The sequence below is a fragment of the Phocoena sinus genome, chromosome 17 (genome assembly GCF_008692025.1).
Source record: "Phocoena sinus isolate mPhoSin1 chromosome 17, mPhoSin1.pri, whole genome shotgun sequence".
Lineage (NCBI taxonomy): Eukaryota > Metazoa > Chordata > Mammalia > Artiodactyla > Phocoenidae > Phocoena > Phocoena sinus.
In genome coordinates, this window is record NC_045779.1 from 32,669,699 (window position 1) to 32,813,877 (window position 144,179).

A 144,179-nucleotide genomic window follows, 5' to 3' on the forward strand; every position below is an offset into this window, starting at 1 on the left:
ACCTCACTACAAATAACTCAATTTCGTTTCTTTTTATGACTGAGTAATATTCCATTGTGTATATGTGCCACATCTTCTTTCTCCATTCATCTGTTTATGGACACTTCAGTTGCTTCCATGTTTTGACTATTGTAAATGGAGCTGCAATGAGCATTGTGGTACCTGAGTCTTTTTGAATTATGGTTTTCTCAGGGTATATGCCCAGTAGTGGGATTACTAGGTCGCATGGTAGTTCTATTTTTAGCATTTTAAGGAACCTCCATACTGTTCTCCACAGTGGCTGTATCAATTTACATTCCCACCAACAGGGCAAGAGGGTACTCTTTTCTCCACACCCTCTCCAGCATTTATTGTTTGTAGATTTTTTGATGATGGCCATTGTGAGTGCTGTGAGGTGATACCTCATTGTAGTTTTGAGTTGAATTAATTTAATGATTAGTGATGTTCAGCATTCTTTCATGTGTTTGTTGGCAAACTGTATATCTTCTAGGGAGAAATGTCTGTTTAGGTCTTCTGCCCATTTTTGAATTGGGTTGTTTGTTTTTTTAAATATTCAGCTGCATGAGCTGCTTGTAAATTTTGCAGATTAATCCTTTGTCAGCTGCTTCATTTGCAAACATTTTCTCCCATTCTGAGAGTTGTTTCATCTTGTTTATGGTTTCCTTTTCTGTGCAAAAGTTTTTAAGTTTCATTAGGTCCCACTTGTTTATTTTTGTTTTTATTTCCATTTCTCTAGGAGGTGGATCAAAAAGGATCTTGCTGTGATTTGTTTCATAGAGTGTTCTGCCTATGTTTTCTTCTAAGAATTTGATAGTGTCTGGCTTTACATTTAGGTCTTTAATCCATTTTGAGTTTATTTTTGTGTATGGTGTTAGGGAGTGTTCTAATTTCATTCTTTTACATGCAGCTGTCCAGTTTTCCCAGCACCACTTACTGAAGAGGCTGTCATTTCTCCATTGTATATTCTTGCCTCCTTTATCAAAGATAAGGTGACCATATGTGCGTGGATTTACTCTGGGCTTTCTAGCCTGTTCCACTGATCGATATTTCTGTTTTTGTGCCAGTACCATACTGTCTTGATTACTGTAGCTTTGTAGTATAGTCTGAAGTCAGGGAGCCTGATTCCTCCAGCTCCTTTGTTCGTTCTCAAGATTGCTTTGGCTATTCGGGGTCTTTTGAGTTTCCATACAAGTTGTGAATTTTTTGTACTATTTCTATGAAAAATGCCAGTGGTAGTTTGATAGGGATTGCATTGAAGCTGTAGATTGCTTTGTGTAGTATAGTCATTTTCACAATGTTGATTCTTCCAATCTAAGAACATGGTATATATCTCCATCTATTTGTATCATCTTTTATTTCTTTCAAAAGTGTCATAATTTTCTACATACAGGTCTTTTGTCTCCTTAGGTAGGTTTATTCCTAGATATTTTATTCTTTTTGTTGCAATGGTAAATGGGAGTGTTTTCTTAATTTCACTTTCAGATTTTGCATCATTTTTGTATAGGAATGCAAGAGATTTCTGTGCATTAATTTTGTGTCCTGTTACTTTAGCAAATTCATTGATTAGCTCTAGTAGTTTTCTGGTAGCATCTTTAGGTTTCTCTATGTATAGTATCATGTCATCTGCAAAAAGTGACAGTTTTACTTCTTCTTTTCCGATTTGGTTTCCTTTAATTTTTTTTTCTTCTCTGATTGCTGTGGCTAGAACTTCCAAAACTATGTTGAATAATAGTGGTGAGAGTGGGCAACCTTGTCTTGTTCCTGATCTTAGTGGAAATCAGTTTTTCACCATTGAGGATGATGTTGGCTGTGGGTTTGCCATATATTGCCTGTATTATGTTGAGGTAAGTTCCCTCTATGCCTACTTTCTGGAGGGTTTTTATCACAAATCGGTGTTGAATTTTGTCAAAAACTTTCTCTGCATCTATTGAGATGATCATATGGTTTTTCTCCTTCAATTTGTTAGTATGGTGTATCACATTGATTGATTTGCGTATATTGAAGAATCCTTCCATTCTTGGGATAAACCCCACTTGATCATGGTGTATGATCCTTTTAATATACTGTTGGATTCTGTTTGCTAGTATTTTGTTGAGGATTTTTGCATCTATGTTCATCAGTGATATTGGCCTGTAGTTTTCTTTCTTTGTGACATCCTTGTCTGGTTTTGGTATCAAGGTGATGGTGGCCTCGTAGAAGGAATTTGGGAGTGTTCCTCCCTCTGCTATATTTTGGAAGAGTTCGAGAAGGATAGGTGTTATCTCTTCTCTAAACGTTTGATAGAATTCACCTGTGAAGCCATCTGGTCCTGGGCTTTTGTTTGTTGGAAGACTTTTAATCACAGTTTCAATTTCAGTGCTTGTGATTGGTCTGTTCATATTTTCTATTTCTTCCTGATTCAGTCTCAGAAGGTTGTACATTTCTAAGAATTTGTGCATTTCTTCCAGGTTGTCCATTTTATTGGCATATAGTTGCTTGTAGTAATCTCTAATGATCCTTTGTATTTCGGCAGTGTCAGTTGTTACTTCTACTTTTTCATTTATAATTCTATTGATTTGAGTCTTCTCCCTTTTTCTTCTTGATGAGTCTGACTAATGGTTTCTCAATTTTGTTTATCATCTCAAAGAAACAGCTTTTAGTTTTATTGATGTTTGGTATCATTTTCTTCATTTTGTTTTCATTTATTTCTGATCTGATCTTTATGATTTCTTTCCTTCTGCTAAATTTGGGATTATTTTGCTCCTCTTTCTCTAATTGCTTTAGGTGTAAAGTTAGGTTGTTTATTTGAGATGTTCCTTGTTTCTTAAGGTAGGATTGTATTGCTATATACTTCCCTCTTAGAACTGCTTTTGCTGCATCCCATAGGTTTTAGGTTACCGTGTTTTCATTTGTTTCTATGTATGTTTTGATTTCCTCTTTGATTTCTTTAGTGAACTCTTGGCTATTAAGTAGTGTATTGTTTAGCTCCAAGTGTTTGTATTTTTTACAGATTTTTTCCTGTAATTGATATCTAGTCTCATAGCGCTGTGCTTGGAAAAGATATTTGATACGATTTCAATTTTCTTAAATTTACCAAGGGTTGTTTTGTGACCCAAGATATGATCTATCCTGGAGAATGTTCCATGAGCACTTGAGAAGAATGTGTGTTCTGTTATTTTTGGATGGAATGTCCTATAAATATCAATTAAGTCCAATTTGTTTAATGTATCATTTAAAGCTTTTGTTTTTTATTCATTTTCATTTTGGATGATGTGTCCATTGGTGAAAGTGGGGTGTTAAATTCCCCTACTATGATTGTGTTGCTGTCAATTTCCCCTTTTATGGCTGTTAGTATTTGCCTTATGTATTGGGGTGCTCCTATATTGGGTGCATAAATATTTATAATTGTTATATCTTCTTTTTGGATTGATCACTTGATCATTATGTAGTGTCCTTCTTTGTCCCTTGAAATAGTCTGTTTTAAAGTCTATGTTGTCTGAAATGAGAATTGCTACTCCAGCTTTCCTTTGATTTCCATTTGCATGGAATATCGTTTTCCTTCCCCTCACTTTCTGTCTGTATGTGTCCCTGGGTCTGAAGTGGGTCTCTTGTAGACAGCATATATACGGGTCTTTTTTTTTTTTGTATCCATTCAGCCAGTCTATGTCTTTTGGTTGGAGCATTTAATTCATTTACATTTAAGGTAATTATTGATATGTATGTTCCTATTACTATTTTCTTAATTGTTTTGAGTTTGTTATTGTAGGTCTTTTCCTTCTCTTGTGTTTCCTGACTAGAGATGTCCCTTTAGCATTTGTTGTAAAGCTGGTTTGGTGGTGCTGAATTCTCTTAGCTTTTGCTTGTCCGTAAAGTTTTTAATTTCTCCTTCAAATCTGAATGAGATCCTTGCTGGGTAGAGTCATCTTGGTTGTAGGTCTTTCCCCTTCATCACTTTAAATATATCTTGTGACTCCCTTCTGGCATGCAGAATTTCTGCTGAAAGATCAGCTGTTAACTTTATGGGGATTCCCTTGTATGTTATTTGATTGGATTTTTTTCCCCTTGCTGTTTTTAATATTTTTTCTTTGTATTTAATTTTTGATAGCTTAATTAATAGGTGTCTTGGTTTGTTTCTCCTTGATTTTTTTTTTTTTTTTTGTCTTTTGCTGTATGTGGGCCTCTCACTGCTGTGGCTTCTCCCGTTGTGGAGCACAGGCTCCGGATGCTCAGGCTCAGTGGCCATGGCTCACGGGCCCAGCCGCTCTGTGGCATGTGGGATCCTCCCAGTCCGGGGCACGAACCCATGCCCCCTGTATTGGCAGGTGGACTCTCAACCACTGTGCCACCAGGGAAGCCCTTTCTCCTTGAATTTATCCTGTATGGGACTCTGTTCTTCCTGGACTAGACTAAATATTTCCCTTCCCATATTAGGGAACTTTTCAATGATAATTTCTTCAAATATTTTCTCAATCTCTTTCTTTTTCTCTTCTTCTTCTGGTACCCCTCTAATTTGAATGTTGGTGCATTTAATGTTGTCCCAGAAGTCTCTGAGACTGTCCTCAATTATTTTCATTCTTTGTTCTGCTCTGCAGTAGTTATTTCCACTGTTTTACCTTTCAGGTCACTTATCCGTTGTTCTGCCTCAGTTATTATGCTATTGATCCCTTCTAGAGAAATTTTAATTTTGTTTATTGTGTGGTTCATCACTGTTTGTTTGCTCTATTGTTTTTCCAGGTCCTTTTTAAACGTTTCTTGTATTTTCTCCAATCTATTTCCAATATATTGGATCATCTTTACTATCATTATTCTGAATTCTCTTTCAGGTAGACTGCATATTTCCTCTTCATTTGTTAGGTCTGGTGGGTTTTTACCTTGCTCCTTCACCTGCTGTGTGTTTCTTTGTGTTCTCATTTTGCTTAACTTACCGTGTTTTGGGTCTCCTTTTCACAGACTGCAGGTTCGTAATTCTCATTGATTTTGGTGTCGCCCCTAGTGATTAAGTTTGGTTCAGTGGGTTTTGTAGGCTTCCTGGTGGAGGGGACGAGTGCTTGTTTTCTGATTGATGAGGCTGGCTCTTTTCTTTCTGGTGGGCAGGTCCACGTCTGGTGATGTGTTTTGGGATGTCTGTGGCCTTATTATGAATTTAGGCAGCCTGTCTGCTAATGGATGGGGTTGTGTTCTTTTCTTGCTAGTTGTTTAGCATAGGGTGTCCTGAAGCACTGTAGCTTCATGGTCATAGATTGGAGCTCGCTCTTGGCATTGAGATGGAGATCTCTGTGTGATTTTCCCCATTTTATATTATGTGGAGCTGGGAGGTCTGTTGTGGACCAATGTCCTGAACTTGGCTCTCCAACCTCAGAGGCACAGCCCTGACGCCTGGCATCAACAAGCTCAGAATAAAAGGGAGAAAAAAAGAAAGAAATAAAGAAGATGATTAAGTAAAATAAAGTTATTAAAATAAAAAATACTGGGCTTCCCTGGTGGCGCAGTGGTTGCAAGTCCGCCTGCAGATGCAGGGGACGCGGGATCGCGCCCCGGTCCGGGAGGATCCCACATGCCGCGGAGCGGCTGGGCCTGTGAGCCATGGCCGCTGAGCCTGCGCGTCCGGAGCCTGTGCTCTGCAACGGAAGAGGCCACAGCAGTGAGAGGCCCGCGTACCGCAAAAAAAAAAAAAAAATACTTATTAAAAAAATTAAACGTAATAAAATAAGAAAAGGAAGAAGAGAGCAACCAAACCAAAAAATCAAATGCGTGAATGATAACAATCACTAAAAACTATACTGAAAAAAACAAAACTAGACAGACATAACCCTAGGACAAATGGTAAAAGCAAAGCTACACAGGCAAAATCACACACAGAAGCATACACATACACACTCAGAAAAAGAGAAAAAGGGAAATATATATATATATATATATATATATATATATATATATATATATATATATATATATATATATCGTTGCTCCCAACGTCCACCTCTTCAATTTGGGATGATTCTTTATCTATTCAGGTAGTCCACAGATGCAGGGTGCATGAAGTTGATTGTGTAGATTTAATCTGCTGCTCCTGAGGCTGCTGGGAGAAATTTCCCTTTCTCTTCTTTGTACACACAGCTCCTGGGGTTCAGCTTTGGATTTGGCCCTGCCTCTGTGTGTAGGTTGCCTGAGGGCGTCTGTTTTTCCCTCAGACAGGACCGGTTAAAGGAGCAGTTGATTAGGGAGCTCTGGCTCACTCAGGCTGGGGAGAGAGAGGGTTATGGAGTGCAGAGTGTGCCTGCAGCAGCAGAGCCCGCAGTGACGTTGCAAGAGCCTGAGGTGTGCCATGTGTTCTCTCGGGGAAGTTGTCCCTGGATCACGGGACCCTTGCAGTGGTGGGCTGCACAGGGCCTGCACACAGGCTTCTTGGTGGCTTCAGCAGCAGCCTTAGCATCTCATGCCCATCTCTGGGGTCCGCGCTGATAGCCGCAGCTCACACCAGCCTCTGGATCTCCTTTAAGTGGCACTCTTAATCCCCTCTCCTCATGCACCATGAAACAAAGAGGCAAGCAAAAGTCTCTTGCCTCTTCGGCAACTCCGGACTTTTTCCTGCATTCCCTCCCGGCTAGCTGTGGTGCACTAGCCCCCTTCAGGCTGGGTTCAGGCAGCCAACCCCAGTCCTCTCCCTGGGATCTGACCTCTGAATCCGGAGCCTCAGCTCCCATCCCCCACCTGTCCCGGCGGGTGAGCAGACAAGCCTCTTGGGGTGGTGAGTGCTGGTCTGCACCCATCCTCTGTGCGGGGATCTCTCCACTTTGCCCTCCGCACCCCTGTGGCTGTGCTCTCCTCTATGGCTCCGAAGCTTCCCCCCTCCACCACCCACAGTCTCCACCCACGAAAGGCCTTCTTAGTGTATAGAAATCTTTCCTCCTTCACAGTTCTCTTCCACTGTTTCAGGTCCCCTCCCTATTCTTTTGTCTCTGTCTTTTCTTTTTTCTTTTTTCTTTTGCCCTACCCAGGTACATTGGGAGTTTCTTGCCTTTTGTGAGGTCTGAGGTCTTCTGCCAGCGTTCAGTAGGTGTTCTGTAGGAGTTGTTCCAAATATAGATGTATTTCTGATGTATTTTGGGGGAGGAAGGTGATCTCCAAGTCTTACTCTTCCACCATCTTGAAGCTCCTCCACTAATTTGATATTATAGCACACCTTATTATCCCCAAAATAGCCACACTGTACTGATCAAATATGTTTACTGTTTTTCTTTTTATTATTACTGCTATGAATATCATTATTATTCTTCTTAGTAAAGATATTATGTGGAGTGTATGATGTGTACTAGGCAACAGCTTAGTTTCCATTTGAAGTTAAGCACAACAACCTTAAGTGAGAATCAGAGAAAATAAGTGAAACCGTGTATCTAGAAAATCTAGAGAGCTTTTAAAAACTGGCACTGTATAATTCTACTGTTTTATAGACAAAGTCTATGTCTGTAATTATAACTAGAACTGCAGCCTTTCATTAGTCATTTTAAATATTCCTACTTTCCATGATTGTTTTCTATAGCTCTGATTTGATTGGTCTGGGATTGGGCCCAGGAATTTATACTTTTGAAAGCTCATCAGGTGATTCTTCTGTGCAATCAATTTGCAAACCATTTAATAATACAGGTGGAGAGATTAAAGCCAAGAAGATAAAGTACTTATCCTGTTAAGGTGATTATAATTACACCATTACAGTTTACATGCTCAGGACTGCTCAGTCTTTAATATTTTAATGGAAATATTTTCCCAAAAGATTGTGTCAACTAAAAGACAGTAGGATCAAGGAGTAGAACCCAAGATATGTAATTAAAGAGAGATGAAATTCTTAGAGGAACAAGAATAGTGAGATTAAATTCATTTTCCCTTGCTTATTGTATTGGAGAGTACCAATGACCCAGGAGGGAGGTATAACAGGTAGCCTTTGTCCTATATAAGGTTATAAAGATAAGTATAAGGATAATGTAACTGAAGATCTGAACATTTCAGTGACTTCCCACAATCATACAACTTTGTGCCAGAACTCTGACAGAAACCCGAAGTCAGTACACTGAACACCACACTTTATTTTTTAATTAATTAATTTTATTTGTTTATTTGTTTGTTGTTCCACGGCATGTGGGATCTTTCCAGACCAGGGCTTGAACCCATGTCCCTGTGTTGGCAGGCGGATTCTTAACCACTGAGTCAACAGGGAAGTCCACCACACTCTTTCTGACATTTGGTGCTGAGTGATTGTCTAATTTCCAATTTTACGTCAGACTGACTACCTTAGTGGGGAATATATACATGAGGGAGCTCATACCTTAAAAAATCATTTTAAATAACTCAATCAGTACCTTGTACAACTCTTAACATATAATGTGTTAAAAAAATATTTGATATTTCATAGCTGTCAAAATTTTCCCATAAATGTCTTCAGCTCAGTCTCTTCCTCCTACTTATTTTGCCATCTTTCCTTCAATCACGTTTACTTTAAAACCATAACTCCATTATTTGTCAGCCTTATTTTCCATATTGTGGATATTGTGTTTATTTTGTTATGCAGTTTCATAGTTATTTAATTTATTTATTTATATTAATTTTTGTTGGAGGATTGTTGCTTTACAATGTTGTGTTAGTTTCTGCTGTACAGCAAAGTGAATCAGCTATACATATACATATCTCCCCTCTTTTTTAGACTTCCTACCCATTTAGGTCACCACAGAGCACTGAGTAGAGTTCCCTGTGCTATACAGTAGGTTCTCATTAGTTAACTATTTTATACATAGTAATGTATATATGTCAATCCCAATCTCCAAGTTCATCCCACCATCCCTTTCCCCTTTGGTATCCATACGTTTGTTCTCTATGTCTGTGTCTCTATTTCTGCTTTGCAAATAAGTTCATCCGTATCATTTTTCTGGATATTGTGCTTAAAACCAACCTTTGTCCAACTGGTTTCCCATAATTTAGAAAGCAAAATTGCTAAACATAAAAATAAAGGAATACAATGTCTTTTCATATATTTTGGGCTGTTTTTTAGTAGAATATGTCAGGTAATAGCAGTAATAGGGTAGAATTCCTGAAAGCACTCATAGAACTTAGCCAGAATCCTTAACATGACATTCAAGCCCTCCATAATCTGGCTGAATACTTTTTGCCCCAATTCCTTCCTCACTGCTCCTCTCACATCTACCACATTCCCCTCATGAACTGAATATTTGTGCCCCACCCAGTTCATATATTGAAACCTTATGCCCGATGTGATAGTATTAGGAAGAGGAGCCTTTGGGAGGTAATTAGATTAGATGAAGTCATGAAGGTAGAGCCCACATGATTGGGCTTAGTGCCCTTATAAGAGTCACAAGAGAGTTTGCTTCCTCTTTCTGCTTGCCTCCATATGAGAATATAACCAGAAGTCAGCAGTCTGCAAATCAGAAGAGGGATCTCACCAGAATCCTACTGTGCTGGCACCCTGATCCTGGATTTCCAGCCTCAGATATATGAGAAATAAATTTCTCTTGTTTATAAACCACCTAGTCTATGGCGAATTAAGACATTTCACTTGGAGACTTCCCTAGTGGTCCAGTGGTAAAGAATCTGCCTTCCAATTCAGGGGACATGGGTTCCATATTTGGTCAAGGAACTAAGACCCCACATGTCACAGAGCAACTAAGCCCACGTGCCACAACTACTGAGCTTGCACACCTCAGTGAGAGAGCCCACATGCCCTGGAGCCCATGTGCTGCCATGAAAGATCCTGCATGCCTCAACGAAGATCCCACATGCCACAACTAAGACCCGACACAGCCAAAAAAATAAGAAAATAAATAAAATAAAATAAATAAATATTTTTTAAGAGACATTTCACCTGAGTAACTCAGTGTTCCCATGTAGTTCCCACTCTTTGTACAAAAATAGTTTTGCACATTCTGTTCATCTTCTCAATTTCTGGGGTATTTAAAAGCTCCCTGTCTTTCAAAGTGTATTGCAAACATCACTTCTCTTTTCCCCTCAGTATGGGCTGTTCTCTTCCTCTTATATATGACATTCATAATTTCTACCCTAAACTATAGTTATTTCTGGACATTGTCTCTCCTACAGAACAATGCTTTGCATAGTTGTCAATTATTCCTTGAGTAAATGATTGATGAAAGAACTAGTGACCAGATTTTTAAATTTAGGATTCAATTTTAATTAATTTCATTATTATTAAACATCTTAGTACAAGCCCCATTTTCCATGCTTGCCAAAAAAAAAAAAAACTGTTGCAAGAAAATCTCTACAGTTTCTGTCGTTTTTAATCTTTTTTAATTTGATTGTTATGAAGGCACTAGTAGAGCAATTCTGTTCTCCCATTGTGCTCCTTGAGTCAATATTTTCCAATTCCTTTTTCCCATACCCATATTCTAAATTTATTAAAATGAAAAGAGATCCCTCAGACATAGTACTTTATTTAAAATAAGAAACTGATGTTTTAATAATTATTAAAATGCAATAATCATCCCTTGTTATGGTCCCATTTTATCTAAATATGATAAAAGATGTAGAGCCCTCTTAATTAAAAATTGAAAAAAATACTTATTTTTGAAAACTTAAAAGAAATTCCAAGTTATTTTTGAACATTTTCTCATGATTTTTCTTACTGAATCTGCAATTGAGGTAGATATGTTTTTATAAACTAAATATATTTTAACAAACTTACTGCTAATGTTTAACAATTAATCATAGAAGGGGCTAAAATTATAAGGGTGTTTATATTTTTTCCTAAATATTCTGCATTAGCAAAGAATAGCTTAATTATATTTCTAAGAAACTTCATGATAAAAGAGAATTTTAACTTTAAATATAAAACACTAAAATAATAAGGACAGTAGATAATATAACATGTTGGATCAAGAAAATGACATTAATTTATTTCTTAGAGAAAATGTTGTGATTTCACTCTTCTGAGTTGGTAGGGAAATTATTGTGCTGTATAGTTAGGATTCTTGTGCCAGTTTTAAGTTACTTTTAGATAAACTGATGGATTGGGGTAAGCATTGGGGCATAAATTAGAGCACATCTAATTGATGGTATGGGATAAAACTAGCTATGTGACAAACTTTAGTGACATTAATATAAAATGAAGTAAATAGTAGCAGGCCTTAAACAAATCAAAATGCCATTTTGTTTCCACATATTTATTCTAAATAAATAATCACAAATGTGAAAAATGATTTAGCAACTCAGCAATGTTTATAAACCCAACAATGTTTACCACAAGAAAAATTAGAAGCAGCCTGTTTTTAACAAAAGGAAAATCTTTAAATTATGGCCTCTATATAATGGAGCCGTATGCAACATAACAATATAGAGAACGGTTCATGTTATAGTAATTTTAAAATCAGATTCTAAAATATAGCTTTATGATTATATTTAGAATAAAATCAATTAAATATTCACTATTTCTTAGGGTACAAACTGAACTGCTGTAACAAAGAAACCCCAAAACACAATGATTCAAACAAAATAGAGGCTTATTTTTCATTCATGTAACATCCACATATACCAAGACATGCAGTCAACTAGAACCCATGAAGTCCTTCAGGAACCCAAATATTTCTCCTATCTTGATGCTCCATGATCCTCTAGGGCACAGTTTTTTTAATTTTTATTTTTGAAAATAGAGGTTCACAGATTTGATGCAAGTTATGGACCCTCACCTCAGAAAAATGCACACACACACACCACACACCTACACTGTTACAGATTGCATTCAGGGGTTCACAGATCCCTAACTAGGGTATTATCTGCAACTTTACAGCTGAAGCTAGCTCATCACCTAAATCACATATTTCACACGGGAGTAAAGATGCAAGGGGAGATGAAAGTAATCTTTACCTGGGAAGCCACGTGTCCACTTAAAACTTGAGAGAGGAGTGGTGGTCTATTACTAAAGGGAAAATGAGAGAGAGGAGAATGGATTCTGGAAACATGTAGTATTCTCTGCCATAAATTGCATAAAAATACTAATATCTATATGTCAGATATTAATAATAGTTATATTTAGATGATGAGATAATGACATGTTTAGATTTTCTTTTTCATCCATTTTATTTCTCCAAATTTACTTTATGATATTGAACGTTTTGATAACAATTCTCCTGAATTCCTTAAGACATACTTTTTGGTCTAGTATTTGGAAAATAACTATAAATTATTCATATGTGCTGTTAAAGAGTATAAGTTTTCTACTAATTGGGCTCATATATATCTCTTACATCATGTATGATAGTGCATTTTTCAAATCTTCAGTTCCTGTACTAATTTTTGCCTAATGAGAGAAGTATATAAAAATCTTCTACAATAATTGTGGATTTAAATGTTTTTCCTTGCAATAAAATAAATATTTGTTTTCTATATTTTGAGACTGTGTTGTCATTTCATGTAAGTGACATTGTTTTATACTTTTAGTGAAATTTTTATTTTGTCATTATGTGCTGACATCATTCCTATTAATGGTTGCTCTCCATTCCTATTAATTAAATTCTATTTTGCCTGATATTAATATTGCTGTACCAGTTTTCTTTTGATTAGTATTTGGCTAGCAAATCTTTTCTTATTTCTGTATTTTCAATATTTCTAAGTTATATTCCTTTATATATACAAATATGTGTATGTATATATATATATATATATATATATATATATATATACATACTGCACTATATAATTTAATTTCTTATGTAATCTAATTTCTGATAAATTTCCTTCTATCATTTTTTGTCTTTTATTTATTATTTTTTGCTTATATTTCTTCCTTTTATGCAATCTATTGGGTTGTTACTGTTTTTAATTCTTCCAAACTACCCACTTATTCAGAAATTATATATTTTCTATTCTTTACATTTTTCACTTTTTAATAGATATGTAGGGTTTTTTTAGATTATCTTTTTCTTCATGAATCAGTTTCAGTAAGCTGAGTATTTTGAGTTATTGAATTTATTGGCATTAAATTTTTCACAATATATATATCTTAATTTTTCTTGAAATGTTTGTGGCATCTGGAGGGGATGGAACTCTAACATCCCCAAGCACCACTCAACTGGGAGTATCTTTATTGTGCTCTCAACTCCATAGCAACAACTACCTAGAAACATTGGGTAGTGTCACTTTCTATTATTTAAATAGATAACTTTAATTTTTTAACATGGATACTTAACAAGGTTTAAAGTTGATCAATATCTCTTTTGTCCTCCTGAATAATTAAATGACTTTAGAGTCCTGCAACACTGATCTGCCATCCTCCATTACTTCTATATTATTGTAGCCTACTGATCAACATAATCTATGTCTGAATTATAGAATGGAGTTTTCCCAGATCAATCAGCCATATTGACATGAGGTCTATTTTAGAAATTTTCTCCCATAAATTTGTATATTTCCATAACAAAAAAATAGGTTATTTTATAGGGAGAAGAAAAAATTAAGTCAAATAAGATTTTGTGATTTAAGTGTTTTCTGAAACTCAAGAGATATAAGACAGAAGAGGATATGTCTTATATGAATATGAACATTCAAATTGTCTTAATTTTAGACAACTGCTTAAACAACCAATAAACAGTGAACAGTTTGAAAATAGAAAATGTTAAAGTTAGAAAAGGGCAGTGTCTTTCTTTTCCCATTTTTGTTTTTTTTCTTTTTCTAGAGGAACAATGTCAAAGCTATTTCAACTATGATCATCATTCTTATTTCATTATTTTCTTATAAGAAGTAAAATTTTGAGTGTGATTTGTAGATATCAAGGCCTAAAGCTGAGGAACATGAAACATATTGAGGTTCAAAAAGGAGGAAGGACCTAGAGACTCTGCACCCCTTCTTACCTCTGCTGTATTTCCATCTAACATCTGGAGCTTAAGCAAAGTGTTGCCTAATGAAGTAACATTGTTTGAGAGGTTCCAAAAGTTCTGCCTACTCCCAGATCTTCTGATTCAGCCTAAAATCTAAAAAAAAAAAAATCGTCAAAAGAGCCACCTTCTGGTTTCAATCATTTTGTTTCAAAAAACAAAATATTTACTAGACCAAAATAAAGCATATTCTATGTACTAATACATAGAACATAACTCATAAATCATGTACCTGTTTTCTACTTATCCTCATTTGGGTTGAATCAATAAATTCCTCTTTTTTGTTCGCTAGAGTTCCTTATCAAAAACAACTGAGCTGGAGTCCACTGTGATACTCAAAGTTAGGAATCAATTTACATCTGACAGGTGTATTTACTCAAGTCAAGAACCTAAAATAAAGTATATTTCTGGTAGTCTATGAACTGAGGCTACACAAATGAGATTTACCCTTTTTGACTCTAGCATTTAAAATAATCTTCTAGAGGTCTCAATAATGATGATGACAATTTTAGAGTCATTTCTGTGCAAGCATAAACAACCTCACTTTCATCACATTCTTATGAGATAGGTAACTATTATAAGGCCATCTTACAGGGGAAGAAGTTGAGATTATGAGAAAATAAGTAACATGCACAATATCATACATTAAAATATGGTAGTGCTGGAATTCAGGCTGCCTGATTTTAAAGATATTCATTTGATGATTAAACTAAGTTGCCTCCCTGCTCTGAAGTGTTCACACATCATCTACACCTTCCTTTGCTCCACTCCCAAAAGGCCTCCAAGAGCTCATACCATTCGTTTGTTTTCCCATACCAAATACATACAGCAAGACCTATGGTATATAGTTCTCACATACTCTGCAACATGGGTACAATTGAAACCTACTTTAATTATTGTGAGCACCCTCTCAGTGATATTGTTCAATGTAAATGGTAATGTTGAAATCAAAATTGTCACTAGGTCTGAAATAGCTGATTTTGTAACAAGTGTAATCATGAACAGTTGGTGGCTGTTTTTGGATCTTCTCCAGCATACAGGGCCCCATGAGAGTGGAAATTTTTTGTCTATTGCTTACTTTAGATAGCAGTCAGTGAGAATTTGGATGGTGAAAGAGTGTTTAGTGTTTTCTTGGCATTTAACAAGTAGAAAAAATGCCAGCACATTTTTTGACAATACCAATTTTATCTTTAAAGGACTAAGACAGTCCTTGTTTATTGTTGAAATCATATTTGGAAAGAATCTCCAGAACTCTCAGCTTAAAGAAAAGTACCTCTTTCTTTTTGCTTCTTATGTAAGAGATGTACTGAGTGAAAGAGATGGTTTTGTCATTTTTAAACAGACTGTCTTTTGCCTCTTTTCCAAGTAGCAGGAATCAACAATAAAAAATATTTAAAAAGTAAATGCTATTCAGAAAAGGCTTAATTTCTAGCACTACAATGACCTACATTTAGGACCCACTGGATTCTTACCTCTCTTCCTACTGTTCTACTTACCTTGACTTCTATTATATTTTTAGCCCACTGACTACCTAGCATACTTCTGAATAGAAATGTCCATGTATACAAATACCTGGATTTCTTTTACTTTCATAAACTTCATTACACATACATTCAAAGCAAATTCTATCTGTTAGCTTCTCTCCAGAAAATGTTTTTAAAGGCTCAGAAAAAAGGCATGCCTCATTTGTAATCTTATATTAGAAGCTGATGACACTAAATTATATTTTCTCTTATGGATAAAAGTATTTTTCCTCTCAGCATTTATTAACAAAGGTGTCCAATGGCAATAAATTGTTATAACTCTTTCATGTGGTATTTCCACTCTCATATTTGTTAATTTGGTAAAGATTAAAGAATTTTTTAAGAGAAAGGCTTATTTTCAAGAGTTAGCATTATTACATAAAATGCTTCAGTGAATTAGTGCCTTGTAGTTCAATGACTGCCATAAAATTGCTGGAACAAGTTAAAAATTAGAGACAAGCAGAAAGTGTTTGCTAAGGGGAGAAGGCAACTGTTCAATTAAATAGTTGCTTTCATAGAAACTTAGTCCATCTTTTCTAATAAAGTTCTTCCAGTCCAAAGGATTTGTTTGGCCAGGTTTTCTTCTTATATTTGGAGAAATTAGAATATGTTCTGAGATTATGTTGAAATAGGATAAAAAGGAAAACATCAACTAAAGCACAGCATGTGACCTTAATCCAACATATCCATAGACCTCCCCCTGAACACACACAAGCATACCTTCAATTACCCCACAAATGAATATGAGTCTAAAATTCAGCTAACAATCAAATATATGCATGTCTCCAGAGCTGATCTTTGATAGTCAAGAATAAAAATTCAAAGAAAGTAAGTAAATTGTTAAATGTTTCAAAATGTACACAATGAAGAAATACAATACCTGACACACTGGTAGCTACAAAAATGATTCATATATTTGAGAAATAAAGCTCAATAACTAGGGAATCTATGAATGACTCATGAAAATGCTGTGTACTTTGTACGAAGGAACAAAAACAATGAAATGGTGTAAAATAATCAGCCTACAACCGTTGTGATGTCTGTTCTTTTATAAAAGTTTGTGACAATTCAGAAAAATATATTGATGTCCATTTAGCTCAACTGTCATGCAACCCAGATGGTTACTAAGCAGTAAAATTATCTTCCCAAGTAAAGGTTGCACAGATTGTCTTATCTGCTTCTTCAGTCTGGATTATCTTCTCAAAAATACTCTATATTCTAGCTAAAAAGAAAATTGTCAGTTTTTAAGGTAACATTTGATGAAATAGTTTATGGAAAGAATAGATTTTTTTAGGCCCTTCATTCACTTTAACATAAACAAAAATTACATGTTTTCAAGAAATAACAGTTGAAGGTGAAATGTTTGGGAAACTTTGGGAGCTATCGCCTGAAACAAATGGTATTACTGACTCTTGAGGAATGTATCTGATTCTATACAGAATGAACTGAAATGTCTATTTTGCCATCAACCACTAATTTGATCATGGAGCCATACTGTGATACCCATACAGATCAAACCTGGAATTCATATTTTTATTCTTGACAGTGACTCAGACCTTAGAACTAAGAACATTCTGACAAGTTTTCTGGATGTTGCCATACTAAATCTTTATATTACAGACATAGAATTAAACATTTTTTTAAAAATCATTCAAAGACTTTTTAATTTATTTTAATTTTATATTTTGAAAAAGTAAGAAAGTCACTTGCTAGGTATTCCATTAGAGAGAAGAAACAAGTAGTGAAAGTTCTGATGTGACATAGGAAAAGAGAGTACAGACTTTGGAGTCAAACTTGGGTTCTAACCATGGCTCCATCACTTCTCACACATGTGATATTAGACAAGTCCTTTATTTCATTAGATTTATTTTATTCTCAGTGAAATGGCAATAACAGCACATGCCTTACAGGGTCCAACCAGATATAAAGGGAAGATGTTTCGGAACAACATTGTTCTTCTAAGGTTTGTTTGATAACAAATTACTGGCTTGACTTTCCTATTTTTGTTGAATGGATCTTGATCGACTTCAGGAAATCAACCAGATCAGTTCCTGAGATCTGTATTAACACAGATTCTTTGGTTCCAGCTTGCTCTTTTCTAGGCTTATCTAATATATGAAGGTAAACAGACCAAAGCCAAGACATGTATATTGAATTCTAAAGGTTTCTATTAATTTTAATATTCATTCAATGACAGAGACAAGGGAGACTCAGCATATAGCAAGAAGAGAACTAGCTTGTTTTTTATGAACTGCAGTATTATATTTTAGAGCCTCATCATAGCCACATGACAATGTTAAAAATTTCAACCATGGAAGAAAGTCAGGTAGCAGGCTAGATAAAAAGGTAAATTTTTTGGCCATGCCACATGGCTTGTGGGATCTTAGTTCCCCAACCAGGGATTGGACCCTGGCCATAGCAGAGAAAGTCCAGGAACTTTCCCAGGCAACCAGGGAACTCCAATAAAAGGGTAATTATAATTTCATTCTGGGAATAACACTCATTTGAAATTAAAGACTAGTCTACAAACTAAACTCTAAAATGCAACAAAAGACCTCACTATGACTCTGGAAGAATTCTTTAGCATATGATTTAAAAATATAATTATGGCTGCATCAATTTAGATTAGATTGGGCAACAGAAAACACAGCTTTGTTCTTACACAGGATCCAGTCAGGCAAAAGAAGTGGATTTTAGTTAAATGTTGTATTTAAGGAATATAATTAAAGTATCTGAAAATTAATAAACATCTACTTGGATTTCAGAAGGATTATGCATAAAAACTTTTGTGTGATTTAATCCTGTTGCCAACTAAAATATCAGATTTCAAAAAAATATTAAAAATAAAATAGTTCTTTCAAAATAGTGAGAAAAAACTATTTGTATACAATCAAGACAAGTAATGATACAACAAATTGCTTCGTAAATCAATCAACCCTCTATACTTGTTTCTTTAAAGGGTAGTATACTGGCATATTATTTTAGCAACATTGCCAAAACTTCCCAGATTTGATTTCAATCCAAAACTTTTAGCAGAACTCAGCACTTTAGAAACACAGAAACAAAGGAAAAAAGAAAATGCAGTGCAGATGTACATTTCAACAATATGTAATGCATAACAGCATAGTTACAGCATGTTTGTCATCAAGGCAATCAGCCTACAAAAAATATTAAAGAAACCTGAAGGCAAGCTGAATATTTCTGTTCAATCCTCCCACAACCCATATTATAAAAGCTTCAATATTTGTAATAAATGCATTAGTCATTATATTGGAAGGGGTGGTGGTGGTGATGTGTTAATCAATCATCAAATACTTAACAATATACCCAACAAACCACGAAGCTATCTGAGTGAAAAAAAATTAGAATAGTAAGATTAGTCTCCTATTTCAGGGACCTAACAATTATAACTTTTTTGTTGTTATTTCTAATCAATTATCAGGATTCATTGACAACATATGCAACTTCATTGTGTTATTTTTGCAGAGAGTCACATAAATATATCACATCTAACATACACAGTGAAATAAAAACTTGAGCACTGATCAATGTATCTGGAAAAACAAAGCCTGAAGAAATAATTGTGTTAGTATAGTATAAGGAAACATTCCAGAGTTAGACAGAGATACTTAAAATCCCAGATCTATCATTTACTAGAAATGGACAAGTTCAATCTCTCTATTCCTTGACTTCTTTTTCACCTATAAAATAAGGGACATGCATTGGAATGGAATGTCACTATGCCATTATTTTCAGATATGACTATCTCCCTAGAAAATTAAAGATAATTAATAAAAATATTTAGAAATAATGAGAGTTCAGTAAAAGGAACAACAAAAAATAAATAAATAACTTTTCAATACAACAGAATGACATTTGGAAAAATATATACCATCCCCAAGATATCAAATATCTAGGAATAAATTTCATTAGAGTTGTATAAGACACAAATTAAAAAATCATCAAAATTTACTTTAAAAATATGAAAGGAAACTTGAAAAAATGGAAGAACCATGCTCCTTGATGAAAAATAGATTAGTACTTTCAAAATTAAGTTTACAAATTCAAGAATCCTAATAAAAAATCCAACAGGGTCTTCATGCAACTTGACAAGTTGACTTTGATATTCATGTGGGGAAAAATGCAGAAGGCAACTGACCAAGACCACTTTAATGTTCCCCTCAGCCTAGACAGTTTTTTTTCCTGACTATAGACCTTTGACCTCTCTTAGAGCATTTACTTTAGAAAACTTTTGTGACTGTAAATTCTTACTTTGTCCTTTTGAGATGTAAATAATCTCCCAGCTTCTTGTCAGTTTCACAACCCAGGAAAGTCTTTCTCAAGAACCTGGGAGCCATGTTTTGAACCCTAATCATCAAGGAAGATAACACTCTTCTATCCCAGTCTCTGTGGGAGGGTAGGAGCCTAACTTTGATAGTGCCAGTTAGCAAACACAGATGGCCTAATCACATTGACCAAACTCCCCATAATATCATCCAGTGCTTTTTCACTAGCTCACCCAGCACTTACAAATGCTCCCATCTTTTGTTTCAGCAAAGTTGAGTTCAATCCCTCTTTCCTATTGCAAAGGATATACCAATTTTCTAAGAAGTTCAAAACTTAAGAATCTGCTGGAGTGCTTGGGCCTTATCTTCGATTTTTGATTCAACAGGTCTAGGAGAGGCCTTTCTAACTTGTTCTCATATGCCACTGGTGCTGCTGAGAACCACACTTTGAGAAACAATTATCTAAGGCATTTCCACAACACCACTGGGTTTATCTGGTAGATCTTATTGTCTAGTGAAATGTATCTCAAAAATTATTGTAATGAGGAGGAGCACTGATTTCTTCTCTGTTGTTTGTGCATGGCCAGGTAAACATTGGCAAACTTGGACTTGTGTTTTTAAAACACATCCATGATCTTGGCTTATTTTGCATTGTGTTTTACAGTGGATCCCTAGTGCTGCCATAACAAACTACCATAGAGTGGGTGACTTAAAACAATAGAAATATATTCTCTCATAGTTCTGGAGGACAGAAATCTAAAATCAAGGTGCCAGAAACTTTGGTTCCTTCTGAAGCCTCTGAGGGAGAATCTGTTCCATGTCTCTCTCTTAGTTTCTGGGGATTGTCAGCAATTCTTGGTGGTCCTTGGCTTGTAGGTGCATCATTCCAATCTCTGATTATGTCCTCCATCAGAGTTCTCCCTGTGTTTTTCTTCTTCCTGTAAGGATACCAGTGATTGGATTTAGGACTCACCCGAATCCAATATGACCTTATCTGAACTAAAGTCTGCAAAGACCTTGTTTCCAAATGAGGACATATTCTGAGGCTCTGTGTGGATGGGAATTTGGGGAGGAGGGACACTATTCAACCCAGTACATGCTCTAACCCAGAGTTTCTTAACTGTTTTGTCATAAATGGTTACAAGTGACAAAATATGGTTTATGGCTCTTTCTCAGTCCTTAAGATGGCTGGGCAGAGCACAGGGTATACAGAGTCCACAGCCTTAGGCACTGTATAAAGCCTCATCCAAGTACCCGATTTGCCAAACATTGCCATTTTCTATGCATGCCATGATATGAAAAATATTGGAAAGCACTATAACCACTGAACTAAATAAATACAAATGAAGTAAGGTAATAATTTCATATTCCTCTTTCACCATAGTCAAGTCATACTATGCCAAGTTCTCCTAGGAAGTAAGAAATCCAGAGAAAAGGAAATTAGTACTCCTGTACTCCCTTTGTAGAGAAAATTAAATGGCACCACTGCAAAATTGTTCCATTAGAGTTTTATAATCCTCAACAACTTTGAGGCTCCATAAATTATATTTCAGTAATTGACAATCTTTCAGGAAACATTTATTCAATAGCTACTATGTGTCAGGCTAAGAATGCAAAGACCATAAATAAGACATAGACCTTGAAGAGTTTAAAATTCAGTGAGAAAAACAACTCAAAAGGGATAATTGCAAAACAATCTGTTGAATACACATATAGAGACATACAAGAGGAGCTCCTCCTTAAATGTGTCCACACAGATCTCACTTATTTCCCCAAGACCATGTGAGATAAACAATGCTTTAATCCACCTTAAAGATGAGGAAATTGAGACTCAGAAAGGTTAGGTAATATTTCCACAGTCATAGAAGCCTAAAGTAGGGTTATAGGTTTTAGCTACTTTTCCATTGCATGTTTCACTAACACCACTTGTCTGCCTCTCACAGAGGACTTAGGAAGCAACAGCAGGGCTCTTTTCTACTCTGTATGGATAGAGAGGAAAGGAGAGGAAACTCATCAGTTCAGTGAATCTTATGCACTGCTGCCAAGTATAAGCTTAAAAGCCATAAATTTATGAGAGACATAAATGGCCACGTTTCTAAGTGTTAACTTATCAAGAATATAGTACTCTCTTTCAAATGACTTGAAAGTCATCTGAAGATATTCTGTCTCATTACTGAGTAGTTTTTATGATCTTTTAATTGTCAGGTTCAAAAGCAAAATGTTACTACTTCAGGAATCAGCAAACAAGCCCTCCAGGCATGAGGAGTACCTGAACCCAAGTCCAAGCTCCAAATCCCAAATTACTCTAAGGAGAGTGAAGTCAGGTCATACAGGACTAAATAAAAGGATGAATCATAAGACTGAAACATTTTAAGTCTCATTTTTCCTCAATAATTAACTGCAGTTGTGGCAAATTCTCAGCTTTTTTAACCATTCTAGCACAACTTAACATTCATGAAGAAAAAAAAAATTCTTCTCTTTAAATACAGTTCCCTATGCAAGCAGAAGCTCCTTCTCAGCCAGTTTGATTGAGGAATGCACTCCCAAACAGCTTTGCACTCAAATTTTCCAAGAAGCAAATGAAGATTTCCATGAGAACCTTAATTTCTAGACATACAAAAGATTTTTGTGTGTTTGTGTGTGCATGTGTGTGTGCAAACGTGCATATGTCTGCCCTCCTAAAGTGAAAACAGACATGGGAGGTTATGAAAACAAAAAAATGTAAAGATGTTTCATTGCTATTGATATTATTTTTCATTATTTAATGTTAATAACACATTATTATATTCTTATATAAAAAATTCAAATAAAAGTAGATATATTCAGTAATAAATCCAGAGTTCCTTTGCACATAACACCTATAACCACAAGTCCTATGCCTCTCCACTGCCCATGGTTTTGTGCTCAGCCTTCTGTTCTATTCCTATTCAATACTTTTGCATACCTATGTGTGTTCTTACACATATGTATCTTCAGGGTTTTTTCATAAATAAATCATTTTTACAAGTTGCTCTGCAACTTGTGCTTTCAATTTAACAATGTTTTTGAAGTTCTTACTTTGTCAGTGCATACAGATCAACCTCATTTTTTGGTAAGAACTGTTTATTATTTCAAAGCATAAATGACTCATAATGTATTTGCTTACTTACTGTGTTCAATATGTGGTGCCACTGCAAAATGTTTCACAAAAATCTGCCATCTCTGGTGGGTTTCATTTCAGCTCTCTGTCTCATGACTGGCCTTTAAATAATTTAAACACCAGTGTTTGACATTAGAAAAGCAACCTAGTAAACTAGGATGGAAGTTTCTACTTATTAATTGCATATTAACACTGAGCTACACATTTATAGGAATGAAATCTGTGACACCTGAAAAACAAAGTCAATAAAACATCCATGTGTTTTAATATGATTGATCCCTAATTTTCAATTAAAGTTGTACATATAAAGAAAAAAGCAATATAAAGATCTATTCTGCTTGAAATAGCATTCATAAATTATTACTGAGTTTTATTGCTAAAAAGATTACAGAGTATGTAAATGTAACCATTATAAACAATAAATTTTCCTTAGGGCTTACATCTTCACATTTTATGAAGTCCTTAAGCACTCACTCATGGCCAAAACAGCCTTATTTTTTATATCTTTTGAGAAATTATTTCAGGGCCATCTATGCTTTCAAGCATTGGTTCTCAGAGGGAGATGGTCCTCCAGACCAAAGAAATTGTCATCATTTAAATTTAACATACAAAACTCACTAAAGAGGAATAAATTAATGAGTCACAACTAAACCCTTATGTCAATCTCTTTCCAGTCCAGAATTTACTCTCAAATCTCATCCAAATAAAAGAAAGATAGTACAATTCTGCATTGATGAAATCTTCAAAATTATACTCAGAAAAACAGAGTAGTGCATTGAGGGAGAGAGAGGGTTGGATTATGATGCATTGCTTACTCTCTAAAAGTACATTAAAAAAAAAAAAAAAAGACCACAAGATCAGATGAATTGATTACTTTATTGGCCAGGGACAAATTGCCCAGGTTTATCACTCCACAGGGAGTAGAAAAGTCATTAGCAATGGACCTTGTCTCACAGCCCCAACTCTACTTTTGCTAAAGATTATATAGAAATAATAAATTTGTGCTTAAACATTTGTTATAGTAATATTACTGTGAATCATAATACTGCTTTGTGGTCATCATTCCAAGAAAAAAATGACAGGACTAGAAAAATGAACGTATATTTTTTCCCTCCCTCCATCCCTCCCTTTCTCTCTCCCTCTCTTCCTTCCTTCCTTTCTTTCTTCCTCCCTTTCTTTATTCCTTTCATCTTTCCATCCCTCCTGCCACTGTTTCTTTTTTTCTTTCCTGCAGCACAGGATTTCTCAGCCTCAACACTACTAACATTTGAAACCAGATAATTTTCTCTTGTGGGGTCCTGTCCTGTGCAACATAGAAAGTTTAGCAGTGTCCTTGGCCAATACCTACAATGTGCCAATAGTATCTCTTCAGTTTTGACAACAAAAAAGTCTCAAGATAGTGTCAAATACACCAAGCAAAATCAATCCCAGTTGAAAACCACTGTTGTAAGCATTTGTTAAATATGATATCTACTATAGCAAATTCTTAACTCAACCTACTTTCTCCATACACCTTGCCAGCCCATGAACTGATGTAATTCCCTGCTGCACCAGGTAAGGCTTCCTCAGCCACTTTTCTCAACATCCTGTTCACCTTAAGAAGTAGGAATATAACAGAACTATTAAAAATAAAAATAATTATCAGCACCTGTTCTAAGAACTTTATCACTGTTTTGCTGAAAGCCTGCTTCGGTTTTAAGGTTCGTTTGATTTGCTGGCAAAATAACCACTTGTCTCACACAAATAAACAGCTTCAATCAAATCTTTAATAGAAGGTGATTTAACTTAATTTATATATAAAATCATTAGAAGGAAAAGAATAAGAATATTATGTCAATTTCAATATACAATTATTGGAAGAAAAGGAATAAGAATATTGACAGAGTATATAACAAAGCATACATCACCGAATTGGGCTGACACCCACCTCCAGATCCAAACAGCAGCTGGGAAGTCCCGAGTGATGGCAATCTGGAGCCCCATTTGGGAAAGGTCCCAGGCGGTGCGTCCACCCCATGGGTGAGACTTCAAATTGCAGTTCTGGGAGTTCCCGCTTATAATCTCAGGCCACAAACTGATATCATCAGTTTGCATGCAAAAATGCAGCTCTGGATTCTCTCTAACAATGCTGTTGTTTTCACCATGTGGATCACAGGATTTTCCAGACCCCGGGGGACTGGCCAGATCCCCAGGGTTCAAGAAACTCCAAGACCCACTCCCTTCCTTATCGTAAGTGCCATTTGACTTGCTAGCAAAAATTGTTATGTGTGTAAGCATGCGGGCAGCCCAGGCAGGGTCACAGGTTGGTCAGAGGCCTGCTTCTACCTCTGAGGCCTGAACAAGACTATTTTACCAGCTTCCCCAACAAACGCATTTTAACACAATCTGTGTATGATTCAATTTCCTCACATTTAAGGAGGAGATAATAATAGAAACTACCTAAAGGGTCTTTGTGAGAACTCAATGAATTAATGTAACTAAAGCATTTATTTGTGTCTGGCACTTATTAAATGCTACTTTAAGTGCTAATGATCCTTATCTTTATTGCTATTGCTATCATCTTCTCATTCAAGCCTCTCAACTGTCCTAGTAAAGAGAGGAGCTGGAATGCAAACATGAGTCTTTCTAATACTGGAGCCTGGGCTCATAAACATTAGTGTTGCTAAAAGAAGAGGCACTAAAACTGGCATATTAAGACAATTAAATGTGTAATTTAAAATTTTTTAGGATCCAGGGTTTAAAATGTAAAAAGAAACAGGAGAGGTAGCTGTCAGACCAGGACAGGAACAGCTGAGTCTCTTCACTCTGATCCAAGACATAGCTGGGAAACACCTGTGCATGTGACATCCTTGAGGACCCAAACCCATGACCTGGAGAGAGAAAAGGGAAGAAGAGCTGTACCAAGAAACTGACTCAGAAAAGCGTGAGATATTCAACTTGACACCAAGACCTGGCTCCACCCAACTGCCTGCTGGCTCCAGTGCTGAACACCTCATGCCAAAAAAACAGCAAGACAGCCCTACCCATCAGCAGACAGGCTGCCTATAGTCATACTAAGGTCACAGACACACCAAAACACACCACCTGATGTGCCCCTGCCCAACAGAGGAATAAAACTCAGCTCCACCCACCAGAGTGCAGGCACCAGCTCCTCCCAACAGGAAGCTTACACAAGACCCTGGATCAACCTCAACCATGAGGGGGCAGACAAAAGAAGCAAGAAGAACTACAGCCCTGCAGCCTGTGGAAAGGAGAACATGAACACAGTAAGTTAGACAAAATAAAGTACAAAGAAATAGATTGCTGATGAAGGAGCAATGTAAAAGCCTAAAAGACCAAATAAATGAAGAGAAAATAGGCAATCTACCTGAAAAAGAATTAAAAGTACTGATAGTAAAGATGATACAAGATCTTGGAAATAGAATGGAGGCACAGATGGAGAAGATACAAGAAATGTTTAGAAGGACCTAGAAGAACTAAAGAACAAACAATCAGTGATGAACAACACAATAACTGAAATGAAAAATACACTAGAAGGAATCAATAGCAGAATAACTGATGCAGAGGAACAAATAAGTGAGCTGAAACATAGAATGGTGGAAATAACTGCAACAGAGCAAAATAAAGAAAAAAGAATGAAAAGAAAGGAGGAGAGTATCAGAGACCTCTGGGACAACATTAAATGTACCAACATTCAAATTATAGGAGTCCCAGAAGAAGAAAACAGAAAGGGTCTGAGAAAATATTTGAAGAGATTAGAGTCAAAAACTTCCTTAACATGGAAAACGAAATAGCCACCCAAGTCAAGGAAGTGCAGAAAGTCCCATACAAGATAAACCCAAGGAGAAACATGCTGAGACACATATTTAAAAAACTAACAAAAATTAAATTCACAGAACAAATATTAAAAGCATCAAGGGAAAACCAGCAAATAACACAAGGGAATCCCCATAAAGTTATCAGCTTATTTTTCAGCAGAAACTCTGCAGGCCAGAAGGGAGTGGGAGGACATATTGAAAGTGTTGAAAGGGAAAAACCTACAACCAAGATTACTCTACCTAGCAAGGATCTCATTCAGATTTGACAGAGAAATCACAAGCTTTACAGAAAAGCAAAACCTAGGAGAATTCAGCACCACCAAACCAGCTTTACAACAAATGCTAAAGGAACTTCTCTATGTCGGAAACACAGGAGAAGAAAAAGACCTCCAAAAAACCCTCAAAACAATTAAGAAAATGGAAATAGGAACATACATATTGATAATTACCTTAAAGGTAAATGGATTAAATGCTCCCACCAAAAGACACAGATTGGCTGAATGGATACAAAAATAAGACCTGTATATATGCTGTCCACAAGAGATCCACTTCACACCTAGGGACACATACAGAATGAAAGTGAGGGGGTGGAAAAATATGTTCCATGCAAATGGAAATCTAATGAAAGCTGGAGTAGCAATACTCATATCAGATAAAACAGACTTAAAGTAAAGACATTTACAAGAGACAAGGAAGGACACAACATAATGGTCAAGGGATCAATCAAGAAGATATAACAATTGTAAATATTTATGCACCCAACATAGGAGCACCTCAATACATAAGGTAAATGCTAAGAGCCATAAAAGGGGAAATTGACAGTAACACAATATTAGTGGGGGACTTTAACACTCCACCTACACCAATGGATAGATCATCCAGAAAGAAAAGTAATAAGGAAATACAAGCCTTAAATGACACATTGACCAGATAGACTTAATTGATATTAAGACATTCCATCCAAAACAGCAGAATAAACTTTCTTCTCAAGTGTACACAGAACATTCTCCAAGATAGATCACATCTTGGGTCACAAATAAAGCCTGGGTAAATTCGAGAAATTTGAAACCATAACAAGCATCTTTTCTGACCACAACACTATGAGATTAGAAATCATTACAGGGAAAAAATGTATTTTTGATTTCCTCTTTGATTTCTTCAGTGATCCATTGGTTACCCACATTAACAAACTGAAGAATAAAACCCATATGATCATCTCAAGAGATGCAGAAAAAGCTTTTGACAAAATTCAACATCCATTTATGATTAAAATTCTCCAGAAAGTGAGCACAGAGTGAATATACCTCAACATAATAAAGGCCATATATGACAAATCTACAGCTAACATCATACTCAAGAGTGGAAACCTGAAAGCATTTCCTCTAAGATGAGGAACAAGGCCTGTTATTCAATATAGCTGTGTAGGTCCTCACTGCAGCAAACAGAGAAGAAAAAGAAATAAAAAGAATCCAAATTGGAAAAGAAGTAAAACTGTCACTGTTTGCAGGTGACATGATACTATACATAGAAAATCTTAAAGATGCCACCATAAAACTACTACAACTAATCAATGAATTTAGTAAAGTCGCAGTATACAAAATTAATACAGAGAAATCTCTCACATTCCTATTCATTAACAATAAAAGATCAGAAACTTCAATTAAGGACTCAATCCCATTTATCATGGCAACAAAAAGAAAAGAATCCATAGGAATAAGTCCACCTAAGGAGGCAAAAGACTTGTATGCAGAAAACTATAAGACATTGATGAAAGAAATTAAAGAGATCACAAATAGATGGATATACCATGTTCTGAATTGGAAGAATTAATAGTGTGAAAATGACTATACAACCCAAAGCAGACTACAGATTCAAATCAATCCCTATCAAATTACCAATAACATTTTTCAGAGAATTAGATCAAAAAGTTTTACAATCTGTATGGAAACACAAAAGACCCTGAATAAACAAAGCAATCTTGAGAAAGAAAAATAGAGCTGGAGGAATCAGACTCCCTGACTTCAGAGTATAATTCAATGCTACAGTAATCAAGACAGTATGGTACTGGCACAAAAACAGAAAGATAGATCAATGGAACAGGATAGAAAGCCCAAATATAAACCCATGCTCATATGGTCACCTTATCTTTGATAAAGGAGGCAAGAATATACAATGCAGAAAAGACATCCTCTTCAATACGTGGTGCTGAGAAAATTGGACAACTTCATGTAAAAGAATAAAGTTAGAAAACTCCCTAACATCATACAAAAATATAAACTCAAAATGGATTAAATGTAGGGTCAGACACTATAAAACTCTTACAGGAAAACATAGGCAGGACACTCTATGACATAAATCACAGCAAGATCCTTTTTGACCCACCTCCTAGAGAAATGGAAATAAAAACAAAAGTAAACAAATGGGATCTAATGAAACTTAAAAGCTTTTGCACAGCAAAGGAAACCATAAACAAAATGAAAAGACAACCCTCAGAATGGGAGAAAATATTTGCAAACAAATCAATCGACAAAGGATTAATCTCCAAAATATACAAACAGCTCATGCAGTTCAATAAACATATATCTCCATATCCACTCCCTCTTGTGGCTCCCTCCCACCCTCCCTATCCCACCCTTCTGGGTGGTCACAAAGCACCGAGCTGATCTCCCTGTGCTATGTGGCTGCTTCCCACAAGCTATCTATTTTACATTTGGTATTGTAATTATGTCAGTGCTACTCTCTCACTTCATCCCAGCTTACATTTCCCCCTCCCTGTGTCTGCAAGTCCATTCTCTACATCTGTGTCTTTATTCCTGTCCTGCCCTTAAGTTCATCAGAACCATTTTTTTTAGATTCCAGATATATATGTTAGCATACGGTATTTGTTTTTCTCTTTCTGACTTACTTCATTCTGTATGAAAGACTCTAAGTCCATCCATCTCGCTACAAATAACTCAATTTCATTTCTTTTTATGGCTGAGTAATATTCCACTGTATATATGTGCCACATCTTCCTTATCCATTCATCTGTCAGTGGACACTTAGGTTGCTTCCATTTCCTGGTTATTGTAAATAGAGCTGCAATGAACATTGTGGTACATGACTATTTTTGAATTATGGTTTTCTCAGGGTATATGCCCAGTAGTGGAATTGTTGGGTCATATGGTAGTTATATTTTTAGTTTTTTAAGGAACCTCCATACTGTTCTCCATAGTGGCTGTATCAGTTTACATTCCCACCAACAGTGCAAGAAGGTTCCCTTTTTTCCACACTCTTTCCAGCATTTATTTTTTGTAGATTTTTTGATGATGGCCATTCTGTCCAGTGTGAGGTGATACCTCATTCTAGTTCTGACTGGTGTAACGTGATACCTCATTCTAGTTTTGATTTGAATTTCTCTAATGATTAGTGAAGTTGAGCATCCTTTCATGTGTTTGTTGGCAATCTGTATATCTTCTTGGGAGAAATGTCTATTTACATCTTCTGCCCATTTTTGGATTGGGTTGTTTGTTTTTTTGACATTAAGCTGCATGTGCTGCTTGTATATTTGGAGATTAATCCTTTTTCAGTTGCTTCATTTGCAAATATTTTCTCCCATTCTGAAGGTTGTCTTTTCATCTTGTTTGTGGTTTCTTTTGCTGTGCAAAAGCTTTTAAGTTTCATTAGGTCCCATTTGTTTACTTTTGTTTTTATTTCCACTTTTCTAGATACTATGTATAAAATAGATAACTAATGAGAACTTACTGTATAGCACAGGGAACTCTACTCAGTGCTCTAGTGACCTAAATTGGCAGGAAATCAAAAAATGAGATGATGTATACATATAGCTGATTCACTTTGCTGTGCAGTAGAATCTAGCACAACATTGTAAAGCAACTATCCTCCAATAAAAATTAATAAAAAATAGAAATATGAGAAAGTAATAACATTTATTTAATCTCATACATCAAAATATTATAATTTCAACATGTAAATATTAATGAGATAATTTCTTTTTTTAAGTCCCCAAATTCTTGTGTTCACAACTCATCTCAATCTGAACCAGCCACATTTCAAGTGCTCAATAGTCATACGTGGCTGGTTTACTGTATTGAACAGTACAAGGTTAGACTAAGGATGATCAAAGATACTATGTATGTGCAAACACCCTTCTCCCCATCATGTGTCAGTCATGTAGTTGAAAGTCTTGCCTTCCTCCTTAGTTCAGAGCTTCTTTAGTGAAGAAGACTATAGCTTGTTAGTCATCGTATAACACACACAATTGGAAGTTCGCTCTATCTAACAGGAGCATGAAACCAAAAATAAATAAATGCATAAGTGAATGAATGAAACAAAATGAAAACCAAATAGGAGGCTGCATATGTTTTTAACCTTAGATTAGGAGACAAGTTTGAAAATCCAAAACCTCTATAATAAGATTCATTTGGCTGTTGAGAGAAGAGTACAGAGCTATAACAGATGCACAACTCAAGTCTCCTGCTGTCAATCTTATAAAATCCTGAATATTTTCACATTAAAAATGCACTTTAATTTTTTTAATATATTTACATCCTGCCTATAGAATTACATGATTGTATAAAGTTCTTTTTAAACTTTCTTAAGGATAGAATTTAAGTAAAATCTTTTTTATAAAATATTGCAGAAATATTACAAAAGAATTGATAATTGACGTGAATGCTAAAGTCTGGATTGTGCATAACATATCAGAAGTTTGAACCTTTGTTAAAGGATGACTAAACAGTCTCAGCTGTCTGAGCTATTTTGAGCCCTATTCCTTAAACACTGATTTTTTTCTTAAAATGTGAAGCCCAAACCAGATGTAATATTCTGGATAACCTAATGAGCACAGGATACAACAAAAATATTAATTCTCTTAATAGACTTTGTGGTTATAAATCTGTTCATTACACTAAATTTTTAAAGCTCTATCATGAATCAATCATTGTCCAACTTTTACATGTACATATGCACACAAGTAAACATACAGAAAATTGAAATTTAACACAATGTGGTATCCATATTTCCAGATTTTTAGGCCAAAATTCATTTTAATTCTAACATCTACTACATTAGCTAACTTTCCTAGTTTTATGACAACCACAAATCTGATCACCATATCCATGTCTTCATCCAAATGTTTGTAAGAATATTAAACAAGACAAAATTTAGGAGGAAGATCTATGGAGTGCCACTAGGTGCAGTAGTTCTCAAATTTCATGTGCAAAAGAATTGCCCTGAGGAGCTTCTTTAAAATGCAGACATCTGGGCCTCTCCTCCAGTAAATCTGATTCAGTCAGTCTGGAGGAGGGCCTAGGAATATACATTTTTAAAAAGCACCAGAGGAAATAAATGCTCTTGAGAAACGAGAAAAAGCAAAGTCTATTTATTCAGAGCTTACTATAGCAAGGGAATCAGTCCCATTTCTCACATTTAACAGAGACAGGCAGAGGAGCAGGAAGCCTTTATAGTGAGAGGGGAAAAAAGGGAGACTTCAGGTGTTGAGTAAATGTTTGTGTCCCACCCAAGATTCTCAAATTGAAATCCCAACCCAGAATATGACAGTATTAGGAAGTGGGAACTTTGGAAGGTAATTGGGTCATGAGGGTGAAGTTATTATGAAAGAGACCCCAGAGAGCTTTCTCACCCCTTCTACTGCATGAAGACACAGAGAGAAGTATGCTATCTGTGAACCAGGAGGCAGGCTTTCACCAGACTCTGAACCTGCCAGAGCCTTGATCCCAGCCTTCAGTACTGTGAAAAATAAATGTTTATTGTTTAAGCCACACAGTCTATGGTATTTTTTTTTATAGCATACCCAAGAGCCTGAGAATTAAGATGTAGCCTGATTGGAGGCTGTTGGCATGAGGAAGCTGCAGGCAGGCTAAGTAGAAGTAGCACATCCTATGTGACTGGTTAGAGGTTTGACTTTCTCCCACTGATCCTAAGTTAGAAGCAAGGACAAAAGTTAGGTCAGTTATTAATCAAGTCCTGACCACCTGAAGCCAATTGTTAGGGGGATTATTGTTTGGCTTCCTGGACTGTTTGATATAGACAGTAGTCTGACTTCCTGGACTAGTTACTCTAGGTACTAGGTTGGCTTGCTAGCCTGTTTGCTGCACATTGTGGACCAGAGTTCTATTTTTGTATATAGTCTATTCATTGTCCATTTGTGTATTGCCTCTCATGCTCCAGGAAATTCTGATACAAGAGTTTCCGAAACATTGCATGCTAGATATTTAAAGAACTTATCCTTACCCTCCTGGTTGACTCTTACTAAACTATGCTTTCAGCCGGTTGACATTTCCTTGTATGGCCTCAGTCCATAAGGACATTAAGATTGAATGACTAACTGGAATAACAGTCAATTACTTATGTAACTGTTGACAATTTACAGTGTTTTCATATTATTTTTTTACATTTAATCTTCATATTGACTTCCTTTATGAAGGGTATGATTCTATGTTCTCAAGCTAGTGAATTCTATCAACATATGATAACTTGTTGATTAGGTTAGACAGGTTATACCTATTAAACATAAATGAACAAAAAAAAAGCACAGAAAGTTTTTCTAAACATATTTCACCATCAGAAGGAAGAGGTATGTATTGGGGTTGGGGGGGATTTATCTCAATATGATCACAGAAAAAAACTATATATATAATATGGTAAAATTTTGACCACTGTATACCTTTTAGAATGGCAAAAAAGAAAACAAACAAACAAACAAACAAAAACAAAAACAGCCTGACAATTCTAAGTGCAAGCGGGTATGGAAAGTAAATGGTGCTTTCATATGTTTCTAGTGGCATTGAAAAATGCTCCAGGAACTTTCGTTGGTTTCTACTTTGGAAAAACAGTTTAGAAGTATCTTATAAATTTAACTATACACCTACCACATGACCAAGCAAAAACACTACTATGTATTTACTCTAGTGAAATGATAACTTTATTCATGCAAAAACCTGTATGTGAACATATATAACAGTTTTATTTATAAATGCCAAGAACCAGAAACAACTCAGATGTCCTTTAAAATTGGTGAATGGATAAATAAACTGTGTTACATCCATGCAATAAAATAATACTCATCATTTAAAGAGGAATAAACTATTGATTCAAGAAAAAACATGGATGAATCTTAAATGCATTTTGCTAAGTGAAAGGCCACATAGTTTATGTTTCAATTTATATGACATCCTGGAAAAGGCAAAGCTATAAAATGGAAAAATCAGTGGTTGCTAAGGGTTTGGGGAGTGGAGGGAGAAATAAATTGCAAAGAGGCAGCATAACGGAGTTTTGAGGATTATGAAACTGATTTTTAAGGAAGGGTCATGGTAGATACATGACTCCATATATTTGTCAACCTCCATAGAACTGTATTCCACAAAGGATAAATTTTACTGTATGTAATTTTTTAAAGTAAAACAAGATATAGAGGGAATCTAAGATAGAAAGCAGTCTGTGACAAATGAATTTAAATGTATTTTAAATGAATAACACAGGAGGGAGTGGAGAAGAAAGGAGCTGACCTAAGTAACTTTGGAAAACAGTGATTAGACTGGATACTGTATGGTTAAAGATAAAAAGAACTGTATACAGAAACACATTACTCTAATTAGTAAATTTGTTTCTCACTGGGGTATGGGTTAGCAATCAATATTTATATATATACACACACACACATATATATGTGTATATATATATATATAGTTACTAGGTCAAACAAATATGCAAACAAATTGCAAATAATGAAAAAGATACCTGAAGGCCCTACTCTTGAAAAAAAGATCAAGATTTGTAAAGTAGATAAGAGACAGAATCATTTGTGGCCAGGAAATGGCAAAAAAAAAAAGTTTGTAGCATGAAATTAGGGTCCTAGAGAATAATATATTAATTCAAGGGAACTTGGCATTTCTAAACATGATACAGATAATACATTCTGTATTTATTTCCTTCTACTTTTGATTTGGATCTTATCCATAGCAAGAGTGGTCAATGATAAGATAAAAAATTTAATAAATTGTTACAAGTATTTCAAAATAGTAGCTATAAGTAAAATCATCAATCAAAATATCTAAAGCTTTAATCTGCCTTATAACAAGATCCTATTGCAATCCGTTACTGAAGTCAGTGTACTGATTACAGCAGGAGACAGTAAAATATATGTGTCAGATAATCAATGATGATAGCTCTCCTAGAGACTGCACATTGTAAAGTGAAAAATAAGAACTTTTCAAATTCATAAGAACGAGTTTGCTCTTGTTCTTTTCAATGGTGTTGAAGTAGATAAAATGAAGAAAGCTGTACTGTAGGAACATTTTCAACTTATCATAAATGAGGAAGATTCCTCCCCTCATTTAATCTAATGTTTCAGAGATGGTATCTGCTTTGCAGAGTTGCCTTACCAATTTTCACATTTACTGATGATCTATACTCTCTGTAGTACTGAGCACTTTCACTGAATTTTGTGAGCCATGTATCCTATTTTGAGTCACTCTAGCTGAATAGAATTGAGTGTTTTGTAACTCCACACAACTTTTGTTGTGTAGAGCCTATGTTTTTTATCAGAAATTCAAAGGAGGTGGAAATTCCCTGGTGGTCCCGTGGTTAGGACTCCTCGCTTCCACTGCAGGTGGCATGGGTTTCATCCTCTGTCAGGGAACTAAGATCCCGTATGCCGCGGGGCACGGCCAAAAAAAAAAAAAAAAAAGAAAGTGCAAAGGGGTCAGTAAGTAAACCACAACAAATTAAGAGTGACTGCCTTAAAGTCACAATTTTGAGTCCCGGTCTTGCCAATTCCTTCCTGTGGACAAAGAACTTACTTACTCTGGGCCTGTTCCCTTGGTAGCCAAATGTTACAGTAACAGTAATCTCTTCTTTGATCATTCCACAGGGTTGTCATAAGGGACCATGTGAGATTGTAAAAGCATTAAGGTTTTGTTATCTCATTACATAAAACTATACAAGTGAGAGTTGCTATGGTGACTACAAATATTGACAAGAAAATTCTTGACATGAATGAAAATCAAAGAAAATCTCTTTTTATATACTGATAGAAACATCGCATAATGACTGATATGCTACTCTGACCAAATGATGTGATTCTGAAAATCATCAGTATAATCATTAACATGTCTTTTTCCAGTTATAAAATATTCAGTAATAAAGAAAAATAAAAGTAAATTATAGTATATTAACTCAATTAAATAATTTATAAATATCAAAACCTGTAATTATGAGAGAAAATGGAAGTCATGATACCCCCCTTTTCCTTAGTTTACTTAACTAAGAAATAAATAAAGCATACAAATTCATTCACACAAAGACATTGGGAATTATTCTCCAGAGTTTACCTCTGGACGTTAGAAGGATATTAAAGCTGAATATAAAAGGAATGAGCTATTGATAGTAAAATTCTGGCATCTGGGAAAGATTGGCGTCTTTTCAATCTTACCAGGTGGGCAATTATATGTTCTTACATAAAGCTAAATCTACTTTTGTCAGGTTAATTAAAACAAATAAAATAAGAATTCTTTTGTTAATTCTGGAGACCATATGATATAAAGAGAAGACACTTCTCTTTATATCAAGAGGATCAGGAGGCCTTCTTTCTAGTCCCAGTTCTGCCCTGTTATTAGCTGCTAAGACTTCAAATTTCTTCACCAATAACAGTGCCCTACCTACTCCAAAGGGTGACAGTGTGGAGAGAGACAAAGAGACACAAAGAGACACAAAGAGAGACAAGTGTCAAATAAATAAATAGAAGTGCTTAGATAGTAGAGTTTCTTAAGAGTGAGATAATAGTTTTACATTCAGGAACTATTGCACCACACAGTAAACCTAGTGATTGAAATAAAAGTCTCCCCATAATCTGAAGATCAAGGTCTTTAAGATTATTTCTTGGGGATGATTAAGAAATTAACTCATAACATTTCTTAAAAACAAGAGTTCCTTTTTCTACAGGAGCACTGTCCCTGATTAGAGATGTGTTCTTCTTTCCAGAGGGATCTACCTCTCTGCTCTTGTCTCAGCACAACTGTTAAGCAGTTGAAGTTCACTTTTGGAACTTTCTCTTCAGGACACTCTCAAGAATTTGGGTGCTTTTTCCATTGCTCTAGGGCACTGTGGCAACTTCCTGTTCACTTCTCCACAAGTCAGCTGCTGAAACAAGACTTAGAGACCTGATAAAGCCATGATCACTTTCAACTTCAGTTTCATCACCTGAAAAATGAGACTATGTTAGATTACGTCTTTGGTCTCTTTCTGCCCTAAAATTCCATTCTCATGTTTAGAACTGACAAGAAAGGAACAATGCGTACTTGGCTCCAGGTGGGACATGCTCTTGTTGTTCCTGAAAAACATACAGCCACACTGTGAAAAGAGATTTCTGAGTCCCCCAGGGATGAACCCATGTTTTATGGGGCCTAAAGATCATACAATTAGGCTGAAGACTCTTTAAGGAAAAGAATACAAATATATAGTTAAGTATAAAGGAAATGTTTATTTAGAATGAGTAAGGAAATCACAAAAAAATTTATAAATTTTTAAAATTTGACAAATACAACAAATATAATAAAATCAAAAAAGCATAATATCTTAATTAACTACTGACACACTTCTTATAATATTCATATTTTTTGGCTGCATGCTCTTTGTGTGACAATGGTATTAAAAAATTTTACATAAAGAGAATAGAATGATAATTCAGTCTTTTCTCTCTCGTAGTTAATCAAAAGTTGTCTTTTATTACTGATGCTTAGGATGCATAAATCATGTGACTTCACATATCTATATACTGTGTTTATAGTATTGCTACCAGTGTGTGCCCTGCAAATACAGGAATTCTGAGAACTTCTACTTTATGTCTTATTACTGTGAATGTCACATTGTTGTGTATATTTCTGTTGTGGTGAGGCACTGAAAAGGACAAAATCCTCCACTTATAACTTATCCTGTCTGATAAATTGAGGAAGTATTTATGGAAACTATTCTTGTATTAGCATAACTAGCAATAACTTTGCTATACATGAAAGTGACTTTAAGTCACTGCACCCAAATTAAATGTATCCCTAAGTCAACTTTTCATTAATGAATTCCAGTAATGCCTGTGGTCACTCCAATACCACCTGACAAGAGAAGTACTTTATAGGGAAAGTAGAATTGGAAAGATACAGAAGACTTAATAAATTGTACTTCGAATATCTTAATTTTGAAATTAAAAAAGAAAAATACTCCTCTCAGGGCTTTGGAAGGCATGGGCTAAGAGCCCCTGAAGGTTACACTTCATTAACTTCATGGCAAATCTTCTGTCTCTCCAACTGGCCTGAGCCTGCCCCTGTCAACAGCAGGCAGAGTAGAAGAGAGACCCAGACTATGATCCAAAAGATGACACTTGGAAGTTGAAGCTGAAATGTCATGGAAAGGAACAAATTCTAGAGTGCCTGGAAAAGCTCCTAAATGTAGTGTGAATGTAGTTACTACCTCAATTTTGCATTAATGACAGTATGAATGTGGACATCTGCTTTCCTTGACAGAAGAGTAGGAAATAACCAAGACTGGACTAAAACTCAGTTCTGCTAAAGAAGCCACTTGCGTGCACCAGGGGCTGCTGCGAATTGCAAAATGATTGAGTGTTGGGAGCCATGATCAATTAATTATATCTGTAAGGGCACTGAAATCTAAGGTGACCCAGATATTTACCACCCTTGGTTTGATATGTCAATCCAAACCAGAGAACTCAGGCAAAATGAATTGGAGGTAGTTGATAGAGGTTCAAACTACACTCTGAATATAAAGAGTGGTTGAGAGATCGATACACACGCACATACATACATAAAGTTTTAGGCATGTAAGAACAGTAAAGAATACAATTCAGATGGAAAACATTATATATGCTTAAATCAGATACATGTGAGAAATTAAAAAGTAGCATTATCAATGAAAGAGGAATTTCCCTCCTTCCCTCTCTCCTGGTTTTCAGCAACTCAAAGGTATGAGCAGATAAGAGCAGGCAATTATGTTGTGTACCTCAGGCCTAAGAAAGTTTTACCAAATACTTACAATTCATAACCACAGTGCTGCTGGAAGAATCTGGCAACTATTCTAGTTCTAATAGATAAAAAGATAAAACACAATTTCTGCCCTTATGGTATATATATTTACATGAAAAATTGTTTTAGGTTATAGACCCTGACATGGTGTTTGCTTGTGAAAACCTTATTGAGGAGTGTTCTCAGGAACAGCATCAGTAATGAAATGAGGGTAGCAGAATTGGTGGGAGAGAGAAGTTGAACTGCAATGCATTTGTAACAGAGCCCTCGGCCAGTTCCACTGAGTGCTCTGGGGCAGGGACAACTCTCCAGAGTTGCCTTTAAGTGAGGCAATGAAGTCTTTGAACCCCCACGATAGATCAGTCATTGGTTGGAGGTTGTCCCTGGGGAGGATGTATATCATCTTGGGTGAAGAAGCTCCTGCAGGTCGAGGGCAGTTCTCAGAGGGAGACACAGCCGTGAGTCCTTTGCAGCCAGTACTCCCTGTAGCCAATGGTGTGAATGTCATCATTCTGAAGAAGCAATCTGGGCAGCACATCACAGTGTCCACTACAGACAAAGTATAAAGAATAAAAATAAAATCTAAAACAGTCCTATAAGATCTGGAATGCTTTAGCCCTAGTTGATAGGTCAATTGTGAAATGAGTGGCATAACCAGCAGAGAGGAAGCATATTCCTGATCTGTCTCCCTTATTTGAGTCTCTTCTCTGAACTGACAACATAGGTCTCTCAAAACTTCCTGTTAAAATGTAAATGGGTCCCTTGAAAATTGTGAGGCACAAATCTAAAGACACCAATGACCACTTTGAGAATAGAATAAAGAGAGATATGTTTAGATAGACTATGCTGCAACTGAGCTTTCTCACTGGAAAATTGTAATGGAGGATTGTGGCTCACCAAAGGGCACTGTGAAGGCATTGGCTAACCTATAAGGAGATAGCAATCTGCAGGAGTCATCTATGGGTGAGAAAGAGCATTTACATCAAATTTGCTATTCCTTCCTATTTTACTAGGCCAGTCCTGCTGCTCATGTCTTGTTTTGAATATTCTATTTCTGTTTGACTACATTCTGTGATTCTGCCTCCCAATAGCAGATGCTCCACACTTGGCACATTCTGTGGGTAATTCAAGGATTTGTTTACCTTTGCTCTGAAGCTCTGTGACACTTGTTCTTGCATTCTGGTAGAGGCAACAGAAGGAGAATAAATGCATAACATAGAGATCAACTACCATTCTCAAAGACAGACTGGCTTGATATGTTTTCCCTTAAATGCAATTTAATATTTTTTATAATAGTGAATGCCAAAGTGCAATGGTCCATAAGAAAGTAGAGAAAACAAACTATAACAGCCTCCATGTGCAATCCCAGTTGTATTTGGATATAATCATTAACTTTGCTTTTTGAGAATTTACAGGGAAAATGGTGTTGTTTTCTAACACTACTCAGAAATCTTGCAAATAAAGTCCCTGTCAAGTGTTTTCAAGATTTGTACTTAAAAATTGTCAATAAAGATGAGGAAGTTTACAGGGTAGGACTGAGAAATATCAAGTGTTTTTCAAAACATACTCAGCCTCTCTTCTAAAGAAAACTGAGGCTAAAACAGAGTAAAATCTTTCAGCCCATAATCTATGGTTTTATAAAGACGTTTTTTCCTTGGAGACCATGATTTGAACTACATCATTTCTATGTTATGTATGTTAGCTGAGTTCTTGGATCAATTTTCAATTTCCAGACACAGAAAACCACTTATTTAGAGTACTGAAACTCCTTGTTCTCTCTCCTTCCTGCCATTGTACCTTTTTCTTTTTTTGCGGTCCGCGGGCCTCTCACTGTTGTGGCCTCTCCTGTTGCGGAGTACAGGCTCCCGTTGCACAGGCTCAGCGGCCATGGCTCACGGGCCTAGCCGCTCCACGGCATGTGGGATCTTCCCGGACCGGGGCACGAACCCGTGTCCCCTGCATTGGCAGGCGGACTCTCAACCACTGCGCCACCAAAGAAGCCCCCATTGTACCTTTTTATTTCCACAGACCCAGCTAGATCTGTTAAGGGCCTAAATTCAAATATACTTGTGGGTTGCTGGCCAAAATAATCTTAGAAAGATCTGTTTGAAGTTATTATATACATGGAATAAGGATTACTTTCTGTACTGCTTACATTCTTTTTTTTGTTACTAATAAAAAATATATTACAAGCAGTGCCTTAATTATTTCAATTTACATTTTCTATTCTGTTAAGTATTTCCCTTCCAGAGAGTCAGACAGATACGTTTAAATGTGTTGTCATTTTACACACCTCACCCCAAATTAGCTAATTTTGTTCAGCTTGGGGGATCCTGATTGTACTCTAGGTCATTTTGTATTTTACTTCAGTTGACTATTTTTTGCATTTTTCTCAGAGTAGATGAGTATGGACCACTTTGGTCCAAACAGGACTTTAAGAAGAGAATATATACATAACAGATACCCCAAGATTAAACAGGTACTTGTAATATAAAATTCCTCTGTGAGTTATAACTTCCCCTTTGTGGTTTGTGAATTATTTTACATGTTTAAAGTACATCTTTATACTAAAGTCAAGCCTTAAAGTTCTTCCCACTTTCTCTTAAGTGTGGATATTAATCATTTAGGACTATAATCAAACATAAGCTTCTCAAGAAAAGAATTCTTGCATTGGGGCTTCCCTGGTGGCGCAGTGGTTGGGAGTCCACCTGTCAATGCAAGAGATGTGGGTTCGTGCCCCGGTCCGGAAAGATACCACATGCCGTGGAGCAGCTAGGCCCGTGAGCCATGGCCGCTGGGCCTGCGCGTCCGGAGCCTGTGCTCCGCGACGGGAGAGGCCACAGCAGTGAGAGGCCCACGTACCGCAAAAAAAAAAAAAAAAGAATTCTTGCATAGAGAGTTTCCTTTAGACATGTTAGATAACACTTAATGAAGCATTTTATATCCTGTCAAGACTTTATGCCATTCAGTCTGTGTGTAAAATTGTTATTGAAATGGTTTTAATATTTTAAAATGTACATAATTCCTCATCTAAATACTAGAGTCAGTATTAACATTATAAAACAGGCCACAGGCAAGTAATATGTGATATGTGTTATTTGTAGTCATTATATTAATATTAATAATACTCATAAGGAATTAAACTATTAATTTTTCATTAGGCCTAAAGAAAGTCATAGTATTGCAATAATTCAATCACAGGAAATACAAAGGATGCTGGATTCTAGCTAAATGTAAATAGAATTTATATATGTATTGATCAATTTAACCATACTGTTATATGCTCTAGATGTGGCCTAGCTTTTATTCTAGCTACAGAAAATAATTCAACCAACTCTCTTCTTTGCATACAAAGGGAACACTTTTCCAATATGGTTTTCTGTTCATCTGAGCTGAAGAAACCCCTTCTACCCTGTTTTTAATCTATCTTTTGAGCCATACCTTAGCCCAGTCTGAAGTGAATATTATTCCTGTGCAACCAAGTGTTTCAGTAACTCCAAAAAAACATTTTTTGTGCTTAGTCACACAATCTGGAGAATTTTTAATTACAGAGAGCAGCTAGACTTACCCTAGACACACCCAACCATATCTTCCTGTAGGGCTTACAGCTGTGCTTGAAGTACAGTATTCTGCTAGGAAGCAAATGTAACTGAGTCATGATATCCCTAATTATGAAAGGGAGGGTTGATCCTAAAGTGAATTCTTTCCACTTACCTCTTTTAACACTGGTTAAATCTAGGTATTTGTTGATGATCAACTGGGGTAGCATTCAAACATGGCTTGTCTGGTCTGCTTAAGTCAGCTCCATACTTCACTCACATTCACTAGTGTAGGGCCTGCCTCTAGGACTCTTGTCATTTTCCTACCTCCTATATCAGTAAATAATGTCTTATTATATTAGTCAGGATAGTTTAGGTTGTGCAAGGTAACAAATTAATCCTGAAATCTCAAGGGCTGAACAACCCAAAAGTTTATTTTTCGCTCATATGAAGTCTGATGGAAACCAGGTGATTCTCCAGAACCTCTGGCCTCCAGGCACAGAGTCAGTGATCCAGCTATGTCCACCTTGTGACTCTGCTTTTTCAACAACTGCAGAGAGAGATATCACCCAGAGATCACAGTTACTTGTCTGCAGTTTAGCCCAGAAGTGACACAAGCACTTGTACTCTTAACTTATTGGCCAGAATTAATCATACTGTGTTTGTTTGATCTTAAGCCAAGGCAGGTGGGCCAGGGTGTCTTTTCCTGCTGGTTGAATTCTTGTCATACTTATCCCTTTACCACTATATAACAACATAAAAATTTACAAAGATCAATCTCTTTTGACCCTTTAAATGAAGAGAGGACTGGGAATATAGACATTTCTTGGAGTGATTCTTTAGTTTTGTCCTATTATGTTTTGCTTCTTTATGAAGTAAGTTCAGCTGCTGAGTTAAATAGATAACATATAATTTGAGACTTCAATTAGATATAAAATATTATTTATAGATCATTTTTAAACCCCTTAGGTCTTTAAATTTACTTTAAAATTTCATTTAGAAATGTAAAGACTAATATTAATAGATACTGATGTTGTAATACATCCTTGAAACATTTTCTTTTTCCTAGAGCCCCAGCTTCTCATCTTTGTATTGTTACTAGCAGGTGATAAAATGACTGTTTATATTTATTGATAATTAATTTAATTTTCATTAATTAATTCTTAAAGACTACAATGTATCTACCTAGTCAAGCTACAGGAGCCATCCTGCTCCTTTGTCCTTCTCATCCTTCACAATAAGCAAATATTAAATTCTGTCAATTCTACCTCCTCAATATCCCTCACATCTGTTCATTTCCTTGCTTCCCCATTTTCTCATTTCACATTCCTGCCCACCTCTCACCTACATAACTGTGAAAACCTCAGTAACTGGTTTCCCTGAATCTCATATTATATACCTCCCATTCACTGTCTGCTTTTCATCTAGAATTCTATAAATACAGTAGTGTGTGTGTTTGTGTATGTATAAATTCAAATGTGGTCATATTACTGTCATTGCCCAGTCAATGAAATCACACTCCTAGCCTAGTGTAGCAAGACATGATATGGCCTGCTGGCCTCTCTGCTTCACCCCCACCAACCTCATTCACAGCAGATGTTGAGATTTACTTATTCTTCCCAGGATCACACTTCTCTCATTATTGAAGAGATTCACATGCATCTCCTTATGCCTGAAATACCCTGACCTCTTGGCTCCCAGTCTTGACTAATTTCTATTTACCCTTTAAGACTTGGTTTAGTAATTTTCTCTAAATATGGGTGAGAACATCTTTTAAGCTTTCACACCTTGTGCTGGCCTTGTCATATTTATTTGTGCACAAAATGGTAATTTTTTTCTTCGTTGTGGGTCTTTCCAGCTAAATCAGAATTGTTCAAATTAGGATCCAAAGAGAACTTTTATCTGAATTATTTAGGAAGCATGTTAAAATTGTAGATCCTAAGATGCCACTCTAGACCTACTGAATCAGAATTCCTGGGAGTGAGGTCCAAAACTTCATGTTTAAACCCATTATCCAGATGGGACTAAGACCTCCTGAGGGCAGAAAACCATTATCACAGGCTGTAGATCCTTTTGGAGACAGACTGACTCAGCTGTTTTCTCTATATGTATTTCTTTATGCCCAGCACAGTCTTTGGCATGGCAGGAAGGCAAGAGAGAATTATGAAACTTATACCCATTTGTATCATATTCATCAATACAAAAAAAATGGCCTTCATTACTCAGACAAGACTCAGCCTAAGTTTACTTAGCTAACTAAAAGTATGAAAACAACCTGAGGTTTACACATTTATCACTAAACTGTTTTGTCAAGTGTTCCTAATTTCCTTATTTTCTTTCCTTATGTTTCTGTCTAAGTTTTATTTCTAATTATTATTTACATGTGAAATTTTAAAAGAAATTCTAGCTTTTCTCTCCAGAAGTAATTTGCATTGTTCTTACAATGAAAAGATGACTTATAAAAAAAAAAAAAAAAGGACCTAATTAAACTTGAAAGCTTCTGCACAGCAAGACAAACCATAAACAAAACAAAAAGACAACCTACAGATTTGAAGAAAATATTTGCAAATGATGCAACTGACAAGGGATTAATTTCCAAATATATAAACATCTCATACTCCTCAATATCAAAAAAAAAAAACCCAATCAAAAAAGGTGCAGAAGACCTAAATAGACATTTCTCCAAAGAAGAAATACAGATGGCAAAGAGGTACATGAAAAAAATGCTCAATATGACTAATTATTAGAGAAATGAAAATCAAAACTATGATGAGATATCACCTAATGTTACCAAGCTCACTCTGCTTGCCACACTACAGGCCAATAAATCGGAGATGAGGTGTTGAGGTGAGGAATATGATGATGAAGAACAAGATAAAACCCCAGAAAAACAACTAAATGAAGTGGAGATAGGCAAACTTCCAGAAAAAAAATTCAGAATAAAGATAGTGAAGATGATCCAGGACCTTGGAAAAACAATGGAGGCAAAGATCAAGAAGATGCAAGAAATGTTTAACAAAGACCTAGAAGAATTAAAGAACAAACAAACAGATATGAACAATACAATAACTTAAATGAAAACAACACTACAAGGAATTAATAGCAGAATAACTGAGGCAGAAGAACGGATAAGTGACCTGGAAAACAGAATGGTGGAATTCACTGCTGCAGAACAGACTAAAGAAAAAAGAATTAAAAGAAAAGAAGACAGCCTAAGAGACCTCTGGGACAACATTAAACACAACAACATTCACATTATAGCGGTCCAGAAGAAGAGAGAGAGGAAGGACCAGAGAAAATATTTGAAGAGATTATAATCAAAAACTTCCCTAACATGGGAAAGGAAATAGCCACCCAAGTCCAGGAAGTGCAGAGAGTCCCATACAGGATAAACCCAAGTAGAAACATGCTGAGGCACATAGCAATCAAATTGACAAAAATTAAAGACAAAGAAAAATTATTGAAGCAACAAGGGAAAAAAGAAAAATAACATACAAGGGAACTCCCATAAGGTTAATAGCTGATTTCTCAGAAGAAACTCTACAAGCCAGAAGGGAGTGGCATGATATACTTAAAGTGATGAAAAGGAAGAACCTACAACCAAGATTACTCTACCCGGCAAGGAGCTCATTCAGATTCGATGGAAAAATCAAAAGCTTTACTGACAAGCAAAGGCTAAGAGAATTCAGCACCACCAAACCAACTCTACAACAAATGCTAAAGGAAGTTCTCTAAGTGGGAAACACAAGAGAAGAAAAGGATGTACAAAAACAAACCCAAAACAATTAAGAAAATAGTCATAGGAACAAATATATTGATAATTACTTTAAACGTGAATGGATTAAATGCTCCAACCAAAAGACACAGGCTTGCTGAATGGATATGAAAACAATATCTATATATATGATGTCTACAAGAGACCCACTTCAGACCTAGGGACACATGCAGACTGAAAGTGAGGGGATGGAAAATGATATTCCATGCAAATGGAAATCAAAATAAAGCTGGAATAGCTATACTCATATCAGATAAAATAGACTTTAAAATAAAGAATGTTACAAGAGACAAGGAAGGACACTACAGAATGATCAAGAGATCAATCCAAGAAGAAGATATAACGATTATAAATATATATGCACCAAACATAGGAGCACTACAATACATAAGGCAACTGCTAACTGCTATAAAAGAGGAAATCGACAATAACACAATAATAGTGGGGGACTTAAATATCTCATTTACACCAATGGACAGATCATCAAAATGAAAATAAATAAGGAAACAGAAGCTTTAAAGGACACAATAGAACAGATAGATTTAATTGATATTTATAGGACATTCCATCCAAAAATAGCAGATTACACTTTCTTCTCAAGTGTGCATTGAACATTTTCCAGGATAGATTACATCTTGGATCACAAATAAAGGCTCAGTAAATTTAAGAAAATTGAAATTATATCAAGCATCTTTTCTGACAACAATGCCATGAGATTAGAAATGAAATATAGGGAAAAAAACTTTAAAAACACAAACACATGGACGCTAAACATTATGTTACCAAATAACCAAGAGATCACTGAATAAATCAAAGAGAAAGTCAAAAAATACCTAGAGACAAATGACAATGAAAACACGATGATCCAAAACCTATGAGATGTAGCAAATCCAGTTTTAAGAGGGAAGTTTATAGCTCTACAAGCCTACTGCAAGAAACAAGAACAATCTCAAGTAAATAATCTAAACTTACACCTAAAGTAACTAGAGGAAGAAGAACAAACAAAACCCAAAGTTAGCAGAAGGAAAGAAATCAAAAAGATCAGAGCAAAAATAAATGAAATAGAAACAAAGAAAACAATAGAAAAGATTAATAAAACTAAAAGCTTTTTCTTTGAGAAGATAAACAAAATTGATAAACCATTATCCAGACTCATGAAGAAAAAGAGGGAGAGGACTCAAATCAATAAAATTAGAAATGAAAAAGGAGAAGTTAAAACAGACACCACATAAATACAAAGCATCCTAAGAGACTACTACAAGCAATTCTATGCCAATAAAATGGACAATCTGGAAGAAATGGACAAATTCTTAGAAAGGTATAACCTTCCAAGACTGAACCAGGAAGAAATAGAAAATATGAATAGACCAATCACAAGTAATGAAATTGACACTGTGATTAAAAATCTTCAAACAAACAGAAGTCCAGGACCAGATGGCTTCACAGGTGAATTCTGTCAAACTTTTAGAGAAAAGCTAACACCTATCCTTCTCAAACTCTTCCGGAAAATTTCAGAGGAAAAAACACTCCCAAACTCATTCTATGAGGCGACCATCACCCTGATACCAAAATCAGGCAAAGATACTACAAAAAAAGAAAATTACACACCAATATCACAGATGAATATAGATGCAAAAATTCTCAACAAAATACTAGCAAACAGAATCCAACAACACATTTAAAGGATCATACACACTGATCAAGTGGGATTTATACCAGGGATGCAAGGATTTTTCAATATATGCAAATCAATCAATGTGATACACCATATTAACAAATTGAAGAATAAAAACCATATGATCATCTTAATAGATGCAGAAAAATCTTGTGACAAAATTCAACACCAAACTATGATAAAAACTCTCCAGAAAGTGGGCATAGAGAGAATCTACCTCAACATATTAAAGGCCATATATGACAAACCCACAGCAAACATCATTCTCAATGGTGAAAAACTGAAAGCGTTTCCTCTAAGATCAAGAATGAGACAAGGATGTCCACTCTCACCACTATCATTCAAAATAGTTTTGGAAGGCCTACCCACAGCAATCAGAGAAGAAAAAGAAATAAAAGAAATACAAATTGGAAAAGAAGAACTAAAGCTGTCACTGTTTGCAGATGACATGATACTATACATAGAGAATCCTAAAGATGCCACCAGAAAACTACTAGAGCTAATCAATGAATTTGGTAAAGTTGAAGCATACAAAAGTAATGCACAGAAATCTCTTGCATTCCTATACACTAATGATGAAAAATCTGAAAAAGAAATTATGGAAACACTCCCATTTACCATTGCAACAAAAAGAATAAAATACATAGGAATAAACCTACCTAGGGAAAAAAAAAAGACCTGTATGCAGAAAACTATAAGACACTGTTGAAAGAAATTAAAGATGATACCAACAGATGGAGAAATATACCATGTTCTTGGATTGGAAGAATCAATATTGTGAAAATGACTATACTACCCAAAGCAATCTACAAATTCAATGCAATCCCTATCAAATTACCAATGACATTTTTTATGGAACTAGAACAAATCATCTCAAAATTTGTATGGAGACACAAAAGACCCCAAATAGCCAAAACAGTCTTGAGGGAAAAAAACAGAGCTGGAAGAATCAGACTCCCTGACTTCAGACTATACTACAAGGCTACAGTAATCAAGACAATTTGGTACCAGCACAGAAACAGAAACATAGATCAATGGAACAAGATAGAAAGCCCAGAGATAAATCCATGCACCTATTGTCAACTCATCTATGACAAAGGAGGCAAGGATATACAATGGAGAAAAGACAGTCTCTTCAATAAGTGGTTCTGGGAAAACTCGACAGCTACATGTAAAAGAATGAAATTAGAACACTCCCTAACACCATACAAAAAAATAAACTCAACGTAGATTAAAGACCTAATGTGGGCTTCCCTGGTGGTGCAGTGGTTGAAAGTCCACCTGCTGATGCAGGGGACATGGGTTCGTGCCCTGGTCCGGGAAGATCCCACGTGCCGCGGAGCAGCTGGGCCCGTGAGCCATGGCCGCTGAGCCTGCGCGTCCGGAGCCTGTGCTCCACAATGGGAGAGGCCACAACAGTGAGAGGCCCACGTACCGCCAAAAAAAAAAAAAAAAAGACCTAATGTAAGACCGGACACTATAAAATTCTTAGAGGAAAACATAGGAAGAACGCTCTTTGACATAAATCACAGCAAGATCTTTTTTGATCCACCTCCTAGAGTAATGGAAATAAAAACAAAAATAAACAAATGGGACCTAATGAAACTTCAAAACTTTTGCACAGCAAAGGAAACCATAAACAAGGTGAAAAGACATCCCTTAGAATGGGAGAAAATATTTGCAAACAAATCAACAGACAAAGGATTAATCTCCAAAATATGTAAACATCTCATGCAGCTCAACATTAAACAAACAACCCAATCAAAAAATTGCCAGAAGATCTAAATAGACATTTCTCCAAAGAAGACATATAGATGGCCAAGAAGCATATGAAAAGCTGCTCAACATCACTAATTATTAGAGAAATGGAAATCAAAACTTTAGTGAGGTATCACCTCACACCAGTTAGAATGGGCATCATCAGAAAATCTACAAACAAAAAATACTGGAGAGGATGTGGAGAAAAGGGAACCCTCTTGCACTGTTGGTGGGAATGTAAATTGATACAGCCACTATGGAGAACAGTATGGAGGTTCCTTAAAAAACTAAAAATAGAATTACCATATGATCCAGCAATCCCACTACTAGGCATACACCCAGAGGAAACCATAATTCAAAAAGGCACATACACCCCAATGTTCATTGCAGCATTATTTTCAATAGCCAGGTCATGGTAGCAACCTAAATGCCCATCGACAAACAAAGGGGTAAAGAAGTTGTGGTACATATATACAATGGAATATTACTCAGCCATAAAAAGGAACGAAATTGAGTCATTTGTTGAGACTGTCATACAGAGTGAAGTAAGTCAGAAAGAGAAAAACAAATAACGTATATTAACACATGTTTGTGGAACCTAGAAAAATGGTACAGATGAACCGGTTTCCAGGGCAGAAGTTGAGACACAGATGTAGAGAACCAAAGTATGGACACCAAGGGGGGAAAACCGTGGTGGGGTGGGGATGGTGGTGTGCTGAATTGGGTGATTGGGATTAACATGTATACACTGATGTGTATAAAATTGATGAGTAATAAGAACCTGCAGTATAAACAAACAAACAAACAAAAAAAAACAACTAATACTAAACTTTCTTAGGGTTATTTGTATAGAAATATGTTAATATAAATGTTTCAGACATTACATGAAATTTCTAAAAATCTTATATGTTTTGGTATAATATAAGTCATAATTCTAGTTATTACGTTAAAATGTATATCTCAGAAATTACTAAATTTCCTTGTCAATTGCATTATTATGAACTTTCATCAACTCTTCAACTATCGTCCTTTTAAGTCTTTTGTCATTTACAGACAGTTCTGGGTGTACTCTGATGCTTTTGCAAAAATGTTCCTATAAAAGGATTTCATCTTCAAGTAATTCATGGAAAAGACTCTGACAAGTACAGGTTTCTGGTAACTGACTATACTGCTGAACTGAATGAATAGGCATTTTCAGAACTCTGATGGAAAACTGATGAATTCATAAAAGTGCTAAGAAAAGATCAAGATAAAAAAATTAATTACATGGGACTGAGTGAACTGATGAGGATGATTATAATTTTTGTGACTTTCTGTTTGAATAAAAAAAAATCTCACAAGATTCAGAGGCAAAAAATATACAAATCAATTTTTACTGCAAAGTAAAGGAGCTGTTACAGTGGAGGATTACTGGACTTAATGTCAATATTATGACATAGTATGAGTGTGTTTTGTGTTTGGTAATTGCAGTCATTGCTGCTTTTGTTGTGGTCATCCATTTACAATGCTTGGTGTCAGTTTATTTATCTCTTGTAAAAATAAAATACAGTGTGTGTGTGTGAAAAAAAAATGAACTTATTTACAAGACAGAAATAGACTCACAGACATAGAAAACCAACTCATTATTACCAAAGGGGAAAAAGAGGGTGAGATAAATTAGGATGTTGGGATTAACACATACATACTACTATATATAGAAGAGATAACCAACATGCACTTAGTGTATAGCACAGGAAACTATACTCAGTATTTTGTTATAACCTATAAAGGAAAAGAATCTGAAAAATATATATATATATATGCACATATGTATATATAATATATATAACTGAATCACTATGCTGTACACCTAAAACTAACATGACATTGTAAATCAACTATACTTCAATAAAAGAAAAGAAGAAAAAAGATTTTTCATTTTTTAAAAAATAAAAATATGTAGGATTTTCTTTTAAAAAGCACTGCTGAAGTTTCATAAATAATCTGTCTATAGATACCTGTAGTCCAGATAGTTTAGCTATTACTATATTTATTTTTAATGTTTATTCATTGGGCAAATACTTAGGAAGCTTTTGTCATGTGTCAAGCACAATTCTGGGTTTGGGTATACATTGGAAAAGAAGGGACATAGTTCTGTTCTTACGGATCTTGTGCATATTTTTGTTGGGACACAGACATTAGACAAGTAAAAACAAATATATGCATTGGTGGAGGTGAAATACAAAAATTTCAAGTGCCAAGAAAGAAATAAGCAGGAAAGAAGTAAGTGGAAATAATAAGATAAGAAGCATGGGGGCTTATTTGATACCCAGTCTAGGCTTCACTGGGGAAACAACACTTATAATGAAGCTGAAGGATGGATGGGGTCATCAATCAGAGATGCTGGTGGAAGAATGCTCCAACACAGAGGGAAAAAAAAGTACAAAGGCCCTAGGGCAGGAACTTGGGTGGTCAAGAGCCAACAAGAAGCCTGAAATGTCTGGAGAATAGTGAACAAAGGAGAGGGTTGCCCAAAATGAGGTTGGAGCCACAGGTATGGGTCAAGTTCAAGGTTGATCTTGTCAGTCATGGTAAAAGAGTTTGAATTTTCTTGTAATTGCAACCTTGTTATAGCAGAGTTAAGCAGGAGAGGCATATTATCACATTTATATTTTTTAAGAGATCACTCTGTCTGAGTATAGAGGCTGGAATTTAGAAAAATAAGAGAGACATGGAGGAGAGGAATTAGATAGATATTTTCGTTGTTCAGATACTTTAGAATGGACTCCGGTGTTGGCAATGAAATATGTATCTTTTTCACTTTATCCTCATAAAAATTCTTCAAGATATGTTTTACTATCCCCTTTTTACAAGGAAGGCAAATATATACCTAAGACCATGTACTAAAAATTGTCATCACCAGGATTCAGATCAAAACTATGCTGCTCCCCAAGTTACTCAGAAAAAAATGGTAATTGCCAAATAAGCCAGATATATTAATTATGTGTTAATTTAAGGTGTGCTTGCCTTGAGTGCAAATGTGATTCCCGAAAAGAGAAGCTCAGTGAAGGTAAAATTCTATATGGAAATCTTCAAATGGAAAGTGACCTCTGAGCTTGTCCTGAGGGTCAAATTTGATTAGAGGACACATTAAAGGCAGCTTTGCCTAAAAGCTGCCATGGAGCTTTTGCCATGGAGCCTGAAAATAAAAAGTGGCAAATGAAGAGTAATTTCTTGAGCAAAAGCTGATTGTTGGGAAGTGGGAGGAGATAAGGTTAGGCCAAAAGTGGGCCAGTTTGAGGAGGGCTATAAAAATTAACTGAAGTAGTATGTATATGTCAATCCCATTCTCCCAATTTATCCCTCCCGCACTTCCCCTTTTGGTGACCATAAGTTTGTTTTCTACATTTGTGACTATTTCTATTTTGTAAATAATTTCATTTGTATTTTTTTTTAGATTGCACATATAAACAATCATATATTTGTCTTTCTCTGTCTGACATACTTCACTCAGTATGACAATCTCTAGGTCTGTCCATCTTGCTGCAAATGACATTATTTTGTTCTTTCTTAAAGCTGAGTAATATTCCATTGAACATCTTCTTTATACATTCCTCTGTCAATGGACATTTAGGTCACTTCCATGTCCTGGTTATTGTAAATACTGCTGCAATGAATATTGGGGTGCATGTATATTTTCGAATTATAGTTTTCTCCAGATATATCCCGAGGTGTGGGATTGCTGGATCATATTGTAGCTCTATTTTTAGCTTTTTAAGAAACCTCCATACTGTTTTCCATAGTAGCTGTACCAATTTACATGGCCACCAACAGAGTAGGAGGATCCCCTTTTCTCCTAACTCTCTCTAGCATTTATTGCTTGTAGAATTTTTATGATGGCCATTCTAACCTGTGTGAGGTGATACCTCATTGTAGTTTTGATTCTCATTTCTCTAATAATTACTGATGTTGAGAACATTTTCATGTGCCTCTTGGCCATCTGTATGTCTTCTTTGAAGAAATGTCTATTTAGATCTTCTGCCAATTTTTTGATTGAGCTGTTTGTTTGTTTGTTTGTTTGTTATTTGATACTAAGTTGTATAAGCCATTTGTATATTTTAAAGATTAATCCCTTGTTGGTTGTTTTTTGTTTGCAAATATTTTCTCCCATTCTGTGAGTTTTCTTTTCGCTTTTTTTATAGTTTGCTTTGCTATGAAAAAGGTTTTAAGTTTTTTTTTCAACATCTTTATTGCAGTATAACTGCTTTACAATGGTGTGTTACATTCTGCTTTATAAAAAGTGAATCAGCTATACATATATATATATATCCTTGTATCACCTCCCTCTTGCCTCTTCCTGCCCTCCTCACTATGCCACCCCTCAAGGTGGTCACAAAGCACCGAGCTGATCTCCCTGTGCTATGCGGCTGCTTCCCACTAGCTATTTTACATTTGGTGGTGTACATATGTCCATGCCACTGTCTCACTTCATATCAGATTACCCTTCCCCCTCCTATGTGCTCAAATCCATTCTCTTATGTCTGCATCTTTATCCCTGTCCTGCCCCTAGGTTCTACAGCACCATTTTTTTTTCTAGATTCCATATAAATGTGTTAGCATATGGTATTTTTCTCTTTCTGACTAACTTCACTCTGTATGACAGACTCTAGGTCTGTCCACCTCACTACAAATAACTCAAATTCTTTTCTTTTTATGGCTGAGAACTATTCCATTGTATATATATTCCATTCATCAGTTGATGGACACTTAGGTTGTTTCCATGTCCTGGCTATTGTAAATAGAGCTGCAATGAACATTGTGGTACATGACTCTTTTTGAATTATGGTATTTTCAGGGTATATGAACAGTAGTGAGATTGCTGGGTCATATGGTAGTTCTATTTTTAGTTTTTTAAGGAACTTCCATACTGTTCTCCATAGTGGCTGTATCAATTTACATTCCCACAAACAAGGCAAGAGGATTCCCTTTTCTCCACACCCTCTCCAGCATTTATTGTTTGTGGATTTTTTGATGATGGCCATTCTGACTGGTGTGATGTGATACCTCATTGTTGTTTTGATTTGCATTTCTCTAATGATTAGTGATGTTAAGCATCCTTTCATGTGTTTTTTGGCAATCTATCTTCTTTGGAGAAATGTCTATTTGGGTCTTCTGCCCATTTTTGGATTGGGTTGTTTGTTTTTAGATATTGAGCTGCATGAGCTGCTTGTAAATTTAGGAGATTAACCTTTGTCAGTTGCTTCATTTGCAAATATTTTATCCCATTCTGAGGGTTGGCTTTTCATCTTGTTTATGTTTTCCTTTGCTGTGCAAAAGCTTCTAATTTTCATTAGGTCCCATTTGTTTATTGTATTTTTTATTTCCATTTTTCTAGGAGGTGCGTAAAAAAGGATCTTGCTGTGGTTTATGTCATAGAGTGTTCTGCCTATGTTTTCCTCTAAGAGTTTGACAGTGTCTGACCTTACATTTAAGTCTTTAATACAGTTTGAGCTTATTTTTGTGTATGGTGCTAGGAAGTGTTCTAATTTCATTCTTTTACATGTAGCTGTCCAGTTTTCCCAGCACAACTTATTGAAGAGGCTGTCTTTTCTCCATTGTATATTCTTGCATCCTTTATCAAAAATAAGGTGACCATATGAGCGTGGGTTTATCTCAGGCTTTCTATCCCATTACATTGATCTATCTTTCTGTTTTTTTACCAGTACCATACTGTCCTGATTACTATAGCTTTGTAGTACAGTCTGAAGACAGGGAGCCTGATTCCTCCTGCTCCGTTTTTCTTTCTCAATATTGCTTTGGCTATTCGGGGTCTTTTGTGTTTCCATACAAATTATTTTTTTTTGTTCTAGTTCTGTGAAAAATGCCATTGATATTTTCACAGGGATTGCATTGAATCTGTAGATTGTTTTGGGTAGTATAGTCATTTTCACAATGTTTATTCTTACAATCCAAGAACATGGAATATCTCTCCATTTGTTGGTATCATCTTTAAATTCTTTCATCAATATCTTATGGTTTTCTGCATACAAGTCTTTTGTCTCCCTAGGTAGGTTTATTCCTAGGTATTTTATTATTTTTGTTGCAGTGGTAATTGGGAGTGTTTCCTTAATTTCTCTTTCAGATTTTTCATCATTAGTATATAGGAATGCAAGAGATTTCTATGCATTAATTTTGTTTCCTGTTACTTTACCAAATTCATTGATTAGCTCTAGTGGTTTTCTAGTAACATCTTTAGGATTCTGTATGTATAGTATCATGTCAACTGCAAACAGTGACAGCTTTACTTCTTCATTTCCGATTTGTATTTCTTTTTCTTCTCTGATTGCTGTGCCTAAAACTTCTAAACCTATGTTGAATAAAAGTGGTGTGAGTGGGCATCCTTGTCTTGTTCCTGATTTTATAGGAAATGGTTTCAGTTTTTTCACCATTGAGAATGATGCTGGCTGTGGGTTTGTTATATATGGCCTTTATTATGTTGAGGTAAGTTCACTATATGCCAACTTTCTGGAGAGTTTTTATCATAAATGGGTGTTGAATTTTGTCAAATTTTTTCTGCATCTATTGAGATGATCATATGGTTTTTATCATTCAATATGTTAATATTGTGTATCACATTGATTGATTTACATATACTGAAGAATACTTGCATTCTTGAGATAAACCCCACTTGATCATGGTGTATGATCTTTTTGATGTGCTGTTGGATTCTGTTTGCTAGTATTTTATTGAAGACATTTGCATCTATGTTCATCAGTGATATTTGCCTCTAGTTTTCATTTTTTGTGACATCTTTGTCAGGTTTTGGTATCAGGGTGATTGTGGCCTCATAGAATTAGTATGGGTGTGTTCATCCCTCCGCTATATTTTAGAAGAGTTTGAGAAGGATAAGTGTTAGCTCTTCTCTAAATGTTTGATATAGTTCACCTGTGAAGCCATCTGGTCCTGGGCTTTTGTTTACTGGAAGACTTCTAATCACAGTCTCAATTTCAGTGCTTGTGATTGTTCTGTTTACATTTTCTATTTCTTCCAGGTTCTGACTCAGAACATTGTGAATTTCTAATAATTTGTCCATTTCTTCTGGGTTTCCATTTTATTGATATATAGTTGCTTGTAGTAATCTCTCATGATCCTTTGTATTTCTGCAGTGTCAGTTGTTACTTCCCCTTTTTCATTTCTAATTTTATTTACTTGAGTCTTCTCCCTTTTTTTTCCTGGTGAGTCTGGCTAGTATTTTATCAATTTTATTTATCTTCTCAAAGAACCAGCTTTCAGTTTTATTGATCTTTTCTGTTGTTTTCTTTGTTTCTATTTCATTTATTTCTGCTCTGATCTTCATGATTTCTTTCCTTCTACTAACTTCAGGTTTTGTTTATTCTTCTTTCGCTAGTTCCTTTAGGTGTAAGGTTAGATTTTTTATTTGAGATTTTTTTTTTCTTTCTTGAGATAGGACTGTATTGTTATAAACTTCCCTCTTAGAACTGGTTTGGCTGCATCCCATAGGTTTTGAGTCGTTTTGTTTTCATTTTTATTGTTTCTAGGTAGTTTTTGATTTCCTCGGTGATCTCTTGGTTACCTAGTAGAGTATTGTTTAGCCTCCATGGGTTTGTATTTTTACAGTTTTTTTTTCCTTTAATTGATATCTAGTCTCATAGCATTGTGGTCAGAAAACATATTTGATATGCTTTCAATTTTCTTAAATTTACCAAAGCTTGATCTGTGGCCCTAGATATTTTTTATCCTGGAGAATGTTCCATGAGCACTTGAGAAGAAAATGTATTCTGTTGTTTTTGGATGGAATGTCCTATAAATATCTATTTAAGTCCATCTTGTTTAATGTATCATTTAAAGCTTGTGTTTCCTCATTTATTTTCATTTTGGAAAATCTGTCCATTGGTGAAAGTGGGGTATTAAAGTCCCCTACTATGATTGTGTTACTGTTGATTTCCCCTTTTATGGCTGTTAGCATTTGCCTTATGTACTGAGGTGCTCCTGTGTTGAGTGCATAAATATTTACAATTGTTATATCTTCTTCTTGGATTGATCCTTTGATCATTATGTAGTGTCTGTCTTTGTCTCTTGTAATAGTCTTTATTTTAAGGTCTATTTTTTCTGATATGAGAAGTGCTACTGCAGCTTTCTTGTGATTTCCATTTTCATAGAATATCTTTTTTCATTCCCTCACTTTCAGTCAGTAGGTGCCTAGTCCTGAAGTGGGTCTCTTGTAGACAGCATATGCATGGGTCTTGTTTTTGTATCATTCAGCCATTCTGTGTCTTTTTGTTGGAGCATTTAATGCATTTACATAAGGTAGTTATTGATATGTATGTTCCTATTAACATTTGCTTAATTGCTTTGTGTTTGTTATAGTAGGTCTTTTCCTTCTCTTGTGTTTCCTGCTTAGAGAAGTTCCATTAGCATTTGTTGTAAAGCTGGCTTGGTGGTGCTTTATTCTCTTACCTTTTGCTTGTCTATAAAGGTTTTAGTTTCTCTGTCGAATCTGAATGAGATCCTTGCTGGGTAGAGTATTATTGGTTGTAGTTTTTTTCTCTTTCATCACTTTAAATATGTCCTGCCACTCTCTTCTGGCTTGCAGAGTTTTGGCTGAAAGATCAGCTGTTAACCTTATGGGGATTCCCTTGTATGTTATTTTTTGCTTTTCCCTTGCTGCTTTCAATAATTTTTCTTTGTATTTAATTTTTGATAGTTTGATTAATATGTGTCTTGGCGCATTCCACATATAGATGTATTTCTGATGTATTTGTGGGGAGGAAGTTTTCTCTCCACATCGTACTCCTCCACCATCTTGAAGGTCTCTCTCCACCAGTGTGTCAACAGCTTTTATGTTTTATTAGGTCCTGTTTGTTTATTTTTGTTTTTATTTTCATTATTCTAGGAGGTGGATCCAAAAAGATATTTCTGTGATTTATGTCAGAGAGACTTATGTCTACGTTTTCCTCTAAGAGTTTTGTAGAATCCAATTTCACATTTACGCCTTTAATCAATTTTCAGTTTATTTTTGTGTATGGCATTTATAAAATAGATAATTAGAACCTACTGTATAGCACAGAGAACTCTGTTTAATACTCTCTAATGACCTATATGGGAAGAGAATCTAAAGAATGTGGGTATATGTATATGTATAACTGATTCACCTTGTTACACAGCAGAAATGAACACAACATTGTAAATCAACTATATTCCAATAAAAATTAATTTAAAAATAAAATAAACTCTGAGGAATCTTGAAATTAGTAAAATACAGCTTTTTCTTTTTGATGCTTTTTAACTTTTTCTTCCCCCTAGTGGTATAATGCTCATCTGCTTTAATTCATTGCAGTTCTCATTTATCCCTTAAATTTCAGCTGTACAGTTTCCTCCTCCAGGACTTATTCCCCAGGAAAAGTGAGGCACATCTTCCTCCTATAGGGCTTATCTAGGACAATATAGAACTTCTCCCAGTAATCAAATGATTCCTCACTTATTTGTATCCCACACTGAATTGTGGAAGCACTGGAAAGCAAGAAATGTGTTATACACAATTTTAGAACCCCAGCATTCATCTCAGTGTCTAGCACACAGGAAGCACTTAATAGATGTTTATTGCTTGAATTAATAAATAAATGAATGGTTCTGAAAAACAAAAATGACAAAGGAAGTGTTGTCTAATAAAAATCCATGCAGAATATCCTGAAATAGGAGACACTAAGAGGCAGGTAAATTGTTTATGTTACAAAATGTATTAAGAGTATGATTTGAACAATATGTAGTAAGTGCCCTATATATTATGCTATTGCTGAATCACTGTATCACATAAGAATTTAATCCTGTGACCCCAATTCTCCAATGTTAGTGTGGCAGAATTAGTAATATGAAAAATTACCTCAATTTAAATAGATATGACAAATGAGTTAAATATTACTTCATTTGAGTCAAAAAACTTCTCAGGCAAAAGTTCTTCAGCATTTTTTCTGATGAGACTCATATGCATATGATTCAAAAGGAGAACTTGGAAAAATGATTGTTAAGCTAAATTGTTCACATCTTTTGCATTTTTTTTGGTAGACATCGTCTAGAGCAATAACTTTAATATACCATGGAAAAGTCCATTTTATTTGAAAACTACAAATAAAAATTGTATAGGATTATGAGACTACAGTTTCCCATATCCATTACTTTTATTCTCTCTTGCTTACCCTACAATGTGCCATGAGAATATAGCATAGTTTGGGGAGGAAAGGGAAAAGGAATGAATTTCCATGGTCTTATTTCTAATTATGGCCTTAAGCAATGGAAGATTTTGAAGGGGTCAAGCAATGAAAATTCTCCATTTCATCAAATGAATTGTCCTAAATGAAATTTTGTCTATTATAACTGGTGGAATCATTGCATCTCCTTTCCTGAAGAATGAGCCAGTTATTAAGAACAGATTGCATGTGGATTCAAGTTAAATTATACATTAATATTAAAATGTATTTCCCTTTAAAACTTTTAATTTATGAAATCATCAATTTTTATAGGGAAAAAAAGGATAATTAAATAGATTTCTACCATTGCTCAATGAATACAACCAACTGCCTGCAAAATCCATTAGAAGAACATCTCTACTAGAATGAAACACAAATCCAATGAACATTTATATGCAACATTTGGAAATTCAGGCTTTAGTCTTATGGAAGTTATTCAAATGACTGCCTCTCATTAAACGTTGAGAGAAAAACAGGGCTGATATGCCAGTGTAAATGAGCAAATCTTCCAACTGTTATAAAGGGTGGTATAGTGAGTGCCTTTAACATTCAATGGCATGTCAACCATAACATAAGGTAATGAAGCCAGGCTTAACTAATATATGCATAAATTTATATAATATAGCCCCATTGCTAAAAATATAATCAATGGCTGCCATAACAAGTCGATTTTGCTCACAGTATTACTCCCACAGTATTACTTTACTTTTGTTGTAATAAAATGGTATAATATGTTTTTAAAAACACTGCCATAACTGATTTTTAAATCGTGTATTTATTGTATGATGGAAGTTATTCAACACATCTCAAAGAATAACACTTTAAATCTTTGTCCATTTTGAACATTTAACAAAAAATTCTCTTTTATCTTCTAGATTATTTCAATAACATCAAACCCAATTAATCTGGAGAATAAAGAAGGATAAAAATTGGTTAGCTCATATATAAGGAGTGGCCAGAGTATGACAATGACAGGTAGTTTACAGCATGGGTTTTTAAAATAATATATTTTCATATCAGTCAACAAAGAGAATTATGGAAGATAGTTCTCCCTAAAAGAACATAGGGAAGGAATGGAAAAGAAAGGTGTAAGATAGTTTCACCAGTGTGACCACTAAAGGGAGCAGTAAGATGAGGATAAGTAAAGAAGTAATAATGTAAGTAAATATCACTTTAAAAAGGAGAAGTATCTAGGCAGGGTACTCAGGAAGTTCGCCCCTCACCTCCTGGAAGTCTACCATCTTATATACAGGATACAACCATATCCAAAGGTTTTACAATTCTCTTCAACCTGGGGACTTTGCCCTTCTCATGTTTCACAATATCCACTAGAGTAGTTCCCTACCAGTGGCTCTCAGAGTTTTCTAATTATGCTCCATATATGTTTTTCTCATGCCTACAAAAATCTGCCAACAAAGAAAAAATATCAGAACCCTTATGTCATCATAAGGATACCTAAGGAGACTCATCCTTATGCTTTCCATTTGCAAGCAGTGTTTCAGACTTGGGGTGTTGATCAAGAGAGATGATTCAGACCAGTTAAAATAGACATCATGGGGAAGCAGGGGGCAACTGCAGGGAAGAATGCTGGGGGACAGTTGCTGTCCATTACTCCCCACCCCTACCACCAGATCCACTATCTTCCCTTCACCACCATGCTCTCTGCCACACGAAGTTGCCTTTTATGAACTTTATCACCCAGGCTTCTTTACCCTCTGGCTTCCATTTTGGTTTGGCTAATAAGAGTTGTCCATGGGAAAATTGGAAGATAGAAGGAGAAATACTATTTAGGCATTTCTGCCGCCTCTTACCTGCTTTGCCACTCTACTGCCTGCATTTGAAGGTAGAGCTCCCATTATAATCAGTCTTCCCTGGATCCAAGGTCTCTTCCAGATCCAGCATCACATTTTCTCCTCTTGCCCCTTAAATCCTTTGAGCAGCAATAGCTTTCCTTATAGCCAGTCCCTAATACGTCAATAGTCTTTGATCATTCATTTAACTCCACCCACACCACAGTGATTGTTCTACTCATTAACTTCTCTTTAGTTAAACCTATGAAGTGTGCCTTCTCTTTGCTTCAGAACACTGACACAGCCTGGAGATAGTCCTACATTGCACATCACAACACTTTTCCACAGGAGCTCTGGGTAAGTCAAATAATTGGTCACTCTGGAAGACTAGAGCTGAAAATGACAACTCCATAAACAACACTCCACCTTCTTCCACTGACCAGGATTCATCTACCTGAGAAATTTGTCAGAGATGATTGCAAATATCTACCATATCCATTTTTGTGTCATTGATGAAGAGGATATTGTTAATAAAATACAGTGTGATAACAGTGAATATTTAAATAAACAAATACAAATATTACCCATAATCTTTACACACCCCCAAAAATGTTAAGAAAATAGTTCCTTTATGATCATTCTATGACAGTTCCTTATTTCTTTCTTTCTATCAGCACTATAAACTGTAGAAGTTTTCACGTTTGTTTTTATTTCTATCTTCCTCACTGCACAGAAGCTACATGAGGGCCCATGTCTGTACTCATTATGGTGTATCCCCAGTGTCAAAGAAGGGTAGAGCACAGAGTAATCACTCAATAAACAATATTTGTGAATGAATTATTGAAAATAAATTTTCCTATGTGCCTATTGTACACTAAGTGCTGTAATAAGAGCTTTCTTGGAGCTCATAGCCAAGGGGGAATACACAAAAAATAAATAGTTGCAATAGAGCACTATAAATGCTATGTACCAGTCAATAAATAAAGAACTTTACATTCATTATCCCATGTAATTGTCTTCACACCCTTCAACGGGTCCTGTATTACTATTATTCCCATTTACAGATGAGGAAACATTATCAGAGAAGATAAGTAACTTGCATAATTTCACATAGCTAGTAAGTAGTAAAGTTAGGACTTGAGGCTATATTTGTATTATACCTCCCTATTCGGTTTCATGGAAGCTCTGAGTATTCAGTCATTGATTAATTCAATTAATATTTATGTGAATGTTTATTTTACATCATATACTAATTCTGGGAGCTAAGCACATTGCAGTAAACAAAAGAGGAAAAGTCTCTTCCTTCACTGAGCTGACATTAAAAATTACAGAGACAAACAACAGAAACAACTTGAAAAGGTATATAATAAAATATCCAAGTCATCATTTTTTGAAGAAAATTAAAGCAGAGTAAGAGAAGAGAAATAGTGAGTGGGTTTCTGTTTTAAACTGGGTTGTCAATGAAGGCCACTCTGAGATCTGGGAATTTGCTGGCCTATTTAATACCTTTTGAACACATTAGAAAAAGGCAGGGAATGGAGAAGGAGTATGCAGGGTTCACAACTAGGGCACCTACTAGGTGCTGGTGTGGGACCTCTGATACCTACAGGGATGGGAGGAATCTACACATGACCAGGTAGGACATGGGAGGGAAGGAGGAGGGGAAGAAAAGTGGGGGCAGGATGAGACCAGCACCCCTGAGGGCAGGCTGGGGGAAGGGACATGTTTCCATGCTTGGAGGAGTACACTCATGGCGAGGGGATCAGCAGGGACAGAGAGGGACTTTTGACAGATTGGGGGATTGGAGGGGAATGTGACCAGTGTCTCCCACACCCACTCAGGCCCTGGCAAGCCTGGTGGGGTAACGCACATGAAACACCAAAGCCTGGTGTCCCTTCCAGCAGTGAGTCCTGGGCCTGAGACCCCCCCGCCAAGGCCTCTTCTGGCTGCACAAGTCCTGGGCCTGAGTACCCTTATCCTCCAACCCCAAGGCCTCTTATGGCTCCCCAGATCTCAGGCCTGAGCCTTGACCCCGTCAAAGCCTCCAAGGGCCGTGCGGTTCCTGGCAGGCTGAGCACTGCTCCCATCCAAGGTATCCTTCAGCTGCACTGGCCCCTGCAGGTGCACCTTTGGAGGCAGAAATACAATGGAGGCACAGATTGAGAAAATAAAAGAAATGTTTAACAAGGACATAAAAGGACTAAAGAACAAACAAATAGTGATGAACTACAAAATAACTGAAAAGAAAAAATACACCAGAAAGAATCAAAAGCAGGATAACTAAGACACAAGAGTGAATAAGTGAGTTGCAAGATAGAATGGTGGAAATAACTGATGAGGAGCAGAATAAAGAAAAAAGAAATGAGGACAGTCTCAGAGAACTCTGGGACAACAGTAAACATACCAACATTTGAATTATAGGTGTCTCAGAAAGAGAAGAGAAAGAGAACGGGTCTGAGAAAATATTTGAAGAGATTATAGACAAAAAATTCTCTAACATGGGAAAGGAAATAGCCACCCAAGTCAAGGAAGTGCAGAAAGTCCCATACAGGATAAACCCAAGGAGAAACGTGATGACACATGTTAATCAAACTAACAAAAATTAAATTCAAAGAAAATATATTAAAAGCAGCAAGAGAAAAGTAAAAAGTAACATACAACAGAATCCCCATAATTTTATCAGATAATTTTTCAGCAGAAACTCTGCAGTCCAGAATGGAGTGGCAGGGTATATTTAAAGTGATGAAAGGGAAAAACCTATAAGAAAGATAACACTACCCAGCAAGGATCTCATTCAGATTTGACAGAGAAATCAAAAGATTTGCAGAGAAGCAAAACCTAAGAGAATTCAGCATCACCAAACCAGCTTTACAACAAATGTTAAAGGAACTTCTCTAATTGGGAAACACAAGATAAAAAAAAAGATGCACAAAAACAAATGCAAAACAATAAAGAACATGGTAAGAGGAACATACATATTGACAATTACCTTAAATGTAAAAGGATTAAATACTCCAACCAAAAGACACAGACTAGCTGAATGGATACAGAAACAAGACCATTATATATACTGCCTACAATATATCCACTTCAGACTTACAGACATATACAGACTGAAAGTGAGGGGATGGAAAAAGATCTTCCATGCAAATGGAAATCAAAAGAAAGCTGGAGTAGTAATACTCATAAAACTCATAGATAAACTAGACTTTAAAATAAAGACTGTTACAAGAGACAAGGAAGAACACTACATAATGATCAAGCAATCAATGAAAGAAGAATATATAACAATTATAAATATTTATGCACCCATGATAGGAACACCTCAATACATAAGGCAGATGCTAACAGCCACAAAAGGGGAAATCAACTGTAACACAATAATACTGGGAGAGTTTAACATCTCACTTACACCAATGGACAGATCATACAGACAGAAAATAAATACGGAAACACAAGCTTTTAATGATACAATAGACCAGATAGACTTAATTGATATTTATAAAACATTCCATCTAAAAGCAGCAGAATACAATTTCTTCTCAAGTGCACATGGAACATTCCCCAGGATAGGTCACATTTTGAGTCACAAATCAAGACTCAGTAAATCTAATAAAATTGAAATTGTATCAAGCATCTTTTCCAACCACAACACTATGAAATTAGAAATCAATTCCAGGAAAAAAAAACAGTAAAAAACCCAAACATATGGAGGCTAAACAATACACTACTAAATGATCAAGAGATCACTGAAGAAATCAAAGAGGAAATTAAAAAAATACATAGACACATATGACAGCAACAGAAGAAATGACCCAAAATTTATGGGATACAGCAAAAGCTGTCCTAAGAGGGAAGTTTATAGCAAATCAATCCTACCTCAAAAAACAAGAAAAATCTCAAATAAAAACCTAAACTTACACCTAAAGCAACTAGACAAAGAAGAACAAACAAAACCCAAACTTGGTAGAAGGAAAGAAATCATGAAAATCAGAGCACGGATAAGTGAAATAGAAGCAAAGATAATAATAGCAAAATATCAATGGAACTAAAAGCTGGTTCTTTGAGAAGATAAACTAAATTGATAAAAGTTTAGCCAAACTCATCAAGAAAAAAAGGGACAGAATTGAAATCAAAAAATTAGAAATGAAAAAGGAGAAAATACAATGGACCACACAGAAATACAAAGGATCATAATAGACTACTATAAGCAACTATATGTGAAGAGAGGGGACAACCTGGAAAAAATGGAAAATTTCTTTGAAAAGTACAACCTTCCAAGACTAAACCAGGAAGAAATATAAACAGACCAATCACAAATAATGAAATTGAAATTAAAAATCTTCCAAAAAACAAAATTCCAGGACCAAATGGCTTCACAGGCAAATTCTATCAAACACTTACAGAAGATTAACACCCATCCTTCTCAAACTCTTCAAAAAATTGCAGAGAAAAGAACACTCCCAAGCTCATTCTATGAGGACATCATCACCCAGATACCAAAACCAGACCAAGATATCACAAAAAATAAAATTACACACCAATATCACCGATGAAAATAGACCAAAAAAATCCTCAACTAAATACTAGCAAACAGAATTAAACCACACATTAAAAGGATAATACACCATGATCAACTGGGATTTATTGCAGAGATGCAAGGATTCTTCAATATACGCAAACCAATGTGATACACCATATTAACAAATTAAAGAATAAAAACCATATGATCATCTCAACAGATGAAAAAGCTTTTCATAAAATTCAACACACATTTATAATAAAAACTCTTCAGAAAGTGAACCTAGAGGGAACCTACCTCAACATAATAAAGGCCATATATGACAAGCCCACAGAAAACATCATTTTCAATAGTGAAAAAATGAAATCATTTTCTCTAAGATCAAGAAAAAGACAAGGATGTACACTCTCATGACTTTTACTCAACATAGTTTTGGAAGTCCTAGCAAGGGCAATCAGAGAAGAAAAAGAAATAAAAGGAATCCAAATTGGAAAAGAAGAAGTAAAAGTGTCACTCTTTGCAGATGACATGATACTATACATAGAGAATCCTAAATATGCCACCAGAAAACTATTAGGACTCATGAATGAATCTGGTAAATTTGCAGGATAACAGTATTAATGCACAGAAATCTCTTGCATTCATATACACTAACAAAAAATGATCAGAAAGAGAAATTAAGAAAACAATCCCACTTTCCATTGCAACCAAAAAGAATGAAATACCTAGGAATAAACATACCTAAGGAGGTAAAAAGCCTATACTCAAAAAACTATAAGAACTGAGGAAAGAGGACGGGGGAAGATGGCGGAAGAGTAAGACGTGGAGATCGCCTTCCTCCTCACGGATACACCAGAAATACATCTACACGTGGAACAACTCCTACAGAACACCTACTGAAGGCTGGCAGAAGACCTCAGAGCTCCCAAAAGGCAAGAAACTCCCCACGTACCTGGGTAGGGCAAAAGAAAAAAGAAAAAACAGAGACAAAAGAATAAGGACGGCACCTGCACCAGTGGGAGGGAGCTGTGAAGGAGGAAAAGTTTCCACACACTAGGAAGCCCCTCCGCGGGCAGAGACTGCGGGAGGCGGAGGGGGGAGCTTCGGGACCGCGGAGTGGTGCACAGCGACGGGTGTGGAGGGCAAAGCGGGGAGATTCCTGCACAGACGATCGGTGCCGACAGGCACTCACCAACCCGAGAGGCTTGTCTGCTCACCCGCCGGGGTGGGCGGGGCTGCGAGCTGAGGCTAGGGTTTCGGTTTTGGACGGAGCGCAGGGAGAGGACTGGGGTTGGCGGCTTGAGCATAGCCTGAAGGGGTTGGTGCGCCACGACTAGCCGGGAGGGAGTTCGGGGAAAAGCCTGCACCGGCCGAAGAGGCAAGAGACTTTTTCTTCCCTCTTTGTTTCCTGGTGCGCGAGGAGAGGGGTTTAAGAGCGCGGCTTAAAGGAACTCCAGAGACGGGCGCGAGCCGCGGCTGAAACCGCGGACCCCAGAGACAGGCGGGAGACGCTGGGGCTGCTGCTGCCGCCACCAGGGGGGCTGTGTGCGAGCACAGGTCACTCTCCGCTCCTCTCTTCCGCGGAGACTGTGCAGGCCGCCACTGCCAGGTTCCCGGGATCCAGGGACAACTTCCCCGGGAGTATGCACGGCGGGTCTCAGGCTGGTGCAGCGTCACGCCGCCTCTGCCGCCGCAGGCCCGCCCCGCACGCAGTGCCCCTCCTTCCCCCATCCCCCAACCCCCGGCCTGAGTGAGCCGGAGCTCCCGAATCAGCGGCTCCTTTAACCTCGTCCTGTCTGAGCAAAAAACAGACGCCCTCCAGCGACCTGCGCGCAGGGGCAGGGCCGGGTACAAAGCTGAGCTCCTGTGAGCTGTGAGAGCAGGGAGGAGAGGGGGAGGTCTCTCCCGGCAGCCACAGAGGCGGCGGATTGAAGCTCCACAATCAACTTGATGTGCCCTGCATTGTGGAATACCTGAATAGACAGGGAGTGATCCCAAATTGAAGAGGGGGAATTTAGGAGCGAGATCTGTGATTTTTTTCCCTTTTCCTCTTTTTGTGAATGTGTGCGTGTATGCTTCTGTGTGAGATCTTGTCTGTATACTCTTGCTTCCACCATTTGTCCTAGGGCTCTATCCGTCCATGGTTTTTTTTTTTTTTTTTTAATTTTTTTTTCTTAATAATTAATTTTAATTGTAATAACTTTATTGTACTTTACCTTCGTTCTTTCTTTCTTTCTTTCCTTCCTTCCTTCCCTCCTTTAGACAGCGAATCACCCCAGGTTGAGGGGGTGGTCTCTGGGAGTAGGATTTATGATTTTTCCCCCTTTGCCTCTCTTTGTGAACGTGTATGTGTATGCTTCTGTGTAAGATTTTCTCTGTATAGCGTTGCTTCCAACATTTGACCTAGGGCTCTATCCGTCCATGGTTTTTTTTAAAAAAAACTTTTTTTTTCTTAATAATTAATTTTAATTGTAATAACTTTATTGTACTTTACCTTCATTCTTTCTTTCTTTCTTTCCTTCCTTCCTTCCCTCCTTTAGACAGTGAATCACCCCAGGTTGAGGAGGTGGTCTCTGGAAGCAGGATTTATGATTTTTCCCCCTTTGCCTCTCTTTGTGAACGCGTATGTGTATGCTTCTGTGTAAGATTTTCTCTGTATAGCTTTGCTTCCAACATTTGTCCTAGGGTTCTATCCGTTCTTTTTTTTTTTTTCTTTCTAAATATTTTTTAGTACAGTAACTATATTATACTTTATTTTATTTTTATTGTATCTTCTTTCTGTCTTTTTTCCTTCTTTCCCTCCTTCCTTCCTCCCTTCCTCCCTCCCTCCCTCCTTTCTTTCCTTCTTTGCTTCTTTCTTCCTTCCTTCCTTTCCTCCTTTCCTTCTTTCTTTCCTCATACTTCTACTAATTCTCTCTACATTTTCTCCTTCTTTCCCTCCTTCCTTCCTTCCTTCCCCCTCCCTCCCTCCCTTTCTTTCCTTCTTTGCTTCTTTCTTCCTTCCTTCCTTTCCTCCTTTCCTTCTTTCTTTCCTCATACTTCTACTAATTCTCTCTACATTTTCTCCTTCTTTCCCTCCTTCCTTCCTTCCTCCCTCCCTCCCTCCTTTCTTTCCTTCTTTGCTTCTTTCTTCCTTCCTTCCTTTCCTCCTTTCCTTTTTTCTTTCCTCATACATCTACTAATTCTCTCTACATTTTCTCCTTCTTTCCCTCCTTCTTTCCTTCCTTCGTCACTCCCTCCCTCCCTCCCTCCCTCCTTTCTTTCCTTCTTTGCTTCTTTCTTCCTTCCTTCCTTTCCTCCTTTCCCTCTTTCTTTCCTCATACTCTACTAATTCTCTCTACATTTTCTCCTTCTTTCCCTCCTTCCTTCCTTCCTTCCTCCCTCCCTCCCTCCCTCCTTTCTTTCCTTCCTTGCTTCTTTATTCCTTCCTTCCTTTCCTCCTTTCCTTCTTTCTTTCCTCATACTTCTAATAATTCTCTCTACTTTTTCTCCCTTTTATTCTGAGCCGTGTGGAAGAAAGGCTCTTGGTGCTCCAGCCCAGGAGGCAGGGCTCTGCCTCTGAGGTAGGAGAGCCAACTTCAGGACACTGGTCAACAAGAGACCTCCCAGCTACACATAATATTAAACGGTGGAAATCTCCCAGAGACCTCCATCTTAACACCAGCACCCAGCTTCACTCAACGACCAGCAAGCCACAGTGCTGGACAACCTATGCCAAACAACTAGCAAAACAGGAACACAACCCCACCCATTAGCAGAGAGGCTGCCGAAAATCATAACAAGGCCACAGACACCCCAAAACACACCACCAGACGTGAACCTGCCCACTAGAGAGACAAGATCCAGCCTCATCCAGCACAACACAGGCACTAGTCCCCTCCACCAGGAAGCCTACACAACCCGCTGAAACAACCTTAGCCACTGGAGACAGACATCAAAAACAACGGGAACTACGAACGTGAAGCTTGTAAAAAGGAGACCCCAAACACAGTAAGATAAGCAAAATGAGAAGACAGAAAAACACACAGCAGATGAAGGAGCAAGATAAAAACCCACCAGACCTAACAAATGAAGAGGAAATAGGCAATCTACCTGAAAAAGAATTCAGAATAATGATAGTAAGGATGATCCGAAATCTTGGAAGTAGAATGGACAAAATGCAAGAAACAGTTAACAAGGACCTACAAGAACTAAAGATGAAACAAGCAACGATGAACAATGCAATAAATGAAATTAAAAGTACTCTAGATAGGATCAATAGCAGAATAACTGAGGCATAAGAACGGATAAGTGACCTGGAAGATAAAATAGTGGAAATAACTACTGCAGAGCAGAATAAAGAAAAAAGAATGAAAAGAACTGAGGACAGTCTCAGAGACCTCTGGGACAACATGAAACGCACCAACATTCGAATTATAGGGGTTCCAGAAGAAGAAGAAAGGGACTGAAAAAACATTTGAAGAGATTATAGTTGAAAACTTCCCTAATATGGGAAAGGAAATAGTCAATCAAGTCCAGGAAGCACAGAGAGTCCCATACAGGATAAATACAAGGAGAAATACGCCAAGACACATATTAATCAAACTATCAAAAATTAAATACAAAGAAAGCATATTAAAAGCAGCAAGGGAAAAACAACAAATAACACACAAGGGAATCCCCATAAGGTTAACAGCTGATCTCTCAGCAGAAACCCTACAAGCCAGAAGGGAGTGGCAGGACATACTGAAAGTGATGAAGGAGAAAAACCTGCAACCAAGACTACTCTACCCAGCAAGGATATCATTCAGATTTGATGGAGAAATTAAAACCTTTACAGACAAGCAAAAGCTGAGAGAGTTGAGCACCACCAAACCAGCTTTACAACAAATGCTAAAGGAACTTCTCTAGATAAGAAATGCAAAAGAAGGAAACGACCTATAATAACGAACCCAAAACAATATAGAAAATGGGAATAGGAACATACATATCGATAATTACCTTAAAAGTAAATGGACTAAATGCTCCCACCAAAAGACACAGATTGGCTGAATGGATACAAAAACAAGACCCTTATATATGCTGTCTACAAGAGACCCACCTCAGACCTAGAGACACATACAGACTGAAAGTAAGGTGATGGAAAAAGATATTCCATGCAAATGGAAACCAAAAGAAAGGTGGAGTAGCAATTCTCATATCAGACAAAATAGACTTTAAAATAAGGACTATTAAAAGGGACAAAGAAGGACACTACATAATGATCAAGGGATCGATCCAAGAAGAAGATATAACAATTGTAAATATTTATGCACCCAACATAGGAGCACCTCAATACATAAGGCAAATACTAACAGCCATAAAAGGGGAAATTGACAGTAACACATTCATAGTAGGGGAATTTAACACCCCACTTTCACCCATGGACAGATCACCCAAAATGAAAATAAATAAGGAAACACAAGCTTTAAATGATACATTAAACAAGATGGACTTAATTGATATTTATAGGACACTCCATCCAAAAACAACAGAATACACATTTTTCTCAAGTGCTCATGGAACATTCTCCAGGATAGATCATATCTTGGGTCACAAATCAAGCCTTGGTAAATTTAAGAAAATTGAAATTGTATCAAGTATCTTTTCTGACCACAACGCCATGAGACTAGATATCAATTACAGGAAAAGATCTGTAAAATATACAAACACATGGAGGCTAAACAATACACTACTTAATAATGAAGTGATCACTGAAGAAATCAAAGAGGAAATAAAAAAATACCTAGAAACAAATGACAATGGAGACACAACGACCGAAAACCTATGGGATGCAGCAAAAGCAGTCTAAGGGGGAAGTTTATAGCAATACAAGCCCACCTTAAGAAGCAGGAAACATCTCGAATAAACAACCTAACCTTGCACCTCAAGCAATTAGAGAAAGAAGAACAAAAAAGCCCCAAAGCTAGCAGAAGGAAAGAAATCATAAAAATCAGATCAGAAATAAATGAAAAAGAAATGAAGGAAACGATAGCAAAGATCAATAAAACTAAAAGCTGGTTCTTTGAGAAGATAAACAAAATAGATAAACCACTAGCCAGACTCATCAAGAAAAAAAGGGAGAAGACTCAAATCAATAGAATTAGAAATGAGAAAGGAGAAATAACAATTGACACTGCAGAAATAAAAAAACTCATGAGAGATTACTACAAGCAACTCTATGCCAATAAAATGGACAATCTGGAAGGAATGGACAAATTCTTAGAAATGCACAACCTGCCAAGACTGAATCAGGAAGAAATAGAAAATATGAACAGACCAATCACAAGCACTGAAATTGAAACTGTGATTAAAAATCTTCCAACAAACAAAAGCCCAGGACCAGATGGCTTCACAGGTGAATTCTATCAAACGTTTAGAGAAGAGCTAACACCTATCCTTCTCGAACTCTTCCAAAATATAGCAGAGGGAAGAACACTCCCAAATTCCTTCTACGAGGCCACCATCACCTTGATACCAAAACCAGACAAGGATGTGACAAAGAAAGAAAACTACAGGCCAATATCACTGATGAATATAGATGCAAAAATCCTCAACAAAATACTAGCAAACGGAATCCAACAGCACATTAAAAGGATCATACACCATGATCAAGTGGGGTTTATTCCAGGAATGCAAGGATTCTTCAATATACGCAAATCTATCCATGTGATAAACCATATTAACAAATTGAAGGAGAAAAACCATATGATCATCTCAATAGATGCAGAGAAAGCTTTCGACAAAATTCAACACCCATTTATGATAAAAACCCCCCAGAAAGTAGGCATAGAGGGAACTTTCCTCAGCACAATAAAGGCCATATATGACAAGCCCACAGCAAACATCATCCTCAATGGTGAAAAACTGAAAGCATTTCCACTAAGATCAGGAACAAGACAAGGTTGCCCACTCTCACCACTCTTATTCAACATAGTTTTGGAAGTTTTAGCCACAGCAATCAGAGAAGAAGAGGAAATAAAAGGAATCCAAATCGGAAAAGAAGAAGTAAAGCGGTCACTGTTTGCAGATGACATGATACTATACATAGAGAATCCTAAAGATGCTACCAGAAAACTACTAGAGCTAATCAATGAATTTGGTAAAGTAGCAGGATACAAAATTAATGCACAGAAATCTCTGGCATTCCTATATACTAATGATGAAAAATCTGAAAGTGAAATCAAGAAAACACTCCCATTTACCATTGCAACAAAAAGAATAAAATATCTAGGAATAAATCTACCTAAGGAGACGAAAGACCTGTATGCAGAAAATTATAAGACACTGATGAAAGAAATTAAAGATGATACAAATAGATGGAGAGATATACCATGTTCTTGGATGGGAAGAATCAACATTGTGAAAATGACTCTACTACCCAAAGCAATCTACAGATTCAATGCAATCCTTATCAAACTACCACTGGCATTTTTCACAGAACTAGAACAAAAAATTTCGCAATTTGTATGGAAACACAAAAGACCCCGAATAGCCAAAGCAATCTTGAGAACGAAAAAAGGAGCTGGAGGAATCAGGCTCCCTGACTTCAGACTATACTACAAAGCAACAGTAATCAAGACAGTATGGTATTGGCACAAAAACAGAAAGATAGATCAGTGGAACAGGATAGAAAGCCCAGAGATAAACCCACGCACATATGGACACCTTATCTTTGATAAAGGAGGCAGGAATGTACAGTGGAGAAAGGACAGCCTCTTCAATAAATGGTGCTGGGAAAACTGGACAGGTACATGTAAAAGTATGAGATTAGATCACTCCCTAACACCATACACAAAAATAAGCTCAAAATGGATTAAAGACCTAAATGTAAGGCCAGAAACTATCAAACTCTTAGAAGAAAACATAGGAAGAACACTCTATGACATAAATCACAGCAAGATCCTTTCTGACCCACCTCCTAGAGTAATGGAAATAAAAACAAAAATAAACAAATGGGACCTAATGAAACTTCAAAGCTTTTGCACAGCAAAGGAAACCATAATCAAGACCAAAAGACAACCCTCAGAATGGGAGAAAACATTTGCAAATGAAGCAACTGACAAAGGATTAATCTCCAAAATTTACAAGCAGCTCATGCAGCTCAATAACAAAAAAACAAACAACCCCATCCAAAAATGGGCAGAAGACCTAAACAGACATTTCTCCAAAGAAGATATACAGAATGCCAACAAACACATGAAAGAATGCTCAACATCATTAATCATTAGAGAAATGCAAATCAAAACTACAATGAGATATCATCTCACACCAGTCAGAATGGCCATCATCAAAAAATCTAGAAACAATAAATGCTGGAGAGGGTGTGGAGAAAAGGGGACACTCTTGCACTGCTGGTGAGAATGTGAATTGGTTCAGCCACTATGGAGAACAGTATGGAGGTTCCTTAAAAAACTACAAATAGAATTACCATATGACCCAGCAATCCCACTACTGGGCATATACCCTGAGAAAACCAAAATTCAAAAAGAGTCATGTACCAAAATGTTCATTGCAGCTCTATTTACAATAGCCCAGAGATGGAAAGAACCTAAGCGCCCATCATCGGACGAATGGATAAAGAAGATGTGGCACATATACACAATGGAATATTACTCAGCCTTAAAAAGAAATGAAATTGAGTTATTTGTAATGAGATGGATAGACCTAGAGTCCGTCATACAGAGTGAAGTACGTCAGAAAGAAAAAGACAAATACCCTATGCTAACACATATATATGGAATTTAAGGGAAAAAAATGTCATGAAGAACCTAGGGGTAAGACAGGAATAAAGACGCAGACCTACTGGAGAACGGACTTGAGGATATGGGGAGGGGGAAGGGTGAGTTTTGACAGGGCGAGAGAGAGTCATGGACATATACACACTAACAAACGTAGTAAGGTAGATAGCTAGGGGGAAGCAGCCGCAAGGCACAGGGATATTAGCTCGGGGCTTTGGGACAGCCTGGAGGGATGGGATGGGGAGAGTGGGAGGGAGGGAGACGCAAGAGGGAAGACACATGGGAGCATATGTATATGTATAGCTGATTCACTTTGTTATAAAGCAGAAACTAACACACTATTGTAAAGCAATTATACCCCAATAAAGATATTAAAAAAAAAAAAAAAGAACTGAGGAAAGAAATAAAAGATAACACAAACAGATGGAGAGATATACAATGTACTTGGATTGGAAGAATCAATAATATGAAAATAACTATATTACCCAAAGCAATCTACAGAATCAGTGCAATCACTATCAAATTACCAATGGCATTTTTCACAGAATGGGAACAAAAAAGTTTACAATTTTTATGGAAGCACAAAAGACCCCAAATAGTCAAAGCAATCTTGAGAAATAAAAATGGAGCAGCAGGAATCAGGATCCCTGACTTCAGACTATAATACAAAGCAATAGTAATCAAGACAGTATGGTACTAGATTTCCCTTGTGGTGCAGTGGTTAATAATCTGCCTGCCAATGCAGAGGACATAGGTTTGATCCTTGGTCCAGGAAGATACTACATGCCATGGGGCCACTAAGCCCATGTGCCACAGCTACTGAGCTTTCACTCTAGAGCATATGATCCACAACTACTGAGCCCATGTACCACAACTACTGAAACCCACATGCCTAGAGCCTGTGCTCCACAACAAGAGAAGCCACCGCAATGAGAAGCCCATGCACCACAGCGAAGAGTAACCCCCTGCTAGCCGGAACTAGAGAAAGCACCACATCGAAGAGTAACCCCCTGCTAGCCGGAACTAGAGAAAGCCCTCACACAGCAATGAAGACCCAACGCAGCCAAAAAAAAAAAAAAACACAGTATGGTACTGGCACAAAAACAGAAATATAGATCAATGGAACAGGATAAAGCCAAGAGATAAACCCACACACATATTGTCACCCAAGTTATGACAAAGAAGGCAAAACTATAAAATGGAGAAAAGACAGTCTCTTCAATAAGTGGTACTGGGAAAATTAGACAGCTACATGTAAAAGAATGAAATTAGAATACTCCCTAACCCCATACAAAAAAATGAAGTCAAAATGGATTAAAGACCTAAATGTAAGACCAGATACTATAAAACACTTAAAGGAAAACATAGGAAGATCACTCTTTGACATAAATCTCAGCAAGCTCTTTTTTGACCCATCTCCTAGAGTAATGAAAATAAAAAACAAAAATAAACAAATGGGACCTAATTAAACTTAAAAGTATTTGCAAAACAAAGGAAACCATAAACAAGATGACAAGACAACTCTCAGAATGGGGGAAAGTATTTGTAAACAAAGCAACTGGGATTAATCTCCAAAATACACAAACAGTTCATGCAGATCAATATCAAAAAACGAACAGGCCAATCAAAAAATGGGCAGAAGACCTAAGTAGACATCTGTTGAAAGAAGATCTGCAGATGGCCAAGAGGCACTTGAAAAGATGCTCAATGTCACTAATTATTAGAGAAATCGAAATCAAAACTACAGTGAGGTATCACATTACTCCAGTCAGAATGACCATCATCAAAAAATCTACAGAAAAGAAGTGCTGGAGAAGTTGTGGAGAAAAAGGAGAACCCTTTGCACTGTTGGTGGGAATGTAAATTGATATATCCACTATGGAGAACAGTATGGAGGTTCCTTAAAAAACTAAAAATAGAATTACCACATGACCCAGCAATCCCACTACTGAGCATGTATCCTGAGACAACAATATACCCCATGGTACATTCTTCAAAAAGTTATGTACCCCATTGTTAATGGCAGCACTATTTACAATAGCCAGGACATGGAAGCAACATGAATCTCCACTGGCTGATGAATGGATAAAGATGTGGGTACATATATACAATGGAATATTACTCTGCAAAAAAAAAAGGAATGAAATTGGGTCATTTGTAGAGATGTGGATGGACCTATAATCTGTCATGTTGAGTGAAGTAAATCAGAAAGAGAAAATCAAATATCATGAGAGAGGACCTTCAACGTGGAGGAGGAATAAGTCTTGGAGATGACATTGCTCACAAATACACCAAAAAATCAAGTACATATGGAACAACTCCTACAGAAGATCTACTGAAGGCTGTCAGAAGACCTCTGACTTCCCAAAAGGCAAGAAACTTCCCACACACTTAGGTATGGTAAAAGAAAAAGGAAAAACAGAGACAAAAGAGTTGGGATTGAACCTGAACCTTGGGGAGGGAGCTGTGAAGGAGGAAAAGTTTCCAAACACTAGGAAGCCCCTTTATTGGCGGGGACAGAGGGTGCGGGGGGGAAGCTGGACACCCCATGCAAAACAACTAGCAAGAGAGGAACACAACCCCACCCATTAGCAGAGAGACTGCCTAAAATCATAATAAGTTCACAGACACCCCAAAACACACCACTGAACAAGGTCCTGCCACCAGAAAGACAAGATCCAGCCTCATCCATCAGAACACAGGAACCAGTACCATCCACCAGAAAGCCTACACAATACACTGAACCATACTTACCCACTAAAGGGCAGACACCAAAAATAATGGGAACCATGAAAATGCAGCCTGAGAAAAGGAGACCACAAACACAGTAAGTTAAGTGAAATGATAAGAGAGAGAAATATGCAGCATAAGATGAGCAAGGTAAAAACCCATAAGACCAAAACATGAAGAAGAAATAAACAGTCTACCTGAAAAATAATTCAGAGTAATGATAATAACATGATCCAAAATCTTGGAAAGTGAATGGAGAAAATACAAGAAACATTTTATAAGGACCTAGAAGAATTAAAGAGCAAACAAACAATGATGAACAACACAATAAATGAAATTTAAAATTCTCTAGAAGGAATCAATAGCAGAATAACTGAAGCAGAAGAACTGATAACTGACCTGGACATAAAATAGTGAAAATAACTACCTCAGAGCTGAATAAAGAAGAAAAAATGAAAAGAATTGAAGACAGTCTGAGAGACCTCTGGGACAACATTAAGTGCACCAACATTCAAATTATGAGGGTCTCAGAAGAAGAAGAGAAAAAGAAAGGGGTTGAGAAAATATTTGAAGAGATTATAGTTGAAGATTTCCCTAATATGGGAAAGGAAATAGTCAATCAAGTCCAGGAAGCACAGAGAGTCTCATACAGGATTAACCCAAGGAGAAACATGTCAAGACACATATTAATCAAACTATAAAAAATTAAATACAAAAAAAAATTATTGAAAGCAGCAAGGGAAAAAAAACAAATAATATACAAGGCAATCCCTGTAAAGTTAAGAGTTTATATTTCAGCAGAAACTATGGAAGCCCTAAGGGAGTGGCAGGACATATTTAAAGTGATGAAAGGGTAAAACCTACAACCAAGATTATTCTACCGAGCAAGGATATCATTCAAAATCGATGGAGAAATTAAAACCTTTACAGACAAGCAAAAGTTAAGAGAATACAGCATCAACAAACCAGCTTTACAACAAATGCTAAAGGAACTGCTCTAGACAGGAAACACAAGAGAAGGAAAAGATCTATAAAAAAAAAACCCCTAAAACAATTAAGAAAATGGTAATAAGAACATACATATTGATAATTACCCTAAATGTATTCAATGCTCCAACCAAAAGTCATAGACTGGCCGAATGGATACAACAACAAGACCGGTATATATGCTGTCTACAAGAGACCCACTTCAGACTTAGGGACACATCCAGACTGAAAGTGAGGGAATGGAAAAAGGTATTCCATGCAAATGGAAATCAAAAGAAAGCTGGAGTAGCAATTCTCATATCAAACAAAATAGACTTTAAAATAAAGACTAATAAAAGAGACAAAGAAGGACACTACATAATGATCAAGGGATCAAACCAAGAAGAAGATAAAACAATTGTAAATATTTATGCACCCAACATAGGAGCACCTCAATACATAGGGCAAATGTTAACAGCCATAAAAAAGGAAATCGACAGTAACACAATAATAGTAGGGGACTTTAACACCCAGTTTCACCAATGGACAGATCAACCAATAGGAAAACAAAAAAGGAAACACAAGCTTTAAATGGCACATTAAACAAGATGGATTTAATTGATATTAATAGGACATTCCATCCAAAAACAGCAGATTACACTTTCTTCTTAAGTGCTCTTGGAACATTCTCCAGGATAGATTATATCTTGGGTCACAAATCAAGCCTTAGTAAATTTAAGAAAATTGAAATCATATCAAGTATCTTCCGACCACAACGCTATGAGGCTAGATATCAATTACAGGAAAACAAAAAACTGTAAAAAATACAAACACATGCAGGCTAAACCATACACTACTAAATAACCAAGACATATCACTGAAGAAATCAAAGAGAAAATTAAAAAATAAAACCTAGAAACAAATGACAATGAAAACACGATGACCCAAAATTGATGGGATACAGCAAAAGCAGTTCTAAGAGGGAAGATTATAAAATGCAATCCTACCTAAAGAAACAAGAAACATCTCTAATAAACAACCTAACCTTATACCTAAGGCAATTAGAGAAAGAAGAACAACAAAAACTGAAGTTAGTAGAAGGAAAGAAATCATAAAAGTCAGATCAGAAGTGAATGAAAAAAGAAATAAAGGAAATTATAGCAAAGGTCAATAAACCAAAAAGCTGGTCCTTTGAGAAGGTAAACAAAATGGATAAACCAATAGCCTTACTCATCAAGAACAAAAAAGGAGAAGAGTCAAATCAATAGAATTAGAAAAGAAAAAGAAGTAACAAGTGACTGCAGAAATACAAAGGATCATGAGAGATTACTATAAGCAACTATATGCTAATAAAATGGAAAATCTGGAAGATATGGACAAATTCTTAGAAAAGTACAACATTCCAAGACTGAACCAGGAAGAGATAGACAACATAAACATACCAATCACAAGCACTGAAATTGAGACTGTGATTAAAAATCTTCCAACAAACAAAAGCCCAGGACCAGATGGCTTCAACGGTGAATTCTATCAAACATTTAGAGAAGAGCTAACACCTATCTTTCTCAAACTCTTCCAAAATATAACAGAGGGAGGAACACTTCCAAACTGATTCTAAGAGGCTACCATTAACCTGATACCAAAACCAGACAAAGATGTCACAGAAAAAGAAACCTACAGGCCAATATCACTGATGAACATAGATGCAAAAATCCTCAACAAAATACTAGCAAACAGAATCCAAGAGCACATTAAAAGGATCATACCCCATGATCAAGTGAAGTTTATCCCAGGGTGCAAGGATTCTTCAATATACGCAAGTCAATGTGATACATCATATTAACAAACTGAAAGAAAAAAAAAAAACATGATAATCTCAATAGATGCAGAAAAAACTGTTGCCAAAATTCAACACGGATTTTTGATAAAAACTCTCCAAACAGTGGGCATAGAGGGAACTTACATCAACATAGTAAACACCATATATGACAAACCCACAGCTTACATCATTCTCAATGGTGAAAAACTTAAACCTTTCTACTAAGGTCAGGAATAAGACAAGGTTGCCCACTCTCACCACTGTTATTCAACATTGTTTTGGAAGTTTTACCCACTGCAATCAGAGAAGAAAAAGAAATAAAAGGAATACAATTTGGAAAAGAAGAAGTAAAATTGTCACTGTTTGCAGATGACGTGATACTATACACAGAGAATCCTAAAGTTGCTACCAGAATATTACTAGAGCTAATCAATGAATTTGTTAAAGTTGCAGGATACAAAATTAGTGCACAGAAATCTCTTGCATTCCTATACACTAATGATCAAAAATCTGAAAGAGAAATTAAGGAAAGACTCCCATTTACCATTGCAACAAAAAGAATAAAATACCAAGGAATAAACCTACTTAAGGAGACAAAAGACCTGTATGCAGAAAACTATAAGACCCTGATGAAAGAAATTAGAGATAGAAACAGATGTAGAGGTATACCATGTTCTTGGATTGGAAGAATCAACATTGTCTAAATGACTATATCACCCAAGGCAATCTACAGATTAAATGCAATTCCTATCAAATTACCAATGGCATTTTTCACAGAACTAGGGAAAAAAATTTCACAATTTATGTGGAAACACAGAAGACGCTGAATAGCCAAAGCAATCTTGAGAAAGAAAAACGGAGATGGAGGAATCAGGCTCCATGAGTTCTGACTATATTACAAAGCTATAGTAATCAAACAGTATGTTACTGGCACAAAAACAGAAAGATAGATCAATGGAACAGGATAGAAAGCCAGAGATAAACCCATGCACATATGGTCACCTTATCTTTGATATAGTAAGCAAGAGTATCAATGGAGATAAAACAGCCTCTTCGATAAGTGGGACTTGGAAAACTGGACAGCTACATGTAAAAGAATGAAATTAGAACTCTCCCTAACACCATAAACAAAAATAAACTCAAAATGGATTAAAGACGTAAATGTAAGGTCAACAACTATCAAACTCTTAGAGGAAAACATGGGCAGAACACTCTATTACATAAATTGAAGCAAGATCTTTTTGACCCACCTCTTAGTGAAATGGAAATAAAAACAAAAGATAAACAAATGAGACCTAATGAAACTTGAAAGCTTTTGCACAGCAAATGAATCTATAAATAAGACCAAAAGACAACCCTCAGAATGGGAGAAAATATTTGCAAATGAAGCAGCTGACAAAAGATTAATCTGCAAAATATACAAGCAGCTCAATATCAAAAATACAGATAACCCAATCCAAAATGGGCAGAAAACCTAAATAGACATTTCTGTAAAGAAGACATACAGATGTCCAGCAAACACATGAAAGGATGGTTAACATGAGTATTCATTAGAGAAATGCAAATCAAAACTACAATGAGGCATCAGTTCACACTGGTCAGAATGGCCATCATCAGAAATTCTACAAACAATAAATGCTGGAGAGGGTGTGGAGAAAACAAACTCTCTTGCACTGTTGGTGGGTATGTAAATTGATACAGCACTATGGAGAACAATATGGAGGTTCCCTAAAAAACTAAAAATAGAACTACCATATGACCCAGCAATCCCACTACTGGGCATGTACCCTGAGAAAACCATAATTCCAAAAGAGTCACATACCCCAATGTTCATTGTAGCACTATTTACAATAGCCAGGACATGGACGCAATCCATCGACAGATGAATGGATGAAGAAAATATGGCACATATATACAATGGAACATTACTCAGCCATAAAATGAAATGAAGTTGAGTTATTTGTAGTGAGGTGGATGGACCTAGAATCTGTCCTACAGAGTGTAGTAAGTTAGAAAGGGATAAAGAAATACTGTATGCTAACATATATATGGAATGTACAAAAAAAAAAGGTTCTGAAGAAACTAGGGACAGGACAGAAATAAAGATGCAGACATAGAGAATGAACTTAAGGACACGGGGAGGGGGAAGAGTAAACTGGGACGAAGTGAGAGAGTGGCATGGACATATATGACTACCAAATGTAACGTAGATAGGTAGTGTGAAACAGCTGCATAGAACAGGGAGATCAGCTCAGTGCTTTTTGACCACCTGGAGGGATGGGATAGGGAATGCGTATGGGGATATGTGTATATGTATAGCTGATTCACCTTGTCTTACAGCAGAAACTAACACAACAATGTAAAGCAATTATACTCTAATAAAGATGTTAAAAAAAATAATGTACCAATTCTGATAGCATAGCTGTGAATTGATGACTTATTTTACTCTGGAAGAGAGGATGTAAGTGAAGGAAATGTTTGATGCAAGCAGATCTTTTTATCAGGCAGGGCAATGGAAATACCAAAGATTGTCCATATTAGATGCTGTGCGAACTCATTTTATATACAAATTTTAACTTTAAAAACAAAGAAATATTGTATATTTACGCGTATATGTGGAATCTAGAAAAATGATACAGATGTACCTATTTGCAGAGCAAGAATAGAGACGTAGAGGTAGAGAATGGATTTGTGGACACAGGGGTGGAAGGAGAAGGAGAAGGTGGGATGAATTGGGAGACTGTGACTGACGTATATACACTACCATGTGTAAAACAGATAGCTAGTGGGAACCTGCTGTATAGCACAGGGATCTCAGCTCTATGATGGTCTAGATGGTTGGGCAAGTAGGAAGGAGGTCCAAGATGGGGGGGGATATTTTTATACATATAGCTGATTCACTTCGTTATACAGCAGAAACCAACACCACACTGTAAAGCAACTATACCCCAATAAAAATTAAAATAAAAAATAAACTCTATAGTCTAAAGAAAAAAGAAAGAAAGAAAAAGGCGGATTTTCCTTTAGGCATATGCAGCCCTTCTTGGGAACCACTGCGGCTCTCTGTTTCCATTGCAATTGTCAGAATCCAACCTCTCATTTTCTCACATTAGGTTTACTGCAAGTTTTCTGATTTGTCCCTCTACCCCTCCTGCCCTCTTATATCAGATTAATCTAACTTAGTCTGGCCTAGCAAACAAAACAGAGGCTGGATTTCAGGCTCCATTTCAATCTCTTTTAGGCAGCTTTGCATAGAAGTAAACTCAATTCAGTAGCCTGTTTGAGGATGCAATGTTTGATTAAAGGCCCGAATAAAATGCGGGATCAAGCTATGAGGACATGTGACAGGAAGAGCATTTTTTTAAATCCCTAAAACTAGAGCATGTGTGATATGCTACAGTAGACCAAGACCAGTGTGGTGGAGTGAGCAAGAGGAAAGTGGTAGGAAAAGGGGTTGACTTGGTAAGAATTTTGTATTTTATTTTAAGGGTAAGGGAAACCCATTAAAGTAGGAAGTTATGAATTTTCTCTCTTAACATGAAAAGATTCTTCACATAAAGGAGGTAAGATTTGACCTGAAGATATGAGAATGAGTTGAAGTTGTCCCATGGATAGAGGTTCTGTGTAGAAAGAATCTGCGGGCTTGGAGTGTATGATTAGAAACAAAAATAGTTAGGGTATCTAATCCTTGCTACTGAAAATTTCTAGCACAGACCAGCCACATCCACATCACCACAGATTGTTAGCAAAATGAAGAATCTTTGGCTTTTCTCTAGATCTACTGAATCATAATCTACATTTTAAACAAACTTAGTGAGTAAATTGTAAGCCTGACAAGGGACAGTGGATGAGAGGAAATAAATTTAAGTGATCTAGTGTTCTCAGATTAGGGAGGGGCATTAGGCAATAATGGATATAGAGGCTTAAGAGCCTGGACAGTTAGGTTGGACCCATTGGGAAGGGCTTTGGGTACCATGATTGAGGTTCTGGAGCATTCTGACAAGAGAAAACATTCCCATAATAACCACCTCACAATGGCTGAATTTCACATCTGTGAAATTCAGTATTTTTTAAAAAGTAGAGAAATTTCTTTTATTATTTCATGTAAAATTCAGGTAAAAATACAGACTGAAATATGTTTTGTTTTGTTTTCTTTTCTTTTCTTTAAAGGAGGCCATGTTACCTATTTGAAATAAAAACTATTACCTGCTTATATATGGATATTCACCCCATGTTAGTTTATATATATTACTCAGAAACCCTTAAATGTGCTGAATAAAATGAGAAACAAAATATTCTCTGTAGAGGTACATCAGTGAGTTGTTTATTCTTTTCATTTCTCATGTTCCAGAGGCCACGTTAAATTGGAAATGTGTTCTTTCTAAGAATGTAAATGCAATCAATTGCAAGGATTATTTGCATCTTTGTTTTGGCAGACAGCCTGTCCCACCCCCTCTTGCTTCTTACTAAACATAATAAATAGGGACATTCAGAATTCACCAAAAGGAGTAGGGGTCAGAATAACAGAGAAATTGACAAATCCCCAAAATGATTTGAATATTAATTTTACTAGAATGTTACACAGGTGATGTTTATTTTTCTATATGTTTTAAAATCTTTTTCTTTTCTTATTTTTATTTCAGCAAACTTTCACCTCAAGAAACATCAGGAAGAACAGCAGAGATAGCAGGTACACAAAGGCCTGGAAGATACACAGAAAGAAGGTATAATGGACACAATATGCAATTTAAAATAAGTAAGGAGGTTCAGTCAGAGATATCAAGAACTTGGTGGAGGTTCAGTGTGAGGGGACAGAAGTTCACTAGAGGAAGAGTTGAGAGCTCAAGGTAAAGGGATAGTCAGGAATTAGACCAGAAAGCGTCTTATGCACACAATGAGGAGTTTGTGCTTTGGCTTGATCTCTGAGAAGGCTTATCTTCTCTTCTAGCACGACCATCCAATTTATGATCAATTTTCATCCATAGTCATTTTCATTCTTGCCCTCTCCTAAGGTCCCAACTCTAACCCATTCCTCAGAAAGTAGCTAGGTGGAAAATCTTTTCATTTTCCTTATAAGAATCCTTCAAAGAATTCCCAGTGCAGTACAGATAAAATCCAAATTCCTTATGACTTGGTCCAATAATCTACATATGGAAAACACCACTCTTCCTCTTCCTTACATCGTGACCTCTTCTGGTTCTTCCAATGGATCAAGTTATATCATATTTCATGGCATTTGCATCACACATTCTCTGCTGAAATGTCTTTCTACTCTCCATTCCACTCCAAGATTGCTAACTCCCTTTCATTCTTTGGGTTTTGTCTAATGTAACATCTCCTCCTGATTGTCCCATCCAAAGTATCCACTGTCTCAACCCTCTATCTATAATATCACCTTAATTGTTTCTTTCACATGTCTTAACTCAATTCAAAACTGCTTATCTATTGGGGGTGGAGATCAAGATAGAGTAGGAGGACTCCTGGCTCACATACCCCCATGAATACATCAAAAATACAACTACATGTACAGAAACATAGTTGCTCTCTTACTGAAAACAACTTGGAGACTGTCAGAAAGACTCTTATACAACCAAGGCTACAAAGAAAGACCCACATGGAATCTGATAGTAAGATTAGAAAAGGGAATGGTCAGAATTTGCACCCATAGCAGGGGCACAGAAGAGGAGGGGGATATCATGGGCTAAGGGATCCTCCCTGGGGAGCAAGAATCTTGAGCCACATATTAGGCACCCGAGCCCTGGGGTCCAACACCAGAAAAACAATTTCCCTCAGCAGGTTTAAAAACCAGTGGGACTTACTGGAGGGCTGTAAGAAATTGAGACTTCACTCTTCAACAACATGTACACATGTCTGCTTACTCCTGGTAACAGCTTGGAGGCACCAAATTGAAAAGTGCCTGGGTCTCTGGTCGTTTACCAGACCACCCCAGTGCACACCCCAGCCCACACTGGGTGCCTGCTCCACTTCTCTTGCTCCAGCACTGCTCTCAATAGGGCAGAAACTGCCATTACCAAAGGAGAGTGAGCATATTTAGAGGTAATAGTGCCAACTTAGACTCAACCCTGCCTCTGACCAAGATAAAGGCAGCTGTTACCAGCACACACGCCCCTGTGTGTGCACAAACTTGCTTGCTCCAGGCCACAGCACAGAGGCAGCAGATAGAAAACTACCTGGTGATCTGGCTGGCTTTCCAAAACTGCCACAGCACACACTACAGCCTGCACATGGCACCTGCTCCAGGTGCCTGCGCCAGCAACTCTTGCTCCAGTGCTGTTTTCCACTAGGCTGGAGGCTGCCGTTGCCAAGGAGAGTAAATGAACACGGAGGGAATGGAACCAGCACTCAGACTTGAACTTGCATCTAAAAAGCGTGGAGGCAGCCTTCGCTAATGTGCACATCACTGCCCACATTTAGGAGTGAAACTAACTCCAGGACAAATACCAACATTGTTGGCAGAAATGAAATCAGCTTAGTAATGAGGCACTAACCTCTCTGGCCTTGACCCAGTCTCTAACAAAGACCTGCACAATGGGGCAAAAGTGAAACTAGCAGAGAAGTGCAGGCTCTCAGGCACCTGCCACTACCCCAACCAAAACAGAAACTGTCATCACACACACCAGAGAAACCCAACTTCCTCAGTTCTGCCCCAGGCCCTTGGGGCCCAACCCTTCCCCCATAGGGTGGTGCCTATCATTGAGCAGAGAAGGAGACCTGACTCACACCTGATGCTAGCTCTAGCCCCTCCATTTCCAGCCTTACCTATCAACAAGGTGATGGCTGCCAGCACACCTTGGGGGGAGACATGGCAAGTATGCACTTCAGATCCAGCTCTCCCATCAAAGCCACCGGGCACATGCAGACTGCATAGTGATGCTCCCACACCCAGAAACCCTTTCAAAAGAGATAGGTAGCTATTTAACTAATTTCATAGAGACAGAGAAAGTTAAACAAATTGAAAAGACAGAGGATGTGTTTCAAAGAAGAGGGGAAAAAAAAACCTGGGAAAAAACCTAATGAAACAGATAAATAATTGACCAGATAAAGAGTTCAAAGCAATAGTAATAAGAATGCTAGCTTATTACATGAACACAGTGAGAATTTTAACAAAGAAATAGAAAATATAACTAGTTAGAGTTGAAGAATATGATAACTGAAATGAAAAATACACTGTAACAGTCTTTTTCAAGATGGTGGAGGACTAGGAAGGCATGGAGCCCATCTCTCCCCACAAACTCAACAAGAGTACATCTACAAATGGAACTATTCTCACAGAGCACCTGCTTAACACTAGCAGAGAACATTGAACACCTAAAAGGATAAGAAATATCTCCATATAACCAGATAGAATGAATGAAAGAGAGAAGAAGAGAAAAGGAAGAGGAGAGGAAGCAGGAGAGGACCTGCATCCCTGGCAGGGAGCTGATGGTGAAGATAAGTTCGCACATCTGGGGAAGCCTCCTCACCAGCAAGGAGATCAGCTGACACAGAAGGAGAGCTTTGGGGGCTCAGAGGAGAGCCCAGCAACAGGTTGGTGGCAGGAAGGACAGGGGTAGACCTACACACATGGTCTCTGCCACAGCCCTACACACCCCAGCCTGAGACAGTTATCCACCAGGGCACACAGCAGGCTGGGAGCTGGAACATAGGGTTTGGAGAGCAGAACTGGGGAGGGTACTGCTATTGGCTGTGGAGCCAGCCTGAGGGGATGGGAGTGAGGATCTCCACAACTGGGAATGCCTGGAGGAAGCTCAGACTGCCACAGAAGTGTAGCACCATTGTTGAGTGATGTGTAAAGGGTGGGATCATCATTGTAGCCTCTCTTCTCACATGCTGGCCCCTGCCTCCATGGGCACTAGGGAGGACCTCTGCCAGAGCTGGCTTGTGCACCCTTGCCATCACTTCCTCCACTCCACCCCCAAAACTGAACGACCTGCTCACCCCAACTGCTGCCTGATGGGCTTTTGCATTCCAATTGCTACCCCAGCACCCTCCTGCCTGTGCAGCCCACTTGCCTCAATCATTGCCTTGGCTTCTTCCTGTCTGACAGGCCCCTGTGTGCTCTGGTAACCTCTGGAAAAGACTCTGGTGGGAGGGACACATGCAGAGGTGGGGCTGAAGCTACAGCTAAGACCCTGGAGCCATGTGATTAAGGAAGAAGAGGTGAAATCACTCCTCACAGATGCACATACCATGGAGTTACCCCTCTGATAATGGCTTCCTAAATTCATTCACCAGTGAAATATCCAAAAGGACAACAAATGCTTCTACAGTTGGGATGGGTATGGCTTTAGCAGCTGTGAGCTTTGTGGGCACATACACATGGGGGTTGGGCCAGGCCAAATTCTGAGCTGACTCCATAGCTTCCACAGCAGGTCCAGGTGCAAGACTACTGCAGTCCTGGGACCTGATCTCAGTGGATTTGCATCAGTGGCCTCATGAAAAAATTGTGTGAGAGTTACCAAGGCCAATTGTCAGCATACCCATAGTTAAGGTGGGACCAAGAGCAGTGCTAACAACAATGTACTTTGTGAGACTGCACAAAAGGGAAAAGGAGACACAACAGAGCACATTAACAGGTGAACATCTCCAGAGGTGGAATACGCGGTGGCTTCTCTCCCAGTGGGAGCACTCCAATCCTACCTACCTTGCACTGTACATAAGAAACACAGTTATGAAACAGATCTAGGGACCTCTACTCCAACAACTAGGGTACAGACCCCACCCCTGACAGGGAAGTAACAACCACAGAGCAAAGGGAAGGCTCCACTCAATATTTAAAACAGGCTCTGGTCACCACAACACCAGTCAAACCCCCTATCAAGAGGATAACAGCACAAGCCTCCAGACCAAACTCACACATCAAGGGGAAGACACCAGAAGCAAGAGGAACAATTATCCTGCAGCCTGCAGAAAGGAGACCACAAACAAAGAAATTTACACAAAATGAAATGACAAAGAAATATGTCACAGATGAAGGAGCAAGATAAAAACCTAGAAGTACAGCTAACTGAAGAGGAGATAAGCAATCTATCTGAAAAAAGAATTCAGAGTAGATAGTAAAGATGATCCAAGATCTTGCAAAAAAAAATTGGAGGCATAGATAGAGAAGATACAAGACATGTTTAACAAAGACCTAGAATAACAGAAGAACAAACAAATAAAGACAAACAATAAAATAACTGAAATGAAAAATGCAGTAGAAGGAATTCATAGCAGAATAACTGAGGCAGAAGAATAGATAAGTGAGCTGGAAGACAGAATGGTGGAAATCTCTATTATGGAAAAGAATAGACAAAAAGAATGAAAAGAAATGAGGACAGTCTCAGAGAACTCTGGGACACCATTAAATGCACCAACATATGCATTATAGGGGTCCCAGAAGAAGGAGAAAAAGGGAAAGGGCCTGAGAAAATATTTGAAGATGTTATAGTTGAAAACTTCCCTAACATGGGAAAGGAAATAGTCAACCAGGTCCCAGAAGTTCAGAGAGTCCCTTACAGGATAAACCCAAGGAGGAACACATATTAATCAAACTAACAAAAATTAAAGACAAAGAAAAAATATTAAAAGCAACAAGGGAGAAAAAAAAAAACAAATAACATACAAGGGAACCACCAAAACCACCAGCTGATTTTTCAGCAAAATCTCTGTAGGCCAGAAAAGAATGACATGATATATTTGAAGAGATAAAGGGGAAAGATCTATAACCAAGAATATGCTACCCAGCAAGGATCACATTCAGATTCAATGGAGAAATCAATCACTTTACAGACAAGCAAAAGCTCAGAGAATTCAGTACCACAAAATCAGCTTTGCCACAAATGTTAAAGGATCATCTCTAGGCATGAAACACAAGAGAAGAGAACAAAAGAGGAAGGGAAGAAAAAAGACTTTTTAAAAAACCCAAAACAGTTAAGAAAATGACAATAGGTACATATGTATCAATAATTACCTTAAATGTAAAGGGATTAAGTGTTCCACCAAAAGACTCAGGTTTGCTAAATATACACAAAAATAAGCTGTCTAGAAGAGACTCACTTCAGACCTAGGGATACATACAGACTGAAAGTGATGGGATGGAAAAAGATATTCCATGCAAATGGAAATCAAAAGAAAGCTGGACTAGAAATACTCATATCAGACAAAATAGACTTTAAATAAAGACTATTACAAGAGACAAGGAAGTACACTACACAATGATCAAGGGATCAATCCAAGAAGAAAATTTAAAATGTTCATATACGTGAACCCAACATAGGAACACCTCAATACATAAGGCAAATGTTAACAGCCATAAAAGGGGAAACTGACAGTAACACAATATTAGTAGGGGACTTTAACACCCCACTTTCACCAATGGACAGGTCATGCAGATAGAAAATTAACCTTAAATTAGCCTTAAATGACACATTAAAACAAATAGACAACTAATATTTATGACATTCCATCTATAAGTAGCAGAATACACTTTCTTTTCAAGTGCACGTGGAACATTTTCCAGGATAAATCATATCATGGGTCACAACTCAAGTCTTGGTAAATTTAAGAAAATTGAAATCATACAAAGAATCTTTTCCAACCACAATACTTTCACATTAGAAATAAATTACAGGAAAATAAACAGTAAAAACACAGACACATGGAGGCTAAATGATATGTTACTAAATATGCAATAGATCACTGAATAAATCAAAGAGGAAATTTAAAAAATACATAGAAACAATGAAAATGAAAACACAATGATCCAAAACTTACAGGACTCATCAACAGCAGTTCTAAGAGGGAAGTTTATAGCAATACAGTCTTACCTCATGAAAGAAAAAAAAATCTCAAATAAACAGCCTAACCTTACACTTACAGCAACTAGAGAAAAAAGAAAAAACAAAACCTAAAGTTAATAGAAGGAAAGAAATCAAATGAAATAGACACAAAGAAAACAATAGCAAAGATCAATGAAACTAAAAGCTTGTTCTTTGAGAATATAAACAAAATTGATAAACCTTTAGCCAAATTCATCAAGAAAAAAAGGGAGAGGACTCAAATCAATAAAATTTGAAATGAAAAAGGAGAAGTTACAATGGACACCACAGAAATGCAAAGGATCATAAGAGACTACTACAAGCAGCTATATACCAATGAAATTGACAACTTAGAAGAAAGAGTCAAATTATTAAAAAGGTACAACCTTCCAAGACTGAAGCACACACTATGATAAAACTCCTCCAACAAACAAAAGTCTAGGACCAGATGGCTTCACAGGCGAATTCTATCAAACATTTAGAGAAGAGTTAACACACATCTTTCTGAAACTCCTCCAAGAAATTGCAGAGGGAGGAAAACTCCCAAGTTCATTCTACGAGGCCACCAACACCTTGATATCAAAACCAGATGAAGATATTACACACACACACAAAATTACAGGCCAATATTGCTGATGAAGATAGATGCAAAAATCCTCACCAAAATACTAGCAAACAGAATTCAACAACAAATTAAAAGGATGATTCACCATGATCAAGTGAGATTTATCCCAGTGATGCAAGGATTCTTCAGTATATGCAAATCAATCAATGTGATACACCACATCTACAAATTGAAGAATAAAAACCATATGATCATCTCAATGGATAAAGAAAAAGCTTTTGACAAAATTCAACAATGATTTATGATAAAAACTCTCCAGAAAGTGGGTATAGAGGAAACATACCTCAACATAATAAAGGCCGTATATGACAAACCTACAGCAAACATCATTCTCAACAGTGAAAACCTGAAAGCATTTCCTCTAAGACCAGGAAAAACACTAGAATGTCCACTCTCACCACTTACACTCAACATAGTTTTGGAAGTTTTAGTCATGGCAATCAGAGAAGAAAAAGAGTCAAAATTGGAAAAAGAGAAGTAAAACTGTCATGTTTGTAGCTGACATACTATACATAGAAAATCCTAAGGATGCTACCAGAAAACTACTAGAACACATGAATGAATTTGGTAAAGTTGCAGGATACAAAATTAATGCGCAGAAATCTCTTGCATTCCTATACACTAACAATGAATGATCAGAGAGAGAAATCAAGGAAACAATCCCATTTACCATCACATCAAAAATAATAGAATACCTAGGAAGAAACCTACCTAAGGAGGCAAAAGACCTGTAATAAGAAAACCAAAAGATACTGATGAAAGAAATAAAAGATGACACAAACAGATGGAGAGATATACCATGTTCTTGGATTGGAAGAATCAATATTGTGAAACCGAGTATACTACACAAAGTAATCTACAGATTCAATGCAATCCCTATCAAATTACCAATGGCATTTTTCACAGAATTACAAAAAAAATTATACAATTTGAATGGAAACACAAAAGACCAAGAATAGTCAATGAAATCTTGAGAGAGAAAAACAGGGCTGGAGAATTCAGGGTCCCTGGCTTCAGAGTAAACTACAAAGCTAGAGTCATCAGAACAGTATGGTACTGGCACAAAAACAGAAATATAGATCAATAGAACAGGATAGAAAGTCCAAAGATAAGCCTATACATCTATGGTCACCTAATCTATGCCAAAGGAGGCAAGAATATACAGTGGAGAGAAGACAGCCTCTTCAATAGTGGTGCTGGGAAAACTAGAGAGCTACATGAAATTTAATGAAATTAGAACACTCCCTAACACCATTCACAAAAATAAACTCAAAATGGATTAAAGACCTAAATGTAAGGCCAGTTAGTACAAACTCTTAGAAGGAAACATAGGCAGGACAACTCTTGATATAAATTGCTGCAAGATCTTTTTTGATCCACTTTTTAGAGTAATGAAAATAAATTAAAAGTAAACAAATGGGACCTAATTAAACATAAAAGCTTTGCAGAGCAAAGGAAACCATAAACAAAATGAAAAGACAACCCCCAGAATGGGAGAAGATATTTGCAAATAAAGAGACCAACAGGGATTAATTTCCAAAGTGTACAAACTGCTCATGTAGCTCAATATCTTAAAAAACCAAACAACCCAATCGAAAAATGGATGGAAGATCTAAATAGACATTTCTCCAAAGAAGACATACAGGTGACTTAAAAGCACTGAAAAGATGCTCAGTATCACTAATTATTAGAGAAAAGCACATCAAAACTACAATGAGGTATCACCTCACACCAGTTAGAATGTCCATCAACTAAAAAAACTACAAACAATAAATGCTGGAGAGTGTGTGGAGAAAAGGGTCCCTCCTACACTGTTGGTGGCAATGTAAATTGGTATAGCCACTATGGAGAACAGTATGGAGGTTCCTTAAAATAATAAAAATAGAGCTATTGTATGATCCAGCAATCCCATTCCTGGGCATATATCCAAGAGTAAACCAAAATTCGATAAAGTACATGAAGCCCAAAGTTTATTGCAGTGAAGTATGTCAGACAAAGAGAGACAAATATCATATGAAATCACGTATATGTGGAATCTAAAAAAAAGGTACAAATGAAGCTATGTCCAAAATACAAATGGAGTTAGAGATGTAGAAAACAAGTTTATACTTATCAGGGGATAAGGAGTGGAGGGATAAATTGGGAGATTGGGATTGACATATTCACACTTCTATATATAAAATATATAACTAATAAAGACCTAGTGTATAGCATAAGGAATTCTCAATACTCTGTAATGGCCTTTATGGGAAAAGAATCTAAAAAAGAGTGGATATATGTATATGTATAACTGATTCACTTTGCTGTACACCTGAAACTAAGACAAGATTGAAAATCAACTGTACTCCTATAATTTTTTTTTAAAAAAGAGAAATACACTGTAAAACAATTTACAGTGTAAATTCCTTACACTGTAAGGAATCAACAGTAGACTAGGTAATACAGAAAATCACATAAGCAAACCAGGAGATAGAACAATGGAAATCAACAAATCAAACAGCAAAATGAAAAACAATTTTTTTTAAATATTAGGATAGTTTGTGGAACTTCTAAGACAACATCAAGTGTACTTACATTCACATTATGGGAGTTCCAGAAGGAGAAGAGGGAGAGAAATTAGTAGGAAATGTATCTGATGAATTATGAATGAAAACTCCTCAAAGCTGAAGAAGGAAATAGATTTCCAGGTTCAGGAATCATAGAGAGTTCCAAATAAGATAAAGCCAGAGACACCCACACAAAATATATATCATATAAAAGGGGAAAAGTTAGAGATAAACAGAAAATTTTAAAGGCAGCAAGAGAAAAAGGGTCATATAAAAAGGAACCCTGATTTTTGTGCTGAAATTTTGGCAAGACAGAAGGGAATAGTATCATGATATATTTAAAGTGCTGAAAGGGAAAAAAAGCTAAAACCTAGTATACTCTACTCAGCAAAGTTATCATTCAGAGTTGAAAGAACGATAAAGAGCTTCTCAGACAAGCAAAATCTAAAAAGTACATCAATACTAAACCAAACTCACATGAAGTGTTAAAGGATTTTTAAGTGAAGAAGAAAAGTCTACAACTAAGATTTATAGGAAAGGAAAACAAATCCCACTAGTAAAAGAAAATATATACTAAAGATTGTGAATCAACCACCTAAATAAGCTAGTACAAAAGTTAAAAGACAAAAAAGTTTAAATCAACTATAATATAAATAGATACGGTTTCAACAAGAAGATATAAATATTAGATAAAAAATACAAAGCATGGGGGAGTTGAGTAAAAAAGTTGATTTTTTAGAATGTGTTTGAACTTAAATAACTATCAGTTTAAGATAAGTAGATACAACTATAGGTCAACATATATGAATTCCATGGTAATCACAAATCAAAAACCAACACAGGTACACAAAAACTAGAAGGAAAGGAACACAAGCATACCACTAAAGAAAACCAATATATCATAAGGGAAAAAAAAAAAAAAAGAACAGAGAAGAACTAAAACAACAACCAGAAAACAAAATGGCTATAAGTGCACTCATATCAATAGTTACTTTAAATGTCAATGTACAAACATTCCAACCCAAAGTCATAAGGAGGCTGATTGGACAAAAAAAAAAAAAAAAAAATCGATATTCTGCCTGCAAAGCACTCACTTTAGAACTAAAGACAAATGGGCTGAAAGTGAGAAGATGGAAAAGTATATGCCATGCAAATGTAAATGGCAAGGAAGCTGTGGTAGAAATATCGTATCAGACAAGTAGACTTAGAAAAGTCTATAACAAAAGACAAACACTAGTATTATATAATGATAAAGGGATCAGTACAAGAAGAAGATATAAGAGTCACAAACTTATATGCATGTAATATAGGAGCACCTAAATATACAAAGGAAATATAACAGGTGTAAAGTTAGAAATTGACAATAATACAATATTAGGGAACATTACATCGTTGGACAGATCATCCAGACAGAAAATCAATACGGAAATATTGGCCTTAAATGACATATTAGACCAGTTGTACTTAGTAGATATCTGCAAGACATTCCATCTGAAAACATTAGAATAGACATTCTTCTCAAAAGCACATGGAACATTCTCCAAGATGCATCACATGCTAGGCCACAAAACAAGTTTCTACAAATTTAATAAGCTATATATTATATCAAGCATTTTTTTTTCTGCTTACAATAGTATGAAACCAGAAATCAATTACAGGAAGGAAAATGGGAAAAACACAAACATGTGGAGACTAGTCAATAAGCTAGTAAAATAAACAAACAAAAATGAGTCAATGAAGAAATCAAAGAGCCCATCAGAAAATACCTCGACATAAATGAAAATAAAAACACAACTTTCCAAAATCTATGCAACACAGGAAAAGCAGTTCTAAGATGGAAGTTTATAACAATACAGGCCTAACTCAAATAGACAACCTAACTTATCATCTAAAGGAATTAGAAAAAATAACAGACAAAGCCCAACATCAGCAGAAGGAAGGAAATAATATAGATGAGTAAGGAAATAATATAGATGAGTGAGTAAATAAATAAAATGGAGACCAAAAGCAAAAAGAAAGATCAATGAAACCATGAGCTGGTTTTTTAAACAGATAAACAAAATTGATAAAACTTTACCCAGACTCATTAAGGAAAAAATGAAAGAGGACACAGATAAACAAAATAAGAAATAAAAGAGGAGAAGTTATAACTGATATCACAGAGACACAAAGATCATGAGAAAAGACTACAAATGTTTATATGCAAACAAATTGGACAATCTAGTATAAATAGATAAATTCCTAGAAAAATACAATCTTCCAAATCTGAATCAGGAAGAAATAGATAATCTGAACAGACAAAATCAAATCACTAATATTGAATCAGTAATTTAAAAACTCCCAACAAACAAAGGTCCAGGACCAGAGAGTTTTAAAGGGGAATTCTCCAAAACATATAGAGTTAAAACCAATCCTTCTCAAACTATTCAAAAAACTGAAAAGGAGGGAACACTCCCAAATTCATGGGAGGCCACAATTACCCAGATATCAAAACCAGACCAAGACACACACACACACACACACACACAATTACAGGCTAATATCTAGGATGAAGGTAGATGAAAAATCCATATTAGCAAACAGAATTCAACAATATATAGAAAGGGTCACACTCCATTATCAATTGTGATTTATTCCACGGATGCAAAGATGATCCAATACCTGCAAATGAATTAATGTTATACACCACTTTTTAAAAAGGAAGGATAAAAAATCACATGATCATCTCAATAGACAAAAAAGCATTTGACAAAACTCAACATCTATTCATGGTAAAAACTCTCATCAAAATGAGTATTGAGAGAACATATCTCAATGTAATAAAGGTCATTTATGACAGACCCGTAGCTAACATCATACTCAATGTTGAAAAGCAGAAAGCTCTTCCTCTAAAATCAGGAACAAGACAAGAATTCCCACTCTTGCCAATTCTATTTAACATATTATTGGAATTCCTAGCCACAACAATAATACAAGAAAAAGAAATAAAAGTCATCTAAATTGGAAGGGAAAAAATAAAATGTCTATATTTGCAGATGACATGATATATGTAGAAAACCCTAAGTCTCCACCAAAAATCTATAAGAACTAATTAATTTATTCAGTAAAGTTGTTGGATACAAGATTAATATATAGATTTTTTTTTCTGCTTTTTTATACACTAATAGTGATCTATCAGAAAAGAAAGCAAGAAAACAACTCCATTTAAAATCACGTGAAAAGAATAAAATACCTGGAAATAAACTTAACCAAGGAGGTGAAAGACCTATCCTCTGAAAACTCTAAGACACTGACAAAGGAAACTGAATAAGATACAAAGAAAGTGAAAGATATCCCATGTTCATAGATTGGAAGAATTAATATTATTAAAATATCCATACTATCCAAAGCAATCTACAGATTTAACGCAATCCCTAGAAAAATGCCAATGACATTTTTCAAAGAACTAATATAAATAATTTTTAAATTTGTATGGAGCCACAAAACACCCTAAAAGCCAAAACAATTCTTTTGATAAAGAACAAAGCTGGAGACATCACACTCCCTGACTTCAGACAATATTACAAAGCTACAGTGATCAAAACAGTATGGTATTTGCACAAAAAAAGATACATATATCAATGAACACATAGAAAGCCTAGAAATAAATCCATGCACATATAGTAAATTAATCTATGGCAAAGGAGACAAAATATAGAATGGGGAAAAGACAATATCTTTAATAATTGTTCTGGGAAAACTGGACATCTACATGTAAAAGAATAAAATTAGAACATTTTCTCACACCACATAACAAAAATAAACTCAAAATGGGTTGAAGACCTAAATGTAAGAACATAAATCATAAAACTCCCGTACGAAAACAGGCAATACTCTTTGACATAGTCTTACCAAAAATATTTTTGGATCTTTCTCCTCAGGCAAAGGAAACAAAAGCAAAAGTAAACAAATGGGACCTAGTTAAACTTAAAAGCTTTTGAACAGCAAAGAAAACTGTCAACAAAATAAACAAAAACTGGAGAAAATATTTGCAAATGATATGTCCAATAAAGGGTTAATATCCAAAATATACACACAACTCATACAACTCAATATATATATATAAAAAAAAAAAACACAAAAGAAACACGATTAAGAAATGGTCAGGGCTTCCCTGGTGGCGCAGTGGTTGAGAGTCCACCTGCCGATGCAGGGGACACGGGTTCGTGTCCCGGTCTGGGAAGATCCCACATGCTGCGGAGCGGCTGGGCCCGTGAGCCATGGCCGCTGAGCATGCACGTCCAGAGACTGTGCTCCACAAGGGTGGAGGCCACAACAGTGAGAGGCCCGCAAATCGCCACAAAAGAAAAAAAAAAGAAAAGAAAAGAAATGGTCAGAAGACCTGTGTGGACATTTTTCCAAAGAAGACATACACATGTCAACAGGCACTTGAAAAGATGCTCAACGTTGTTAACTGTCAGGGAAATACAAATCAAAACCACAATGATATATCATCTCACACTTGTCAGAATGGCTATTACCAAAAATACCACAACTAGCAAATGTTTACATGGATGTGGAGAAAAGAGAACCCTAGTCCACTGTTGGTAGGAATGTTAATTGGTGCAGCCACTATGGAAAATAGTATGGAGGTCCTTCAAAAAGCTAACAAGACTTGCCGGGGGGACCTTGAAGATGGCGGAAGAGTAAGACGCGGAGATCGCCTTCCTCCCCACGGATACACCAGAAATACATCCACACGTGGAACAACTCCTATAGAACTCCTACTGAAGGCTGGCAGAAGACCTCAGACCTCCCAAAAGGCAAGAAACTCCCCACGTAACTGGGTAGGGCAAAAGAAAAAAACAGAGACAAAAGAATAAGGACGGCACCTGCACCAGTGGGAGGGAGCTGTGAAGGAGGAAAAGTTTCCACACACTAGGAAGCCCCTCCGCGGGCGGAGACTGCGGGAGGCAGAGGGGGGAGTTTCGGGACCGCGGAGTAGTGCACAGCGACGGGTGCGGAGGGCAAAGCGGGGAGATTCCTGCACAGAAGATCGGTGCCGACCAGCACTCACCAACCCGAGAGGCTTGCTGCTCACCCACCGGGGCGGGCGGGGCTGCGAGCTGAGGCTAGGGTTTTGGTTTTGGACGGAGCTCAGGGAGAGGACTGGGGTTGGCGGCTTGAACATAGCCTGAAGGGGTTAGTGCACCACGACTAGCCGGGAGGGAGTTCGGGGAAAAGCCTGCACCGGCCGAAGAGGCAAGAGACTTTTTCTTCCCTCTTTGTCTCCTGGTGCGCGAGGAGAGGGGTCTAAGAGCGCTGCTTAAAGGAACTCCAGAGACGGGCGCGAGCCGCGGCTAAAAGCGCGAACCCCAGAGACGGGCGCGAGCCGCGGCTGAGGGCGCGAGCCCCCGAGACGGGCACGAGCCGCGGCTGAAAGCACAAACCCGAGACGGGCGCGAGCCGCGGCTGAGGGCGCAAGCCCCCGAGACGGGCGCAAGCCGCGGCTGAAAGCGCAAACCCCAGAGACGGGCGCGAGCCGCGGCTAAAACCGCGGACCCCAGAGACGGGCGGGAGACGCTAAGGCTGCTGCTGCCGCCACCAAGGGGCCTGTGTGCGAGCACAGGTCACTCTCCACACCCCTCTTCCGCGGAGCCTGTGCAGCCCGCCACTGCCAGGTTCCCGGGATCCAGGGACAACTTCCCCGGGACAGCGCACGGCGGGCCTCAGGCTGGTGCAACGTCACGCCGGCCTCTGCCGCAACGTCACGCTGCCTCTGCCGCCGCAGGCCGGCCCCGCACGCAGTGCCCCTCCTTCCCCCATCCCCCAACCCCCGGCCTGAGTGAGCCGGAGGCCCCGAATCAGCGGCTCCTTTAACCCCGTCCTGTCTGAGCGAAAAAACAGACGCCCTCCAGCGACCTACACGCAGAGGCAGGGCCAAATCCAAAGCTGAGCTCCTGTGAGCTGTGAAAACAAAGAAGAGAAAGGGAAATCTCTCCCAGCAGCCACAGAAGCAGCGGATTAAAGCTCCACAATCAACTTGATATACCCTGCATCTGTGGAATACCTGAATAGACAAGGAATGATCCCAAATTGAAGAGGTGGAATTTAGGAGCGAAATCTATGATTTTTTTCCCTTTTCCTCTTTTTGTGAAGGTGTACGTGTATGCTCCTGTGTGACATCTAGTCTGTATACTCTAGCTTCCACCATTTGTCCTAGGGCTCTATCCGTCCATGACTTTTTTTTAAAAATTCTTTTTCTTAATAATTAAGTTTAATTGTAATAACTTTATTATACTTTACCTTCGTTCTTTCTTTCTTTCCTTCCTTCCCTCCCTCCTTTAGACAACGAATCACCCCAAATTGAGGAGGTGGTCTCAGGGAGCAGGATTTATGATTTTTCCCCCTTTACCTCTTTTTGTGAAGGTGTATGTGTATGCTTCTGTGTAAGATTTTCTCTGTATAGCTTTGCTTCCAACATTTGTCCTAAGGTTCTATCCGTCCCTTTTTTTTTTTTTTCTAAATATTTTTTAATTCAATAACTATATTATACTTTATTTTATTTTTACTGTATCATCTTTCTTTCTGTCTTTTTTCCTTCTTTCCCTCCTTCCTTCCTTCCTCCCTCCCTCCCTCCCTCCCTCCTTTCTTTCCTTCTTTGCTTCTTTCTTCCTTCCTTCCTTTCCTCCTTTCCTTCTTTCTTTACTCATACTTCTACTAATTCTCCCTACTTTTTCTCCCTTTTATTCTGAGCTGTGTGGATGAAAGGCTCTTGGTGCTCCAGCCAGGAGTCAGGGCTCTGCCTCTGAGGTAGGAGAGCCAACTTCAGGACACTGGTCAACAAGAGACCTCCCAGCTCCACATAATATTAAACGGTGGAAATATCCCAGAGACCTCCATCTTAACACCAGCACCCAGCTTCACTCAACGACCAGCAAGCCACAGTGCTGGACAACCTATGCCAAACAACTAGCAAAACAGGAACACAACCCCACCCATTAGCAGAGAGGCTGCCTAAAATCATAATAAGGCCACAGACACCCCAAAACACACCACCAGACGTGAACCTGCCCACTAGAGAGACAAGATCCAGCCTCATCCAGCACAACACAGGCACTAGTCCCCTCCACCAGGAAGCCTACACAACCCACTGAAACAACCTTAGCCACTGGAGACAGACATCAAAAACAACGGGAACTACGAAAGTGCAGCCTGCAAAAAGGAGACCCCAAACACAGTAAGATAAGCAAAATGAGAAGACAGAAAAACACACAGCAGATGAAGGAGCAAGATAAAAACCCACCAGACCTAACAAATGAAGAGGAAATAGGCAATCTACCTGAAAAAGAATTCAGAATAATGATAGTAAGGATGATCCGAAATCTTGGAAGTAGAATGGACAAAATGCAAGAAACAGTTAACAAGGACCTACAAGAACTAAAGATGAAACAAGCAACGATGAACAATGCAATAAATGAAATTAAAATCACTCTAGATAGGATCAATAGCAGAATAACTGAGGCAGAAGAACGGATAAGTGACCTGGAAGATAAAGTAGTGGAAATAACTACTGCAGAGCAGAATAAAGAAAAAAGAATGAAAAGAACTGAGGACAGTCTCAGAGACCTCTGGGACAACATGAAACGCACCAACATTCGAATTATAGGGGTTCCAGAAGAAGAAGAAAGAAAGAAAGGGACTGAGAAAATATTTGAAGAGATCATAGTTGAAAACTTCCCTAATATGGGAAAGGAAATAGTTAATCAAGTCCAGGAAGCACAGAGGGTCCCATACAGGATAAATACAAGGAGAAACACGCCAAGACACATATTAATCAAACTGTCAAAAATTAAATACAAAGAAAGCATATTAAAAGCAGCAAGGGAAAAACAACAAATAACACACAAGGGAATCCCCATAAGGTTAACAGCTGATCTCTCAGCAGAAACCCTACAAGCCAGAAGGGAGTGGCAGGACATACTGAAAGTGATGAAGGAGAATAGCCTGAAACCAAGACTACTCTACCCAGCAAGGATCTCATTCACATTTGATGGAGAAATTAAAACCTTTACAGACAAGCAAAAGCTGAGAGAGTTCAGCACCACCAAACCAGCTTTACAACAAATGCTAAAGGAACTTCTCTAGACACGAAACACAAGAGAAGGAAATGACCTATAGTAGCGAACACAAAACAATATATAAAATGGAAATAGGAACATACATATCGATAATTACCTTAAATGTAAATGGACTAAATGCTCCCACCAAAAGACACAGATTGGCTGAATGGATACAAAAACAAGACCCTTATATATGCTGTCTACAAGAGACCCACTTCAGAACTAGAGACACATACAGACTGAAAGTAAGGGGATGGAAAAAGATATTCCATGCAAATGGAAACCAAAAGAAAGCTGGAGTAGCAATTCTCATATCAGACAAAATAGACTTTAAAATAAGGACTATTAAAAGGGACAAAGAAGGACACTACATAATGATCAAGGGATCGATCCAAGAAGAAGATATAACAATTGTAAATATTTATGCACCCAACATAGGAGCACCTCAATACATAAGGCAAATACTAACAACCATAAAAGGGGAGATCAACAGTAACACATTCATAGTAGGGGACTTTAACACCCCACTTTCACCCATGGACAGATCATCCAAAATGAAAATAAATAAGGAAACACAAGCTTTAAATGATACATTAAACAAGATGGACTTAATTGATATTTATAGGACACTCCATCCAAAAACAACAGAATACACATTTTTCTCAAGTGCTCATGGAACATTCTCCAGGATAGATCATATCTTGGGTCACAAATCAAGCCTTGGTAAATTTAAGAAAACTGAAATTGTATCAAGTATCTTTTCCGACCACAACGCCATGAGACTAGATATCAATTACAGGAAAAGATCTGTAAAAAATACAAACACATGGAGGCTAAACAATACACTACTTAATAACGAAGTGATCACTGAAGAAATCAAAGAGGAAATAAAAAAATACCTAGAAACAAATGACAATGGAGACACAACGACCCAAAACCTATGGGATGCAGCAAAAGCAGTTCTAAGGGGGAAGTTTATAGCAATACAAGCCCACCTTAAGAAGCAGGAAACATCTCGAATAAACAACCTAACCTTGCACCTCAAGCAATTAGAGAAAGAAGAACAAAAAAACCCCAAAGCTAGCAGAAGGAAAGAAATCATAAAAATCAGATCAGAAATAAATGAAAAAGAAATGAAGGAAACAATAGCAAAGATCAATAAAACTAAAAGCTGGTTCTTTGAGAAGATAAACAAAATAGATAAACCACTAGCCAGACTCATCAAGAAAAAAAGGGAGAAGACTCAAATCAATAGAATTAGAAATGAAAAAGGAGAAGTAACAACTGACACTGCAGAAATAAAAAAAATCATGAGAGATTACTACAAGCAACTCTATGCCAATAAAATGGACAATCTGGAAGAAATGGACAAATTCTTAGAAATGCACAACCTGCCAAGACTGAATCAGGAAGAAATAGAAAATATGAACAGACCAATCACAAGCACTGAAATTGAAACTGTGATTAAAAACCTTCCAACAAACAAAAGCCCAGGACCAGATGGCTTCACAGGTGAATTCTATCAAACGTTTAGAGAAGAGCTAACACCTATCCTTCTCAAACTCTTCCAAAATATAGCAGAGGGAGGAACACTCCCAAATTCCTTCTACGAAGCCACCATCACCTTGATACCAAAACCAGACAAGGATGTCACAAAGAAAGAAAACTACAGGCCAATATCACTGATGAACATAGATGCAAAAATCCTCAACAAAATACTAGCAAACAGAATCCAACAGCACATTAAAAGGATCATACACCATGATCAAGTGGGGTTTATTCCAGGAATGCAGGGATTCTTCAATATACGCAAATCTATCAATGTGATAAACCATATTAACAAATTGAAGGAGAAAAACCATATGATCATCTCAATAGATGCAGAGAAAGCTTTCGACAAAATTCAACACCCATTTATGATAAAAACCCTCCAGAAAGTAGGCATAGAGGGAACTTTCCTAAACATAATAAAAGCCATATATGACAAGCCCACAGCAAACATCATCCTCAATGGTGAAAAACTGAAAGCATTTCCACTAAGATCAGGAACAAGACAAGGTTGCCCACTCTCACCACTCTTATTCAACATAGTTTTGGAAGTTTTAGCCACAGCAATCAGAGAAGAAAAGGAAATAAAAGGAATCCAAATTGGACAAGAAGAAGTAAAGCTGTCACTGTTTGCAGATGACATGATACTATACATAGAGAATCCTAAAGATGCTACCAGAAAACTACTAGAGCTAATCAATGAATTTGGTAAAGTAGCAGGATACAAAATTAATGCACAGAAATCTCTGGCATTCCTATATACTAATGATGAAAAATCTGAAAGTGAAATCAAGAAAACACTCCCATTTACCATTGCAACAAAAAGAATAAAATATCTAGGAATAAACCTACCTAAGGATACGAAAGACCTGTATGCAGAAAATTATAAGACACTGATGAAAGAAATTAAAGATGATACAAATAGATGGAGAGATATACCATGTTCTTGGATGGGAAGAATCAACATTGTGAAAATGACTCTACTACCCAAAGCAATCTACAGATTCAATGCAATCCCTATCAAACTACCACTGGCATTTTTCACAGAACTAGAACAAAAAATTTCGCAATTTGTATGGAAACACAAAAGACCCCGAATAGCCAAAGCAATCTTTAGAACGAAAAAAGGAGCTGGAGGAATAAGGCTCCCTGACTTCAGACTATATTACAAAGCAACAGTAATCAAGACAGTATGGTACTGGCACAAAAACAGAAAGACAGATCAGTGGAACAGGATAGAAAGCCCAGAGATAAACCCACGCACATATGGACACCTTATCTTTGATAAAGGAGGCAGGAATGTACAGTGGAGAAAGGACAGCCTCTTCAATAAATGGTGCTGGGAAAACTGGACAGGTACATGTAAAAGTATGAGATTAGATCACTCCCTAACACCATACACAAAAATAAGCTCAAAATGGATTAAAGACCTAAATGTAAGGCCAGAAACTATCAAACTCTTAGAAGAAAACATAGGAAGAACACTGTATGACATAAATCACAGCAAGATCCTTTCTGACCCACCTCCTAGAGTAATGGAAATAAAAACAAAAATAAACAAATGGGACCTAATGAAACTTCAAAGCTTTTGCACAGCAAAGGAAACCATAACCAAGACCAAAAGACAACCCTCAGAATGGGAGAAAACATTTGCAAATGAAGCAACTGACAAAGGATTAATCTCCAAAATTTACAAGCAGCTCATGCAGCTCAATAACAAAAAAACAAACAACCCCATCCAAAAATGGGCAGAAGACCTAAATAGACATTTCTCCAAAGAAGATATACAGAATGCCAACAAACACATGAAAGAATGCTCAACATCATTAATCATTAGAGAAATGCAAATCAAAACTACAATGAGATATCATCTCACACCAGTCAGAATGGCCATCATCAAAAAATCAAGAAACAATAAATGCTGGAGAGGGTGTGGAGAAAAGGGGACACTCTTGCACTGCTGGTGGGAATGTGAATTGGTTCAGCCACTGTGGAGAACAGTATGGAGGTTCCTTAAAAAACTACAAATAGAATTACCATATGACCCAGCAATCCCACTACTTGGCATATACCCTGAGAAAACCAAAATTCAAAGAGAGTCATGTACCAAAATGTTCATTGCAGCTCTATTTACAATAGCCAGGACATGGAAACAACCTAAGCGCCCATCATCGGATGAATGGATAAAGAAGATGTGGCACATATACACAATGGAATATTACTCAGCCTTAAAAAGAAATGAAATTGAGCTATTTGTAATGAGATGGATAGACCTAGAATCTGTCATACAGAGTGAAGTAAGTCAGAAAGACAAAGACAAATACCGTATGCTAACACATATATATGGAATTTAAGGGAAAAAAATGTCATGAAGAACCTAGGGGTAAGATAGGAATAAAGACGCAGACCTACTGGAGAACGGACTTAAGGATATGGGGAGGGGGAAGGGTGAGTTTTGACAGGGCGAGAGAGAGTCATGGACATATACACACTAACAAACGTAGTAAGGTAGATAGCTGGGGGGAAGCAGCCGCAAGGCACAGGGATATTAGCTCGGTGCTTTGTGACAGCCTGGAAGGGTGGGATGGGGAGAGTGGGAGGGAGGGAGACGCAAGAGGGAAGACATATGGGAACATATGTATATGTATAGCTGATTCACTTTGTTGTAAAGCAGAAACTAACACACCATTGTAAAGCAATTATACCCCAATAAAGATGTTTAAAAAAAAAAAAAAAAAAGCTAACAATACAAATACCATATGATCCAGCAATTCAACTCCTGTGTATAAATCTGAAGAAATTGAAAACACTAATTAGAAAAAATATATGCACCCCAATGTTCACAGAAGCATTAGTCACAATTGCCAAGAGATTAAGTCAATCTTGTTCAGTGCTTTATCACCAAATGAGCACTATACCTAACTCACACTAGATGCATAATAAATGCTGCTGAATAATTAATTTATAATTGAAACCTCAGCAAGCAGACAAAGCCTGGTCCTGACATTTGATAAGGACCCAGACACAGAGAATAAGGCTCAAGGCTGAGAAGCAAATAATTAAAACTAGAAAATAATAGTTTGAACATGAGGTAAAGAAGAAAAGGAAGGAAGGAAGGAAGCAAGGAAGCAAGGAAAGAAGGGAGGGAGGGAGGAAATACCAGAATATGTGATCAGACCGGTAATAAAAGAGGATGCCGGTAATAAAAGAGGATGCCACTGAACCAGGTACTTATGTTATGTCATTAATTCATTTAATAAACAGTTATAAGCATTATAAACATTTTATAATGCTAAAAATGGTGGTACCAGGGATACAAAAATGAACAAGTTACAGTCCCTGCGTTCAAAGAACTACAATCTAATGGGGGATGCAAAATACAAGATGATAAATACCAAAATTAATAAACAGAGAGCTAATGAAATACATGGGAAAAATAACTACTCTTGTATGAGAGTATATCAGATAAATTCTCCCAGAAGATATTACCTCTAAATGTAGTCTTAAAGAAAAGTAAGATTTAACTCAACAACTGCTACCTGGATGGATTATGCTGGAAAGGGAAAGGAAAGATGATGTTCCAGGAAGACAAGGAAAATGCACATTAAAAACTTAGCAGTGAAAATGAGCATGGTATATTCAGAGAACTAAAAAACAGTGATGAAAATTGAGACTGGACACTTGATAAAAGGGGACCAAATTATGGTATAAAATTTGAACTTCATTTTTAGGACAGTGGAGAGCTATTAAAGAGTTTCAAATAAGGAAATTTAAAAATCGAACTTATGCTTTAAAAAAAATCATTCTGACTAATGTGGAAAATCAACTGAAGTGGAAAAGACCTAAAGACAGAGAGACTAGCTAGGATGAAGCTATTGCTGGAATCTAAGGAAGAAACGGAGGAAGTTGGAAAGGTAGAGGCAAAGAGCACAGAGGAAAGAGTTGAGCAACAATGAGCAAAGGGATAGGAGGAGCTAGGGATTGATTGCTTGTTGGGATCAGAGGAGATGAGAATGAGAGGAGATATGGATGAGTACCAGTTATCTGTTTTGAAAACTGGTACTATTTGCTGAAGTAACAAATAAAGCAAGAGAAGAGTTGGGGGTGAGGTTGGATGGAGTTGATCCAGGCTAGAAAATTTTAGTTTTGAGTTGCCTCTGGGAATTCTAAGTGGAGAAGCCTTGAAGGCAGTCGGATATACCTGGTTCTGGGGCTCAAGAAAAAGATTTGAACCGGGGTTCCTGATATTTCCCTAACTGAGAAAAAAAGATTGGCCACAGAGTTCAAGGACTAAAGAATGACTGGTAATGGAAAAGTTAGAGATGAGTGCTGCCTGCTACACAATTCAGAGGGATTCAGAGACAAAAATAATCCAACAAAAAGTTTTCTAAATATTTGTCTCAGCTTTTCTCATTTAATTCTCCATATTACAGTATGTAAAACATCAGTTAAGGTTTCCAGTCAGACGTTGAATTGTGTTTATCTCTGCTCCTAATGGAAATAATACATATTAAAATATCAATACTGCTTTTTAAAAAAGGTTATAAATCCAAGAGCAAAGGAATAGTGAGTGGAAATGAGAGTAACTGGAAAACGTCAACAAATGTTAATATGTGAAAAGCAAATAGTGAGGTGGCAACTGACTTATCAGTAAAAAGAACTTGAAACCTAGGAACTTACAGTTGGAGACAAAGCTGAAAAGCAGGCTTTTCTGTAGATCACTGGAGATTTGGAACTTGAGACACTTGGCATATTGGTTGGCCCTCGTGAGGCATGGAGCTGGAAATTAGTTGAAAGATCTGCATATGGAGTAATCAGAAGCCCTTCATCCTATTCACCCCCCTTATCTTGCACAGCCAGATTAATACCACTTTTTAACTTCCTCAGGAGACCAGATGTTTAGTCCTTAGAGCCTCTAGACTGGAGACACCAAGAACAATGGAGTTTGATGGTGCTGAAGTGAATACATACATTTCTGAGTAGTACTTTATTATAAACTTTCCAGCAGTATTTTATATTTTAAGTAATACAGAGGCAATAATTCAATAAATTTTAAATTTGCCCAATAAAAGACTAGCAAACAATTCAGGAAATCATATTCATGCAATTGTTTCCTTTTTTTTTTTTTTTAAAGAAGGCAGAAATATCTAAAACTATCCAGGATTTTTGACACCAATATGCCTTGGCGCTATGCTCTTTACTTTGCTAGTAATGTAAGAGAAAAGAAACAAGGCACTAAGGTTGGAATCAGCACCTCTACAACAAAGCCTCCTGCCAATTCTTTTAGGACCATCAGTGGCAACAAAAAGATCATCAGAGACTGGAGTCCCAGAAAATCTGGATCTTCCTCTTGAATTCCTTATCCTTCTAGTGGAGGATTCTCCCAATGAAAGGACCTGAGAATTTCTTCAAATCTGAAGATGTTTGCTGGAGAGATGGTTACAGAATAGGAGTCTATTTTTCCTCTTCCCTACTGGCTGCCTTCTCTCAGCTGTCAGAGTCCCTGCTGCATAAACTTTTCTGGACTCTTCCATGGAAGATGTAGAGAGTGCTGCTACATTGCCTTATGATTCCAAAGCCTACAAAACCCTCATATACCCAATAGTACCTCAGAGATTGGAAGTACGAAAAATGCTTCTTTGCCTCCACCCGGTTACCTATAGTCTAGGTGGCCCAACCAACCCTACCAAATCCAATTGTTTCACCCCTTTACTTCTCTCTTGAACCAAACCAGCAATGCTATGGCTATGAAATTCTTCTCCAATATCATGGGACAAAGCTGAACCTCTGCTGTTAGTTATGTGGCCCTTAGTAATTCAACTACCATTCTTGTACCTTCTTTCTCTACCTCACAGACTTGAGAGAGAAACTCCATTGTTCATAATGGAGAATTGAAACCCCTACACTTCATGAATTTCTCTTTCTTCTTGTTTAAATACACAATGTCTTGACCACCTCCCACTTATTTCTTCATCTTTCTTCTTAGATATTTCCTTTATTTCATTGTTTTCCTTTACCTCATTTGATCCTACAGGCAGCTCATTTCAGTTTCTTTCTTATTCCTGATCATATGCTTCTGAAATTATATGCTCATGAAAACACATACACACAGAAGTGCTCATTCCTGAATGGCACTTTTACTGTTACCATAGAGACATATCAGTTTCCTATCTAGTGAGGGAGGTGAATCATGGCTCATGAATATTTATTTCATTTTATATTTGATTATTCCATTTTTAACATCTGTGGCAAAAATGATATTTTGTTTTCAATATATTTTCAGTTAAACATTTTTCTTTTGAAGAAATACTTCATCCTCACTCAAAAAAATCCAGTGAAACAGTCTAATGCTATTAGTGCCATTGTACTAATCAGTTTCTAAATAAGTTGATAAAGAGTTAATAAGTATAAATTTTGGGTATACCATTGAGTATTATCCTGTGTTGTACACTTCTTAACCAATATACTCACCTGCAAAAGTATGCATTATTATTAAGGATTCTTCTAATTAATCACTAGGTGTGTGTGCCCATTACTTGCCTAACAATCCCTGTGATTCACTTGGATGAAGAAATTTAGAAAATATCACTAAATCAGAGTACTTCAGTAGCATTCAACAAGTCTTGGGGACAATTGTTTTTACATTTCTGGATCACTTTTCAGTTTTTGAAACATTCACATATGTGACAGGGTATAAGAATTCAACCTGCTTTATTATAGAAACAACTGTTTTACTCATCTTTCTTTTCTGTGTTGCATTAGAAAGATAGAATGCATATATTTCCCCACACTTCCTAAGAGTATTTGAATTTTGAGCTATTCTTTATTTCAAAGAAATAAAATATTTTCTGTTTGATATTAATTCTAACTCTGAGTTTAACTGACCATCAAAGCAAATGAAAATAGCACATTTTGAAGGGAATGAGGATTCATGTGATAAAAAAAAAAGAAGGTCTAGTGAGGGAATCAGAGAGGAGTAGTAAGTCACTTTGATGATCAGATGGGACCTGCGAATCTGAGGAGGAATAACATTTTTGGCTTGAAACAAAGCAGGTGAATATACCCAGCCAAAGACCACACTAAATGTATTATTTAGGTGTAAGAAGGGATTTGTCTGACCACCAGGAATGATGACTTTACATGGGTCCTAGAACATATCCAAATCCAACACCCCAGAACATCCATAAACCCAAAGAGGGGCCCCTAGGACAGGTAGGAGGATGATAGTTAGAAAGCCCCTTGCCAGAACTTTGTGGGCTAAACTGAATAACCTTCATGTCTTCTTGCTAGGATAGGTAACTAGGGTTTGTGACACCAAGTTGAGCATATATTATCTCACTGAGCTTTACAAAAGCACAGCTAAGTAGGTTATACAGATGAAGTCACATAAGAAAATGGTTGGGAGCACAGACTCAGGGGTTGAGGAGATGTAGCCTCTCATTCTTTGTCTTTCCCTTAGGATCTGTGTGTTGAACAAGTCATATTTTATTTAGCTAACCCTCTCTTTTCCATCTGGAAAAAAAAGGTAGGAAGGAAAACTTACAAGATTGTTGCCATGATTAAGTGAGCTCAATCAAGTAGAGAAGATAACCAAAGCCTGGATCAAAATAAGTATTCAATAAGTATTACCATTCAATAATTGTTACCATTAGTTAAAGCAGAAAGAGATCAAGTGATTTGTTTAAGGTCATGTATCTGGGTGGTAGCAGCATGAGGAATCTTTCCATTAACCCATATTACTTCTGGACCATCACCAGGACATTCCTACTGGGAACTGGAAACATCACTAGAGAGCCCCCTTCAGGTTCTACCAACCTAACTGAGGGTACCTAGAGGGTACACATGATTTGTTTATGTTTTCTTACTCAAACTCAATCAAGCAAGCAGATTGTTTGCTCAGTTATTTCTCCTGCCTCCACAGAAAGAGTAATGCCTATGAGAATTAGAACTATGTAACCTGGAATTCAAGGCCCTTTGTCATCTGTCCCTAAACTTGCTCATTGGAAATTTTGTAATCATGATGTTGGCTGGACTCCACTAGTCCCTGTGCCTTGAGTTCTGCAGATTCATTTCTGTCCTGAACTCCCAGTATTTTCACAGAATTGATCAGCATTGTCGAGTATATTTTCCAGATGTTCTATGAAAGGGATTTTTCTAGTTTTGCTGCTTTCCCATTTCCATTTGCAAGAATATGGCTACACCATAAGCACTGCAGCTTTTGATCTCCCTTCCCCTTAAGTTTTACATATTCCATCTTAAACCAGTTTGTTGTAAACAAAGACAGATGTCCTTAAATATAATGGCAAGGTTATATATGTTTAATTTTCTCCTCATCAGTAAGAAACTATTTCAGACTCAAATCATGGAAAGACAACTGTTATGCATTGCATGATTTTTATATCCCTTTCCCCTAACACTTATTTCGAGTGAAATAATACTTGTAAAATGTAATTTGGAGTGATAAGGATCTTTCCACAAAGATTTTTCAAAGAAACATAAAATAAATAAGAGTAAAAAATGTTCTAGGCAACAGACTACCTGGGAATCACAGATTGAGAATCCATGATGTAATTGAACATGCATATGGCACAATAGTAAAGAGAAGAAATTCTTAACAACAATTTATAAAGGAATTTCACTTGTAACATTTGCATTATGTCAACAATTAAATTCTATGTTAAGAGAGTTTAATATTTTACATTCATATTTTCCTCCCCTATATTCCCACATTTTACTTTGTAACTGTGCTAAAACACTTATTACAGTCCGGTTGTTAATTAATATGCCTGCCTCTCCCACTAGATAAGACATCTTGTCTTATTTGACTTTGCATCTCTGTCTAAGCACTATGCTTAACACGGAAGGCCTTCAGTGAATTTTGAGGACTTGAAGTGAATTTAAAGAGCATTTTATTTTTTTTTATTTTTTAATTTTTTTGCGGTACGCGGGCCTCTCACCGCTGTGGCCTCTCCCGTTGCGGAGCGCAGGCTCCGGACACGCAGGCTCAGCCGCCATGGTTCACGGGCCCAGCCACTCCGCTGCATGTGGCATCTTCCCAGACCGGGGCACGAACCCATGTCCCCTGCATCGGCAGGCAGACTCCCAACCACTGCGCCACCAGGGAAGCCCTAAGGAGCATTTTAAAATGTAGATTAGAAGAAAGTAATCCAGGAAGAATTGCTCTTATTATCAATACAATATGACATAATAAAGGAGCAGTTTTCAAACCTTAGTCAACCAAATCACTTAAGAGGATCAATGTAAAAATACTCAGTGACTGTACATTTTGACTGTACAAAAACTATTTTCAAAAATTCATTAATTGTTCACTAAATCATATGGATCACTAAACTTAAATACCCCATATGTGGTTGTGACAGAGCATCTATTCTTAAAATATTAAGAATATAAGAAATTTTATATATATATATATATATATTTTTTTTTTTTTTTCCCCAGTAAGCGGGCCTCTCACTGTTGTGGCCTCTCCCGTTGCGGAGCACAGGCTCCAGACGTGCAGGCTCAGCGGCCATGGCTCACGGGCCCAGCCGCTCCGCGGCATGTGGGATCTCCCCGGACCGGGGCACGAACCCGTGTCCCCTGCATCAGCAGGCAGACTCTCAACCACTGTGCCACCAGGGAAGCCCAAGAAATTATATTTTTGATTACCAATGATGATAACTGTTAATTAACACCTATTATTTGTTGAGCACTATACTAGGTGATTATGATGATTTCTGACACCAACTACCCAGAGTTTGGCCAAACTTCACAGGTTCAGAGGACAGTCCTACACAAGACTATCCTTGCTTGACACACCAGCACAAGTTTGGAGGTCCCCAGACAGCTACAGAGATCCTCAGAGGTCTGACCAGATGGCCAAATTTGGGGGTTTCCACTACTCCTTCAGGTTTAATAATTTGTTAGAACATCTCAGAACTCAGAAAATCATTATGCATAATTACTGTTTTATTGTAGTAAAAGGATATAAATCAGAATCAGGCAAGGGGAGAGACACAGATGGTGAGCTCTGGCAGGCCTAAATGTAAAGCTTTCATCATTCTCTGTCCTTGGAGTCAGGACATATCACCCTCCAAACACATCAGTGTGTGATAATACACCAAAAGCACCAAACAATACAATACAAAACACAGAGGATCTCACCTGAGCCCCGAGTTTAGAGTTTTTATTGGGGTTTCATTACATCAACATTATTGACTGAATCATTGGTCATGAGGTCGAATTCAATATTCAGCCCCTCTCTCCTTCCTGGAGGTCAAGCTAAAATCATGTGGCTTAAGGTCTTTCTGGTATAACCAGCCTCCATCCTGAGTCATCTCACTAGCTTAGAATATCTAGGGGTCCACCATAAACATAAACTATCAGGGCCTACCAAGAACAACAAAGATACTCCTATCACTAGGGAAATTGCAAGGATTTAGTTGCTACCTCCTAGGAACCAGGGATAAAGGCCAGACAAATTCATTATTGTACAGAAATGATTTTCATGTCTTATCTATAATAATATAATTCATTTAATTCATATAGCCACATGTTAAGGTGGGGTGTATTGTTCTAGACATGAGGAAATATAATTCTGGAGAGCTTAAATAATTTTCCCAAGGCCATGTAGCTAATGAATGTCAAAGCCAAGATTTGAAGCCATGTGTTCCTTTTTCTAGCCCCTTTCCCCAAAAGAGACTAATCTTTCACCTGATTATGCCTGAAGTTCAATATTTATTACTAAAATTATAATAACTTTCCATCTCCTATACTACAGTTACATGGTCATGCTTTCAATGGAAGAAAGAACATTTTATATGAAAGATATTTAGTGTGCTCAATGATTATCTTCAAAGTCAGAGGAGACAATGAAATGTTAAGAACAGAAATAGGCTTGAGTGATAATTTCTGCCAATTCATAGTTAGCCCCTAAATCTGTGACCTTAGTCAAACCACTTATATCTCTGGGCATTAGTTTATGTCTATGAATGCTCTCCTATATTCCAGGATTATTATGGAATTCAAATAAAAGTTGTGAAAGCAGTTGTCATGTTCTCCCAAATCCCTTATTTTCCTCTATTTTTCCATAACATTTAACACCTTGTTCCAAAACCATTTCATATGATTTAAATATATAAGTTCCATAAATAAACAAGATTGTAAATTCTTCATATGCAGAGAACTAGTTTTTTAATGATATCACAAATTTCTAGATTAGGTCATGGTAAGTAGTAAATATTTAAGTTTCTGGAAATACTATAAACTGTGAATAGACTGATATTCAACTTATCCAAATCAATCATCACACTGGGGTAAACTAGAAATATTGGAAGAAAAAATTTAATATTAATATATGCATTGTCATAGGGAAGATGAAATAAAAATTATTTACTGTTTCATTTTTTTTAATTTTTAAAAATTACTGGACCAAGGGAGAAGGAATTTCAAAGAGTCCCTGTAGTTTAGGTTATATATACATGTAAAAGAATATATTTGTGAATTTAAAAATTAATTATTCTAAAGATGTCAAATATCCACAAAAGTACCCCCAAATGTGTCCTTATTTTTTGAGCAATCCCACTGAAAATCTGTGTGTGCGTTTGTGTGTGTGTGTGTGTGTGTGTGTGTGTGTGTGTGCCAGCTGAGAACTATGTTGACAATCTTAGAACAGGAAAACAAGGAGACAGGATCTGCATTACAAAATATCAAAAATTGTTATAAAGCTATAATAAGATAATGTGATCTGAGTATAAGAATAGAAAATAGACATATTGGACAGAATAAAAAGCACACAAACTAACAAACATGTATCAGGGCATTAGATTTACAATAAAGGTGATACTGCAGAGCAGTGGAAGAAAGAAGTCTTTTCACTATGTAATGCTAGGAGAATGAGCTATCGATACAGGCAAAAAACAACAACAACAACAACTTTGCATCTACCTCACACTGATCACAAAATAAAAAAAAATCAATTGCAGATGAGTTGTAGGTTTATATATGAAAGAAGAGCAATAAAATTTATAGAAGATAATATAGGAGAATACCTTTACAATTTGGGGTACGAAAATTCTTAAACAGAACATAAAAGCACTAACCATAGAAGGGAAGATTAATAATTTGGATTACATCAAGAGACACTATTAAGAAAATAAAAAGACTGAGTAGAGTGACTTCCCTGATGGCGCAGTGGTTAAGTATCTGCCTGTCAATGCAGGGGCCAAGGGTTTGAGCCCTGGTTCAGGAGGATCCCACATGCCACAGAGCAAATTAAGCCTGTGTGCCACAACAAAAACTAAGCCTGTGTGCCACAGCTACTGAGCCTGCACTCTAGAACCCATGAGCCACAACTACTGAGCCCGTGTGCCACAACTACTGAATCCTGTGTGCCTAGAGCCCATGCTCCACAACAAGAGAAGCCACCACAATGAGAAGCCCTCACTCTGCAATGAAGAGTACCCCCTGCTCACCGCAACTAAAGAAAGCCTGCACGCAGCAACAAAGACCCAACTCAGCCAAAAATAAATAAATAAAATAAATTTATTTTTGAAAAATAAGAATGGATATATGTATAGGTATAACTGAATCATTAAAAAAAACTGAGTAGAGTAAAATAGTTTCAATACATAATACGTAACTTATAAAAGTTTTGTATCTAAAATATGTGAAGGATCTGACACATTAATAGGGACAAAAAGACAACCATGTGTGCATTGGTAGTCAGGGCTGATCCTCAGCCCATCGACTGCCAGGCCATGCCTTATGCGGAGGCTGCCAGCCACTCGTGGGAAAGGCTGGTTCATATGAGAAGATATTTACAAGCAACATATCTGGTAAGGGGTTAATATCCAAAATATACAGAGAACCCATACAACCCAATATCAAACAAACAAATAATTCAATATAAAAAATGGGTAGAGAACTTGAACAGTCAGTTTTCCAAAGAAGACATACATATGACCAACAGGCACATGAAAAATGATCAACATTGCTAATCATCAGGAAAATGAAAATGAAAATCACAATGAGATAGCACCTCACACCTGTTAGATTGGCTGTAATCAAAAAGACAACAGATAACAAGTGTTGGCATGAATATGAAGAAAAGGGAAACCTCATGCATTGTTGGTAGGAATGTAAATTTGTGCAGCTACTGTGGAAAATATTGTGGAGGTTCCTCTACTCTACTTAGTATCTATTAATCCCACACTCCTAAATTAAAAATAGAACTACCTTATGAGCCAGCAATTCCACTTCTGGGTTATTTCCCAAAGAAAACAAAAACCCTAAATCAAAAAGATATATTCATATATGTTCATTGCAGCATTATTCACAATGGCAAAAATATGGAAGCAGCCGAAATGCCCATCAATAGATGAATGGATAAAGATGTGGTATATATATACAAGGGAATATTACTCAACCATAAAAAAGAAGGAAATCTTGCCAATTTGTGACAACATAGATGGATTTATAGAATATTATGCTAAGTGAAATGAGCCAGACTGAGAATGAAAAATACTGTATTATTTCATTTATATGTAGAATCTAAGAAACAAAACAAATGAACGAAAACAAAACAAAGTGAGCAAGCATAACAAAACAGAAACAAAGTCATAGATACAAACAGGTGGTTTCCAGAAGCAATGGGGTGGGGGAATGAGTGATATATGTGAGAGAGATTAAGAGGTACAAATTTACAGTTACAAAATAAATGAGTTGCAGGGGTGAAATGTACCATGTGGGGAATATAGTTAATGATAATATAATATCTTTGTATGGTGAGGAAGGTTGTCAAAAGGTACAAACTCCCTGTTATAAGATAGGAAAGTACTAGAGATGTCATGTAAGACATGATTAATATAATTACCACTGCTCTATGTTCTATATGAAAGTTGCTAAGAGAGGAAATTCCAAGAGCTCTCATCACAAGGAAAATATTTTTCAATATACTGAGAACACATTTAGGATTCTTTTTCTTCTTTTTTTTTTTTGTTGAAATATAGTTGATTTACAATAGTTAGTTTCAGATGTACAGCCAAGTTATTAAGTTATATATATTATATTTTTATTCAGATTATTTTTCATTATAGGTTATTGCAAGATTTTGAATATAATTCCCTGTTTTATCCAGTAAATAATTATTCCTTAGCTATTTTACATATAATAGTTAGTATCTATTAATCCCACACTCCTAAGTTATCCTTCCCCCCTTCCATTACCATTTGGTAATTTTAAGTTGGTTTTCTACGTCTATGAGTCTGTTTCTATTTTGCTTATAGATTCATTTTCATTATTTTTTAGATTCCACATATAAGTGATATCATATAATATTTATCTTTCTCTGACTTCACTAAGTATAATATCCTCTAGGTCCATCTATATTGCTGTAAATGCCAGTATTTCATTCTTTTTACAGTTAAGTAATATTCCATTGTATATATATATACCACTCTTCTGAATCCAGTTGCCTTTTGATGGGCACTTGTGCTGTTCCCATGTCTCAGCTATTGTAAGTAATGCTGTTATGAACACTGGGGTGCATGTATCTCTTCAAATTAGAGTTTTTGTCATTTATGGACATATACCCAGGAAAGAGATTGCTGAAGCATTTTGCAGCTCTATTTTTAGTTTTTAAAGGAATATCCATACTGTTTTCCATAGTGGCTGCAACAATTTACTTTCCCACCAACAGTGCAGGAGGGTTCATCTCCACCATCTCCAGCATTTATTATTTGCAGACATTTTTGATGATAGCTATTCTGACCTGTGTGAGGTGATACATCATTGTGGTTTTGACTTGCATTTCTCTAATAATTAGAGATGCTGAGCATCTTTTCATGTACCTGTTGGCCATCTGTATGTATTCTTTGTAGAAATGTCTAGTTAAGTCTTCTACCTATTTTTTGTTTGGGTTGGTTTTTCTCTTCAATATTGAGGAGTATGAACTGTTTGTATGTTTGGATATTAACCCCTTCTCACTCACATCATTTGCAAATATTTTCTCCCATTATGTAAATTGTCTTTTCATTTTCCTTTGCTATACAAAAGCTTTTAAGTTTGACTAGGTCTCATTTGTTTATTTTTGCTTTTATTTATTTTGCCTTGGGAGATTGATATAAGAAAATATTGCTATGATTTATGTCAGAGAATATTTTACCTATGTTACCTTCTAGGAATCTTATGGTGTCATGTCTTATACATAGGTCTTTAAACTATTTTGAGTTTATTTTTGTATACTGGGTGAGGGAGCATTATGATTTCATTGACTTACATGTAGCTGTCCAGCTTTCCCAACCCCACTTGTTGAAGAGACTGTCTTTTCTCCATCATATATTCCTGCCTCCTTTGACTTCTTTGTTGCAGATTAATTGACCATAAGTGTGTGGGTTTCTTTCTGTTCTTTATTCTGTTCCATTGATCTATATGTCTGTTTTTGTGCCAATACCACACTGTTTTGATTATGGTAGCTTTGTAGTATAGTCTGAAGCCTGGAAGGATTATACCTCCAGCTTTGTTCTTTTTCCTTGGGATTGTGTTGGGAATTTTTTTTCTTTTATTTTGCATCTATATGAGATGGAGGATATTCATTAAACATTGTGGTAATCATTTCATGATGTATATAAGTTAAATCATTATGCTGTACACCTTAACTTAAATAGTGCTGTATGTCAATTATATCTCAATAAAACTGGAAGAAAACAAAAACAAAAATACAACCTAATTTAAAAATTGGACAAAAGACTCAATCAGGCACTTCATAGAGGATATCCAAATGGTCAAGAAGCATATGATAATGCCTTTAATATCATTAGTCACAGGGAAATACAAATTGTAACCAAACAGACATCACACTACACACCCACCAGAATGGCTACAGTTGAAATAGCTGAAATACAAAGTGTAGATGAGCAAGTGGAAGAGTAGAAAGGCTTAAACTGCTGTGGGATTGTAAATTTGTACAAACAACTTTAAAAAACAGTTCAGAACTTTCTACTGAGGCTTGAGATATAAATATCCTATAATCCAACAATTCTTCTCCTAGGTATACATCCAGAGAAAATGACAATGCCTATGCACAAAGAGATATGTACAAGAATGTATGTAGCATAATTATTTGTGATCGTCAAAAAGCTGAAAGCAATCTAAATATCCATCAACATTAGAATGGATTAATGTTGTTACATGGATACCAAAAAATATTTACAGCAATGAAAATTAACTGCAAACTAAATTTCACAAATACCTGGAGCAAAAGAAGTGAGAAACTAACTATTACTAGATTATTCCACTTACAATTTTTTTTTTAATGGGCAAAGGCAAACTATGGATGAGAAGATGATAAAGATCAGCTTGGAAGCATAGTTATTACAATCAGAATAGCATATACTTTGGGGGAAAAGGAGAGAATAATGAACAGCATGGACACCCAGGTACTTCTCTGTCTTAGCACTATTCTTTCTTTTCTTGGCTAATACTTAAATGACCTTTTGTGATAAATTATTAGTCCATACATTTGGGGGTTTTGTCTTTTTCTCCTTGTCTGTATTTCACCATGTGTAAAGGTTTATGAAAATATGAAGAGAAGGGTACTTACTAACTTCACAGCAATAATTAGTTTATAAAAAAAGGTATCCAGATGGTCAATAAGCATACGAAAATGTCTTAAAAGGGAAGAGAGGGCTTCCCTGGTGGCGCAGTGGTTGCAAGTCCGCCTGCCGATGCAAGGGACACCGGTTCGTGCCCTGGTCTGGGAGGATCCCACATGCCACAGAGCGGCTGGGCCCGTGAGCCATGGCTGCTGGGCCTGTGCTCCACAATGGGAGAGGCCACAACAGTGAGAGGCCTGCGTACCACAAAAAAAAAAAAAAAAAAAGGGAAAAGAATAGCACAAAAAAGGATGTGCAAAGAGAGTTCAAGTATATGTGTAGCACTTTATTTCTTAAAAGAAACCTGAAGAAATACTGTTAAAATGTGAGCAGGTTAAGTCTCTTAGGTTTGGTGGACATCAATTATATTATTATTCTCTGTCCATTTCTGTAGGATTGAAATACTGGAAAATAATTATTTTTAAAAGAATTTTATTACTTGCCACTCCATTTTGTAAAATCTAAAAGGGTAATTTTAAACCTCTCTATCTCCCAAAGGATCAGTTCAATGCATAGTTTAAAATTAATTACATGTTGAGTGACTTGTTTGTGATTTATTGCAAGTGTATTTCAATTGAGAAGACAAAATATTCTTAATTAGCTCTGTGTCTACATAACACTCTTGGCCTTATGCCTCCTCCCAAATAAAATCCAGTCAAGCTGGCCTTGGAACTTTGTTGTTTTCTCTACCTAGTTCGTTTCTCCTGAGGTTTTTGCAGGTTAGTTTTTTTGTTTGTTTGTTTGTTTTTTTAATGAGTCAGATTTAAGTTTAAAAATTCTTCTTTATTGAGAAGTCCCCTTAGTGTGATATCCACCATTCTCTGCTCAAATAGTCAAAAATTACTAAATCTCCTTTTTCCTTCCTTTGGATGATGCAATGAAATTACATTTCCATTTTTTTACCTGTTTATTGTCTCACTGTCTTCACCAATATGCAAAATCTAAGAGAGCAGAATATCTGTCTATATTTCCCCCCCCATAAGCAGCATGTAGGAAAATGACTGACAAATAGTAGATGTCTAATAAATATTTGTTGGACAAATGACCTGATTAAGACAATCAAAATTTTGCTATGTGTTTTGTTTTATTGGCTATCCATCTATCTATCCATCTATGCACACTCTATGTACACACATAATTGAGGAATAAAATATTAATTGGGGAAATTTGTCAGGGTAAATGAAATTTATCCACAATTCAGAATACAAGCTATCAGTTGTTACTACACATTAACTACAAGCTACAATTATTATGATCCACATTTCAGATAAATTTTGAGAGAAAGTTTTAAATGTTTTTAGACTCAGAGGAGAAGCAATTAAAAATAGAGCTATTTGGTAGCTAGCTAATACATTCTTTGTACTCCACAAGGTAATGTCATCCATTAAAACCATACTCCAAAATATTACAGAGGAAAATAGAAACTTAAATGGTCAAAAAATGATGAAAATATATTTCCTATCAGAGTATAGTACTGACAAAGTACAAAAAATAGTTTATCTATATTTGTGGAAATTTTGAAAGAAAATTTCTATTTTAAGAAATATCCAATCTAAGTTTGACCGTGTAGAAAATATCTTTTTTTTGATTCTTATAAATTCTGCATGCTGAAATTGTAGAATTTTGGAATAATTCAATAAACCTGACTAATTTCTTTCAACTTTGTAAGAAACAACTTTTGTAAGAATCAGAAAGTTTCTAGGAAGGAAATAAATGTCATTTCACATATGATAAATTACAGATGACATTTCAGTCCGACAATGACACAGAAATGACTATTTTTAAATAAGGAAGCTCCCAGGACATTACACCATTTAACTGAAACAAAGTAGTGATAAAATATTTTAATTAAGTGTAGGTTGATAGGCAAAGTTAAATTCAAATGGCAATTGCCAGTAACCAGGAAGTGAGTCTCTTAACTCACATAATAAACTTTAAATAAAATGAAGCAGTCACTACATGAAAATAATAATATAAAATTATAAAAGGGATGTATAATATCTTAGAATGTTGACATAAAATATTTTTTAAAAAAAGGTTAAAGGAAGAGAACAACATTACAAGGAAAATATATAACTGAGGTAATAAATCACAAGGATATTTTTAATGAAATAATAAACATTTTATTAAATGACTCTGATGAATCTTTTTCAAACTTTGCTGACAGCCATTTTTGAAGAATTCCTTTTTAGAGGCAGAGATATATGATTTCCTTTTTTTCCTATTCTTTGTTTTATTTTTTCTTTGTTTTTTCTTATTCTTTTCCTCCCAACCTACGGTTCCTATTGTTAGAAACTTTTTAAGTTATTTCTTTCCAGAGAGTGAAAGGAGAGACTCCACTGGTATTATTTAATAAAGTCTTTTCACATTTGGAGGAAATTAGTGCCTTATGAGAAGCATGCTTTATTCTAAACTAACAACTGTGACATCAGTTAATTTAATGTGACAACAACCAATGTTCCCTGCTTGTTTTCATTCAAATTAGAAGCTTGTTGCAACGGATCACCAATTGGATTTGGTTAGGAGTCAAGCCTCATTGTATTCATTAATATTTATTGACTGCATACAGTGAGCCTGTTTCAACACTAAGCATTAAACATAATTAAATAAATAAGTCTTGGGCCCTCCTCTCAAAGTAATCAGAATCTATTGGCAACGTATGATGTGCAAGTAGATAATTACCATACAATGCAGAAAGACAAAGTCTCGTAGAAACCTGTCCTTGCCAGAATTCCTCTAATATAAAATATCCATAACTGCTGTCACAATCCTTCCCCCTAGAAAACTGTTTCTCCTTTCCCAATTCTCTCCTGAGAAAATTGCACAACATCCACCTAGTTGTTGATGACAGACACCTGAGAACCACTTTTCACAGTTCTTCCTACACTCCTGATCACTAATACCAAGTACATCATCAAGATTGTCTATTCCAGCACCAAAGTTTCTATGAAAATAATTCATTTCCCTGCATCTCCACTCCCACCACCTTAGTCTAAGCATCCATAATCTCTTTCTGAAACTCCATCGATAACTCTCAAATTGTCTCCAATCCTTCAATAAATTCCTCTCACTACATTCAGAGTAATCATTTTTTTTCACATCCTTATTGGAGTATAAATGTTTTACAATGTTGTGTTAGTTTCTGCTGTACAACAAAGTGAATCAGCTACATGTATACATATATCCCCTTATACCCTCCCTCTTGAGCCTCGCTCCCACTCTCCCTATCCCATCTCTCTAGGTCGTCACGAAGCACAGATCTGATCTCCCTGTGCTATGTAGCAGCTTCCCACTAGCCATCCACTTTACATTTCATAGTGTATATATGTCAATGCTACTCCCTCACTTCATCCCAACTTTCCCTTCCCCCCCCCCGTGCCCTCAAGTCCATTCTCTACATCTGCGTCTTTATTCCCACCCTGACACTAAGTTCATAAGTACTTTTTTTTTAATTCCATATATATGAGTTAGCATACAGTATTTGTTTTTCTCTTTCTGACTTAGTTCACTCTGTATGACAGATTCTAGGCCTAACCACCTTGCTACATATAACTCAATTTTGTTCCTTTTAATGTCTGAGTAATGTTCCATTGTATATATGTGCCACATCTTCTTTACCCATTTATCTGTTGATGGACTCTTAGGTTGCTTCTATGTCTTGGCTATTGTAAATAGTGCTGCAGTGAACATTGTGGTACATGTATTTTTTTGAATTATGGTTTTCTCAGTGTATATGCCCACTAATCCAAAAATAGGCAGAATACCTAAATAGACATTTCTCCAAAGAAGACATACAGATGGCCAACAAATACATGAAAAGATGCTCAACATCATTAATCATTAGAGGAATGCGAATCAAAACCACAATGAGGTATCACCCCACACCAGTCAGAATCACCATCATCAAAAAATCTATAGATAATAAATGCTGGAGAGGGTTTAGAGAAAAGGGAACCCTCCTGCACTGTTGATGGGAATGCAAATTGATACAGCCACTGTGGAGAACTGTATGGAGGTTCCTTAAAAAACTAAAAATAAAACTACCATATGACTCAGGAACCAAAGCAATCTACAGGTTCAATGCAATCCCTATCAAATTACCAATGGCATTTTTCACAGAACTAGAACAAGAAATTTTACAATTTGTATGGAAACACAAAAGACCCCGAATAGCCAAAGCAATCTTAAGAAAGAAAAATGGAGCTAGAGAAATCAGGCTCCCTGACTTTAAACTATACTACAAAGCTACAGTAATCAAGACAGTATGGTACTGGCACAAAAACATAAATATAGATCAACGGAACAGGATTGAAAGCCCAGAAATAAACCCACACACATATGGTCACCTTATTTTAACAAAGGAGGCAAGAATATACAATGGAGAAAAGACAGCCTCTTCAATAAGTGGTGCTGGGAAAACTGGACAGCTACATGTAAAAGAATGAAATTAGAACACACCCTAACACCATACACAAAAATAAACTCAAAATGGATTAAAGACTTAAATGTAAGGCCAGACACTAAAACTCTTAGAGGAAAACATAGGCAGAATACTCTATGATATAAATCACAGCAAGATCCTTTTTGACCCACCTCCTAGAGTATGGGAAATAAAAACAGAGTAATCATTTTAAAAACAGTTCTACCTATATCTCTTTGGTGCTGAAACCCCTTCAGTGTCTTTCTGTTGCTCTGGAGATACAAAGAGGAGCTAGGTTTAGAGACACTTCTCAAGTACAATAGTTTATGACATAAGGAATTGGGAAGAGAGAGGAGTTTAAGAAGTTTCCTGGACTCCCCTGGTGGCGCAGCAGTTAAGAATCTGCCTGCCAATGCAGGGGACACAGGTTTGAGCTCTGGTCTGGGAAGATCCCACATGCTGCGGAGTAACTAAGCCTGTGCATCACAACGACTGAGACTGGCCTCCGAGCCACAACTACTGAGCCCATGCACCACAACTACTGAAGCCTGTGCACACTAGGGCCTGCATGCCACAATTACTGAGCCCACATGTCACAACTACTGAAGCCCATGTACTGAGAGCCCGTGCTCCACAACAAAGAGAAGCCACCACAGTGAGAAGCCTGCACACCGCAGTGAAGCATAGCCCCCACTTGCCACAACTAGAGAAAGCTTGTGCAGCAATGAAGACACAACGCAGCCAAAAAAAAAAAAAAAAAAAAAGCTTGAGCTACTGGGTTAATAATATAATTTTAAAAGGAAGTTTACAGGGCAATTAAAAAAGGAAGATGGATTTAATATCAGACCTGTTGAGCTTAGAGAAGCTATGGAAAATTTAGCTGGTGTTTAATATCCATGGTGAAGTTAGAAGCTAGAGACAGATTAAGTTGTTGAAGCCATAGACATGAGCACATGAATCAAATTCTCAGGAAATATTTGTAGAGCAAGAAATAAGGACTAAGAATGTAACCCTGAGGAATACTAACATTTAAGAAGGAAGGGTGACAGAAGATGAAAGGTAAGTAAAGAAGACTGAGAAGCAAAGGGAAAACCAGGAAACACTGGAATAAGGAAATAATGTATGTTGCCTTTTATTATACAGTGAGGTCAGTTTTCAATTGTAACCTTTTGAAAAAATGAACCATGGCAAGAACATACCTGGTAACTTGGTGTGATCATTTCTTCAACAATTGAACTTTTCATTTTTAAACATCAAGTGAGCAGGGTTGAGTTAATCTTGTTTCTTATTTTATTATACATTACAACTGATCCTTATAAGGCTCTGTCTTATTTTATTTATTTGTTTATTTGATTTCCTTTTAGCCCCATACCCACCATTCTAATAGATTATCATTCTATTGTGTTTAATGTGTATCCTCTTTTAGTACGTATTCTTCTAAAATGTGCTCTGATTGGTAAGCAATATTTTTAATTAAATAAATGAATTTTGTGATATATTTAATTTTTACTCTTCCTTTTTTAGAGGCATATTTTAATGATCCATTCATTGCTATATGTACTTCTAATTAATTAATTCTAATTAATTGCTCCTAATTGCTGCATGATAATCCATGATATACACCACATTTTACCTATCTGTGTATATATTCCCCATGATAGCCACCCAGGTTGCTTCCTATTCCCAAAACAACAATAATGTTGCAATAACATTTCCATTTATATATGTCTCCTATGGACTTATGAAAAAATTATTTGTGTTTATATATATACAGGAACAGATTTTATTGGTTAAAATGCATGCATATACTTAATTTGGGTGACTATTGCCATAGTGCTCTCTGAATAGCTGCCCTGATTCACACTCCCTCCAGCAGAGCAAAAGGGTATCCTCACATACTGATCAAGAGTTGACACATCTATCTTTTAATTATTGCCAGGCTATTGGTGAAAAGTGATATCTTATTTCAATTCATTTCTGACCATTAATGATTTGTGGCACCTCTTCAGATGTTAGACTTTTAGTTTCCTTTTTTGTAAATTGCCTGTTCATATCTTGTATTCACCTTTTTTCTATTTTTTTTTTTTCTGGTTGATTTGAATGAGGGTCTTGGACATTCTGGATGTTAAGTGCTTTGTCAGTTTTAGACTGTGCATATATAGTCTTCCATTACACCATCTGTCTGATATATCTGTCCATGGAATCCGTATTAGTTTCCCAGAGCTTCCACAACAAAGCACAAAAACTGGATGACTTAAAACAACAGAAATTTATTATCTCACAGTTTTTTAGCTTAAAAGTCTTAAATCAAGGTGTTGGCTTCGTCTGAAGGCTCTAAGAAAAGATTCTTCCTTGCCTTTTGCAGCTTCTTGTAGCTCCTGATGTTCCTTGGCTTGTGGCAGCATAACTCTAATCTCTGCCTCAAGTGTCACATGTCCTTCTTCCCTCTGTATGTCTCTGTTTATCTGTGTGTTCACATGGTGTCTTAGTCCAGCCAGGCTGCAATAGCAAAATACCAGAAACTAGGTGGCTTATAAACAACAGGCATTTATTTCTCACAGTTCTGGGGGCTGGATGTCCAAGATCAGGGTGCCAGCACGGTCTGGTAGGTGAGAGCTCCCTTCCAGGTTTCAAACTTCCTATTATTACCTCACATGGTATAAGGAGCCAACTAGCTCTTTGGAGCCGCTTTTGTAATGGAACTAATCCCATTCATGAGGGTTTCACCCTCATTGCCTAAGTACCTTCCAAAGGCCCCACCTTCTGATATCGTCACATTGAGCTTTAGAATTTCAACACATGAGTTTTTCAGGGACACAAACATTCAGACCATAGCACATGGCACCAGTTATTGGATTTAGGTTCCACCATAATGCAGTATGACCTCATCTTAATTTAACAAATTACACTTGCAAAGACTACATTTCCAAATAAGCTCATACTCTGAGGTTCTGGATGAACAAGAATTCTGGAATTCTGGAGAGGCACTATTCTACTCCATACAATGTCCTTCATCAAATAAACACTAATCTATTTATATAGCTGACAATATTATATACTTGAAACTTGCTAATAAAGTAGATCTTAAATGTTTTCACCACAAAAAAGAAAATGGTAATTATGTGAGGTGGTGGAGGTGTTAACTAATGCTACTGTGGTAATCATTTCACAATATACAAGTGTACAAAATCAACACGTTGTACACCTTAAACTTACACAATGTTATGTCAACTTTATCTCAAAAAAGCTAAGGAAAAATAAAACATATTTGTGTTAAGAGATTAATTAATTTTTATAAAATTACATTGTTCTGGGACTTCCCTGGTGGCTCAGTGGTTAAGAATCCACCTACCAATGCAAGGGACATGAGTTTGAGCCCTGGTCTGGGAGGATCCCACATGCCACAGAGCAACTAAGTCCGTGTGCCACAACTATTGAGCCTGCACTCTAGAGCCCACAAGCCACAACTGCTGAGCCTGTGCTCTAGAGCCTGCGAGCCACTCTACTGAAGCCCACGTGCCTAGAGCCCATGCTCCACAACAAGAGAAGACACTGCAGTGAGAAGCCTGTGCACCACAAGGAAGAGTAGCTCTGCTCACCACAACTAGAGAAAGCCCGTGTGCAGCAACAAAGACCCAATTCAGCCAAAAATAAATAAATAATTTTTTTAAAAAATTACATTGTTCTACTTAGGGGAGGTCTTCAGTCTATATATTTAATAAATAAGACTATTAAAACAATACTTTATGTCTATAAATGTGCGATATATAACTATTGATTGCCTTCCCAGAATTTAGCTGGGATTCATGTAGCTTGAGAGAAGCTAACTGTAGTTCTAGCTTGACCTTGATTGAGTTTATTCCCATGGTCATAGTAATTGATTCAGGCCTGAACACATGACTTAACTGAGGACAAAGAGACATTTACTGAGGATGTCTGGAAAAGAAAAGGGTTCTCTCTTCTAGTAGTAAGTGACAAAGGAGACTTGTAGCCTTATGTAACTACTGACAACCATTTTACTACCATAATGGAAACTGGACTGAAGGCAAAACTAACCACAAAGTTTGGAAACCATGAGAAATTGCAGGTAAATTGAAGTTGAGTTCTAAGCTTTGGACTTTCAGTTATATTGATTTAACATTTTCCAGGTCCAGTGTTCCACCACTCTGTGGTATATGGCATTAGACAAGTTACTTAACTTCCCTAAGCTTCCCTTTCCTCATCTGTAAAATGGAATATCTATAGTATCTAACTTATAGAGTTTTATGAGAATTAAATAAGACAATGTATGGCACTTAGTCCAGGATCAATCAGTTTTAAGTGTTGGATAACTGTGAGATACCATCATTATCATCATCATCATCATCATCATTTGTATCACTGACATTATTATTATTAGACTAAGGAGTAAATCCAGGATGAATTCTCAAATTTTCTATTTCCTGGTCTTGCACTTCTTCCACCTAAACCAAGTTATTTGTTGGCCCTCTAGCCACTGAATTATAGTTTCCAGTACATTTCTTAACATTATAGTTATTTATTTATTTATTTTGTAAACAGAGACTCCTGTTGTGTGCAATACACTAGGCTAAGTACCAAGGACACAGCTGTGAACAAGATAAAGATGATTCTTAATAGTCAAGAGTTTATAGGGTGGTGGTGGTGGGATGAATTGGGAGATTCGGATTGACATATATACACTAATATGTATAAAATAGATAACTAATAAGAACCTGCTGTATAAAAAAATAAAATAAAATTCAAAATAAATAAATAAATAAGAATTTATGGGGGGCTAGGGAAACTGGCCTTGGACTCCATCTACTGCTGATGAGTCAGCTATCCTTGAACAAGCCAATTTTGACTGGATGATCAAGTGAAACAGGGTTCCATGTTTGGAAACCATTGTTATAAAGCAATTTGTTTGGAAACTACAAGAACAAAAGAAATCAGAGAAGAACAATTATAAAAATTATAGCCATACAAAACTCTTGTGCCTTAAGAAGATAATAAAAGATACCTGGCAGAGAAGTGAAGTATGGGGCAGGGTCAAAAAACTTGACCTTCCCATATCTGAATTCACTCCAAATCTCTTTAAATAATAGGTCTCTTTATGATTATTGTTAAGCCTCTGTAGCATAAGGACTTCATAACTTTAACTTACTAATAGCTCTCAATGTAATATAAAGTGTTTCACCTAAAAATGGGAATCTAAAAAGAATAAGTACATGTCTTCCTTACAAAACCTGAGGCATATCTCATCAGAAGTCTAAAGCACATTGATTATTTTCATGATTTAAACACAAAGACCTTCGCTTACTTCACATGTATGTATTTTCCCATGCAAGCAGTATAAGTATTTCATCACAGAGGATAAACATACCAGAGGTATAATGTTGGGGGAAAAATTTTTTAATTTTATTATTATCTAAAGTATAATATTTATTCACTCCTGGATAAAAATGGAACTTATATTAAAATCTTTTTCTTGGAGGAAAGCAAGATGGTGGAGGAGTAAGAGGATGTGGAATTCATCTCTCTCCACAAATGCTCAAGAATACATCTACAGATAGAACAGTTCTCATAGAGCACTGGCTGAACACTAGCAGAAGACCTTGGATACCAGAAAGGACAAGAAAGATCCCTATGTAACTAGGTAGGATGAAAGAAAGAGGAAGGGAAAAAGAAGAGAAGAGGAGGTGGGATGGGGCCTGTGCTCCCGGGTGGGGGGGAGCTGAAGGAGTGGAGAGGTTCCTGCATCCAGGGAAACCTCCTCACTGATGGGGAGATCAGGTGGGACAGAAGGAGAGCTTCTGGAGCTGTCAGAGGAAAGGGAAACAGCCTGTCTGTGGCAAGCAGGACAGAGTGAGATCTACACAGATGGTCTGTGCCACAGTCCTATGTGCCCCAGCCTGGGATGTGTGTCCACCAGTATGCATGGGGGCTGGGGGCTGGAACATGGGGATTGGAGAGCAAACCCTAGGAGAGGACTGCTGCTGGGTGAGAGAAGACAGACTGAGGGAACAGAAGTGAGGAAATCCACAACCGGGAATGCCTGTGGAAGAAACCCCAGCTTCCATAGAAGCAAGACACCATTATTGAATGACACACAGGAGGTGGTGCTTCCATTGCAGCCTCTCTCTCCACTCGCCAGCCCCTGGCCCCCAGGCACTAAGAAAGGCCTCCACTGGGGCTGGCCTTCACGTGTCTGTCACCAGGTATGAGAAAAGGCCCTGGCCAGGGCTGGCCATCTCGTGCCTGTAGCCAGGAGCTCAGAAAGTCTCCCACCAGGGCCAGATCTCTCATGCCTGTGGCCACCAGCCTCCCCACACTCCTTATCATCGACAGGGTCAGATCTCTCTTGTCTGTTCACTCCCCCATGCACCTGTCACCGCTGGGGCTCCAACTACCTCAGGAGCTGTGCAATCTCCACACCCTGTCATCACTGGGGCAGACATGGGTGCTCCAGGGCAGCCTCAGGAGCAGACCCTGTGGGTGGCCCACACACCACAGTTGAGCCCCAGGGGCCATGCAACTAAGGAAGAAAAGCTGAAATCTCCTCATAGCTGCACACACCATGAATTGACTTCCCCATTACTGGCTTGGAAAAACTCAGCACCTACAAAACATCTGAATGGACAAGTGCTCCCACAACAAAGACGGGCCTAGCTTTAGCAATTGTAGATTTTGTGGACCCATACACATGTGGGCTAGGCCAGGCTAAAGTCTGAGCTGCCCCCATAACACCCACAACAGGTCCAGATCCATTATTGCAATCCTGGAACCTGACTTCAGTGCATCTACTCTGGTGACCTGGCGAAAGCAACATCTGAGAGATACCAGGGCAAATTGCCAGAATATCCACAATTAAGGGAGGCCTAGAGTATTACCAACGTCAGCATAATCTGAGACCTTGCACAACAGGTGAAAGGTGACAACAGAGCACACTCACAGGTGAATAGCTCCGGAGGATAAATACTCAGTAGCTTCCATCCCAGTGAGAGTGATCCAACCCCACCTACCTCACACCGCAGATCAGAAACACAGCTAAGAAGAAGATCTGGGGGCCTCTATACTCCAACAACGAGAGAGCAGACCCTGTCCCTGATAGGACAGTGACAACCACAGAGCAAAGGGGAGGTCCTGCTCAGTATCCAGGGCAGGCTTTTGTCACCACACCAGTCAAACCCCCTATCACGGGTCTGGCTTTAGTAGCTGTGGGCTCTGTGAGCATGTACACGTGAGGGTAGGGCCAGACCAGAATTCAAGCTGCCTACATAGCTCACACAGCAGGTCCAGGTATATGATTAACACATTACTGGGACCTAAACTCAGTGGACCTGTGCCAATGACTGGGTGATAACAATGCCTGGGAGACAGCAGGGGCAATTGCTGACATACTCAAAGTTAAGGCAGGTCCAAAAGCAGTTACAGCAGTATATTTTGTGAGCCTGCACAATAGGTGAAGGGGGACACATTGGGACACAATCACATATGAATACATCCAGTGGAGCTGCTCTCCCAAGGGGAGTGATCCAATCCCATCTACCTCACAGAAACAGATCTGGGGGCCTCTACTCCAACAGCTAAGGAACAGACCCCATCCCTGACAAGGTAGAGACAGCCAAAGAGCAAAGGAGAGGCAGCACTCAATATCTAGGGTAGGCTCTGATCAACACAACACCAACCACACTCCCTATCAAGGGGATAACAGCACAAGCTAATGGACCAAACTCACCCACCAGGGGGTCGACACCAAAAGCAAGGGGAACTATGATCCTGCAGCCTGTAGATAGGAGATTACAGGCACAATAAGCTTGAAAAAATGAGACAACAAAGAAATATGTTGCAGACGAAGGAGCAAGATAAAAACCTACAAGAACAAGTAAATGAAGAGGACATAAGCAATCTATCTGAAAAAGAATTCGGAGTTAGGATAGTAAAGATGATCCAAGATGTCAGAAACAGAATGGAGGCATGAATCAAGAAGATATAAGAAAAGTTTAGCAAAGACCTAGAAGAAATAAAGAACAAATAAACAGAGATGAACAAGACTATAACTGAAAAGAAAAATATACTAGAAGAAATTAATGGAAGAATAACTGAAGAAGAAGAATGGATAAGTGACCTGGAAGACAGAATGGTGGAAATCACTGCTGCAGAACAGAATAAAGAAAAAAGAATGAAAAGAAATGCAAATCAAAACTACAATGAGATATCACCTTACACCAGTCAGAATGGCCATCATCTCAAAATCTACAAACAACAAATGCTGGAAAGGGTGTGGAGAAAAGGGAACCCTCTTGCACTGTTGGTGGGAATGTAAATTGATACAGCCACTATGGAGAACAGTATGGAACAGGTTCCTTAAAAAAGTAAAAATAAAACTACCATATGACCCAGCAATCCCACTACTGAGCATATATACCCAGGGAAAACCATAATTCAAAAAGACACATGCACCACAGTGTTCATTGCAACACTATTTACAACATCCAGGACATGGAAACAACCTAAATGTCCATCAACAGAGGAATGGATAAAGAAGATGTGGTAAATATATACAATAGAATATTACTCAGCCATAAAAAGAAATGAAATTGGGTCATTTGTAGAGATGTGGATGGATCTAGAGACAATCATACAGAGTGAAGTAAGTCAGAAAGAGAAAAATCAAATGTCATTTATTAACACACATATGTGGAATCTGAAAAAAATTATGTAGACAATCTCATTTACAAAGCAGAAATAGAGACAAAGACATAGAGACAAACGTATGGATACCAAGGAGGGAAGGAGGGGTGGGATGAATTGGGAGACTGGAATTGACATATATACTCTATTGACACTATATATAAAATAGATAACTAATGAGAACCTACTGTATAGCACAGGGAACTCTACTCATTGCTCTGTGGTGACCTAAATGGGAAGGAAATCCAAAAAAGAGGGGCTATATATATATGTATAGCTGATTCACTTTGCAGTACAGTAGAAATTAACACAACATTGTAAAGTAAATATACTCCAATAAAAATTTCAATAAAAGAAAGAAAAGAAATGAGAACAGTCAGAGGGTTCTGGGGCAGAATTAAACTCAACAACATTTGAATTATAGGGGTCCCAGAAGAAGAAGAAAAAGTGAAAGGGTCTGAGAAAATATAGAAGATATCATAGTTGAAAACTTCCCTAATATAGGAAAGGAAATAGTCATCCAAGTCCAGGAACTGCAAAGACTCCCATATAGGACAAACTCAAGGAGGAACACTGACACATACAATAATCAAAATAACAAAAATTAAATACAAAAAATATTATTAAAAGCAACAAGGAAAAATCAACAAATAACATACAAGGGAAACCCCATAAGGTTATCAGCTGATTTTTCAGCAGAAATTCTGCAGGCCAGAAGGGAGAGGCAGGATATATTTAAAGTGATGAAAAGGAAAAAATTACTTTTTTTTACTCTAAGATTACTCTACCCAGCAAGGGTCTCTTTCAGATTCAATAGAGAAATCAAAAGCTTTACAGACAAGCAAAAGCTAAGAAAATTCAATACCACCAAACCAGATTTCCAACAACTGCTAAAGGAACTTCTCTAGGTGGGAAACACAGGGAAGAGAACAAAAGAGGAAGGGAAGAAAAAAAAAAAGACATACCAAAACAAACCCTAAACAATAAAGAAAGTGGCAGTAGGAACATAACATATTGATAATTACCTTAAATGTAAATGGATTAAATGCTGCAACCAAAAGACATAGACTGGCTGAATGAATACAAAAACAAGACCTGTATATATACTGTCTACAAGAGACCCATTTCAGACCTAGGGATACATACAGACTGAAAGTGAGGGAATGGAAAATATATTCCATGCAAATGGAAATCAAAAGAAAACTGGAGTAACAATACTCATATCAGACAAAATAGACTTTAAAATAAAGACTGTTATAAAAGACAAGGAAGGACACTACTAATGATCTAGGGATCAGTCCAAGGAGAAGATATAACAAATGTAGATATTTATGCACCCAACATAGGACCACCTCAATACCTAAGGCAAATGCTAATGGCTGTAAAATGGGAAATCAACAGTAACACAATAATAGTGGAGGACTTTAACACCACACTTACAGCAATGGACAGATCATACAGACAGAAAATTAATAAGGAAACACAAGCATTAAATGACACATTAAACCAGATAGACTTAATTGACATTTACAGGACATTCTACCCGAAAGCAGCAGAATACATTTTTTTCTCAAGTGCACATGGAACATTTGCCTGGGTAGATCATACCTTGGGTCACAAATCAAGCCTCGGTAAATTTAAGAATATTGAAATCATATCAAGCATGTTTTCTGACTGCAACATCATGAGATAGAAATCGATTACAGAAGAAAAAATGTAAAAAACACAAACAAGTGGAGGCTAAACAATATGCTATTCAATAACCAATGGATCAATGAAAAAATCAGAAGAAATCAAATAAACCTAGAAAAAACTGCCAACGAAAACATAACACACAAAGCCTATGGGATGCAGCAAAGCAGTTCTAAGATGGAAAGTTATAGCAATTCAATCCTACCTCAAGAAACATGAAAAATCTCAAATAAACAACCTAAACTTATGACTAAAGCAACTCAAGAAAGAAGAACAAACAAAACACAAAGTTAGTAGAAGGACAGAAATCATAAAGATCAGACCAGAAATAAATGAAATAAAGATGAGAAAAACAATAGAAAATATCAATAAAACCAAAATCTGGTTCTTTGAGAAGATAAAAAAAATTGACAAACCTTTAGCTAGACTCATCAAGAAAAAAAGGGGGATGACTCAAATCAATAAAATTAGAAATGAAAAAGGAGAAGTTACAACTGACAACACAGAAATACACAGGATAAAAAGAGACTACTACAGCAACTATATGCCAATAGAATGGACAAATTGGAAGAAATGGACAGATTCTTAGAAAAGTACAACCCTCCAGTATTAAACCAGGAAAAGGTAGAAAATATGAACAGGTCAATTACAAGTAATGAAATTGAAACTGTGACTAAAAATCTTCCAACACACAAAAGTCCAGGACCAGACGGCTTCACAGGTAAATTCTAACAAGCATTTAGAGAATAGCTAACACCTATCTTCTCAAACTCTTCCAAAAATTGCAGAGGGAGGAACACTCCCAAGTTCATCCTATGAGACCACCATCACTCCGATACCAAAACCAGACAAAGATATTGCAAAAAAAGAAAATTATAGGCCAATATCACTGATGAACATAGACGCAAAACTCCTCCCCAAAACACTAGTAAACAGAACCCAATGACACATTAAAAGGATCATAAACCATGATCAAGTGAGATTTACCCCAGGGATGCAAGGATTCTTCAACGTAAGTAAAGCAATCAATGTGATACACCATATTAACGAACTGAAGAATAAAAGCCATATGATCATCTCAATAAATGCTGAAGAAGCTTTTGATAAAATTCTACACCCATTTATGAAAAAAACTCTCCAGAAAGTGGGCATAGAGGGAACATACCTTAACACAGTAAAGGACATATACAAAAAACCCACTGCAAATATCATTCTCAATAGTGTAAAACTGAAAGCATTTACTCTAAGATAAGGAACAAGACAAGGATGTCCTCTCTCACCACATTTATTCAATGTAGTTTTGGAAGTCCTAGCCACAGTGATCAGAGAATAAAAAAAAATAAAAGGAATCCAAACTGGGAAAGAAGTAAAACCGTTACTGTTTGCAGATGACATGATACTATACATCGAAAATTCTAAACAGACCACCAGAAAACTATTAGAGCGTATCAATAAATTTGTTAAAGTTGAAGTATACAAAATTAATACACAGAAATCTCTTGTATTCCTATACACTAACAATGAAAGATCAGAAAAAAAAATTAAGGAAACAATCCCATTTACCATCACAACAAAAGAATAAAATACCTAGGAACAAACCTACCTAAGAGACAAAATACCTGTACACAGAAACTATAAGATACTGATAAAAGAAGTCAAAGATGATACAAACAGATGGAAAGACATACCATGTTCTTGGACTGGAAGAAACAATATTGTGAAAATGACTATACTACCCATAGCAGTCTACAGATGCAATGAAATCCCTATCAAATTACCAATAGCATTTTTCACAGAATTAGAACAAAAAATTTTACAATTTGTATGGAAACTGAAAAGCCAACACAATCTTGAGAAAGAAAAACTGAGGTGGAGGAATCAGGCTCCCTGATTTCAGACTATACTACAATGCTACAGTAATCAAGATAGTATGATACTGGCATAAAATCAGAAACATAGACCAATGGAACAGGATAGAAAGCCCAGAGATAAACCCACGCACCTATGGTCAACGAACCTATGAAAAGAGCCAAGAATATACAATGAAGAAAAGACACTTCAATGTGATGCTAGAAAAACCAGACAGCTACATGTAAAAGAACGAAATTAGAACACTCGCTATCCCCATACACAAAAATAAACTCAAAATGAAATAAAGACCTAAATGTAAGACCAGACACTATGAAACTCTTAAAGGAAAACATAGGATAAACAGTCTTTGAAATAAATCAGAGCAAGATCTTTTTTGACCAACCTCTTAGAGTAACGAAAATAAATTATTGGGACATAATTAAACTTAAAAGCTTTTGCAAAGTAAAGGAAAACATAAACAAAATGAAAAGACAACCCTCAGAATGGGAGAAAATATTTGCAAACAAAGCAACTGACAAAGGATTAATCTCCAAGAAAACAAAAGCTTATGTAGCTCAATATCAAAAAAACAAACAACTCAATCAAAAACTAGGTGGTAGACCTAAATAGACATTTCCCCAAAGAAGATATACAGATGGCCAAGAGGCACATGAAACGATGCTCAACATCTCTAATTATTAGAGAAATGCAAACCATAAATACAATGAGGTATCACCCCACACTGGTCAGAGTGGCCTTCATCAAAAAATCTACAAACAATAAATGGTAGAGAGGGTGCGGAGGAAAGGGAACCCTTTGTACTGTTGGTTGGAATGTAAATTGGTACAGACACTATGGAGAACAGTATGGAGGTCCCTAAAAAACTAAAAATAGAGCTACCATATAACCTAGCAATCCCACTACTGGGCATATACCCTGAGAAAACCATAATTCAAAAAGAGTCATGTAGCACAATGTTCATTGCAGCTCTATTTACAATAGCCAGGACATGGAAACAACCTAAGTGCCCATCAACAGACGAATGGATAAAGAAGATGTGGCACATATATACAATCGAAGATTACTCAGCCATAAAAAGAAACAAGATTGAGTTATTTGTAGTGAGGTGGTTGGACCTAGAGTCTGTCATATAGAGTGAAGTAAGTCAGAAAGAGAAAAACAAATAGTGTGTGCTAACACATATATATGGAATCTAAAAAAAAAAAAAAAAAGTTTCTGAAGAACCTAGGGGCAGGACAGGAATAGGGATGCAGACATAGAGAATAGACTTGAGGACACAAGGAGGGGGAGGGGTAAGCTGGTACCAAGTGCGAGACTGATATGGACATATATTCACTACCAAATGTAGAATGGATGGCTGGTGGGGGGCAGCTGTATGGCACGGGGAGATCAGCTCTGTGTTTTGTGACTGCCTAGAGGGGTGGGATAGGGAGAGTGGGAGAGAGACGCAAGAGGGAGGAGATATGGTGATATGTGTATATGTATAGCTGATTCACTTTGTTATAAAGCAGTAACTAACACACCATTGTGGGGCAATTGTACTTCAATAAAGATGTTAAAAAATAAAAAGCGCCCAAGGTCATCAGAAAAAAAAAGAAAAATGTAAACTATGATAATCCATAGGCAAGTCCAAAGAGACAAAGGGAAGGTCAGCTTTTACTAGGGATTAGGAGAAAACTGGGGAGGGCTGTTTGAATAAAATTTATTGGAGAAGAAGAACACAACAAAAAGTTGTGGTACATATATACAATGGAACATTACTCAGCCATAAAAATGAATGAAATAGTGCCATTTACAGAGACATGGATAGACCTAAACACTGTCATACAGAGTGAGGTAAGTCAGAAAGAGAAAAACAAATATCATATAATATCGCTTACATGTGGATTCTAGAAAAATGGTACAGATGAACTTATTTGCAAAGGAGAAATCGAGACACAGATGTAGAGAACAAAGTTATGGATACCAAGGGGGAAGGGGGGCAGATGAATTGGGAGAATGGGATTGACATATACACTACTTTGTATAAAATAGAAACTAATGAGAACCTACTGTAGAGCACAGGGAACTCTACTCAATGCTCTCTGGTAGCCTAAATTAGAAGGAAATCTAAAAAAGAGGGGATATATGTATGTGCATAACTGATTCACTTTGCTGTACAGCAGAAAGTAACACAACATTGTAAAGCAACTATACTCCAATAATTTTTTTTTAAAAAACTGTGAAAAAAAATAAAGATAACAACATAGTTGAAAAATAAAATAAAAAATAAAAATAACTGGAAAAAAATAAAAAGAGATTTTAAGACTTATTTCTTAAATACTTCAAAAGCAAGATCAAAAATACAAACTGAGTTCAAACTACAGGAAAACACTAAGGCATATCAAAGGGTTTTCCCAAAACAAGCCAATTTATGCTTGGAAATTAGGAAAATAGGAAAGATAAGCATTCTTAATTAAGTCAAACAACTTAAAGTATATTCATTCATTACATCCTCAAAGCATTTAACTACAACTTAGAGAATTTTTTCCAAAATATTTGTATTTAAACATTAACATAATTATGAGAAATGTTCAGGCAAGGTACTGGGTAGTGGGGGTTAACTTCTTATTCAATGTAATATATTGATACTTAAATGTAATTAATCATGTGACTTGAGTTAAAATAACAAGAAAAATTAGCATTTAAACATTTTTAAAGTTAAAATTAATATGACTTTAAAGCAAATATAAACTATACTTTTCATAGATGTTTTAAAATTATGGTTAATTAAAACATTTATTGACTCTCATTGAGTTTTTAAATTACATAAAAATATGCAAGTGTTAATGTGCTTAAGAAAGCATACAATGTACCTTATAATACAAAACAAGCTGGAAAAGTGTCAAAATCTCTAAGAACATAAAATTTAACAGTGAATTAATTGGAGGAAAACTGACAGTTTTTTGCTCTCATTTCCCAGCTCACCTTCATATAGCATCTGAGGAAGGGGAAGCCAGCATTCCAACCACCCTCTGAAAAGAGATAAGGCGGGTAGACCTGGTTGGTGAAGAATGGGAGATGGGGTTTGAAGCATGCCATAGGAGCTGGGACTAGAGTGAGGTGGTATTTCTCTGGTACTAGGACCAGATGCAGACCTTTGGAGATTTTAAGCACTAAAAATATTTAACTTTCCTTAACCACCCGTCCATGTTACTCAAAATAAAACAACACTGTAAAACACAAACTATATAGGTCTACTGAGATTATATTTCTTTTTGTTTGTTTCTTTTTAGATCTTATTTATGTATTTGTTAATTCCAGGTTTATTGAGATATAATAGACATACAGAACTGTATGTTGATAAGTTTAAGGTATACAGCATAATTTGCCGTAATACATCTTTAAATTATTACCACCATAACTATGTTTAGTTATATAGTTTGTTTATATAACTAAAACAACTATAATGTTTTGTTTTATTTCAAAAACAAAATTTTTTGAAAAGAAGAAAATGTTTTCCTTGTCATGAGAACTCTTAGGCTATACTCTCTTAACAACTTTGATATACAGCATACAACAGTGTTAATTATATCAGTCCTGTCTTACATTACATCCCAAACATTTATTTATCTTATAATTGGAAGTTTTTAACTTCTGACCACCTTCAATGCAATTCCCTTTCTCCTCCACCCAATTCGCTCCCCCACCTCTGGTAATCATAAATCTGATTTTTTTTTCTACGTGTTTGTTTGTTTCTTTGATTTTGAAGTATAATTGGCTTATAACACTACGTTAGTTCCTGGTGCACAACACAGTTATTTGGTATTTCCATACATCCCAAAAGGATCACCAAAATAAGTCTAGCTACCATCTTTCACCACACAAAGATATTACATTATCATTGACTATATTCCCCACACTATATATTTCATACCTATGATTCATTTATTTTGTAACTGGAAAACTATACTTCTTTCTGCCTCTCCTATTCCTCTCATTCCCCCACCCCTCAGGCCCTGAAAACCACCTGTTGATTTTCTGTATCTAAGACTCTGTTTCTATTCTATTTGTTCATTTGTTTTTTAGATTCCACATGTAAGTGAAATCATATGTCCTTTGTCTTTCACTGACTGACTTATTTCACTTAACATAATACATTCTAGGTCCATCCATACTATTACAAATGGCAAAATTTCATTCTTGTGTATGGCTGAGTAATAATCTATTGTATATATACATACCACATCTTTTTTATGCATTCATCTATTGATTAGAACTTAGGTTGCTTCCATAACTTGGCTATTGTAAATAAAGCTGAAATGAATACAAAGGTGCAGACATCTTTTCAAATTAGTGTTTCTTGTTTTCTTCTTATTTATACCCAGGAGTGGAACTGTTGGATCATACAGTAGTTCTGTTTTTAGTTTTGTAAGAAGCCTCCATAATATTTTCCATAGTGCCTGCACAATTTACATCACACCAACAGTGCAATTTTAAGTAAAATGCGCCTTGATGTGAACCTCTTTGGATTCATCTTGTCTGGGACTCTGTGTTTCCTGAACCTGGATATTACTTTCCTGTCCCAGGTTAGGAAGTGTTCAGCTATTATGTTTTCAAATATGTTCTCTGCCCCTTTTCTCTCTCTCTCTAATCCTTCTGAGATGCCTATAATGTGAATGTTAGTATACTTGATATTGTCCCAGAGGTCTCTTAAACTGCTCTCATTTTTTTTAATTCCCTTTTTTTCTTTTTTCTGTTCAGCTTAAGTGATTTCTACTATTCTGTCTTACAGTTCGCTGGTCCATTACTCTTTATCACCTAAACAACTGTTGATTCTTTCTGGTGTATTTTTTATTTCAGTTATTGTATTCTTCAGCTCTGTTTTGTTCTTCTTTATTTTTCCTAACTCTTTCTTAGAAAATTCTAACTTCTCACTGTGTTCATTCATTCTTCTCCTGAGTTCTTTGAGCATCTTTATGATCATTACTTTGAACTCTTTATCGAGTACATTGCTTATCTCCACTTCACTTAGTGCTTCATGGGAGTTTTTATACTATTCCTTCATTTGAAACATATTCTTCTGTTGCTTCATTTTGCCTAATTTGCTGTTCTTATTTCTATGTATTTGGTAGGTTGGCTACATATCTTTATCTTGGAGAAATGGCCTTAAGAAGGAGACACTCTACAGGACCCAACAGCATATTCCCCTCTGGTCACCAGAGGTATGTGCTCTAGGCATGCTCTCTATGTGTGCTGTGTGTGTCCTATGTACGTTGCATTGGGCTGACTACTGTGGGTGTGCTGGTCAGCTTGGTTGGCCCCCCATCAAGTTGTATTCCAGGACCTGCTTAGGGGGAAGGCTTCCAGCTTACTGATGGGTGGGGATGGGTAATGAGTTGGCTGGTTGTGGATCCCTGGAGATCCTGAGGCCCACTGGTGGGTGTATCTGGTCCCTGGTGTGGCTGGCTACAGGGCCAGTGGTCCTTGGAGCTAGTGTTGACCTGATAGAGGATGGGACCATTCCTGGGAAACTGGCTGAAGGGCCTAAGATGTCTGGGAGCTGATATTGGCCTGATGATGGGCAGAGCCAGGGATGAGGGTGTCCCTCAGCTATTGCCTGCTCAGTGGTGGGTAAGGCCAAGTCCTAGGCTCTCTGGTGGTGGTTCCAGGTCCTGTGGTGGCTTGGGGCTCAGGGGATTATACAACTGCTGATCTGCTGGTGACTGAGGCTATGTCTTCACTTGGCTAGCTGCTTGGCTTGGGGCATCCCAGGGCTAGTGAGTACTGCATGGTGGGTGGAGATGGGTCCCAAGGCCAATAAGCAAGAGGAAAGACTGCAAAACAGGCTTGGAGCACCAGTGTCCTCATGGTAGGGCAAGTTCCCAAAAGTGACTGCTGCTGGTGTCTATGTCCCCAGGGTGAGTTCCAGTTGCCTCCTGATTCTCCATGAGACTCTCCAAGATCAGCAAGTATGTCTGAGCCAAGCTTCTTTCAAATTATTGCTTCTACTATGAGTGTTGGAGTGTGTAATATTTTGTGTGTACCCTTAAGAGCAAAGTCTCTATTCCCTACAGCCCTCTGACTCTCCCAAAAGTAAGCGCCTACGGCCTTCAACATCTGATGTTCTGGGGGCTTACCTTCTTAATGCAGGAACCCCAGGCTGAGGAGCCTGATGTGAGGCTTGGACCCCTTGGTCCTTGGGGAGAATCTCTGCAATTGTAATTATCTTTCTGTTCTTGGGTCATTGACTGGGGGACTTAACTATACCCTGCCTCTCCTAGTGTCTCATTGCAGTTCCTTCTTTATATATTTAGTTGTAAAAGGTTTTTTTCTGCTAGTCTTCAAGTCATTCTCCTTGATTATTTCTCTGTAAACTGTTGTAATTTTGGTGTACGCATGGGAGGAACTGAGCTCAGTATGTTCCTACTTCACCATCTTGGCTGTTCCTTGGTGTGTTCAAAATGTAAAAGTTTATCTCATTGCTCTTAACTTTTCTAATTATATAATAATTATGATTTGAAATGCTTATCAGTTTATCTGACTCAAAATAAATTTTCATTATGTCAATGTGTAGTTCTCCCATTTTATTTTTCTTTCTTAAAATGTGACCAAAATTCATTTCTTAAGTTTTCTCATTGCAAAGCATTATGTTGCCTTCTAGCATTCTTAATCAGAAATGAGTTTACAAAAACTTCCTATTATTTTCCTACCTAGAATATAAAAACTACTATAACAAAAATAATTCTCTCTTCTTTTTTCTATTCCTCTTAACATTTATTGAAAATGTACTATGAGCCAAAATATTTATGTGCATCATTTGATACTCTTCCAATGAAGTAGCCTCTTTTATTCCTATTTTGCATGTAAGAAACTTGAGGATCACCCAGATCATGAAACTAGAAGGGAGGTAGAGTACACTGGTGGCATGTTCTACTACCATATATTTTTATCTGTGTGAAAACATGTCT